At 37.0% G+C, this 144,179-nt stretch overlaps 1 protein-coding gene and 1 pseudogene across 1 annotated transcript; one reads left to right on the top strand and one right to left on the bottom strand.

Moving 5' to 3' along the window:
- The first annotated feature begins 48,216 nt into the window (after positions 1-48,216).
- LOC127813151 (uncharacterized) lies at positions 48,217-86,975 on the top strand. Its single transcript, XM_052353955.1, has 9 exons — positions 48,217-48,546; positions 49,722-49,847; positions 51,227-51,325; positions 67,038-67,180; positions 71,866-71,974; positions 85,002-85,109; positions 85,791-85,931; positions 86,276-86,485; positions 86,556-86,975. The coding sequence occupies exons 1-9, from the start codon at positions 48,475-48,477 to the stop codon at positions 86,655-86,657; spliced, it is 1,110 nt and encodes a 369-aa protein (XP_052209915.1). The 5' UTR covers positions 48,217-48,474; the 3' UTR covers positions 86,658-86,975.
- A 111-nt stretch (positions 86,976-87,086) lies between these two features.
- Positions 87,087-92,099, bottom strand: LOC127813152 (40S ribosomal protein S13-2-like; annotated as a pseudogene).
- Between the last annotated feature and the right edge of the window lie 52,080 nt (positions 92,100-144,179).

Below are 144,179 nucleotides of genomic sequence, written 5' to 3'. Positions count from 1 at the left end.
ATGAAGATAGCCAAGATGTCGGCCCATCAAGCCAGGGTAGTGAGGCCCATAAAGAAGACCATGATGTTATCCCAATAGACCAATCTAATAAAGGCCAAGAAGGAATTCAAGGTGCTGGCCCATCTAGCCCATCTAAAAAATCCTACACAAAGATTATCCAGGAAGCTATTGGAAGTGAGGCCCAATCCCTCATTCAACAAGTTGAGGTGGATTCTAGATTCTAGGGAGCTCAGGAAGAGGGCCCATTATAGGTTTTTAATAGGAAGAAAAAAAAGGCTATTAATCTAACAGATATTAATCTAGAATGCCTTGATGAGGGTGCTAACAACAAAATTATGAACAAGAATGAAGGCAAAGGGCATAAGGGCAAAGGAATCCTTGCAGAGAAGTTGATTTCAAAACTAAAGAAAGATATTAAGAAGGGCTTCGTCCTCCATATATCATCATGATAGTAGCTAGCTGGAACATTAGGGGTTTTACAAAGCCACTAAAACATAATGAGGTCATGAACCTCATTAAGAAGCAGTCCATAGATGTTATGGGTCTCTTGGAACTAAAAATCAATCATGATAAGCTTCAATGGATTTTGAGCAAGAAATTTCAAGGTTGGGCCGAGGTACACAATTTTGATATGCATGTTGTAGGTAGAATCCTAGTTTTATGGAATCCAGATAAGGTTTCTATTGAGCCGATTGATTGATACCCCCAAGCCATCCATTGTAAAGCTACATGGCACATACCCAAAATGGGGGGTGAATTGGGTTATTTAAAAATTAGCTTGAAAACTTAAAATATTTTTTAAAACAAATAAGAATATAATGCAAGTGAGGATATTGAAATGCTAACAATGATAAACAAACCAAATAACACAAGCAAGAGAAGTACACAAAGGATTTATAGTGATTTAGCTTAAACCAAGCCTAATCCACTACCTTAGCTCCTCACTAAGGATTTTGTAAACCAATTCACTATAACCTTCTATTTGAACCCAAGTAAGCCCTCTAGTCCAAGACTAGGAATTACAACCTCCTACTTAAACCAAGTAGGCCCTCTAGCTACACAAATTAGGAAATACAAGAAATGTATAATAGAGAGGTTCTAAGATTATACACTCTTAATTACAATGTCTCTCAAAATAAGATATAAAGGCTTGAAACTAATTTTACAATATGATACACAAAGCCTTGTTGAGAGAAAAATAAAGCTCAAGCACAATTGAGAAGATGAATAAATTTTTCATGCTCACTTCACTTCATTCCCATCCATTAGCCTCCTCAAGAGCATCCTTGGCTTGTATTTATAAGCATCCTACAAGTTTCAACCAAAAACTAGTTGTTTAGAGCTGTTAGAAATTAAAAAAAAACTAGCCGTTTGAGGTTTTCAGCGACAAAAACAATCGACAGATGAAAAGCATCGGTCGACTATGTAATACCCAGGAAATTATTAAGAGTATAAATGATATTTAATGAAGGGTATAATTGGAATTACCAAAAGAATAGGGCTTTAGGACACACTGTCGCAGTCTTAAAAGACCAAAGTGGCTCGAGGGAGTACCCCGAACCTCTGATAGCCAAGGAAAATGATATAATATTGACAAGTGACACGAATCATGATTTTTAGTAATAAAAGAAATTTGATCGGGAACAGTTTTCGGTACAACTGTTGACCGGACTGAGAAAATCGAATCGACGTAGGAAATGTCCAAAAAGTCAACGAAGCATGTCAGGGACTAATATTTTATGTATAGAACAACCCTTAAGTGATTTCGGGTTGAATCAAATGGATTTAAGGTCAAATCGACTAGCCGGGCCTAAGTGTAATTTTCTAAATTTGTCTGAGGGAGGTCAAAACGGTAATTTTTTGGAAGTTTCAAGGATGAAATGAATAGTACAAGACTTGTGGGCCTTGGTGATATATTTGGCAAGATCAGGGTGTCTTGGTAGGGGCTAAAATGAGATTAGATAAAAACATGGGGTGAAAGTGCAATAAAACAAAACTTTGCAATGTGAATGCAAGGGAGAAGACGGCCGTCGCACTGCCACCGCACGTGGCCGCCGTTTCCGGCGATGGGACGGGCGAGGCTTGCTTGGGGAAGGTCGTAGCCGGCGGTAAGAGGCTTGGGGACCAAGCCATGGTCGGTTATTGTAACACCCGGTGTAACCGGTGTTAAGAGAACAGGAAAGGAAGTAAGTAAACTTCCAAAAATGCCCTTGAGGAAGTGATGATCCTTGAGATTGAGAATGCCCATGAGAAGGGTATTTTGGTAAATTGGATAGAAAAATCCAATAAAAAGGGTATTTTGGAAAATTGAAAATAATTCCTATGTGGAATTAGGTGAGTAAGTGAATTAAATCCCAAATTTGTGTTTATGTGGAGATACGAGATTAATAATTCATGAAATGAGAATTTTGGTGATTTGGAGTGATTCCATAAAGGAAATTAATTATGGAAAATAGGGAAAATGGTGGATATTAATTTATTTGAGGAGAATAATTATATTTTTCCTAAGTTGGTGAATTAATGTGATAATGCCACATGGATGACCAAAATCAAGAATTAGAAGCCAAGTTTGTGTCTTAGAGTGACACTTGGCATAATCTTGGAAATTTAAGAGAAACTATATATGTGGATTTATGAGTTGGAGAAGGAATTAATTAAATGCAAAAGATATGATAATTGGTCTTGTAAGCATTTAATGAGAGGCATAATTATATGGATTAAAGTAAATCCAAAAGAAAATGGTAAATGGTCACCATTAATGCCTTGGAAAATATGAGATTTAAATAAATCTAATGAAAAATGGGAAAATGGTCACCCATTAATGCTTGGAAAATTGTGGGATTTATTTAAATGAAAAAGAAAGTATTATGTCTTTCAAGTGGTCTCTCATGTGATGGTTATGAAAATAGTCTCATTTAAGTAAATGAGAAATAAATGAAAAATGCAAGTGATCTAAGGGCTTAGATGCATTCTTGAGAAGTAGAATGAATCCAAAGGTGAGGATTCAAAGAGAAGAAATGGCATGGATTGCCAAATTTTAAGAGATGAGTGGTTGAGATTAAATCTTTCAATGGCACTTGGATTGTGCTTTAATTTGAAGGTTGAGATCTTCTCTTATAAAGTGAATAAAATCCAATGGATGAGAGTAATCAAGACCAAAGCACATGGATTGTGCTTTCTTGTGTGGTTGGGATTTTCTTTCAAAAAGCAAATGAAAATCAAGGGCTAAGATAAAGTCTTGAAATTGAGATTTCAAGACAAGAGTAGTATTTAAAGGGAAAGTAAGCCCTTGTCTCAAGTTTTGCCATTTCAAAGAGAGAAAGAAAATGAGAAGAAGGAAGAGTTGTCTTCCAAGAAGAAGAAAAGGAGAAAATGAAAGAATGGAGAAGAAATGAAGATCAAATCAAGGTAAGTTCCATTCTTCTCTTCTCTACTTAGTGTTCTTATATGCAAGGAAAGTGAGTTTTTGTTTTAATGCCATCCTAGATGGGAGAAGAGGATGGGGAAGCTCTCTTGAGAAGAAGATTTAAAGCTTCAAAGAGAAGATTGTTAAGGTAAGGGATGGTCCCAAGTGGTGGAGGTCTTGCATTGCATTGTAAGTAGGTTGCATAAATTTGTATGTATCTCTTTGCATGCTTTATTGTACATGAGACCTATGGCCATGGGGGTGGGGAAAAGTGGTAGGTTGATGCCTCAAACCATGTTGGGTTGTGAGGATGGAATAACCTAACCATGCTTGCATGCATTTGCCATTACATAAACTTATTATGCTTGTATTTACTTTGCATATGCACCCTTACTAAGCTTTTGAGCTCATGAGGTTTTATCCTCCCCTTGTAGGTTGTTTATGGCAAGAGAAAAGGGAAAGTTGCAAGCTTGTGATTGGAAACTCTTGGAGTATATTACATTTATTTTTGTTGTAAAGTTAAGGCTTAAAGAAGCCTAGGCATGTGGTTATTTTAATTGTGACTTTATGGCTAGGAGGGCCATTTGTTGTATTTAATCATGTGTGAGATTTATTTGGAGGTTGTTATGTGAGCAACAATAGGATGTGTAAGGCTCATGTGTGAAATGGAAGGAAAAATTTGGTGTATGTTGTGAAATATTCAAAGAGCATGGTTTAAGCCTTAATCTTGGAAGAAAGAGGCTAAAATGAAAGGAAAGTGAATTTTATTTATTTAATTTAAATTCTGGAAAAATTGGGTTAGGAAGCCCAAGAGAAAAAAAAAATGTTTTTTTTTGGAATCAGCAGCAGCAGGCTGCAGCCTGCGCGCGGGCAGGGCCGCATAAGCGGCCGCGCGCGCGAGCAGGCGGCCGCGCGCGGGCTGCCGTGCCAGCGCGCGGGCAGGCAGCCGCCCGCGGGCAGCCGTGCCAGCGCGCGGGCGGCCAGGCGCAGCCAGCCCGCGCGGCCAGCGCCCAGCGGGGCCCCGGGCGTGCCAGCGGGCCCCGCCGGCCAAATTTTTTTAAAAAATTTGAAATTTTGGGAAATTTTCGGGCATTTCTTAATTGAATTTGGGCCCCGGAGGAATTTTCAAAATAAAGGGAATTTTCGGGCATTTTGGAGATTAATGCCGAAATTTTGAAAATTTGAAAATGATGAGTTTTCCTCCAAAATTGGTGATCCATCAATGGTTTGGTTTAAATGGTGATTTTTGGAGCCCGGTAAAATTCTTGGTCGGAAAAGAATTGAATTCAAATGAGAAAATGATGATTGGGCGTCTTCGCGAGGTTTCTTTTTAACCAAACGCGGTGTGGTTTGAAGCCCAATTTTGCTAGTAAATCCTGGGGTTTAAGGGAAGGGAAGGACGAGCCTAGTTCCCACCTAGTGCGTTTCTTCTTGAAACATGGTCCGCCCTTCACCAAAGACCGGGCAGGTGGACAATTCAGGTAATTGTTCACGAGTAACACCCGTAAGTGGGAGCGGGGCGTTACAGTTATTGGCCAGAAAAAGCTCAGATTTTTTATATAAATAGAGGCCGCGAGTTCGAGCTTTTGAAGCGTAAATCAACTGAGTTTTTGAATGATTTTGAGCGAGTGATTAAGGGGCTTTTGGTCGCGAGGCATCAAGGATCACTTTGGGCTCGATTTGAAGCATTTTGGTGCATGTTTGAGGGCTATTCGAAATCGGCCGAGCGTTAGAGGCGGACCGCGCAAGCCGGACCTGTAAATCGATTTTTGACGGCCTTAACGATGTTGTTTCTGCCTGATTTTGGTGCCATTGGGATCGATTCTTCAAGAGCTTCAAGGGGGTACCAGTTTTGCAGCCATCGGAGCAACCGCCGGTGACCGGTCTTGAGGAAGAAGACGACGCGCGTGGCTGCACGCGCCAGCTTCCACGCGCAGACACGCGGCAGGCGCGTGAGGGCGCGTGTGATAGGGGCATTTTGGTATTTTTCTTCCAGTATTTTTGTTAACTTATTTTAGGAATTATTGTGTTGAAATATTTTGGAAAATAGCTAAGGAAATAATTATTTTTGATTTATCAAGGTGAAAAATGGGAGAAAAATAGAGAAAAAAATGAAAAATTGAGGAAAATAGATTTTAACACTTCCTTAATTAAATATGGTGTTTAGAAAGTGTTGTGGCTCGAGGTTGCATATAAGTTCAAATATTTGGGATTTGTCACGCAAATTGAGGCGTTGCACGAGGATTGAGGCGATCTGAATACATTCGAGGTGAGTGGTTTGATTCCAACTTTTCCTTGTCTTGGAAGTGTTTTTAGGTGCTTGTGGTGGGTTCTAGTGAGCGGTTATACCCTCCTACACATAGATTGTTTTACAAGGCTTTGCTTATGATCATTATGTCGATATTTGCTACATTGCATTAAGTGTTTTATTTTAAGATATTGGTGCATGGCGTGTAAATTTTCATATCATTTGGGGTCAAGTTTAATTGCATCGTTGGGTCCGTATGGGGCGGGATGGGGTCTACTTGAGATTGGGACAATGTTAATCCAGGTGAACGGGTGTCACGACGGTGCACTCGAGGGATTAATGTTGGACCAGGTGAACATGTGCCACAGTGGGACATTCGAGGGATTAAGTATGTCAAGGTGATATCTCGAGTTAGACGTGTCTTGCATGTTGTCGTATAGTATGCCATGCTCGTATATCTTTCATGCATTGTATAACTGTTTTATGCCGTCACTTAGATGTTTATCATCTAACTTGGGCTATGCCCCTGGAACGTTTAATGTTCCAGCCAGGAACTGCTGCGAGGGCAAGGATGTGGCCGGTTGAGGGCCAATGGTGCTTAGTTTGTTAAGTCGTTGTAACGTTTGGAGGATTTAATATGCATTTCAGGTTGTAAATGAACAGTTGTATATAGCAACTTTATCATTTGATCTGTATTACGTATTATGCTATGGAAATACAATGTAAGAACTATGGTGTTTTGGTATTGGTATATCCGCAGCGTTGTATTAAGACTCGTTTAGTTTAAGATTATTGATCTTGATAGTTAAACGGGCAAGACTGGGGTTCGCGGGGTTTTGTTTCTGCATGTGAAGATTGTTCTTGAAATACCGCGCGTGTTGAATTTAAAGAAAAAAAAAAAAGAGAAATCCCAGGAATACCCTTATAGTGACACGCCTGGCGAGACGGGGTGTTACAAACTGGTTAGTTAAAATTTGAAAGTCGATCAACAGATTAGTGAAAACGGTCGACAGATGCAAAATTACATTCTGTCGATTGACAGATGAGAACAAATGGTTGATAGTTTACTATATATATTAGTTTGCGCACATAAAGAAACTAAGAGGCTCCTAGGTGGAGTGGTTCCTTGCTTTTATATAAGTGTTTGTGTGTGTTGGAACTTGGGTTCAAGACTTGGGGCCAACACTTTGCGTAATAAATTTCCTTTTGGCTTTTAAACAATTTTTGTATAACATTTTTAATCAAATAAAAATATAAACATTTCAAATGACATCAAATAATTTTTCATAAGATCCTTGGCATTAGATTGCAAAAAATTAATTCTCATTCAACATTTTTTAAATCAATTAAAAACATAATATTCTAAATGCCATTAAGAAATTTATCACTAAATATTTGGCATTGGATTGAATTTTCTTTCAACAATTTCGGTCAAACAAAATATTTCAATTGTCATCAAGAGATTTATAACAAGATATTGATATTAATTTGATAAAATTATTATTATACTTGATTTATCACACAGAAATAATTTGAAGCACCAAGTTAATAATCATAACAAAATAACTTCATCATAAAATTCTTTTTCACAATTAAAATGCAATTGGATTTTTGTCATTAAAAGATTTTCATTGTAATGATCCGAATTTAATTATTTAATGTTATGTCATGCTTTGAGAACTGAGTTGATTAGCCTTGATGTTTAATATGTTATTTTTGGCAGTTATTAATTAAGTGTTGGGTCTAAGTTTGGAGTATCCAATGATATATAATGTCATATTCGAGTTTGGAGCTTGTATTCGAATGGGGTGAGTCATATTTGGATGTGCCTTTGAAATTTTGAGTCTTGCATTCAGATAGATGTTGTAGCATTCAGACATGATGGATTGGGAAGGTTATCCGGATGATTAAAGGCTTACCACATTTCAGCTCAATTTTGACATCGATGCAATCTGAATCTCAAAAAACTTAAACATGAAAGTTGTATATCTTTTTCTTGTCATTCCATAGCATCTTGAATCACCTTAATCGGAGCTCAGACAAGAGAGTTATGCCCAAAATACGAAGATGTGTCAAATTTATCCAAAATGTCCATTTTCATTTAGTTCCTCTTATTCGAATTATGTACTGTTGCATCCGGATGGGTCTTTCTGAGACTGAATTTCCAGGCCATATTCTCGATTCAAAAGTTGCATTTCAGGAGGCATGTCGGGGAATTTATCCTCCCATCTTGCCACACGTCCTCACCCATCAACTTTTGTCCCTTATATATGTGTGTGTGTGTGTGTGCGCGCGCGCACGCGCTCACCAGATACTTCTGTTCATTATTTGGGAGCATTTTCATGAAGCAGAGAGCAAAAAGGAAGAAGAAGGAAATTAGTGTGTTGTTCTCGGTGAAGGCAAGTATCCTACCCTCTTCCTACCTTTCTTTTCCATTAGCAAGATTCTTAGCCACTTTGTTCCTCTAACTTTCGATGCTTAGTTCGTGAGAGATGCTTCCACTGCCTTATTTATTATGTATATTTCCTTTCGAATGTGTGTTGATTTAATGGAAGTTATAGTTGAAGTTTTCAAATAAGCTTGCTATATGAGAAATTATGGAGGATCTCCTTACTCTAAGCTTGTTATTTGTGGATTTATTGAGGATTTCCTCACTGCAATATTAAAGATGGTTTTTGGTTTTTATTTGAGGATTATAAGTTTGTATATTGCCAGTTTTCTCTCGTTTGGTGGTATGGTTTATTTTCCTCTATGAGGTTGAATTATTAGAGTTGTAATTTGAGGATGTATTTGAGGATTTCTTCATTGTGAGATTACAGATGATTTTATTTGAGGATTATACGTAGGCTCTGCCACTATCTTATTAGTTCATTTTTTTCTTTTGTGTTGATTTACTGGAGGTTGTAGTGACACCCGTAACTTACTTACATGCTTAATGATAATAATATTCATATGAACTTCAAGGTTTAGCGCAGAAAAACTTGAGAAACAAGACTTTTATAAACTTAAGTAATGTTTCAAAACATAATAAAATTCAAAGCCGGTTTAGTGTATGTATAAAGTTTGACACATAAAACATGGTTTCAACATAAGCAAGAAAGACTTCGCGAATATGCTTTGTAGCGATAACATCCATATAAAAATATCCAGAGCTTAAAACCAAAATCATACTTCCTTTAAATCAAATAAAATTCCAAGACATGCTTTATGGCATACATATAGGAAAAGATCAGAGTTCAACCCTAAAAACATTGTTTCAAAAGGAAACTAAACTTAAATTCTTGAAAATCCTTTTTAAACAAGCCACCACACTCCACGTCCATGTCCCGATCTCCTCATTCATGCTCACCTGGGGGGGGGAAACATAAGGGGTGAGATTATGCAAATCTCAGTAAGTACAAGAGAACCATCATATGTATTTAAACAAGTCATGACATAACATAACATATCATATGGAGACACGAGAGGTTCCACCAATTTGCAGGGGTAAGAACCCTCGTGCGTAGTGCTACCGAGCTCCAGTCCCGAAACTTGCGTGAACATAACATAACATGAGGAACCACATAACATAGTTCATGGTCATGCTTAAACATCATAAATAGTTCATAATGTACTTACCTCAACTTGGTTTGATGAGATTTGAATGTTTAAGGCTTCACCTTTACACCTCTCAATATGGCATAAACTTAGCTTCGATTGATTTGGAATACCCAAAACTCACCCAAAGGTCCTACTTATAGAATTACCCAACAAATCATAACCCGCCACATGTCATGTAATTATTTGGGATTCATCATGTTTCCCAAGTGTTCACATTGCCAAATATCCTATATAATCATTTCTATCCATGTGTTCTTATCAAATGGTGCCATGTGTCCCATATAATCATTTATATCCATGTGTTCTTATCTTATCTTTATAATGACCAATGGAAGCTTGCCATGTGTCCTTGATATTATGAGCCTCACATGCTTAATTACATTTTCAACACTCCCATCATTACATCTCACACGATTTAATTCATTTTTCTACATTTCCCATCATTACTCCACATGGTTATTTGATTTTCTACATTTCTCATCATTACTCCCACATGGTTAATTGATTTTCTACATATCCCATCATTACACCCATATGGTTAATTGATTTTCTCCATATCCCATCATTACACCTTTAACTAGTTAACAATATTTGGTTACTTTAACTACTTAGTTTGAGATATTTTGATGAGATATTTTAAGGTTTCAAGAACTACACCTTGGCCCAAAATTTTCGGATAATTTGCACTTAGGCCCTTGCAACTTAGTTCCTGGGCTATTTTTTAATTGCATTTTAGCCCCTAAAGAAAGGATAAATTACTCAAATATCCCAAGATTTTAGGTAAATTACATTTTTACCCGAATTTCAATATTTACGATTTTGCCATTGGCTCAAAAACTGAACCTTTGTCTCAAGGTTTCTATAATCCCTTGAAAGGACATATTTCCTCAAGTATTAGAAGCTAAAAATCCTGAGTATTACATTATATTTTAGTCTAAAAATCTTGGGTGTTATAGTTTGGTTCTCTAATAAGCTATTATTTGAGGATTTATTTGATAATTTATTAAGAATCTCCTCATTGGAAGTTATAGATTGTTTTATTCGAGGATTTGGTTTATTCTCTTACTGTGATGTTATTACTCACGGTTGTAGTTGGAGACGCCTGATAAGCTTGTCATTTGAGGATTTTCTCACTGTTAAGTTACAAATGCTTTCATTCGAGGATTCTAGGCCTCTTTGTGGTTAGTTTCTCCATCTTGGTTAGATCCTTACCTGATGGTGGGTCTTTGCTTGTGAGCCTTGAAGGGCCCGGTCTCCCTTTTATTTGTTATGGAATGAAACTAGGATATTGTGGGTAGGTTCTCGTTAGATGTTATTGTGGCCGAGAGTATTTGCATGTGGTTTCTTTTATTTCTAGTATTTTGTCATTTCAAGTGCATGTAAGGGTTTGGGATATGCATTTGGGGGTTTCATGTGACTGGTGTGCTTGACCACGGGCATATTGCATTAGATATGTCTTCCTAGTGGGGCGAGCATGGCTTGATGCATGGTTTTATGGGGGGCTATGTATAATCGTTTATGCTCATTATGCCTCTGCATTATATTTAGACACGAGCACTGCATTGTATGTGATTTCCTATATGGGCGAGCACGGCTTGATGCATGGTTTTATGGGGGGTATGTATCAACGTTTATACTCATTATACCACTACATTATATTTGTGCATTGCATGGTTACTGGTACTGTGTGGGTGTGTTGCGATGGGTTTGCAGACGCAGCTGGTGTGGCAGATTTTATGGTTCTTGTGATGTGATTATAGACATGTTAGTGTGCTATTCCGGGTTCTGATCGCATCGGCCCGAGAGAGCTTTGGCTCAGTGGGTTATTTATTCTGCCTTTCAAGGTAGTGACAGGTTTGTGATAGAGACTTGGGTGTCGTGTGTCTTATGTGGGCCCTAAGGACCAGTATGTGCATATTTTATTATGCAGCATTTTTGTATATATGTCATGTGATTCATGGGCATGTGATGTATGGTTGGTTGTCATGCTTTGCATGAGTTTTACACTTGGTGCGAGTAATCTCTAGCTTCCTCACTCTTGTCAGCCTTTCATTTCTTATATACTTATTGAGTCTTGTGACTCACTCTTGCTTCTTTTCATTTCAGGTAAGGGTAAGGCTAAGTGTGGGGGTGAGGCTAGAAGTCTTTGAGCTTTCTCAATAGGTGGTGTACAGGGCAGTCCTAGTAGATCCTGGTTTGTTGTATATCTTGTAATTTTATGCCATGGATGTTTAACTTTTGAGTACTTGGCACGATTTTGTATGTGTATATGTATTTACCATGTAACCCTATGATCGGTTATCTTTTATATGCATGCCTAGGATGTGGGTTATGCTTCCGTTGTTATTTCTTCAGTATGAGTTCAGGTGATCCTAGTTGAGCATACATGGCAAGTCAAGGTAGTTTCTTTTCTATTTTCTCTACCCCCTTGTGGGCTCTCGCTCAGGTTCTTTGGCTTGGCTGGGGTATTCGGGTGGGGGTTCCACATCCATCATTAAAATTATGTTAAAGGAGAAAACATCAACTATCAAGAACATACATGGTCTTTTGCTTTTGAAACATTTTGTTTCATTTATCCAATTATTCAAAACCAATTTGTAAAAATCATTTAGGAGATTCTTTTAAATCTTAATACTTGTTTTTGCTAATCTCCAAATAATATAGAAAATCATAGATCATTTTGATTTAACAACCCATTTAAAATTAATTTTTGTTTAAAAACCATATTTTTGACAAATGATTTAGGGAATAAATTGATTTTTTTTTCATCATCAAAACCAAACACAAGACTAAAATTCCAAATATTAGGAAGGCTTTTGATTCTGTTAGCTGGCAGTTTATTAAGGATGTTCTTATTGGTCTCAGCTTCCCCATTACTTATACCAATTGGGTGATGGAGTGCATCACTTCTACTTCCTTTTCTCTTTTAATCAATGGCAGCTTATGTGGGTTTTTTAAAGGGAGGAAAGGTTTAAGGCAAAGGGATCCCTTGTTTCCATTCCTATTTGTTTTGTGTCTAGAATACTTTTCCAGATCGTTGAAGATTGTGACTAACAACTCCGATTTTAATTTTCATCCTCGCTATAACAACCTTCATATTACTCACCTTGCTTTTGCAAATGATCTCATGTTGATGGCTAGATGGGACATTCCATTAGTTAAAATCTGCGTAGAATGCCCCTCTAATTTTAGAGTTTGGGCTTTATGTGAATGATTTCAAGTCTAATATGTATTATGCCGGTATTGATGATCATGGCATAGAGGTCATCCAGAATTTATCCAAGTTCTCGAAGGGTCAAATACCATTCCAGTACCTCAACATTTCGATTACGGTTGCTAAGCTCAAAGTTAATTACTACACGCCTCTTATAGATATAATTGCTGGTCATATTAAAGCTTAGAAGTATGTATCTCTATCCTATGCAGGTCGATCAAAGCTAATCAAGAGTATTCTCCAAGGGGTGGAGTGCTTTTGGCTCACTGTCTTGCCTATTCCAGCTGCTATCATAGACAAGATTGCTCAGTTATGTAGGCAATTTCTTTGGAATTCCCCTCTCTCCCTTTTGGAAAGATATTTTCCTTTCAAAGAAAGAAGAAGGCTTAGGCTTTAAAGATCTGAGATGCTGGAACATGGCTCTTTTGGCTAAGGTTTTATGGAACTTCCATAGTAAAAAAGACACTCTTTGGGTCAGATGGGTGAACCATGTTTACCTTGGGCATTCTACAATTTGGGAGAGATCATGCAAAAATGATGATTCTCCTCTAATAAAAAAAAAAAATATTTGCAATCAGAGATTCTTTGTGCTGCTCGGAGGGATCGGTGGAAACAGCTATTCAATTACTTGAGAGCTAGAATCAATAAGGCACTATTAAAATGTCAACTATTTATAATCACCTTCGTTCAAAAGGTTCTAGTAAAATTTGGCCTAGGAATGTTTGGAATTCAACAGTGCCCCCTAAACAGACGTTTATCTTATGATTCAGTACTAATTCGACATAAGACTATTGATTATGTCTTTATTGGCTATGCCTTGCATAGTACCGTCTATAGGTTCTGAACCCTTCGAGCCCAATCTCAGCCCTCTCCTTAGGCCTAATCTCGGCCTTCCTCTTAGGCCCTATCTCAGCCCTCTCCTTAGGCCCAATCTCGGCCCTCTCCTTAGGCCCAATCTCGGCCCTCTCCTTAGGCTCAATCTCAGCCCTCTCCTTAGGCCCAATCTTAACCCAATCTGGTCTTCCTTCTAGACCTAGCCTTGGCCCAGCGCCAGCCTGCCACGGCATCATTACGACTCTCACTGGATATCTGCGTGACCGTCTCAAATCCCATCCTCATTAATGGCGGATCCGATCCACATTAATAAGGGTCTCGTTGCCACCATGCTACCACCTGGGAGCCTCCACCAGCACCGAATAACCAGTCCTATCACCTACAAACGCATGTCTCATGCAAACAAGAGGACATCTCCTCCTTCTATATCAACTAGCTTTCTTTAGATCCAAGGTATGTTCTCATCTCTGACCTACTGATACACTTCTTCATTTTACTCTCCTACTCACTCGACCGTCGGAGTGCTTACAGGTGCCAGCCACCCCTTGGAAGGACTTGTCGCCAGAGCCCGTGCCCTGCCTCCGATCGTCCCCCCTTTGTTTAGGAAGGAGCAGGTTCCTTATGGTAAAATTATAAATTCCTGATATTAACAACACCACTATTATGGAATCTATTGAAGTTGAGTTCTTTGATAATATATTTCATTTTAAGGAAGAAAGACACAATGATGGTGGTACCAAACTTAATCATGAGGCGAGTTCTTCGAAAGGTCTAGATGATTAGGAAACTGAGATTGAAGCTAGAAGAAGCAAAAGAACTAAGAAAGCTACTTCTTTTGGATTAGATTTTATAGCTTTTATGATAGAGGATGAGCCTCAAACATTTAATGAAGCTATGTCGTCTTCTAATGCTCTATATTGGAAGGAAGCTATCAACAGTGAGATAGAATCCATTATGTAAAACAATACTTGGGTGTTGGTTCACTTACCTCCTGGAAGTAAACCAATTGGATGCAAGTGGATTTTTAAAAGAAAACTAAAAGCTGACAACACTATTGATAAATATAAAGCTCGTTTAGTAGCTAAAGGCTATCATCAGAAAGAATGGTAAGACTTCTCTGATACTTATTCTCCTGTGACACGGATCATGTCTATAAGAATGTTAGTTACGATTGCAGCATTATATAATTTGAAAATTCACCAAATAGATGTAAAGACTACATTCTTGAATGGAGATTTAGAAGAAGAAGTCTATGGAACAACTTGAAGGGTTTGTTGTAAAGGGACGTGAAAAGAAAGTTTATAAGTTGATAAAGTCTCTTTTTGGGTTGAAACAAACACCCAAGCAATGACATGAGAAATTTGATCACACTATGTGTAATACCCCATATTTTCGTGAGGTTGTCACATAATTTAAGTGAGTTTAAAATACTAAAAAATTAGCTTGTAAGGGAAACAAATGACCCAATCAGTTGTAAGGAATGCCCTGGAGCTTAAATATCTAAGGAAAAAGGTATGTCATTAACGAGTGTCTCAAGATGTGATTTATGACGCTAAAAGAAATTAAATTCGAGACAATTTTCGATAATGCTAAGTTATGGCCTGAAAAATCAAATGATGGTAAAGGACTTCTTGAAAATCAACGGAACCCTACAGAGACTCTAATTTTGTGATTAGGACAACCCTTAAGTAGTTTTGGGTTGAAACAAAAGGATTTACTATCGAAACAAATATTTGAGCCTAAGTGCAAATTATTAATTTTGGCCGAGGGTGGTCAAAATGATAAGTTTTCTAAATCTTCGGGGATGAAATGAAGGCTTTAGAACCTATGGGTCTTGATGAAATTAATGGAAAATTCAGAAGCTTGAAGAAGAGGGCTAAAATGCAAAAAGGATTTGCAAGGGGGTGGAATTGCAATTTTTGGAAATGTTGCAACAGCATTATCGCCAACTGCCACCGCTCGGGGGAGCCAACATTGGAGATGGGATGGTCGTGTCTTGTTAAGGTATGGTCGTCATCGTCCTAGGAAGCGTCTAGGCTACGCAAAGGCTGGTGATTGGCCGAAAAAATGTCAGATTTTGCCTTTAAATATGCGAGGGTTTGATCAAATTTTGAAGCATCAAACCCAAACGTTTGAGAGTGATTCGAAGGAATTGGTTAAAGGGCTTTTGCTCCCATTGCATCAAGGATCATTCTGGAGATTTTGGGGCATTTTCGTGTCGATTTGAAGCTGTTTCAAGAGGTGGCCAGAAACTGGTATGGTTTTGCTCGTTTTGGAGGCTTTCCAGTGGTTGTTTCAGACACCTAAAGGTACCATGGTGATCAACTAGAAGATGGCTTCAAGTTGGTGAAGTCAAAAAAAATTTCTGGTTGTCGGCCGGCGAGCAATTCACTGGAGAAAAAGAAGCGCGTGGCCTACACACGTGGTTTCACACGTGCAACCCATGCGTAAGGGCGCGTGACTGGAGGTATTTCTCTGAATTTTTTTTATAATTTTTAGAAAAATTGTTTATGATTTATGGTGGAGAAAAATTTGAAAAAATGCTTGAGAATGTATTTATTTTGGAATTTTTGAGGAGAAAATAGGAGGAAATTATGAGAAAATTAGAAAAAAATAGAAATTGATATTCTTTTGAATAAATATGATGGTTAGGGATCGTTGAAGCTCGAGGTTGAGAAATAGTATGCCAGGCACGAGGATTGAGGTTGAGCACAAATTTCGAAGAATCCCAAATTAAGTTCAAGATGAGACTCATGTACTACAAACCCTCCTTTTTGTTCTCATATGTGAGACTCCGGTACTCAAACTCCTATTTTGTGTAAAGCTCCTATTACATGAATGGTATTTTGTGTATCATTTTTATACGCAAACTCATGTTATTCTCTTACTTGAAATTATGTTGCATATATGAAATATGTTTTTCTATAAATATATGTTGTTGGCTTTCAACTGTTGCATTTATAAAATCCATGTAGCCATACTGTTGTACCTATCTACTGTTGCATGAAAGCAAAAGTCTGGATATCCCTCGAGAGGCGTTATGCGTGCGCTATCGAGAAAGCTCTCGTGGGGAAGACCATGAATCTAATGGACAACGGATGTGGTGTTTGCATAACTTCTATGAGGTCAGGTCAGGGTGGAATGGTTAGAGACCTCCCAAGAGGTATTATGCATGCACCATTGAGAAAGCTTTCGTTGGAGGAGGCTAACATGCACTATAGGAAAATTGTAAATTTAGTGACAGGTTTTGTGACCAGGACCCACCCATCACTAATTTGTGATGGGTTTAGTGATGGAAATCCGTCACTAAAATATTTTAGTGATGGATTGGAATTTCTGTCACAAAATTACGACGGGATGGCCTGTCCCGTCGCAAAAACAGTGATGGGGTACATGTCCCGTCGCAAAACAGCGACGGGACTTACTAGTCCCGTCTCCCGTCACTAATTTGTATTTAAGTTACCCCCCTCCTTCCCCACTCCCAAACGTTCTTCTCCCCATTCCCTTCTCCTGTTCTCACACCATTTCTCCCCCACTATCTCACGTCATTTTTCTCTTCCTCCCTTGATTCTCTATTCTCTACGGCTGCTACCTCTCAACAATATTGTTACTGTCTTCGATGCCATTGTCGCTACTCTTTTAGTCACTGAGATAACTATTTTGTATTATTTAGTTTTAGTTTTAGTTATTTTGTGTTGTTTAGTTATAGTTTAAAACTTTTAAAGTTAATTATTTTGTGTTAGTTTAGTTTAATAGTAATTTATATTAAAGTGTGTTTGATTGCACAAATTTACCATAGAAAATATGTAATTATTATAATATTTTCTATAGAAGAAATCAAACACTCTTAACTTTTCTATAGAAAAATATGTATAGTACAACCATTTAAAGTTTCTTTTCATGAAATTCATTTTCCAAGAGGGTGTGGTTGTTTTAGTTTTCTAGGCAAATATTACCTAGAATTAAATTCTAAATAATACAATCAAACACCCCCTTAGTTTAGTTGTAGTTATTTTCTATTGGTTGAGTTTAATGGTTATTTAATATTAATTAGTTTAGTTTTAGTTTAATTGTTATATTATTTGTTACTAATGTGAACTTTATTAATTGTTTAGAAATTAATTCTTTAGCTATTTTGTTATGTAATTGTATTAATAAATAATATTTATTATTTTTTTAATTTAAAATATATTTTTAGTGAAAAAATATTGTAATTTCAAATAAAATACGTAGGAAATAAAATACTAAAAATTAACATAATATTTAAAGAAATATATATTTTGTTGTTATTAAATAAAATATACACATGAAAAAATTAAAAAAAATTATTTAACATAAAACATTAAAAATAATAAATAAAATTTCAATTCAAATATTTAAAACTAACACACGAAATAAATTAGATAATTATTTTAAGATTAAAATAAAAATTAAAAAAGTATAGATTTTCAGATTTTTATTTAAAATAAAACACTAAAAATTAAAAATAAAATTCAATTCAAATATTTTTAAAATAAGAAATAAATTAGATAAATATTTAAATTCAAATATACAGAAATGAAATATTAAAAATAAAATTGTTATTTATGAAAAATATACTTTCTTGTTATAAAATGAAATAAGCACAATTTTATGAATTTTATTTAAAATAAAACACTAAAAATAAGAAAAAAATATTTTAAATATTTAAAAATAACATAAGAAATAAATTAGATAAATATTTAAATTCAAATATATAAGGACGTAACATAATATTTAAAGAAATATATATTTTGTTGTTATAAAATAAAATATGCACATTAAAAATTAAAAAAAATATTTAACATAAAATATTAAAAATAATAAATAAAATTTCAATTCAAATATTTAAAACTAATATACAAAATAAATTAGTTAATTATTTTAAAAATTAAAAAGTATAGGTTTTAAGATTTTTATTTAAAATAAAATACTAAAGTATGATATCAATAACTTGTGTACATGTATTTTTAATGTGATAATCTTGATATTTATAGATTTTTGTTTTTCATATATATAATTGTCGAAATAAATGTCGGAACATTCAACACCTCCTAGTAGAGGAAGGGGTAGAAGTAGAACATCTTATAGGACTATGCCTTCACCAGATGTCAATTCTGATTCGCAATATTCTTCCCCCGACTTCACACCTGTTGTCCCTTCCACACAATTTAATCTCCAGTCACCACTCCCACAATCTTTTGCTCCCATAGCTTAGTTTCCATATCCTGGAAGCACGATGCTATGGGTTTGTTATGATGTTCCACTCACTTCCTACCACTACAAGAGGTTTAATTTTTTTCGGCAGTTAAAAAATTGTTGAAAAAAGTAAAAAAATCGCCGGTAAAATTTTTACCGGCGATAATTTGTTCTACCGGAAATACCTCCGTCAGAAAATATTACGAACGATTTTTAACCGCCGGGAAAAAAAATTTACCGACGATTTTGTTGAACCGCCAATAAAAATAAGAATTCCCGACGATTTTGGTAAACCACCGAAAATTTTTGGCAGTTACTGAAATCCGCCGGCAAAGTTTTGACTTTACCGACAGTTTAAAAACTGCCGATAATGATATTTTACCAGCGGTTCAAAACTGCCAGCAAAGTTTTTCCTTTGCCGGCGGATTTCAGTAACCGCCGGCAAAAGTGCAAATTGACAACTTTACCGGCGATTTTTAAACCGCCGGCAAAGGAAAAACTATAGGCTTCAAATTATGTCTCCCAGCATCTAAAAAGCAGCATTCATTTTGCTTGTTATAGTAGAGAACTATAGGCTTGTTATATCAGGCAGGATAAACATCAAGTTTTCCGATCTCATTTGCATGAACTTAAGTAAATAATAAAAAATTTGTCTACTTTCTATCCTGCTTATCACCTTCCAAACACATATTAACAAGGCAAGGAGAAATCTAAGCCAACAATATAGCAGGTATTGCCTTTTCCCAAGAGAAGTAAATCCACTGATATGTAAGCACATCATCTAAAGGAAAGCATGGAAAGAAAGAAGAATCTGAAATCAAACTGAAGCCAAGAGCTAGTATGTGGTTTCCACGTATAAAAGCAAGTGATGCCCTTGCTTACAGAGTATAAGTACTTAGTAGATGACTCTATTTTGGTCACAAAATTGGAAGGTCATAAGGATATTGGAGACGTTGGAGTTGTTAGTATTGAAAACTGGATGAGATATTGCTATTAAGCCAAAGTAACAAATTGGCAGCATGGGAAATACTTAAATATTTATCAGTAATTAACATTATTTATTGGTAAGAACTAGAGGGAAAATTTATAAATTTCAGGGATGTCTTACACAAAGGTTTACTGCATCTAACACTGCACAGGTCACGGTACTTGCAAAAACAGCTATCAAATTGGTATCATGCCAACTCTATCATCCAGATTGAGTGTCATTTGGTTCAGACTAACTAGTAAGCATAAATAATGCCACTAACTTCTGTACAGCAAAATCATATAAATCGCCAATTAAACAAGATAACATAGCAAAGCCATCTGATGTGAATTAAGGCTCCCCTATTCAAAATGAACAATTCTTTAGAATAAAGAAAGAAATAACACAAATCGATTCGCATAGTGAAGGAGCAATGTCAAAGCAACTTGGTTTAAGACCCAATTACCCATATCGAGAAAAAAGTAGCTAGATTGCATCTCACTCTCTCTCTATGAATATATGCCTAAGACGTATGTATGATCTGACATTGGGGTTGGAGCTGTTAAAGAACAAGAGCATTGAGAAAAAGTAGCTAGATTGCATCTCACTCTCTCTCTATGAATATATGCCTAAGACATATGTATGATCTGACATTGGGGTTGGAGCTGTTAAAGAACAAGAGCATTGAGTTAAAGAACAAGAGCATTGAGAAAAAGTAGCTAGATTGCATCTCACTCTCTCTCTATGAATATATGCCTAAGACATATGTATGATCTGACATTGGGGTTGGAGCTGTTAAAGAACAAGAGCATTGAGTTAAAGAACAAGAGCATTGAGAAAAAGTAGCTAGATTGCATCTCACTCTCTCTCTATGAATAAATGCAACCAAGTATAATTTATTTTGCAAGTGGTGGTTGTGTTGTCACTTTTTAAAATAGTAAATTAGTAAAGAATTCCATGTTTTGACCATTTGAACAGAAAATAAATTAAATTTATTCCTTAATTACTATTTGCTGGAAATAATGACCTTTGTTAAATTGGTTGACTTCCTTGAGGGATGTATGTTTGGCTTTCCCCACTTCTTGTTAGTCTATTTGTGAACCACAAAAGATGACAACCAGAATATGAATGCTGATGTTATTTTATGAGAAGAAGAAAAAGCTTCCTGATCATTCTGCAAATATAACACATCACCTAAACTCATCAGGGTTACAAGATGTTAATGCCTTGGCTGTTTGCATAATCAAAAAGTGGTTTGATTTATTTGTTGATTGCTTTAAATGATGCCAAGGATTATGAGCCAACAGGCACAACACCAATTAGAAGTGAGCTAGACATTCCAAGTAAAGGGACTATTGAATCTCTTTGAACCATGCCAATCAAGGCGCTTCTAGAGGAATTTCAAGAAAACCATTCATATGAATCATTTGAAGTAAAAGAACAAAAGCCTTGTGTCATACCACGGTCACCCCTGGCTCAACTCAATTGATAGAAACGAGTTGTATGGTCAGATCAGCACATGAGATATGTTTTGTATTTGTATTTTCATGTATATTGTTTATTATTGTATTTGAAAAACACAAAAAAGCATGGCTCGGTCTCATGAGCTTCTAATATTTCTGGATACTTCTGTTAGGGATACAGAGAGTATAGATGTGTACGTTATACAGAAATAACTTGCTTGATACAAGAAAACAGTTCTAACACGTTACAGTACGTGAAACATATACTATATACTTGACCACTATTATAACAGCTGATATTAACGGCAATAGGAGCTTATAATAAATGAACAACAACAGATGTTACCAGATTAAAACAACAAATCAGAGAAGATGGTTGAACAACAACGCTCTCAGTTGGAACGACAAGGAATCAGGAACAAACTTCTGGATCGTGGAAGAGGCAAGAACAAAAGTAGGTCGAGTCGCACTTTGCGCTGTCCTGAAGACAGTTAACGCCCTGCACCGGCAGCAAGCAGACTACGGTGACTGTCTCAGTAGGATGAAACGACCTCTCTGATGAATGGCAGCCACGAACGACCGGAGCTATCAGAACTCAAGACGGGCTTGCTTTCAGTGATGAAAAACTCGAGAAAAACAAGTTTTTTCAATGCTCAAAGAATAAAACTCTATATGAGAGACAAAACTTGAGAAGAGAGAACAACTTGAAAGCTTGTGAAGAAATGGAAAACTTCACACCAATATATATAGGCACCCACCAAACTTGGAGACTAAGCCAATCAAGAAGTGCTTGGAGACCAAGTATATCTAGAAGAACTTGGGGGCCAAGTTGTTCTAGAACATCTTGGGGACCAAGCAAGAAAGAAAAATAAAATTAAAAATAAAACCACACACACACACATCCAACAATCCCTCACATGAGTGTGTGTGCACTAAAATCATACAAAACGACATGGATTCACTGAGAGCAAATAGACAAGTTATGCATCAACAAGGTGTCTTTTGGACTTGAACCTTCCTTAGTGAATGTCTATCGAATTTACTGAAGAAATAGTGAGACTAGCTCTTGAACTATACTTCTGAAGGTAAACCGAGACAATAGACATCACACACAACATGTCTTAACCCATTGAGTTCTATACGATTGTGTCCATTTTGGTCCTAAACAGCATCCTGGATTTCATGAGAGCTCTAGAGAACCCAAGCCATTGAACAGTTCTCATAGAAGCGACCCCACTTCTACTCTCATATAGGGAAGCATTGACTAAGAGTACCCTGTCACTACTCCTCTTATATCAAGATATCAACCTTTCCTTTAACATCGACAGGACACACTCTTCAATTTCTGAGATATGGGGAGAAACTAAAAGTTTCATAGTGTGTCAACTATGACTTATTCCAACCAGTTGGCCAATTTAACCTAGATCTTGGGATCTCCAGTCAACTAGGTTTGGTTACCACCGGAAAAGTCATTTTAAAGGCTTTAACCCCATTCCCTTTGAAGTAAATTTGACTTGCTCACAAGTCACTTCTTTCGTCAAAGGATCAGCTAGATTTTCTTTTGACTTCACATAGTCAATAGAGATTATTCCATTTGTGAGTAACTCTCTCACAGTGTTATGCCTGTGCCTAATGTGTCTTGAAATCCCATTGTAGACACTATTCTTAGCCCTCATTGAGGCAGCTAAGTTATCACAGTGTATGCAAATGGCATTAACAGGTTTTGGCCATAATGGAATGTCTTCGAGGAAATGGCGAAGCCACTCAGCTTCTTCACCTACTTTGTCCAGAGCTATAAACTCTGACTCCATGGTTGATCGTGCTATACACATCTGCTTTGAAGACTTCCATGACACAGCATCACCACCTAGGGTGAACACATATCCACTGGTTGACTTAGTCTCTAAGCTATCGGAGATCCAATTAGCATCACTAAATCCTTCCGGTACATGTGGATATTTTGTATATTGCAATCCATAGTCCATGGTGTACTTCAAGTACCTAAGTACCCTGACCAATGCACCCCAATGGTCATGCCCAGGATTGCTCGTGTATCTTGCTAACCTGTCTACGGAGTAGGCGATGTCAGGTCTAGTACAATTCATGATGTACATCAGACTTCCAATAATTCTGACATATTCCAAAGAAGATACACCTTCATCATGGTTTTTCTTCAATTTTGAATTTGGATCAAACGGACTAACTGCCGGCTTACTCTCGAAGTGACCAAATCTTCTCAACACTTTCTCTATGTAATGCGACTGAGAAAGAGCATACCCTTCGGAATTCCTTATTATTCGAATTCCAAGAATGACATCAGCAAGACCGAGGTCTTTCATGTCAAAATGTGAGTTCAACATTTGCTTTGTGGATTGTATGACACTTCTATTCGTGCCCATTATCAGCATATCATCCACATACAGGCATACAATGACACATTCTTGGTTTATGTTTTTCACATAAACACATTTATCACACTCATTTATCTTAAATCCATTTGACAACATTGTGTGATCAAACTTCTCATGCCATTGTTTAAGCGCATGTTTCAACCCGTAAAGAGACTTTATTAGCTTACAAACCTTCATTTCATGTCCCTTTACGACAAACCCTTCAGGTTGTTCCATATAGACTTCTTCTAAATCTCCATTCAGGAATGCTATTTTTACATCCATTTGATGTATCTCCAAGTTGTGTAACGCTGCAATAGCAATCAGCATCCTGATAGACGTGATTCTCGTCACCGGAGAATACGTGTCAAAGAAGTCTTATCCTTCTTTCTGACGATAGCCGTTAGCTACCAATCGAGCTTTGTACTTATCAATAGTACCATCGGCCTTTAATTTCTTCCTGAAAATCCATCTGCACCCAACTGGTTTACACTCAGGTGGCAAATTGACCAATACCCAAGCATTGTTTTGCAAGATGGAATCCATTCCACTATTAATAGCCTCTTTTCAATAAGGAGCATCAGGAGATGACATTGCATCACCATATGTTTGCGGCTCATCTTCTAACACAAAGGTTAGAAAATCTGGGCCAAAGGAAGAAGCCTTCCTTGCCCTTTTGCTTCTTCGAGGCTCGATGTCAATTTCTTGCCCATCTTGACCTTTTGAAGAGCTTGCTTCATGAGTTCTCTTGGAACCACTTGCACTGGGTTTATCTCCCTTAAAGGGGAAGATGTTTTCAAAGAACTCCACTTCTATAAATTCTAGAACCGTATTGACATTAATGTCAGGAATTTCTGACTTAGTCACCAGGAACCTATAGGCAGCACTATGCGAGGAATAGCCTATAAAGACACAATCAATAGTTTTTGGACCAAGTTTAATCCTTTTAGGTAAAGGAACCTGCACCTTGGCCAAACACTCCCACACTTTCAGGATTTTGTAGGAGGGTTGTCTGCTATTCCACACTTCATAAGGCGACTTGCCAGACTTCTTATGTGGAATTCTATTCAACACAAAGTTTGCAGTAAGCAACGCTTCCCCCCACAAATTATGGGGTAAACCTGAACTATTTAACATGCAATTAATCATGTCCTTCAAAGTTCGGTTCTTCCTTTTAGCTACACCATTTTGTTGTGGTGTATAAGGTGCTGTCGTCTGGTGGATTATACCATGAGATTCACAAAACTCAGACAGAGCTGATGATTCATATTCACCACCCCTATCTGATCTGAGCACCTTAATTTTCTTTCTCAGTTGATTTTCAACTTCTTCCTTGAATGTTTTAAAAACATCAAAGGTCTCATCTTTACTACGTAGTAAATATACATAGCAATATTTACTGCAGTCGTCAATAAATGTGACAAAATAATTCTTTCCACCTCTAGTGGAAGTACTTTTCATGTCACAAACGTCACTATGAATTAGGTCGAGTAATTCACTATTCCTTTCCACAGATGGAAACGGATTTCTTGTAAACTTTGATTCAACACAAACTTCACATTTGTGTCCCTTATTAATGTTAAAACTAGGTAATAACCCTAGATTAACCATTCTTTGGAGGGAACGATAATTGACATGTCCTAATCTTGAATGCCAAACATCACACGACTCAACAGTATAAGCAGAAGAGTCATTTTTATTAATTTTCTTAAGCACTTGGGCCTGTACATTCAACTTGAACATGCCATTATCTAAATATCCCCGACCCACATACATTTCCCCCTTGGTAAGAGTAAATTTATCAGACTCAAAAATAAGTTTAAACCCATTTTTGTTCAACAGTGTTCCAGACACTAGATTCTTGCGAATCTCAGGCACATGCCATACATCTGTGAGGGTCAGGATCTTCTCAGATGTCCACTTTAGCAGCACCTTGCCCTTGCCTTCCATAGTCGAGGCTGCAGCATTTCCCATATACACATTTTCGGTGCCATCCATCTTCTCATAAGTTGAGAACAAGGATCTATCCTTGCAAATGTGCCTTGAAGCACCCGTATCAATCCACCAGCCTTTGGCGTTATCAACCATGCAGACTTCAGTGATGACTGCAACGAGCTCATCATCTTCCACTATATTGGCATAAGAAGGCTTAGACTTGCGCTGGTTGCTACCAGAGCTTTGACCCTTCTTGTGTCTGCAATCCACAGCCCTATGGCCTGTCTTACTGCACACCCAACAGGTGCCTTGAATGCGTTTGTTGGCAGCGGTCTTCTTTGGTCCCAATGACCCGGTTACTTTCTTGCCTTGCTGCTTCTTAGGCTGAGATTTGAGAGCCTCAGCTAAGTGAGCCTTAGCTTCATATCTATCTGAGACTTTATCTCCTTTACGGTTGTCTTCTTCAATTCAAAGACGAAGAGCCAGATCTTCCATAGACAACTCCTTGCGCTTGTGCTTGAGATAGTTTTTGAAATCCTTCCATGAAGGCGGCAGCTTCTCAATCACAGCAGCAACTTGGAATGGCTCATTGATGACCAATCCCTCGCTATGCAAATCACAAATGATGATTTGCAGTTCTTCCATCTAGTTGACCACCAATTTGGTATCAACCATCTTGTAATCCAAGAACTTGCCCACCAGAAATTTCTTGGTGCCAGCCTCCTCAAGCTTATATTTCTTCTCCAAGGTCTCCCACAATTGCTTGGAAGTAGCATACGTTGTGCAATAAACATTATACAACGGGTCGGCCAAGCCACTCAAAATATAATATTTACAAAGGAAATCTGAGTGCATCCACGCCTCCCTCGCAGCCACAGTCTCTGTGGTCATATTCTCTTTCGAGACAACGGGGTAATCTTCTTTGAGGATGTGGGCTAGATTCAGCGTGGTCAGATATAATAACATCTTCTATTGCCATCTTTTAAAATCTTCACCATTAAATGGTGGTGGCTTCTCCACATCTGGGGTAGGCTTAGCCATAGCTGAACCGAGCCCTTGCATAGTAGCTGTTGCAGAAATAGTGGCAGTTGGTGGGTGAAGACCCGAGACAGCAACATGGGGCAAGTTTGAACCCGAGGCAACACCGGTAGCAGCAACACCGGAACCATCAGCAGGAATAGAGACATCCATCTTTTCTAGACTCTCTTATTAACTGTCTTCAGATTGTTAGGGATACAGAGAGTATAGATGTGTACGTTATACAGAAATAACTTGCTTGATACAAGAAAACAGTTCTAACACGTTACAGTACATGAAACATATACTATATACTTGACCACTATTATAACACCTGATATTAACGGCAATAGGAGCTTATAATAAATGAACAACAACAGATGTTACCAGATTAAAACAGCAAATTAGAGAAGATGGTTGAACAACAACGCTCTCAGTTGGAACGACGAGGAATCAGGAACAAACTTCTGGATCGTGGAAGAGGCAGGAATAGAAGTAGGTCGAGTCGCGCTTTGCGCTGTCCTGAAGACAGTTAGCGCCCTGCACCGACAGCAAGCAGACTACGGCGACTGTCTCAGCAGGATGAAATGACCTCTCCGGTGAATGGCAGCCACGAATGATCGGAGCTAGTAGAACTCAAGACGGGCTTGCTTTCAGTGATGAAAAACTTGAGAAAAACAAGCTTTTTCAATGCTCAAAGAATAAAACTCTATATGAGAGACAAAACTTGAGAAGAGAGAACAACTTGAAAGCTTGTGAAGAAATGGAAAACTTCACACCAATATATATAGGCACCCACCAAACTTGGAGACCAAGCCAATCAAGAAGTTCTTGGAGACCAAGTATATCTAGAAGAACTTGGGGGCCAAGTTGTTCTAGAACATCTTGGGGACCAAGCAAGAAAGAAAAATAAAATTAAAAATAAAACCACACACACACACGTCCAACAACTTCATAGTGCAGAAATGTAACATGTCAGGGAGCCTGAATAATCCCTTGGGATTTTTAAATGGTAGGTGGATCAAGGTGTAAAATGAGGGAAGCTTCAAATTATTCCTCCAAAGTTGTTCAACTACTAGGAGGATTTATGTTTTCTTGAAGCATTTGTTATGTAATGCAAGAACATTTTTTATTAACCCTAAAGATCACACTTCCTTCAGTATCTATAGCTCTGGCCTTGGCATCATTTCCTTCATCGAAACTATTACTTCTTGCAACTTTATGAGGAATGTTGGAACTTAATTTTACCTTGAATGTTAGTCCTTCTGCCGTGCCAAATTTTGTGTGAGATGCGTGTGAGTAGTGGTAATCTTGTTTGAATGCATATTTTTGGTTGATATGCATATATATATATATATATATATGTACACATTTAACTTTGTTAGATAAAATTGATTCAACCAATTTAAGGTTATGAAATTTATTTTCATATAGATCATGTAGCTAATTATTTTACTTTATTAATTATGGTGTAATTTATTTCTTATTCATTGTATTGTTAAATTTAAAATGTTAAGACTATAAAAGTCAATAAATGTTTATAATTAGGAAATAATACTTTATTGTTAAAATTAAAAATCATTGAAATGATCAAATCAATTTTACTCCAATCAACACTAACTCTAAAAACAACAATGTTGATCAATAATTATGATCTAATAGAATGAATTATCATCTAAATCTCAACCGATAAACAGAGGATCTGGGATAACACGCAAGATTCATATGTATAGACAGATAAATAAATGATAGAGATACATTATACACAAGCTAGAGACAAACCTGATCAAGGAAGAACAACTATCGCGGAGCAATCGAACTGTAATTTACCCCAATTCCAATCAACACTTCTCTGGTTGCATGTGCGACTGATCAGTGAGCGAGGGAGGGCGAGGTGGAGGGTGAGAGCGACAGAGTGAGCGAGGGAGGGCGAGGGCGAGGGCGACTGAGAGTAAGCGAGGGAAGGCGAGGGCGAGAGCGATTGAGAGTGAGCGAGGAAGGGCAAAGCCGAGGGCGAGAGCTGTAACGACCCATAAATCGTAATTTAATTGAGTTACTAGTTTATTGCATTAATTTAATTTAAAGTAGTCATTCATATATATATATATATTTAGTTGATATTAATAATAATACTATTAAGTATAAGAATCATAATATTAATAAACATAAGAATAATAAATTATTTATTAATAACCCTAAGACTAAGGGAGTAGCGTGAGTGCTGAGGTGTTAAATTAGCTAGCTCAAGTGAATATATTGGTTTAAAGTGATGCCTTGCTGTTTGCTGACTTATGGCAAAAAAATCATTTTTGTTTTCAGTAATTGAGAAGCGCCAACGGCGCCGTATTAGAAGAAATTGGGGCAGCAGCGTGGCTGCCTCTCCTCCAAGCATTTCCCTCTTAATTTAACGTCTCTAATCAGCCAATTAAACAGGCTATTGGAGCAATTAGTCGGCAGCAGCGGAGGAAATCGGGAAGAACAGCGACGTGAATTGGGAGATTTTGGGTGCTGAAAAATTGGATTAAATTAGGTTTAATCCGCGATTTAATTATCCAGGTATGTAGAGCAGCTAGTGATTAATATTTTGTACGGTCAGAATTTCGTTTTGCGTCCAATTTTATTAATTTTGGCAAATAATTGGGATATTGCAGTTTGTATAATTTTTACTACTTTTGGACCAAACGAGCCTAAGGATATCTCTGATAAGGCAAGTTCTTCTTACCTATCTCGTCGTTTCTTTCGTTGGCGATTTATTGGGCCTCTCTTCATTTGTTTTGGCTATTAATTAATTATGAAGTTTTTAAACGATTAGTTTAAGATTTAATTTATTAAATGGATCTCGTGGGTTTTATTCGTTGGTTGCCTACGGGGGTTTGTGCCACCCCCCTGCCTGTTGGGAATGATGCCGTACTCACCCGGGGCTAGGTTCTTAGCGGTTCGGGTATTAATTGGATTTTTGGTTATTTTCTAGCTGGAGCGGTTGTGCAGAGGGGGCTGGGATCGACGGTTCGGTGACGGAGTGACTGTCGTACGGTCTACCTTAGGCCGCCGGCGAGTCTCTCCTACCCACTGACCGTTGACCGGTGCCAGGCACTGCTAACTTGCTTAGCCGTTATGTGATTATAGCATGCCTGCTTATATTTTATTCTCGTTGCATGGCTTGATGTGCACATGGGTACGGGCTGCATGTTGGGATTAACATGATTTGGTTATGCTTGGTCACGGGCATTTTAGCTTGATTATAATGCATCCAGCACGGGCATATGCATCGTGTGTGGCTTACTATATGGGCGGAGCATGGCCTGATGCTTGGATGTATGGGCGCCTGGTATCACGTTGATGCTCACTACGCCATTGCATTTTATGTGCATTGCATGGCTACTGATAGTATTTAGTTCTCGGACGGGAGTACCGTTCCGAGGGAGCCTATGGCTCGGTTGTCGGGAGTACCGACGTGGATACGGGTGACGGGAGTACCGCCCCGGGACAGTGCGCACAGGTTTGTTGAGGATATTGTTGCCTTCCAGGGCAGCGGCAGGTTGGTATGGGACTTGGGTGCCAGGTGTCTTGTGTGGGCCCCAAGGACCGGTATGTGCTTTCACTATACTGCACTGTTGTGTTGTAGTGTCTCATGACTTGTGTGTACTTGTGGGGCTGTGTTTGGGATGGTCTCTTCTTTTATTTATAGCCTTTCATTTCTTATAAACTTGCTGAGTCTTGCGACTCACCTTGCTTTCCATCATTCCAGGTAAGGGTAAAGCAAAGGCCGAGGGCGAGGATCGTTCCATTTAGCAGCCGGCCGCGTTGGTAAGGTGTACAGTTAGCTGCCCCCGTCATCTCTGATGTTTTGCTAGAGTCGCTGTCTTTTATTTTTGACTGTGCCAGGTTGTCATTTGTACCTCCTATTGTTGGCACAGGGTCTGTATGTATTTTTATATACTTCATGACCGCTGTATCAGCGGGGTGCTTGTGGGCATGCATGTTTACCGTTTTGCTTCCGCTATTAAATTTCTTATTTATGCATGCCAGGGCATTTCTGTCTTTTGTCTATTCCTCTTCCCTTCTGTGAGCGCACTCGTTCGGATAGACCGGGTGGTTGGGATATCCGGGCGGGGGTGCTTACAAGAGCGACTGAGAGTGAGCGAGGGAGGGCGAGGCGAGGTGAGGCGAGCGAGCGAGGGTGACTGAGGGAGGCAGCGAGGGCGATTGAGAGAGGCAGCGAGGCGCAAGCTAGAGAATGTTTGGGTTTGCAGGGGGGATTTTGGAAGAGATCGAAAGGGGTGACACTACAAAAAAATCAGCATTTAGCGGCAATTTTTTTTTGCATTTAGCGGCGGTTTTTAACCGCTGTTAAGTATTTTAGCGGTCGTTGCTAAGTCAGCCGTCGCGGAGCGTTTAGCGGCGATTTTCAGCAATCGCTGGAATAACCGCCACTAATTTTAAATTTTATGGCGGTTTTAAAAATTGTCGCTAAATATGTCATTTAGCGGTGGTTTCTGTAATATTTAGCGACGGTTTCAAAACCGCCACTAAAATTAAAATTTATTTTTTTTATTTTCTTATTTTTTTTAAATTTAAAAAAATAATAATATTTTAATTTTAGCGGCAGTTTTGAAACCGCCGCTAAAATTAAAATATTATTTTTTTACGACCCGCACAAGCCAGCTCGCCCCGCCCCTACGCCCCACGTGGCAATGCTGGAAATTAAATCCAGCCATGCTCTCCCCAAGTTTCGAACCCGAGACCGCTTTTGCGCGTGCCCGCACGCGAACCACCTGATCTGGGAAGAAATCATTAACTTATATGCATATATATATTATATACTAATCTAATAACTAATTTTCAGAATTATATTTTATATTTTTTAATATATATTAAAAATATTTATTAATTGATTATTTTTAAAAGAATAATAGAATAAATTAAAAATAAATTAATTGAGTTAAATTAAATAAATTAATTGATTAAAAATAAAAAAGAAGATTTTATATATTTTTCAAAAATTATTAAAATCATATATATTAAAATATTTTTAAATTTATTTTTATTTTTTTAAATTATATTTTTAATGAATTTTGCTATTAATTTAAATGCAATTTTATATTTATTTTTAAGATTTTATATTTATTTAATTTTTAACTATTTTGTTAAGAAAAATTTAATTTTTTTAATGAAAATAATGAATTTTAATATTTCATATTTTTATTTAATTTTAAGTTTAATTTTAATTTTTTTTTTCAATTTAGCGACGGTTTTTAAAAATCGCCACTAAATTTAATTTTTTAATGAATTATTTTATTTTATTTTTAATTTTAAATTATTTAATTTTTTTTAAATTTAGTGGCAGTTTCTCAAAAATCGCCGCTAAATTTAATTTTTTTTTGAATTTTGTAGCGGTTTTTGAAAACTACCGCAAATATTAATTTAAATTTAATTTTAAATTATTTAATTTTTTTTAAATTTAGCGACGGTTTTTTAAAAACCGCCGCTAAATTTATTTTCTTTTGAATTTTGCGATGATTTTTGAAAACTGCCGCAAATGTTATTTTAATTTTAATCTTAAATTTTTTTTTTTTAATTTAGCGACGGTTTTTCAAAAATCGCCGCGAAAAGAATTTAATTTATTTATTATTTAATTTTTTTTAAATTTAGCGACGATTTTTAAAAAACCGTCGCAAAAAAACATGTTTTACTGAATTTTGCGGCGATTTTTTGAAACTGCCACAAAATTTTAAAGAAACCACCGCAAAAATCATATTTTGCGGCGGTTTCAAAATCGCCGAGGATGGGTAAACAATCAATTTTTTTGTAGTGTGAGGGGAAGAATTGGGCCTAGTGCGCATGGGGGAGAATTGGGATGGGTGCGCGCGCGGGGCCTTATATAATCCTATCCCCGGCGGTTTTAAAACCCCTGAGGATGGGTAAACACAACCAGTGGTTTTGTTAAACTGCTGGTTATGCTTCAAAAATTACCAACGGTTTTTTAAAATCGCCGGAGATGTGTATCCCATTACCGGCGGTCATTTTGACCTATCATCGACGATTTTAGAACCGCCGATAATTGTGGTGTTTTCCCGACGATTATTAAAACCACCGGGAAAACTTCACCGCCAATACCCCTTTTTCCTGTAGTGTACCCACCAGATGTTATACCACCGACTAACCAATATTTTGGGGAAACTTTTCATATGCCATACAGGTCTTCCCCATACACATTCATGCCGACACCGCAGGGACCCAATTCATCGTCTACTTTTGCAAAACACTTTGAACCCAGTCCAACTGAATCGGTTGGCACTACCTGAGGAGATGGTCGAAAACCCTTATCTCGCGATGAACATTGTAATCAATGAGTATCATATTTATTATTTTGAATTTATTACTTACAATTATTATACATTCAAATTAATATATATCTTTTGTGTTGGACAGCTTTATCCCTGAGAGTGGCCCATCAGGCAAACTAGCAAAGATTTGAAGGGCACGATATACTGAATCGTGGATTCATTGAGATGAGGTGCCCAAAATAATACGGAGGATGTGACTTAAAGAATTTAGCGTAAGTCAAATTATAGTTCTTTATTAATACAAGTTTGTATTTAAATTCTTAAATATATATATATATACTAGGGATAACCCGTGCCTGAAGGCACGATGCAACTAAAAAAAATCAAACAATGAATTTGAATGCGAAATAATCAAGCACTGAATTCGAACATGTACTAAACTGAAAGTCTAAACTCGCCTTATATCACGTATTTGAAGACAATAGAATAGATTAATCAATTTCACATTTCTTTAATTATCAAATATTCAACACCTAAAATAAAAAAAAAATAAATTTCAAATTAAGCTTCCTACCTTGATATTATTATTTGAATAAAGTTTTACACTAAAAATAACATTTGATCATCAATGATTTAAAAAAGAGATTTTTGTTTCTTTTATAATTAAATCACCCATGTCAAATTCTTATACATTAAAACTTGCATTGTTGGTATTTTTTTATTTAAAACTTACATGATATTTCAAAACTTACACTATTGATATTTAGAATACTTAAAAATTAAGTATTAAAATCTTTTAAAATTAGAATATTTAGAATGATACTCTTTAAAGAAAAATTAAAAAAAAAAAATATAGTCTATGATACTTTTTATTTTACAGTAGTCGAGTAGATAGACACAAATTATAAGTGTAATGTTTCTAATTTTAAATATCGATTAAGGTAACTTTATCTAAAAATATTTTTACTTTCTATTAATGTTTCTAACTTTAAATATTTTATCTAAATATATTATAAGTGTAATGTTTTTTTATTTTACTATAAACTTTAAATATCGATTAATGTTTCTAACTTTAAATATTTTATCTAAAATATTTTTTTAAAATATTTTATCTAAAAGGGGCCCGACCCACAAAACCCACCCATCAACAATTTCAAAATAACACCAACCAAGAGTTTAATTCAACCAAATCAATACTTATTCTGCATTATTCCACATAATGCAAATAATTTAAAAACAATTATTTTTATATCAACCAATTTAGAGGAGAAACCCATCAACGCTCACACTCGCATCACCTCTTTGGCTATCTCCCTTGCACCAAAAATGGCATTTTGGGCTTCTAGCACGCTCCTTGAGCTTTAGAATAATTTTTAAAACATTTCTTAATTTTCTGAAATTTTTTTACACATTTCCCCTTTTTTCATATTTTCTAATTTTTTTTCTTTTTCCTTTTTTTTTCTTTTCTCTTTCCCATCTTTTTCTTCCTCCTACTTCTCCTTCATGCACGATCGAACCACTCGCGCCAGCTGCCTCCGGTCGCCGACTGTCGGCCTAGGCCCTCGCTGACCATCCGTGGCCTTTCCTGCCGCCTCCTAGCCACCATCGCCGATGTTGGCCTTCGATCGCCATCGCCAACCCTGTTACTTCTGACTTCCAAATGTCATCACATCCGACCGCCATCGGCCGGCCATCGCCATTGCTCAACTGCTAGTAATACTATTACAATCATTTTTAAGTTATATAACTTTTAACCTAATTATCATTGTCAAATACTTTATTAAAAAATTCCATATAACTTATACAACTTATAAGCGATCAAATTGCTAAACCAAACGGACGCGAAGGGATGGTCTAAGCCCCTCGGACATAGAACATAATAATGATATGATTAATCTCTCCACATCAAAAGCTTTACCACCCATTATTAAATGCATGGCATTGGCTACCCCAAGATAGTAATGAATCAATAATAGAATTTATTTTTTCCTAACTTATAAAAGTTTAGCACTCTCAATGTAACTTCATTAAAAAAAAACACTTTTTTTAATATAACTATTCAAAATTACATTGCTAAATTTATTTTGACACTTTTATGATTATATAAATTTACATTATTAAAATGATGTAATTTAGACAACTTAACTAAAAGCATTACTAAATAGAAATATTACTTGAGCATTTAAGGTTGATATACTTGTATTAATTAAACAAATATAATATAAAAATATAAGTCATATATGTCTAAATAATATTTTTTTGGTTAATATTTTGAAAAGAAAAACAAAGGTGTTAATAAAAGAAACTATAAATATTAATAATTACCAAATTGAAATTACAACTCAATCCACATAGAATAAATATATACATGTATATGCAATTTACCCAAAATATTCATCCCACTTCCCAACGAATTAAATTAATTGATGACTTACTGATCACCCTAAAATATACCGCAAGTGTACGGGTCGAACAAGTAATATAATAGTAAGTAAGAATATCGTTCCCACGAGGAAAGATTTCAAATACCAAATTTATAAACTTTTTTTATTATTTAGATAATAAAAATTTTAGATTTAATAAAGAAAAAAAATTAATTAGATTAATAAAATAAAATTGATTTGGAATGAAACTTAAATCAAGAAATCAGTGGATTTTAATAACTAAGGCACATGTATGAACCTAGCTATGCAATGCAAATCATATATTTTTATGCGAATGAATTGGTAAATTGAGTATGTGACGGTGAAATCTCCTAATGCATTCATTACCCTATTTCTAGGTTATAACGAGTCTATTCTCATTTAATAACTTCTTATATTTCTATGAAAGTTTAATTAAATGAAAACGCATTACAAAATTGTGAAATTTCTAGCTTATCGCTAAAAGCCGCACAAAGAAATCGAGTTCTATTTCTAGTCGGTTTTACTTTATGATGTATGGTACCTACGATGCAATCCCCAATCTATCTCCTTTCAGTCTCAAGATTAGGCATCAAATCATATAAATAGTGGCTAATTATTCACAAGCATTAAATCTAATACCACACACACAACATAACTCAATTTATTCAATCACATAAAATTATAAAAAAAAATGCATCATCATAGTTTCGGCCAATACATGGCCTTAGTTTAATAAATTAGTTCATGATAGAATTAATTAAAACCCAAGATAACAATAGAAGCATAGGAGAATTGATTAAATCAGGGAAAAAAAAAAAAGACAGAAATTGACCAGCCCAGATCTATTCAGATTTGGGTTAAACAATCTCTCGCACGCATCCAATGCGGCTGCTTTCTCCACTGCTTTCCTCCGTTTTTAATCAAGCCGTGCGCTTCTGTCTCCAAGCCTTCACTGTGCGCTGCTTCCTTCCCAAAATCTTTAATTTCTTTGGCCGCCGCTGCCTTCCAGTTCTCTGCCAAAATCAACCCTTAATATTATATATATATAATATATATGTATGCCAGGCTCACGCACACCCTAAGACTCCACCTTCACACCACTTAATTTAATAAAATAATATATAATATATATGCCCCTGAGTCCCACTTCACACACACATATATAATATATATATAATATATATAATATAATATTTAATATACTATTAATTATATTAATTTTAATTACTTATAATATTTATTTTTAATTTATATTGTAATATTAATTTATAGTATTAACTTTATAATATCTTTTTATTTTTTTATTTTTTTTCAACCCAAACACAAAATAACATTCATGTAAAATAACAAAAAAACTAAAAATTAAATATATATAAAAGAAACTCAAAATACTAGACAATTATAGATAAAACACATATAAAATACTTAAAACACTATTCAATTATGATCAATAAATATGTAAATAATTTTCCACATCATTTACAGACGACAAACTGCGCATGGTCAGGATGAGAGATACTATTTCATCACTCACAACTCTCTATTTCAGATCATTACAAAAATATTAAAATTACAAATATAAACTAAAGTTCATATAGTCATGGGAGAGAGATACTCAAATACTCCTTTGCCGTAGCAAAGCATCGACAACAGTCTTTTTAATTAATCCAATTTCCTTAATTCAAACGGTGATTAATTACACTAATCAATAATCATTAACCCAATACCAATATATTACGAAATACCAAAAATGTGCCATCGCAAACAGAGAAATAACTCCCCCACCCACGGCCCCCTCCACCCGCCTGTTGTTTTGAAGGGGCTAAAATCCAAACAACAAACCGATGGATGGTTCCCATTCTTGGGCAAAAGTGGTGACCCCAAACCCAGGGGTCGGGTTGCCAGAGAGGGTCACCACGCCAGAGTCATTAAAAGCAAGAAGGAAGGGTAAACCTGGAACAAAAAAAATACTTATTCCTTTTCTTCTTCTCTAAAGCCCAAACCGATCAATAGTATGTAGTCGTCACGTTAGTAGGCGAAGCCGTTCGCCTGATTTCTGGCCGATTTATCGCTCCGAGACGACGATGACGTTGTTGTCAATGAACAGTTGTCCCTTCTGGAAATAGTCGCATTATTGTTATTTCCATTGTCCGTACTGCTTTCTTCTTCGTCCATCAATATTTGCATGCACCTACACTCCACGTTGCAAAACGCTCTATCTGTGCCACCACAAACAAACACCACCCAACCTGAATCAACCCCAAAACAAAAAAGAAGAAAAGGTACTTTTAAATCTAATTTAAAATAGAGTTAATGTATACAAATACGATTGTTGGAGAATGAGTGCTTGTGTTGTGAGGTGTGAGGGCGAGAGAAGAGAGAGATCTAGGCTTACTTGTGCATGTAGATGACGGCCTTTCCTGCCACCGTCTACCGCCCCTTAGCCACCATCGGACACCATCGCTGACTAAATGTCTTTGTCATCCATCGCTGCAAACCTCTATCGATTACTTCCAGCAATTGTTTTTATCCTCTGCCATTGAAGTAAGTTTCACAGGTGTAACGTCCCGTTTTTCCAGAACGTGCATTATCTCGAGATTTCGGAATTTTTTTTTTTCAATATCATATACACAACATAAACCTCTCGACATACATACCTCATCATAGACATTTTCCGACAATCCCGATCGTACCTTCTCAGCATATCAAAATTTAAAAATTAATAGAATAAGACAAGTATTATCAATCACATCAGCGGAAGCAAGATCGAAACCTCAATGATATATATAACCGAAAATTCCTTTTACAATAACCAAGTCGATGTTTCACATGAAAATATCAAAATATTACATAACCTTTGAACATCGCAATCATAGAAAAAAACCTACGAAAACATAGCCGCTACATCTCGATGACATTCTTCCCCTTGGCGCTACTGCTTTCACCTGGAACGTTTGAATATTCCAGGGACATAGTCTAAATTAGATGCTGAATCATCTAAGTGAGAGTTCAAAACATTTTCATGCAGATATGCAAAATCATATATAAAACCGATAAATCCCAACATGCCCCAGCCTGAGAGAATCCCGCATAGCACTTAGCCCTAACCGGGGAAAATGCAATCTCTCTAAAGGCGACACGACCACATCGACCCATTGGCAAACACAATCCTGCTTAAGAGGGACAACCTCGACATATGAACCCGGGAATCACCCCATTGTCATTGTTAGGCTTTACGCTCCTACTCAAAAGCATTCCAAAACCCAACGCAACCCTAGCCCCTAAGAGTGTCACATCAGCACTATCCTCAGAATCAACGACACCTCGGTATTAATGCTATTGCTTAAAGGATCCTGGGGTGGTGTCCACTCTCAGCCCCGCCACTTGAGCCAACAACCGGGGTGGTGTCCACTCTCAGCCCCGCCACTTGAGTACCGTAGGGTGAAGTCCGTCTCAGCCCCGTCCCAAGTGAGTCACCTAACATTAATCCTTGGTACGCATCCCGGGTGCTGTCACTCAAGGCTACGTCGCAGGTTAACCACCCACGTCTCTCATGGACAACACACAACATGACAATGCTGAAAATCATAACATGCATAATTTAAAATCAACATTTCGATGTATGCAATTTATCGTACGAAATTCAATGCATGTGTAAATAACTGTTTGGACAAACCATCACAATAAACCAAGCCATAGGGATGAACACTCACAGTAAACCATTCATATGCTACTATAAGTCTTTTCGGGTAGAACCACTCACCTTTAGACGTAACTCTGATTTTCTCGAAAAGCGTGCCCGACCTCGTTTCTCGTGCCAAGCGTACTGTAGTTCAATCTCAAGCCTCAATGTAACCTTAGACAAGATATGCATTCAAAGGAAAATCAATATTTATTTTCTCAATTTTCTCATAATTTTCCTCTAATTTCTTCCTATTTTTCTCTCGATAATTCCAAATAAATACCTATTCACTCATTTTTCTAAATTTTTCTCCACAAAAATTCATAAAACAATGTTTATAAGTCTCTGGAATTTTCTGAAAATTTTCCTATACTTCCTCCTATTTTTCATAAGCCTTATTTCCCTTGCAAATTACAAAATGACCATTTTCTCCAACATTTTTCAAAATTTTCTTCTACCATAATTTCTAATTTATTTTTATCAAAATAATAAAAAAAATTCGAAAATACCTGAGCCTCCACGTGCCCTCACGTGCGGGCGAGTGGTGCTGCGTGTAGCAGCCACGCGTGCACTGCACGTGTCCTTTCTTCTCCGGCGAGCTGCCGGAATTTGCCCCCGATCACACTAGCTGGAAGCTCTCTTCCAGTTGATCACGATGGCACCAACCCCCGGCCGAAACCACACCAGAAAACCCTCCAATCGAGCCATTTCAGGCGCGGCATGGCGGTCCGCCCAGTTTTTCGATCAGCCCTCGAATCACCCTCAAAACACCTCGAAAATTCACGAAACTTACCATAAATGCTCCTCTTGCCTCAAGGACCAAAAGCCCCTTATTGGCTTCCCTCGATTCACCCTCAAAACCGAGAAATTTGTTGCTTCATTTTTGGCCGAAACTCTTGGCTATTTATAGGCTAAAATTGACTCTCACGTGGCCGATTTTCGGCCAAATCTTCTCCTACACGCCACCAGGACCGTCCTTGGCCATGCCCTGACGAGATTTTTTGCCCAAATCTCTGGATTTTCATGCCACAATCTCGGCCAGATCTGCCATGCGCGTGAAGCTTTTTCGAAAATTGCAGTTTGGCCCTCTTGAAATTTTCTTTTGCATTTTGGCCATTATCCTCAGGCCCCTGATCTTCCCAAGACCATCACCAAGACCCACAAGATTAGTACTTCTCATTTCTCTCTTGAAACTTCCGAAAAATTACCATTTTGACCTTTCTCGAGCAAATTTAAAAAATTGCACTTAGGCCCTATTGATCGTTTTGACCTTAAATCTACTTGATTCGATCCGAAAACACTTAAGAATTGTTCTATGCATAAAATGCTAGTCCTTGACATGCTCCGTTGACTTTTTGGACGTCGTCTATAACAATTCGGTAATACGACCTGATTGGCAGCTGTATTTTTGTTGTACCGAAAACTGTTCCCGATCTCATTTCTTTTGATGCCATAATTTTTTTCTCGGGACGCTTGTTATCGATGTACCATTTTCTTTAGACATCTAAGTCCCGGGGTACTCTCTCTGACTAATTCGATCGTCCAAAGCTGCGTTAGTGTACCCTATAGTCTCATTTTTCTGCAAATTCCATTTATGCCCTTCATTAAATACCATTTATATCCTCAAACCATTCCTGGGTATTACAATAGGAAACCCAGATCTCAAATTGGGAGAGGTAGTATGGCCAATGGGGGATAACGGCGATGAGGCTGAGCGGTGACGCGGTGGGGGGCAACGACGATTGAGCGGATGCTGGTGGGGCGCGACAGGGCGGGGAGGGGGGCGGCGATGGCATGGGTGGGTGACTGTGAGAGAGAGAAAGAGAGATGGAGAGAGAAAGGTAGTAAGTAGGTGTGTTAGCAGGTTGGGCGTGTGTTAACAGGTTGGGCATAGTGCGTGCGTGAGGTGAGGGAGGATGGGATGGTTTTGGGGGGCAAAAAGAATTGATCTCAGTCATTAATCTCACCCATTCAGTGATCTCAACCATCTAAAAAATATCTCCCTCACATTTGTCTTAGACAATCTCAACCATTCAGTGATCTCAACCATCTAAACAGGCCGCCATGGCCGTGACCATCAATTGAGGGAACCCCGATTTGGGGTCGAAAAAACTTGGGTTCCCAACTGTGAGTGGTCGAGAACCCTTGTGTTCCTCGACCCCTATGGGTTAGGAATTCTTGGTCGGAAAACACGTTTTTTTATGTTATTTTAATTAAAAAAGATTTTATTATAATAAAATAAAAAATATAGAATTAAAAAAAATCTTGAATTAAACTTTGATAGTAAATTAAATATTAAACTCAGTAAATTAAACTTTGATAGTAAAAAAAAAATTCTTTTTGAGTAACCAATTTCTATTAAACTCAGTTAATTAAATATTCTTTTTGAGTAAAATAACAAATATTAAATTTATAAAACAATTATTCATTATTATTTATAAATATTATTTATAATTATTCATTATTATTAAAATTTTAAATGACAAATATTATTATTATTCATTATTATTAATATTCATAATATAATTATTATTAGTCATTTTATAAACAATTTATAAATTTTTAAATGACAAAAGAAATAAGTATTTTAATTATTCAATATAAATATAAATAATAATATTTTAATAAATAACAAAGTCACGTCCACTATTGGTGTCTTTTTCTATTTAAAAAAATTCAATTGTTATAGTCCTTATTTTTTTTAAATAGAAAGCAAAGGATAGGTTTAAGTGTTGAACGAATGCATTGCATCATTTACAGTAATAATTAATTCCCTCACTCAAGCTTAAAGTATAATTTTATTTACTTGTGATTTCTCTTCTTTGTTTCTTTTTATTTTTTATTTAATTAATTTGGTGCAATCAATCAGTGGTTATGTCGTGTGGCCAATGATCACTTGGGTTTGATACAGAAAGAAACAAAGAAGATAAATCTGTTTGAATGACTGACTCATTAAGTGGCAGGATTAATTAATCTGTTGAAGAATTAGTTTAATTAATCACCAAGTGAGTAAACGTGTCCCGATTACAACATCATTGTGAATTTAGAAGATCACACCCTAAGTGAGTTAATGATATTTCTAATGAATGTGTGTTCTTTCACCATTAAGTGTTAATGATCGATAAAAATATCATTAAGTGTTAATAATAGTTTTAGCGGAATATTATTTTTTAGAAATGTTCTCATAATATTATGTGTATAATTGTTATAACATAATTAATTAATTAAATTATTTATTTAATTGACAAATGGCTAGCTTCCGTGAGAAACTTCAAGACGCATTGAGAAGCTCCAATTGAAAAGGTTACTGGCAATTGAAATGGGAGACAAAGTGAGAAGGGCTGGCAGAAGGCACACTTACATGCCTGGAGAATTGAAATTGAAAGGAGTAATGGCCTTGAGAATTGTTCTCTAGAGGCTGTCGAGCATTTCTGTTTTATATTCATACATACATGAAATAATCAAGCACTAAACTAAAAAAATCGTGCTTAATTTAAAAAAACAGTGACTACACACATTGAAACTATATACACACATGAACTATATATAGATACACACAGGAACTAAAAAAAATATATACACATAGTGACTATGCTCACAAACACACACGAAATTAACATTCTAGCACATCAGCATATATACAAACACAGTGACTATATAAATACAATAGATACATACAAACACACACAGTCGTGACATTGAAACTATATACACACATTGGATATGCTCACAAACACAAACACAGTGATATACAAACACAATGATTATATACATGCAATAGATACATACAAACACACGCAATCGCGTATACACACAGAAACTAAAAAAATATATACGCACATAGTGACTATGCTCACAAGCACATAATGACTATATACATACAAACACACAATGACTATATACATGCAAACATAGTTGCGATGGAGCTTCAGCGGTCGCAAACAAACACACAGTCGGGATGGAGTTCCAGAGGCGACGGAATATACATACACAGTAAGGAGAGAGAGATAAGGGATGATACACACATAGTGAGATGAGATGGAGATACACATATATATACCTTTGAGCTGGAGGCGGAGCTTCAAGTGGCGTTGGCGGGAAGAGACAGCAGTGGCTGGGTGAGGGCGACGACAGTGGGCGGCATTGGCGATAATTGAGGGGGAGGATGGGATGGAGTGGGGTTGGCGAGGCGTGACGGCGATGGGCCGCAAGGGCGACGATGCAGGGGCTTTGAGAGAGAAAGAGGGGGGAGGTGGACAGATAGTGGGTTTGGCAGAGAGGGAGTGGAAGAGATGGAGTGTGTTGGGTAGAAAGGGAGGATGGGATGTGATGCATTTTAGGGGGAAAAACCACTGATCTCAGCTATCAAATCTTCAGAAAACCCATCTCAACCATCCAAAAAATGTCCTCCTCACATTTGTCTCTCAATTTCAAAACCATCATCCCTTATTATATAGATATATATATGTTTCTTAACTTAATGCAGAAGATGTATTTCTGGCAACCCGAAGATGATGATCGCATATGACTCATATGGAATAAGTCAGGTAAACGAAATTTTAGGAGACATTTGCATCAAATTAAAAGCGAGAAAGACTAGGCAATTTGGATGGACCCTGACATGCGTAAGGCACTTGATGCAAAGTGGGCAAATGAAAGCAATCAAAAAATTGCCACACACACAAAAAAAAAAAAAATCGTGCCTCCGAGATTGGTGGGTCACTCTACACTAGCGGGTCCATTCCATTCTCGTTGACTCGAAGAAGGCTGGTAATTACTTATGCTAAGTTGTATTTTTCTAATTTACTTAAATTATATAATAAATTTAGTTTAATCAATTTTATTATATTATGTATTAATTTTTTATGTAGGCAACTGAATTGAATCGTGAGCCCAATGAGGTTGAATTCTTCAAGAGAACCCACACAAAAAAATATGCTCAAGGACAAGAAGTGTAGGTCGATGACAGATCTAAGGGTGTCGCTATAAGTGTATTTATATATTAAATTAAAATTTTTATTTTAAAATATTTCCTTAATTTACACGAATATTATAATTTTATAGGAAAAATATGACAGATTGAGTGAGAAGGCATCTTTATCATCCGTAAGTACCAAAGAGTCATCGTCGCTTATAGTTAATGAACACGACCTCTTCAATTAAGCTGTCAGTGGTTGGAATAAAAAGGGTCGAATATAAAGTATGGGCTCTCAATCTAATTTGTTATATCCAACTACATCCGCCAATCGTTTTAGTCAATCATGCTCAAATATGTCACAAGAGTTTGAATAAATGAGACTCAGAGTCACCCAATTAAACGAAGAGTTGCTTCAATCCCGGGCTGAGAATTAGCATCTACGACAGTGGTAAGAATAAATGACGACATGACAATTATAAATGAATATAGTAGTACAACGATTGACAAAGCAATCTACTGCAGATGCTGGACCGTCCATTATTCTGGAGGATCTAACTCGGTAACCGATCATGACGAGAGTGAAGATGAGGAAGATGAAAATGAGAATAATAATGACGATTGATTGTAATTGCACGTTGTAAACATTAACAATATTAAATTTTCATTTAAAATGTTTCAAATGAAATTTTCATTACTTATTAATATTAATTTTTTAATGTTAATTTTGTGTTATTTTTAATGTAAACATTAATAATATTAATATTTTCTTTCTAATGTTATTTTTTAATATTTTATTTAATTTTTTAAAAAAAAGTTTCTTGTTATTTTAATTTTTTTATATTTTATTTATAATTTTTTATTATTATAAAACAAAATTTTAATTTTAATTTTAATTTTATAAATTTTAAAATTAAAAACATATTTAATTTCATAAAAATATTTTAATATTTTTTTATTATTTAAAAATATTTGTGACGGGAGCGCTCGTCGTAGATTGCCCATCGCAGATCTGTGACGGGTAGTTTACCCTATCATAGATCTGCGATGGGGACATCTAGGACATCTCTCCGGCCGCAGATTTGTGACGGGTACATTACCCGTCGCAGGTCACAGATCTGCGACGGGATAGCTTGCCCATCATAGATCTACGACGGGATCATCCAACCTAGTCATGGAAATTCTGTGATGCTCTTTTTTTAGAAGGATTTTTACCCTGTCACTAAAATAAAATTTTCTTATAGTGATGTTCATGAGGCACTTTGGAATAGTCCTCGTTGTTTCCTCATACGTTTTATACCTGTTTATACATTTATATAAAAACAATTTGAGTTCCCACTAGAAGATTCATCTTCTAATTGGACTATATCACTGGAATATTCAATTTTTTCAGATTTGACAAGCAGCTCTAAAAGAAAGGAGATAGCTGAAGAATAAGCTTATTTTGCCATGCGTAGCATGTCTTTGATTATGTATGAACCTATGTAAACCTTAGCATGTTTTGATTATGTTTAAGACGTTTGATTGTTGCTTTAAAAGATGGTATCCATGTAATGTGTTTTGTAAACGTCTCGAACAGTTTCTTATATTATAAATAAAACATTATGATTGTGAACCATATCAAGTTCGATCAAGCTTCCGTGTTTGAAATTCTTAACTCTTATCTTATCTATTCGATTATTAGAATTGTTAGGCTGAGAAGGTGAATATTAGGGTTTCTGGGAAATTGTGTGATGTATTGCATTGTGAAAAAAAAATTCCTGTAATCCTAAGCCATATAATACCCAAAAAATTTGGGGTGTTACACCATGTTATCAAATGAGTTTAGGATAAATGAGTGTGATAAATGTGTTTATGTTAAAATCATAAATCACGAATGTGTCATTGTCTACTTGTACGTGGATGATATGTTGATATTAGGTACTAACAGAAGTGTCATAGAATCCACAAAGAGGATGTTGAATTTCAATTTTGATATGAAAGACCTTAGTCTCGCTGATATTATTCTTGAAATTTGAATAACAAGAAACTTAGAAGGATATGTTCTTTCTCAATCACACTATATAGAGAAAGTGTTGAGAAAATATAGTCATTATGAGAGTAAACTGGCAATTACTCTGTTTGACCCAAATTCTAAATTGAAAAAGAATAATGGTGAAGGTGTATCTTCTTTAGAATATTTTAGGGTAATTGGGAGTTTGATGTACATAATGAATTATACAAGACTTGATATTACCTACTCAGTAGGTAGGTTAGCAAGATACACAAGAAGTCCTGGACATGATCATTGGGGTGTGCTGGTCAGGGTACTTAGATACTTGAAGTACACACTTAACCATGGATTACACTATACTAGATATCCACATGTACTAGAAGGGTTTAATGATGTTAATTGGATTTTCAATAACTTAGAGACTAAGTCAACCAGTGGGTATGTGTTTAGGTGGTGGTGTTGTGTCATGGAAGTCTTCAAAATAGACATGCATAGCACGATTGACCATGGAATTAATGTTTATAGCTCTTGATAAAGTAAGAGAAGAAGCATAATAGCTTCGACATTTCTTTGGAAACGTTCCACTGTGGCCAAAGCCTGTAAACGCCATATGTATATATTGTGACAACTTATCTGCCTTTATGAGAATTGAAAATAATGTCTACAATAGGAAGTTAAGACATATAAGGCGCAGGCGCAGGCATAATACGATAAGACAGTTGTTCACCAATGGAATAATTTCTATTGATTATGTGAAGTCTAAAAAAAAATTGGCTGATCCTTTAACGAAAAGAGTGACTAGAGAGCAGGTCACATATACATCTAAGGGAATAGGGCTAAAGCCTATGAAATGAATTATCCGGTGGTAACCTAATCTAATTGACTGAAGATCCCAAGATCTAGGTTAAATAGATAAATTGGTTGAAATAATTTATAGTTGACACACTGAGGAACTTCTAATTTCTTCCCATTTTTGTGGTGTAAATAAAGTGTGTTATGTTGGTGTCAGAGGTAATATTGATATCTTCCTTCTAGAGGAGTAGTGACAGAGTACTCTTAATCCGTATTTACCTATATAAGAGTAGAAATGGGTCGTTTTTATGAGGACTGTTCAAATGGCTTGGGTTCTCTAGAGCTCTCATGCCAGGATGTTGTTTAGGATTAAAATGGACACAATCATATAAAACTCAATGGTATAAGATGAGTTGTGTGTGATATTTGTTGTCTTGATTTATCATAAGAATGATAGTTCAAGAGTTGGCTTTATTATTTCTTCAGAAAGTTCGATGGATACTCACTAAGAAATGTTCAAATCCAAAAGATAGGTTATCTGATGCATAATTTGTTAGTTTGATCTCCATGGTATCAAGTTGTTTATTTGTGTCAATACACTTACACTCATGTGGGGGATTGTTGTGTCAGTGTGTTGTGAGTGTAAGTGTGTGTGTGTGTGTCCCACATCGGTGGGATAAGGGAGAGTTTAAGGGTATAAAGACCCCTCCCTTGCACTCGAGGGGTGGGCCTCAAAGGGCACCCAAAATTTGCGAGTGGGTGAGCCTCTGTGCACCCTGCGTGCGTGGCCACTGCCATCGGTCGATTCGGTTTGGTACGGTACGGTATGGTACAAAGATATATATATATATATATTTTCTACTCAGTGGTTTTAAATTTTTGCAAATTTATTTTTGTTTTGGAATTTGATTGGTTTGTGTGTTTAATTTTTCCAGTTGTGTAAAAACTCCAAAAATTTGGTTTAATGGCTACATTTGTCATCCGGTTGAATGTTGGCTTGAATGCGTGGTTGTTCGTATGTTGTTGGAGTTGTGTAAATACTTGGGTGGTCTCCGTTGTTGGACACGAGAGTTCGAGCTTCTCTTCTCCGTAATGTCTGTTTGTTCCCGAGTCTTGTGAAAATCAAGTATCTCGAGTTTTACCAGATTCGGAGCATTCATGGTTACGATTCGTCAAATTGATCGTCGTATCTTACTGAGACAGTCGTCGCAGTCTACTTGTAACTAGTGCAAGGCGAATCTATTTTCATGACAATGTCTCTAGCGTGCTTCGATTTGGTTGTTGTTGTTTGTAGATCCATCACCTTAGTTGTTTCCAGTTAGTTGAGTTAGTGCAATTTTCTTTGTTTGCTATTGCTTTACTCGCCATGATTTACTGTTGGTTATCACGTTGCATACACAATTACTGTTGTATCGGTTTATTTTATTTTGCTATATTGATACATTCCTTTTGTGCTAGTTTGAATTCTGGTATATACATGTACCTATTGCGGTATATTTTTAACATAAAATATAATCGTTACTAAATATCTCTAATATTTTTTATATTAATTTTTTTAAAATGAGAGAGAAGAGAAAAAATTCAGAAATAAAATGATTATTTATCTATCTTTTTAAATATAAATTACCTATATTTTAATGAATCTATTTTTTTTTATATTTTTCTAGAATAGAAAGAACATGCCTTTAGTTTTGTTTGTTGCCTAACTTTACGAGGAGTCGGAACACAACTTACCAAACAAAAAATAATAAGCACACACAACACAAATATGGTAGCGCAGACATATATATATATATATATACACAGTGAGGGAGGGTGATACATATGATTTGACTGGTAGTGGAAGGGAATTGGGGCCGGCCGTGTGTAAGCGGGACCCATTCACGTGGTTCATCAATCCCACAGCGGAACGCACCGTCTCCCACACAACAAGACAGATTCATTCAGAGCGGAACCCTCCTCACCTGAGTCACCTCAACACAACAGCCTGTTCCAGCCTCGGGGACACGGAACAATCAATCAATTTTGATCATTTTTAAAAACAATTGCGGGTTTCAGTGGGGTGATTGAATTCTGGATTCAGGCACAGTCCGTTGACAAATATCAGGAATGAAAGGCGTCTTTTCGGCGCCCGGTGATTACATCTACTTCAAGTCTCAGGTCCCTCTTCATAAGATCCCCGTAAGCCCCCATCTCCCTTTCTATATTTGATTTTGATTATCGGTTTGACCTCCAACTTCCTTTCCCAACTGGGTTTCTGTCGTTCAATTATTACGCTTGGCTTTTACGACCGGGGATATGAATTTGTCCGATTGGATACGTTTCATCCCAATGTGAAGAATTTCCTACTTGGCGGTGCTTCATTTGGCGATTCTGGGCTGTAGTTTGTATCTGGGGAAGTGGGTACAGTTGTTCAGCGGTCGTTCTTTTATGGCATCAGATTCGCGACCTGGATGTTTTCCCCAGTCATGTATTCGTGAAAGAGTTTAAGAATTTTGAGATTGCTCAGGCCATGGAATAGGTTTACTGAGCAGTAGGTTTTTCTTTTTGCTAGGGCTTGAATGTTGTTTTCGGTCCAAACGATTCATTCTTTTATTTTGGGATGTTTATTTTACTACTTACTATGTTGATGGAATTTCTAAGAGGTTCTTTTTGGCCTCGCGAAGTTTTGGTCATTGTATTTGTAGATGAAGTTAAGGAATTGATTTCTCAGCATTCCTCCTCATGTTACTTGGAGTAGAGTGACTTGCCCCTCGGTTCTGTCATTATGCTTAAAGCTGCACCTAGTTCATTTAATTCTGCCTTTCTCTCAGGAGCTCGTGAGCAATAGTAATTTTGTCTGCTAATTGATTTATTGTCTAATTTAAGGGTCTTTACAAAATATGAGGTGGCTGTAACTTGAAGAAGCTATGTGGAATAGTAGTGAACCCAGAATCATCAGGGTAACCTTGAAGGGTTCGTGTTTGCAAATGGATGTTACTTAGCTTATTCACTTATAAGAATACAATAATTGTGGTGCACACTGAATTGATGTACAACAATTATAGTGTTTTTGTCTGATAATTGGTGATATTTCGTATTTGGAATTTTATTGTCTGATTTAAGGACCTTTATGAAATTTGGATGGCTGTTCCTTGAAGAAGATATGTGGAATAGTAGTGAGCCAAGTATCATCATGGTAACCCTAAGTGTTCTCATTACAAATGGATGTTACTTGGCTTATGCACTTACAGGAAAACAAGAATTGTGGTGAACTTTTGGATTAATGTATTGATGATACAATAGTGAGTTCACCTTGGGCTAGTATTAAAATTTTTTGGTGACACATCTCAATTAATTGTTACGGTCTTTTGCAGATTGGCTCCAAGCAGTGGCGATATTATGACTTCGGTCCAAAAGTGGTCCCTCCACTTATCTGTCTTCCTGGCACCGCAGGAACAGCAGATGTATATTACAAGCAGATTATGTCACTGTCAATGAAGGTAGTAAGTTCAATTTGTATTGTCTATTTTAGATCTATTCCATAATCAACGTCAATATCTTACTAATCTAGAATTAACCCGCCCTCTATCTGCTTTGGTTCATGTGGTTGATGATTCATCTCCATCTTCATCTACCATTTCTTCCTAGCCCCTTTTGCAAAATTTTAAATAGGCTTTGTCTAGTTTCCCACTTGGAGGATATTTGGCTTAGCTTACTTTTTGGTCAAAACAAGCTTATAAGCTCTTCAACAGCTTAAAATTTTTTCTTATCTGTTTGGCAAAAGTTGGAAGAACTTATAAGCTAACTAGCTAATAAGCTCTTCCAACAACTTTTTCCAAAAGCTGGCAGGGGTAACTTTTCTTTGGGCAGCGTGTATGCTATCCAAAAAAGGCTCTTGTTGACTAAGACAGACTATGATCCCCTCCTTAAAAGCCTATAAAATTTCCAAATAAGATCTTATAACTTACAAGCTGTAAAAGCCTATGAGCTCCTCTAATTTACTAAGCCAAACACCTCCTTAGAGTACTAGTTTTCTTTTTTTTTTTTTTTTTTCCTTTTTTTTTTTTTTTAATGAACCCTCTTAGATTAGCTGATAGGCTAAGTTCATTTTTTACCTTCATCATTAGTTCAAAGCACCAACCCTAACTTAGTTAGGATAAGGTGCAACTTATGATGATGAATGATGATTAGTTCAAAGCACTTATTTTTGACATGCATTTTGAAGAAAAAGTATGTATTTGAATGAATTAACCAAGCTGAGCTAAATGTCTAAATTTAATGACACCAAAAGAAGTTATTGTTTTGACATAAAAGTAACTACGCTGAACTTACTGGACTGGTTATACATGGCACTATTAATGACCTACCTAGGTCTGCTAACTGGGGCAGTTGATAGCAATAGAACCCCCCTAACCCTGCTCAGTTGGAAAGAGAAAGAGTGAGGCAGATGAATACATACTTATATGTATGAATGTTTGTATTCCCATTCAATTTGGACATGGCTTACTGTCCCCATTAAAACAATTACACGTTATCAAGGAAGCTTGTCTTTGGTTTTATATGATCAGGATTTCTGGTATTTTATGAAGGAAATGGCTATAAGCGGGCACCTGAATATAAAGTTCTTACATTAGAAAGATAAATCAGAAATTTTGTGATAGAAGGCTTGATTAGCTTGCTTCTTGGATCAGTTTCCATAAACTGACACATCAACCAAAAAGATTACTTGGCGCCTCTCTTCTTCATGGCAACCCCAACCCATGTTGTTGACTTGGTTTAATTCTTATTTTCACCCCATTCAATGTGCATTTTCTAATTTTTGTGGCTGTAAAATATTTCTTTTAATAGTTATGAGAAATAAAGTTCTCTCTTTTTTCAGGGTTATCGTGTGGTATCTGTTGATATTCCTCGTGTATGGAACCATCATGAGTGGATTCAAGCATTTGAGAAGTTTCTAGATGCCATTGATGTGCATCACGTAAGTCTACGTTTCAGTTATGCATATTTCTTGATTGCATCCTTGTTTAGCCTTTTCAAAGCATCAATTTTTTCTTTACCATTATTACAAGCTGGCATTAGAGAAATAAGTGATATTTCTGCTGGAGTAAATTCACTGCAATGTTGGGTTTAAGTAAGGTGTAGACTGAGGGAGAGATGGTGGTAGGAATTATTAATGAGTGTCACGACCCCAAGGGCATAGGAGTAATTCTTCTATTGCATGTATTTTTCTTTGTTGTACGTTAGACTGTTATTGTGTTGTACCTAGAGTTAGTTCTTAACAGAAGGGATGTAACAACCTAAAAATAGGCTAAAGATGTAGAGAATGGCAGCTGATGAATGAATTTGAATTTTGTTTCTCTCTTAATTCTTTTAATTCTCCCTCCATTCTTCTGAAATCCCCCCCCCCCCATGTTTCTCCCTCCCTTTCTGTTCTCTCACTCTCAAATTCTTCCATAATTTCATTCTACATCCTTGGAAAACCCTAGGAACATCACATTTGGTATTAGAGGCGATCAATCCTCATCTGTGACTCCGTTAAAATCGTAGCAGTTAGGTTCGGAATTTGAAGGCGGATTCTAGCTTGTGAAGTTTGGCGATCCTCGGTTATTGAAGCAAATCAGGAAGGTGACTGCGAGAAGCAATTTCTTGCGCGATTGTTGAACATTAGCGAATTGCTAATCAGAAGTGATCCTAGCGAAACAGATCCACTTGGTTCCCTAGAAACTGAGCAAGAGGTGAGTTCCAGGCGATTTTTGACTTGATTCCGACGGATTTTATTAGCTACATCTGAATCGATCAACAAAGGAGATGGATCTAGAGCAGTCGATCGCGAATTGGGAAGCAGATTCATAGGCCACTGCAATCTAGGCAATCTGAAGTGATTCATCAAGAGCAACCGATCCTAGGTTGCTGGTTGGTGCTGCGATCAATTCTTATTCCGAAGGATAACAACAGTTGTTTGATTCTCAGGGGATTGTTCATAGTAAATTAGATCTTAAGAGTTGGTCGGTTCTTAGCGAATTCTCAAACTAAGACAGAATTGACGACTTATGGTGGTGATTCTGGCGATCCAAGCAACTTCTATTTGCTGCATCAATTTTGATCTAACTCTCAGGAAGCTACAGTAGAGCTGATCGAAGAGGACTTGACAATTATTGATCTTTGGCAATCATTGGAAATAGATCGGCAACGAATTTTGAGGTTCGTTTAGAATTTGGAAGCAGATTAGAAACAATTCTTTGGAGGAAGAAAAATGACAGAAGGCACAAGGATAAAACAACTTGAGTTGAGGATGGAGGCGCTGGAATTTGGGATGTCGTAGATTCAGGAGGCCATGATCGACAGGGAAGACATTTTGGCCATCAGGGAGAGTGTGCGAGGAGATCTCGTTGCAACTTGAGAGAGTATGCAGAGAGAATTGGAGAAGAATAGGGAGGCCATGGATCAATACAAGGGGACCATGGATTAGTATGGCCAAAGAATTAATAGCATGTTCAACATGCTAGCATCGTTGCCTCAATTCCAATTGCCACTGGACTTTCTACCATGAAGCATTACTGATCCGATTTTGCCTTGCCACTGGACTTTCTACCACGAAGCATTACTAATCCGATTTTGCCTTGCAATGGCATCATTCATAGGGCTAACGAAGTGCAAGCAACAGAGGATTAACCTACCTTGGAACCGGAGATTCAAGTAAGGGGATCCTCCTTTTAAACTCCTATTCACACACCAATGCCAAGGTTATAGATCCCGGTGTTTGAGGGATTGAAGCCAAGGTGGTGGATCCATCGGTGTGAAAGATTCTTTCAATTTTATCTTGTAGCCGAAGGGTAAAGAATTAACTTGGCAGCAGCCTATCTAAATGATATAGCTGATTCGTGGTACCAAGGGTGGACTCAAGCCAAGGGAAATGAGGTTAGTTCGGCGGGGTTTGCTGAAGAATTGTGTGGCCATTTTGGTGAAAGAAATTTGACTGATGTGATTGAGGAATTTAACAAGTTAAAACAAGATGGTTTGGTGGTGGAGTATCAAATTAAATTCGAGGAATTAAGGTCTATAATGTCCTCACAACCAGGCCTAATGGAACAATACTTTGTATATAGTTTTATTAGTGGTTTAAAAGATGAATTGATGCCTATGGTTAAGATGATGATGCCTACAACAGTGAAACAGGCTGCTGAAAAGGCAAAGCTACAAGAGCTTACATTGGAAGCAATTTTCAATAAGTACACGATCGCATTGGAAATTCAGCCTTCGTTCTATCAACCATTGGGAGGGAATCAAGTAAATGTGAATTCTAAGGTTTATCCAAGCCCTGATGTAGCTAAATCATCTACTATGGAGTAGAGAAGAAACTTAGGATTATGTTATAAGTATTGAACATGGAAGGAGTAGAGGACGAAAACGAAGAAGAAGAACTAGCGGGAATTGGGTAACGAAGAAGGCACAATTGTAATAAGTTTCTTGGGGACAAGAAACCTATCAAAAAGGGGTGAAATGTCACGACCCCAAGGGCATAAGAGTAGTTCTTCTATTACATGTATTTTTCATTGTTGCACCTTAGGCTGTTATAGTGTTGTATCTGTAGTTAGTTCTTAACTGAAGGGATGTAACAACCTATAAATAGGCTAAAGAAGTAGAGAATGGCAGCTGATGAATGAATTTGAATTCTGTTTCTCTTAATTCTTCTAATTCTCTCTCCATTCTTCTGAAATCCCCCTCCTTTTGTTTTCTCTCTCCCTTTCTATTCACTCACTCCTGAATTCTTCCACAATTCCATTCTACACCCTTGGAAAACCCTAGAAGCGTCACAATGAGCTACAAGGCACGAGTGGTTAATATTCTTGATATGAGTTATTTGTGAAGGGTCACTAATGGGCATGCTCATGTCGAAGATCAACATACAAACATGAAAAATTAAATAAATAAATAAAGAAGGTATCCCCAATGCACTAGTACCCCCACTTTGTGAGGGGTAGAGCATGGTCATTTGCCTTATCCTTGCTTTGCAAAGAGGCCGTTTCTACAACTTGAACGCATGACCTTTCAGTCACAAAGAACCTTGCCATTGCTATCAAGTGGTGAACCAAATTTACAACTGATGCAAAATGAAGAAATGCTTCTTGTTTGTATTCCTTACGTATTGGAGAACCCAAGGGGCAAGGAATGCGATATTGTTTCTTTTCCGTTGAAATAGCTGAACATTTTTGTTTCTTGTGAAATTGATTGAAAGTATGATAAATCAAATACAAAATTTCCACCAAGACCCACGGAATTGCACTAAAACTCACTAAAAGACTGAAAACTTCTGAAGCAATGAGTTGTTTGAAATATCTAGTAAACATATAAGGAATTGTTTCTATTTGTCTCTTTTTATTGGAATTAACTGTGAGAGAGAATATAGAAAGGACAACATGACCTTTGTTCTTAATCATTAAAAAAAAAAGAAAAGAAATTCTTTTATTAAGGTCCCAAGGTAGTTAGAGGCAAAAGGCGGTTTGACTTTATACTGCTTGAGGTACTAGGTACGCCCAAGAAAGGTACTTGCCTAAGCGAAGCAAGGTGCTAAATCAACAAAAAATTAATAAACACTTTTAACATGAAAAAGATAATTAGTTTATGTATATAAGACTTCTAAATACTCTCAAATACAAATTCTTTAAATAGTAATCAAACAAATAACATAGGAATCTTGCAAAATATGGATAATGTTCAAATAAACGTCCTTGAGATCTTGCAAAAAACTGTATTTGTAGGCTAAATCTTGTTTTCAACTTCCACTTAATGAAATAGATTCAAAAGCCATTTGCTGTAGCAGTATTAATGAAATAGATTCAGAAGCCATTTGCAGTAGCAGTAGTAACAATACTAAGGAAAAAAAAAATAATAATGTAATTATTATAAAGCTAATAAACAATGAACAGCAAGTAAACTAATTGCATAATGTAATGATCATCATCAATAACCAATTATAATAAAAAGCTACTCACTGGAATTCAAAAGAAAAGAAATATAAAGATTGGGTGTTAGCCATGTCACTAAGCCACAGATACTAGATCAGGGGGAGAATGAATGTGAGGGATCGCCTATGATCTGTGAGCTTGTTGATGAAGAGTTGTAATCAGAAAGGTTAATGACATCCCGTCACTCTCTGGGTTCATTAGCGAGTGAGTCCTTTGCTGGAACCCCTCGACGGATGAGAGCTCTGGTAAACTTCCAGTGACTCTTCTCTAACTTACCTTCCTCTGATCTATGTCACGGTGATCTTTCCAACTAAAAAAGAAGAGGAGGGAAGCAATTGAGAAGGCAACTAAAGATGATTGCATGAACTGTAGCTATGACTCAACAATTATCTCTTTTCTTTGCCATTTTGTTTTAATTTTCCTCTTCGATTTCAGCTTGTAAGGGTGGCCTTTCACATGCCTATTTTAATTTTGTCAGCCCAAGTAATAAGGCAACTCAAGGAGGGGGGGGGGGGGGGGGGGGGGGGTGAATTAGGTTTTTGAAAATATGTGCTTTTCTCTCAAATAGCAGTGAAAAATATGTTTGTAGTGAGTAAAATACAAAAACAATAAAATCAAGTACAAACAGTCAATTTTTCAAACTTTAGGAGGAAATGATTTGAGCTTCACAGAATTTTGCAAAATTAAAGTATGTAACAAAGATAAATAAGAATGAAGAAAGCAACCAAAGGAGACACCGATATTTATAGTGGTTCGGCAACTTGCCTACGTCCACTACCTTGACTCCTTGCCAAGAATTTTCAAATCCACTATTAGAGTGCTTTTTGAAGAGGCAAGCACTATCCTTTATACAGTCATTTTTCAGTGATTCTTGTGCTTCTTACACAAGTTCAAGCACTAACCTTCTTTGTCCTTTTTCATAGGCTGAAGCACTAACCTTTACAATGCTTTTTAAAGGGCTTAAGCAATAACCACATACAATGCTTTTTCAAAGCTGAAGCAATAACCTTACAAGATAGGAAATGAAATACAAATGGAGAGGAAAACTCTCAGCATTAGGGGTCCTCAGAAAATAAGGTCATCACAAATAGGAGGACACTCTAGATTTTCTCACAAAGACTAAAAATAAATAAAATTGAAGAACTTTCTCTGTGGATGAGAAGGATGAGGATCAGTTAGGCTCTTGTTCTTTTTCAGCTCTTTTCTTACTCTCTTGTTCTTCTTTTCATCATCCTTTTTCGTACTCTGATGTGGATATATATATATGCCTTCAGCACTTTAGGTTGTAGAGACAATTTTGCAATAACAACTCTTTTTCCTGTTGTTGATTAGATAAAACATTCCATTTGCAAATAAAATATATTAGTACGTGTAACCTCTAGGAAATCAAAGGCATATTAAAAGGAATTTAATAGAGATTCAATCTGAGAGCATTAAATGTTGTTTTGGACTGCATTAAACACGATCCAGCAGTTATAAAGGACTATAAATTTCAAATTTTAAGTTTCACTGGCTGTCTTACTCGAGTAATGTATGGGTGTTACTTGAGTAATGTCCTGAACACATTTTGAATTCTTTTTAGGTTACTTGAGTAATAAATACTTGTTATTCGACTAATTTTTTGAGGCTCTTTGTTTCTCTACAGATTACTTGAGTAATAAATACATGTTACTCGACTAATTTTTTGAGGCTCTCAATTTTTCTTCAAGTTACTCGAGTAATAAATATCTGTTACTCGACTAATTCTTTGAGGCTCTCTGTTTTTTTGTAGGTTACTCGAGTAATATAATGCATTACTTGACTAATACTATAATGTTACTCGAGTAATGTAAAACATTACTCAACTAACTTTTTCATGATACTTTGTAACCTTAATTTCTTATTGTAATTACTAAACTAATAAACTTTAATACTCGAGTAATGTCCTCAAATGAAGGCTAAGTTAGATTTCCATAGACAATACTTGATTAACATATGATCCATTGTTTGATACTTGATTAAGTTTTCAACCTTCTTGATTTCTCAGTAAAATACTCAAGTAATACTCCTCAATACTTGAGCAAGACTTTGTCTTCATAACATTTATCTCAGAATTTGCCTATACTCGAGTACATGATAGGGATATTTTTCTATTTTGATTTTAAAAATAAGACCTAGATTAGATTTTATCTTCTTCTGTTTTGATTTATTATAGTTGTTTAGATAATATAATTTTATTTGATTTAGGGATTAAATAGAGTTATATTTGATTTTAGAGATTATAATCATATTTTGATTAGTTGTTATCTTTTAATTGCCTATAAATAGGAAACATGATGTAACCTTTTATTCAGCTTTGGATGATTGAATAATATTATAACAGCCCTCTCCCGAATAATTCCGCTAGCATAGAAAATTAGAAAGGAGGTCGTTAAAAGCATAGGTACAAACAAGTCTCAATTTAAAACATCCATTTAGGAATTCAGAAGAACTTTGCCATAGAAGATCATATACATTCCTTTGAAGTTCAACATTCTTTAACAACTCCATAGGGCTAGGGCGCCCATACATTACAAGGGCCAAGAATGAAAATTTACAATATAAGCTAATCTATCTTTGCCCTCAAAATACCCCAAGATCTTTCGGTTGGGAGAGCCCTGTACACGCCTATAATCATGCCCTGCTCGGACCAACCCCGTCCTTGGGCTTACCTTTATCTGGAATGATGACAAAGAAGAAAAGGGTGACCCACAAGGCTAAGTAAGTAAACAATATGTAGCAAGCAGTGAATGAGAAGGAATTAAGGCATGGATGATTACTATAACATGGAATAAAGCTTCATCATAATAATTCCTACATATTATTTCATCATGCCTCGTGTTCACCCTTTCTATATGCCAATGCAATGCTTAGTAGTATCATAAATTGTGGACCATTGTCCACCCAAGCTCTAGTCTTATACTAGGCGCGCCTTGTGAGTCAAAGCTCCCACAGTAGACAAAAGTCTACCGGCTTGTTAGGATATCCTCTTTCTCACATGCATAAAATGCCATGCATATGCCAAACATCACATGCCACAAGTGTTGATTAATCCCAAAATAAACATTCAATATCATTATTGGAATTACTCATTACACCATGTACAACTTAACCATTCACATTTGAAATCATTTATAACGTAAACTCTAACCATCCCACATAATATATTTTCCCCCACCCTCCAAGTATAGCAATTAAGATCATGTGTGGATGAATCATCTTATTAAAGACCCATATGGAGAATTGGAGGGGACTATAAGCATCAAAAGAAAGAATAAATCACCAAGGGTATCAATCGATTGACAAATGAAAGGGATTTGTTGATAGCTAGAATCCAAAATAAACCATTGGTCGACAGATGAAAGGGATTTGTCGACTGCCTGTGTCCGAAACAAACCAACGGTTGATAGATTACCCTCAATCTGTCGACCGATAGAACCCGATACAAGTATCGGTCGACAGATGAGAAAAACCTATCGACCGACAGAATGGCAAATCAAGATCGGTCAACAGAATACAAAACTCCAAGCAGTCGACAGGTATAACCAAGCCGGTCGACAGATCTCAACGAAAAAATTAAGATTGAAGCGAAAATGCATGCAAGAAGTCCAAATTCTTGTACACCATTAAACTTTAACAAACAACTCATCATTGCTTAAAAACATGGAGTGAACCAAGACTCCATTCGGGCGTTTAAATGTTTATTCAAGATTTCAAGGATATCTATACGAAATACAAACAAACGGCTAACATTCTCTATGACAATAAGGTAGGAATTCAAGGATCAAAAGCCCACGAATGGACCGTTTAGACATCACATCAAAAGGAAAATCGAGTTATGCAATTGTAGAGGAAATGGTGACACAATGGCTTTCATAAGAATCAACGAAAAGAACTTTGCTATATCGAAAAGGAGAGTAGGAACTTGCCTTTTGATGGAACCAAGAGAAACTTGCTGCTCCAAATCTGGAAGTCCACATTTCAAGCCAAGAAGAGATGGAAGAAAGAAATGGAGAAGAGGAAGAGAAGGAAAAGCTGGCCGATCGGGAAAGGAGGGAAGAGAGAAAGGGGACAACGAAAAAGAGTAGGTATGGGGGGAGGAATGGGCTGCCAACAGCTCTCCAACCACCCCCCTTGGCTAATTACCATCTTGCCCTTCTCACTAACACACACACACACTCCTCATTAAACCCCTTTTGGTCATTTGCCTCCTTTTCTTTTCTTTTCCATTTTTTTTTACTTAATAACACACAGAAAATTATTTATATAAATACCCATTTATGAAATTCCCATTTTACCCTTAGCTTTATCACACCCAACATATAAGATAAACCCTCTTTAGTCATTCCACCATTTTGTTTTCATTTAATTAAAACACTTAATTCTTTACACACATGGGCTCAAGCCCACATCAATAGCCAACCTATCCTTAGGCTGAATGAGTTAACTCAACTTGGCCCAAACCCAATTCTTTTAACTTTCAACCTTTAGCCCAAATCTAATTTAGCCCACTACTTAGGACTCTTCAATTCATTGCTAAGGTCCATGCCTTAATTTCTTGACATGAAACTCAATTCATTTGTTGTCTCATTAATCACAATATTTCTAGCACTTAATTCTCAATGCTAATTTATCACACGTAATAGATTATAATTTAAATAAAACTCTGGACCCATTGACGGGTTGTTACAAATATGATTTCTCCATCTTGAATCTCTCTCTCTCTCTCTCTCTCTTTCTCTCTCTCGGCTTCTTCTCTTCTCCAGCTTCTTCTTCTTAATCTCTTATCTTCATACTGTCCTGCATCAAATTTGGTATCAGAGCAAAACTCAATTCTGAATTTTCATCAGCTTCAATAAGTTATACATCACCGAACCATCATTGTCATCAGCACACAACAATGGCCGCACAACAACATTCCTTCATCAACAGACACACACAGCCCTTGAAAGCCACATTCACGTTAGCAATGGCATAGAATCGCAATCCTCATCACTAAGCCATCAAGCCATGGAAGTAGCAAGTTTATCTTACTTTGAGCAAGTTGGTGATGACAACAATGCTCAACTACTAATGACACGAGTCCATATTCACAAAACTCGAGGGTGAGTTATCCTCCACCTAGGGAGAATGATAGGATATTATTTTGATTTTAAAGATAAGATTTAGATTAGGTTTTATCTTGTTCAATTTTTGATTTATCATGGTTGTTTAGATAATTGAACTTTATTTGGTCTAGGGATTAGATAGAGTTATGTTTGATTTTAGAGATTATAATCATATTTTGATTAGCTGTTATCTTTAGATAGGCTATCTTTTATTTAACTTTGATGGTTGAATAATATGATTTCCCCTTCTTGAGTTTCTCTCTCTCTCTTTGCTTTTCCTTCTTGCTTCTTCTTCTTGGCTTCTTCTCTTCTCCAGCCTCTTCTTCTTAATCTCTTGTCTTCCTACTATCTCGCATCAGGTCAAAATTCTTAGTTAAATCAAAATGTAGTACTTAGTTTTCTGTGATGTTCCATTCCCTAGCATTACTCTCAATGTGGAATAATATTCTTAACTTGAAAAAACATGCTGTTTATAATGCAAGATTGTATAGATTTGAGGGTTCATTCTTAGGTTTTCTAAGAACTTCAAATTTACATGGCATGATTAGATATCGACATCTACCCATGGATAAAGCAAAGCTAAAAGTAAAATATAAAAATAGAAGAATAAAAATAACATAATGGAAAAGGGTTAAGCTAGAGCCAACTTTTCATAGAATTCAACAATTTGAAGATTGAAGTCACTGGCTATGGATCTAGAGGGGGAAACAGGTGCACATTGTTTGCTTGCAAGTTGTGGAATTTATAGTTGAAATCTTGTTTCTTTGGATATATGAGACATTTGCCATGGTTTCAGTCATATTATGTTTAGACACATAAACATGTCACATCATGAGTGTTGGAGGATTGATAAAATGGCGAAGAATAACTACATTGTTGTTGGATTGTTAATGTTGTCATGCATCATTGTTGTAACTGCAAGTGGATTGAACAGTTTGTTTGGAGAAAGAGAACATTGATATTGCCTAAGAAGCAAGGATATGAAATGACACAACACGATTTGAACAGGCTTGCATGGTATACATAAAAAAACACATTGAAAATAGAAAATAACACATCAAGGGCACATCAACCAACAAAAGACATCCCAAGTGCATGAGGCTTGCCCCCTTATGAGGATAAGAGAAAGGGTTGTCTTTGTATGAAGCTGTACCCTTGCTTTGTAAAGAGGTTATTTCATCAACTCAAATCCATGAGCTTCATTACTGGTGTTGACAAGGATCACCCTCAAGGACACATCAGATAATAAATGAAATATTTATATGTAGACATGAAAACTACACTCTCTATGAAAATGAACTAAATAACTGAAATATTTTATACATATACATGAAAACTACACACTATGAAAAGGAACTAAGTGTGTTAAAAGTCATCCTATATTTTAGAAAAATATTATCATATAAAGTTTTTGTAGAAATCCTCTTTTTGGGAGAATAATACGTTGTATTTATTTCCTTGGGAATGCCACAAATATATACACAATGGATCCTATACTTTGTAGGACTAGATTACAACAACCTTAAATACAAACAAATCTAATAAAAAATAACTAAGAAAGATAAGATGTATCAGCAATATAAATCAAGATAAATCACGGAGAATAAATTAGTTGATAATGAGCTCAGCAGCTCGGCCCTCTATCAACTCGACAGCTCGACTTCCATCAGCTTGGCAGTTCGGCCTAATAGCTTCCGATCTATACTCCCCCTCAAGCTGGGCTGAATATATTATTCAAGCCAAGCTTGGTGCTTAGCTCATCAAATACTCTTCTTTGTAATGACTTAGTTATAATATCTACAACTTGGCTGTTTGTAGAAGTGTAGCTTAGCTGAAAAATTCCTTCTTCTAATTTCTCTTTGATGAAGTGCTTGTCAATTTCTACATGTTTTGTTCGATCATGGTTGACATAATCTTTGGCCATACTGATAGCCTATTGGTTGTCACATAATACTAGTATTGGTTGTGCCATAGTCACCTGTAACTCTTGTAGCAACCTTTTTAGCTACATACCCTTACAGAACCCATGCGCCATAGCTCTAAACTCAGCTTTTGCGCTACTCCTTGAAACCACTGATTGCTTCTTACTGCACCAAGTAACTAAATTTTTCCAAACAAATGAGCAATATCCTGAAGTTAACCTTCTATCAGAAATTGAATCTGCCCAATTAGCATCACTGTAGATTTTCACCCCTCTGTTCGCTGTTTTCTTAAACATTAGCCCTTTTCTTGGAGTCAACTTTAGATATTTCAGAATCCGATATACAGCCTCTTAAGTGTCTTTCTCTAGGATCATTCATGAATTGGCTTACTACACTTACAGGAAAACCTATATCTAGTCTAGTACGTGACAAGTATATAAGTTTTCCCACCAATCTTTGATATCTCCCTTTATCCACTGGAGCCCTTTCGTTACCAACATCCAGTTTTGAAGTGGTTTCCATTGGTGTATCAGCTGGTTTGCATCCCAACATACCTATTTCAGTAAGAAGATCTAGGGTATATTTTCGTTGAGAAACTAAAATTCCTTCTTTGGACCTTGCTACTACCATGCCTAGGAAGTATCTTAGGCTTCCTAGATCTTTGATTTCAAATTCTCTCACTAGGACTTCTTTAAGATCCTTGATTTCAGAAATATTATCTCTTGTAACAATTATATCATCAACATACACAATAAGAATGGATATTTTACCTTTTAAAGAATGCTTGATGAATAATGTATGGTCTGCCTGACATTGGTTATATCCATACTTCTTGACTGCCTTTGTAAATTTCTCGAACCAAGCTCTGGGAGACTGTTTGAGCCCATAAAGAGATCTTCTTAGTTTGCATACCTTGTTTCTTGTGAGGTTAGTTTCAAATCTGTAAGGAATTTCCATATATACTTCTGCTTCGAGGTCTCCATTTAGAAAAGCTTTCTTCACATCTAATTGGTAAAGTGGCCAATCCAGGTTTACAGCTAGGGATAGCAAAATTGGTAGTATTCAATTTTGCCACCGAAGCAAAAGTTTCTTGGTAATCTATACCATAAGATTGAGTGAACCCTTTTGCAACTAGGCGGGCCTTAAACCTATCAATTCTTCCATCTTCTTTGTATTTGATTGTAAATACCCATTTGCAGCCCACATGATGTTTTCCATGGGGTGATTCTGTAATCTCCCAAGTCTCATTCTTTTCCAAGGCCTTTATTTCCTCGAGAACTGCCTCCTTCTATTTAGGATGTTGGAAGGCCTCCAAAATAGTTCTAGGAACCTGCACCTTACTGATATTTGGTACAAATGTTCTGAAATTAGATGAGAGACTTTTGTAAGAAATGTAATTGTGAATGGAATGTTGAGTGCATGATCGTACTCCCTTTCTCAATGCTATAGGCTAATTTAAATCTTCATCCATAGTTGAAATTTTAGAATTCTCACTAGCAGTCATGGTATTCTCCTTCTGTAAAAATTCTAGATCCGGGTTCGGATCAGACTCTTGATCAATCCTAGGACATGCCGGTGTCCCACTTTCTTTTTGTTTAGACTTTTTTCTAGAATAAACTTGGAGTTCATGAGGATAAGAAGGATTATGACCAATAGGAGGTGAACTGGAAGAAGACTGATCTACTTCTTACTCCTCAGATTGAAGGTTGGGAGGAGAAGACAGATTTGTAGGGTTTGCAGGTGGCTGAATTTCAGGCTACTGTTGGTATTCCCAAAACTGATATTCTCGAGGATTGTTTGGTGTATTTTTCTCCTGAATATCAGATTTGGGATAATAGGGCTAGTCTTCAAAAAATGTTACATCCATTGAGGTGAAGAATCTTAAGACTTGGAGAGTAATATTTGTAACCTCTTTGGTGGGGAGAGTAGCCAAGAAATATACATTTGATGGACTTTGGGTCAAGTTTGCTCTGAAATTGAGGGTGAATGTGAACAAACGAGGTGCAACCAAAAATCTTGAGAGGAAGTTGAGAAAAAAACCGGGTGTGGGGTAAAGAAGCAAGGAGAAGTTGACTTGGAGTGCAATGTTTGAGGATTTGTGAGGGCATTCTATTTATAAGATAGGTGGTCGTAAAAATAGTCTCACCCCAAAAATATTTAGGAACATGGGTGGAGAACAATAAGGATCTGGCCACTTTCAATAGGTGTCTATTCTTGCATTCTGCAACCCCGTTTTGTTGGGGTGTATCTACACAAGAACTTTGATGAATGATGCCTTGTTGTGATAGATAAGTGCCTAGAATGGTATTGAAGTATTCTTTGGCATTATCTGTTCTTAGAACTTGAATTTTAGTATTAAATTGCCTTTGCACCATGGAATGGAAGGTTTAACAAATGTGGCCAGCTTCAGACTTTTCTTTCATGAGAAAGACCCAAGTAAGACGGGTATGGTCATTAATAAAAGAAATAAACCACCAAGTCTCGGCAACATTTTTGACTCTAGAAGGCCCCCCCACATCACTATGGATCAAAGAAAACGGATAGGATGGAGTGTAAATTTGACTAGGATAATTAGTCCAAACATGCTTAGAATATTGATAAATTTCACATTGAAACGTGTGTAAATCTAAATTCTTGAATAAAGAGGGGAACAATTTTTGAAGGTAAGCAAAGTTTGGATGTCCTAATCTATAGTGCCACAACATAGTTGGACTCTTATTTGAATGAAAAATAGAGAAACAAACAGGTGGAACAGAGTATCAATTGCTGGAATTTACTTCAGTTTTTGAATCAGTTCTTTTAAGAACGTAGAGCCTCGAACATGCCTCAGCATTGCCAATCATCTTTCCCGTAGTCCGATCCTGAAATTTGCACACATCTTTTGAGAATTTTGCAACACAATCCATATCAATAGTGAGTTTACTAATAGATAAGAGGTTGCAGTATAGCTTAGGCACAAAAAGTACGGCATGTAGCGTGAAACTGATAGACAACTCAACCGATCCAATACCTGCCACCTTTGATAATGAGCTATTGGCAATCCTTACCTTCCAAACTTTGTCACGTGGCTGAAAATTGGTTAACAGTGCACTATTTCCAGTCATGTGGTTAGAAGCTCCCGAGTCAACAATCCATAGAGTAGATAGCTTACTTTTAGCGGTAAAAACATGTAGAGGGTTACCTTTGTGGGCTATAGAACCTGTTGCTATTGTAGAGGCTTGAAGCTGTGTTTTAGCAAAAGTATTTTGCACCCACTCCATATGTTCTTTGTTGAATAAGCTCGGATTTAAGGCAATAGCAGTGTCTTCGGTGGTTGTTAGGTTACCCCTACTCCACCTTTCACGTGCTGGTTTCCAATCTGAAGGCTTGCCATGGATATCTCAGCATGTATCCTTTGTGTGACTGGTCTTGTGACAATGGTCACACCAAGGACGACCCTTCTTTTGCTTGATATTTGTTGGGTTGCCTCCTCTGGTAAATAGGGCAAAGTGTTCTAGACTTGGATTTGAAGGCTTTAATATCAGTTTCAGCCTACTTTCTTCTCTACGAACCTTAGCAAACGCCTCCCTGATACTTGGTAAATGTTTTGTGCCAACAATCTTACCTCTCATGCCATCTAGATTTTTATTTAAACTAACCAGGAACTTATACAGCCGCTTCTTCTCCACTATTTTCTTGTATTGTGCTGAATCTTCAGTGCACTTCCATTGAATAGTGTCACACTTATCCAATTGAAGCCAAAACTTATTCAAGGAATTGAAGTATTGAGTGACTTGAGACTCACCTTGCCTTAGATCATCGAGAATACTCTCTATCTCAAGCAACTCAGAGGTATTCTCAATATGGGAGTAGGCTTCCCTAGTAGCCTCCCAAATTTCTTGTGCTATGTCGTATAACAAGAAATTATCACTTGTCTCATTGTTTATTGAATTAATCAGCCAAGACATCACCATGTTGTTCTCGGCCTTCTAGATCCGGTGCTGTGATTCCTTCTCCTTCGGTTTGCTGGCAGTTCTGGTTAGATAATCATCTTTTCCTTTTCCACATATAAACATCATCACCGATTGTGACCATTGAATTTAGTTTTGGCCTTTCAGTTTATGACTGGTGATAGTAAACAAATTGCTGTTATCCATGTTTACAGAATTAGTGGTTTGGAAAGGAATAATCTCGGATGTCTGGCTACCTTTGCCGGCCATGATGTAAGTCGATCAGGTCCGGCGGCTATAAAAGGGATGGATTAGTGGGGCGGCGGATAAAGGCTAGGGTTAACAAAGAGAAGGGAGAAAAGAATTCTGCTCTGATACTATGCAGAAATCCTCTTTTTGGAAGAATAATATACTGTATTTATTCCCTTGGGAATGCCACAAATATATACACAATGGATCCTAAGAATTCTTCTAGATTTTAGAGATTAGATTCCTACTTTGTAGGACTAGATTACAACAACCTTAAATGCAAACAAATCTAGTAAAAAATAACTAAGATAAGATGTAACAACAATATAAATCAAGATAAATCACGAAGGGTAAATTAGCAGATAACGAGCTCGACAGCTCGGCCCTCTATCATCTCTTGTATTGCAATTAATATGTATTGCATAATTTTGTTCTATATAGCTGTAATGTAATAAGTAATCCATAGCTTGAGTAGGTCAATTGATCTATATCTAACAGGTACATCTTTATGGCACTTCCCTTGGAGGATTATTAGCACAACTTTTTGCCCAACACCGTCCTCGACGTGTTAAGTCATTGGTGCTCTCAAATTCATTTTTGGAGACACGGAATTTTGCAGCTGCAATGCCATGGGCTCCGGTGTGAGTTTTTGCATCTTTTAATGTGAACGAGATGGAGATTGATAAATTGCTTTTCCAGCTGGTGATCAAATGTCTGTTTAAATCTTTTTTGTTGATTATTCAGTTATTCTTTCTAATATATTTTCTTGTTCTTTGTAGTATTACTTACTTCTTGGCATCCTCTTATAATATATAGCTAATTTCAGTTCATTGTGTTACTAAAAAATCATTCACATAAAAGGATTTTGTTCTGTCATAATGATTACACAGAATTCTCATCGACCAAAAAAAGATAACAGAGACTTCTCCAGAACTAAACAATCTAATTGATGTAAGAAATATGTTTCCTCACATAACATCTCTTAGTTATCAACCTTACTTGTACTTTTTCATTGTGAGTGTTAGGTATGGTTTTCTGTAACATGTTTTGACATTTGAAAACTTCAAGATACTGAATAAATTCTTAAAAGTGATGTTAAGTTTCACTTTCTTGGTAGATCTTTGTAACTTCATTGTGGAATCTTTGCATTGAAGGACTCAAAAATCGATGGAGGTTACCTCTTCTGCGGATTGTCATAATCTGTTAGAAATTAAATCTGATCCTGTGTGGTATAGTAGGAATGCTGGATTGACTGTGACTTCCCTAATAGACCAAAGGGCATCTTTAAAAACCCAAAATAGTTCTGTAATTTATTACCTTCATAATCCCTCCACCCAGATTTTGCTGCTGCCATATATTTCATTCACCTCTGAGTACACATTCAGTTAATGATTTGAACAGCAATGATTTTCACCATGTTCTTATCTTTGAACAAGTAGAGGATTTGCAGGAATCTATGTTACGTGGAATTGGTATAAATATTGGGTGCAGATGTGCATTAGAATAATTGGATGTGCATCCAGAAGTTGGATACAGGAAAATGGCATGTTAGGAAAGCTTAAATAGAATGTGGTAAAATATTTTAAAATAAAATGATATTATTGTTAGCATTACTTCTAATTAAACTAAACTTCAAGGGTCTCTTATTGATATTGGAGTTTGAAAATTTTCTATTCTTTTTATCAAGTTTGAACTTTTTTTTTTTTTTCTGGTTAAATATGATTAAAAAAAATTAGTGGATCCATCCATAGTTATTGGGTTCCCTCCTAGCCTTTGTAACCACAATCTGGATCACACGTTCCCAATCACGGTTCAATTTGCATCCCGAGATAGCAAGGAATGCGTTCTGAATCCCCAAGAATGGGGATCCCAAGCAGTGCATGAGTTTAGTTAATAGTGTGTTTGGAAACCTCAAGCTCTAAAATTGGAATTTCAATTCCAAAGTTTTAATGAATTCATGTGTTTGGAACAAAAAACAAAGGCGGGAATGAGAATTCAACCAAAGTTGGTTGAAATTGTTATAGGTCCCACTTATTTATTTTATTTCCACAAATATCCTTCCCCATCTATTTATATTACTAGAGTTTTTTCTTTATCTTCTCCTTCTCCATCTTTTTTATGCCAATTTTCTCATTGTAAGATAACCAAGAGTCGCATCTAAGTACTATAGTTTTAAAACATTTTTTTAAAAAGTACTATAGGTTTCAAACTATTTATAAAACCACTAAATTTTTTTTCAACTTAGCATCCATGTAAATCCACATCAACATGAAAAGTTTAACATGGAATTGACTACCACGAGTAGCGAGTTTCAAAGGGACTCGCTCCTCCTAGGAGCGAGATTCCTTGTTCTTCACAGGAGCAAGTCCCTTTGTAACTTGCTATTTGCAGTAGCAAGTTCCACACTAAAATTTCTCACTAATGTGGATTCACAATTTCACATAGATCTTGAGTTGGAAAAAATTGTAGTATGCTCATAAATAGTTTAAAACCTATAGTATTTTGTTAAATAAGTTTTAAAATTGTTGAATTTTTGTAAAAGAATTCTCTAAGGTATACATGAAGACAACCATATTCTTTATCTGTAATGCAATTTGAATTTATTTAGTGTTTGATTTTTATATTTTATTATTGTCAGTGTTATGGCATTATCAATAAGTTTAGCTTTGTTTCAAATTTGTTATTCATTCTGATCTTTTCTGAGGTCTGATAATGGTGGCATTATGATGTTATCTATTAGAATGAACATATTATACAAACTCGTCATAAATGATGAATTAATAAAGAACATAAACTTGAGTTAAAAAATTAAAATCATTGTGATTTATTTTTTAGAGAACATTTTAAAAATTAAAATCAAAGTTATTTATTTTTTAGAGAACATTTTAAAATTAGAGTTATTGTTTAATATTGTATATTAACTTTGTACTTTGAGTTGTTAAGGATAATATGGTCAAACTATTTTGTTAATTCCATTTCCAACTTGATCCAAACATAAGAAGTGGAAGTAATTAAAATTCTAATTCAACTGGAATTGGTTCCGAAGGGGGCCAATTAAAAAAACTAGGAAAGAAAATTGAAGTTAGAATAATTTTTGAAGAAAAATAGATAAAAAAATAAAGCTTGCCTACCTCACTTTCATGTGTATTCTATTGCATTTTGAGTCGTATTCAAATTTAACTTCATTTCCATAGCATTCTTCATTCCGTAAGTTATAGAAGACCATAGAAAAGAAACGGCAAAACGAAACAAAACAAATGAACTTCTATAAGAGCAAAGTATCAGTCCAACTAATTTTGACTTAAGTGCAACTTTAAAATGTTGCATGACCCAAGATAACTAACCAAGGAAGCCCACCCTCTCCTTACCACAAAACTAGCACACTAACATGCCCTGCACTTGTTCTCATACCACGACCCAAAACGTACTGCGTTCCTAATAAATATTGATCCATCTATCCAATTTGGATATAGGTGGCTAACAAATATACACTCCATGCCCTTGCTTTTTATCAGATCAGATCAGATCAGGTATACAAGCACAGGCAGGAGCAAAGATCTTCTCTACGTTCTTATCTTTATTTACCCCATTTTCTAGGGTTAGTCAACCAACTTGCCAAAATTAACTTATGATAATGAGTTTTGGCAAAACCTAATAACAAAATTACCATCATGCTGTAGGTTACTTTGCAATTAGTGGGCTAAGTTTGTTCTATGGTTAGTGGATGCCACTAAGCATGAAATATATCTACATTTCAGCATTCACCTTTACACACAATGGAGATACCTTTCTAGCAACTCAACTAGGTTTGTTTTTCCAGTCAGATGGCACTTTGATGGGCAGGTAGCTAAACTACAATATTTCTATTTTAGAGTAAATTTCCACATTAATTGGCATAATAATTAGAAGATATTTGGTAATTGGGTCAGTAGTTTTTCCACTTTAACTTATTCTTATCTCTCCATTCCCTTGGTGTCCTGGATTGTATATGATCATCATTGTGCCATAGGTGAAAACGTTAATATCATTATACCCTCTCATCAATAAATTTTTAGAATCTTTAAGCCTCCATCATGAGTCAAGTATGTTTGGTTTATATGTGTGTACCGGCCTTCTTTATGTTTGGCAATTTACGATGTTTAATTTCCCCAATAGTTTATATTGACACACTCTTTCTAAAGATATGATGATTTATGTTATTTGACAAATGCCCCATGCACATAAAAGTTAGCTCTTGAAGAATTCACATATCTCCTACAGAGTATGTTTCATTTTGGGCGCTGTACTTGGACTTCTCAAAAATGTGATATGTGCTGGGCACACCAAACTACATTTTGTAACTTTCTATTATTACTTTTATGTTTGAACACATTTAAGACATGCGATGGATGTGTGCCGGCTCATGGGTTGGGCATAGGGATGGCAATTTATTACTTGTCAGGACCCTACCTTGGGTTAGGGTCAATCCCCATTGTTAGCTTTTGATTATTGTTCCTTGAGTCAATTTGAATGTGGACAGTGCGGGGATGATAGTTATGTATCCCTCCCTCCTTGCCTGGCTTATTATGTAAATTAACTTTATGGACTTATTATAAACTTTAATTGTGTTCATATTATAGTTCATTGTTAGCTTTTGATTATTGTTCGTTTAAGATGAATAGGCTTAAGGATAGGTTTGAGGATTCATGTTTCCCATATGGTTCTGGGATGATGAGATTTATAATTTAGTCTGCTGGTTATTGGCAGGATATGGGGCATTGGGGTTAGCAACAAGGTGAGCAAAACCCAATCTTGCCCTGCCCCATTCCTAGTTGGACTGGGACAAGCAAATGTATGCACCACCTGAGACAGTCGGGTTTTTAATAGAATATTTAGAATTTTTTTGGGTAAAATATACGAATACAATAACTTTTTTGGTAAATAATATAAAACATAATCGAGCTCCATTGCAACTACCACCAATGTAGTTACTTTTTTATTTAATTTTTATTTTTAAGTTGATTTGTGTATCATTATTATGGATTTAATAGTATCTTATGTTGGCCTAGTTGTATTTTTCAATATTTTTTTTAATAAATTCATTACATAAAATTGAATGATATCTTCATATTGGGTCAGTGCTACTTTTTCAATTTTTTAAGAGTTTTATGGTTATGATGATCTCGTGAGTTTGGTCATGTCCCTTCTTTACCAAGTATTTTTTTTTCCTTCCAAATTGTGATATCCCATACCATTTGTTATCCATTTCTTTACATATACCTGTTTTGATGCTTCTAAGCATATCTATCAAAACTTCAAATGTTAACTTCTTGTATTTTGGCTGCAGTGTTGGTTGGGCCCCTTCTTTTCTTCTCAAGCGATATGTCTTAATGGGGATAAAGGATGGTCCACATGAACCATTTATTGCTGATTCTGTAGATTTTGTTGTTTCCCAGGTTAAGTCTTTAAAACCCAAGTAATCTGTCAGATGTAAGAAAATCCTAAGCAAGCTGCCATAGTCTTGCTGACACATTTGTGTGGTACCTAGTTATATTAGAAGGGAAAAATCCTACTTCATACTTACAGATTATGCACAAAATGGTTATCTTCAAATTATAAGTAAATGGTATACATTATGTTGATCATGATCCCTCTAGTTATCCTATGTAAAAATATTTAGACTACCTCATGGGAACTAATGGTGTTTACATGCTGGCTTTGAGCTTCAATGTTAACTGTGTTTGTGAGTAGAATCTTGATTCTGTTTGTAAGAAATTTTACATTGAAGGTTGGTTAATATTTAATGCTCTTAATGTAATACTCATTTCTGGAGCTTTAGTCACATTTATATAAGGTTGCGTTTGGATGAAGGGATTTTAAATAATGTCATTTGAAGTTCAGAATTTGAAATGACATTATTTGAAATTTTAAGTGTTTGAATGTGTAGAATAATCCACGGAAGTATGGAATGATATACAAATCACGGAAGTATGGAATGATATCCATAGAAGTATGGAATGGGCTTTCTAAAATCGGACTTGATGCTATCCTCCATATTTAGAAAGCTGTTCAGTTTTAGAGATTTCCTAATTTTGTGTTGTATCTTTTGTTTTCTTGTACAATGTATAGATTATGTTCCCATCTGTTTGTAGTTTCCTAAAAGCTGTAGTGTCCTAATCTATAGTTTCCTAAAGTTGTAGTCCTCTTCCCTATTAATAGGGAATGTAATCCCGTGCATATTGATATGAGAATATAGAGATTTTTCCACTGTTCTCCTCCTATTTTCTACATGGTATCAGAGCCTTTTATGATTGTCTGCTGTTTTCTTGTTAGCCTTCATTGCTGACCTCTGTTCTTCCTACTGTTTCTTGTTTGCCTTCATCACCATCACCTTGCTGATTTGGCCTTCATTGCCATTCTTAGGCTCTTTCTCAATCAGTTACCATTGCCGATAATTGGCCTTGCTTTCTGTGTCGTTGCCATTTTTCTTCCGGCTTGCCATCTCCTTTCTTCCCTATTCTTCCTGAACAACCATGCTTTTTGATCATGGCATGGAGGGATCAGCTATGGTGACTAATAAGGTGCAAGGGACATGGATGAAGCTTCTGCAAGGCAGAGAGCAGTCCTCATCAAAGCATGCAAAGGAGGGGCTTTGGTGTTCGTATTGGCAAAAAGCCTAGACATACAAGAGATACATGCTTCAAATTGTATGGTAAGGAGATAGTACTAAGCAAACTTGGAGGTTTCAAGAACTTGTAGCCAAAGAATCAGGGAAGAGCCTATCTCTCCATTAAAGAAACAAAGGAAAAAACTAGAAAGGCCGACTCTATAGCCTCCTCAGACCTAGGAGAATTGATTGCAGAAGAGATTGAGAAGCTGAAACCTTTCCTTAAAACTCTCCAAGGTGAATGTTCCTTAACTCAAGCAGGTATGTGTCTTAATTTTGAGCTTTCACTTGCCTCATATATAGCTAGGGATGAACTATGGATTTTAGATTCTAGATCAATTGACCACATCTTACCTAATTTGAAATTTTTTGAAACCTATGAACCAATAACTAGCTCCAGAAAAATCATTGTTGCTACTAGCCAATTTATTCCTATAGTTGGGCAAGGAAATGTCCGTTTGAACCCATCTTTACCTGCCCAACATGTCCTGTATGTACCAAGCCTTTCCACCAATCTACTTTCTGCTGACAAGCTTACTCGAAGCCTTAATTGCAATGTGAATTTCTCACCTTATGGTTGTGTATTTCAGGATCTAACAATAGGGAAGATGATTGGTGTTGCTAAGGCATTGAATGGGTTGTACTACCTACAAAGAAGCAGAAAGCTACCTGCAGGAGACCATTCCAGCCTTACTCACTCCTCTCCTCTATTCACTTCGATGTATGGCTTTAGCATTTTAGATTAGGGCACCCACCTTTTACTTTATTAAAGACCATGTTCCCAAATCTATTTAAAGGTGTTGATGTCAATTCCTTTCACTATGATGTGTGTCATCTATCTAAACACCATCGAGTACCTTATGCTATTAGCAATAAACTTTCTTTTTTTCCTTTCTCCTCAGTACATTCTGATATATGGGGGCCTTCTAGAGTTCCCAACTATTCTAGAGCTAAGTGGTTTGTATAATTTATTGATAACTGCACTAGGATGATATGGGTATATTTACTCAAAGACAAAGCAACCATTAGCACCATCCTACCCTTGTTTCATAGGATGATTTTTACTCAATTTGGGGTCTTTATAAAAAAAATTCAAAACTGATAATGCAAGAGACTATTTTAATCACCACCTTAATCACTTTTTCCAACAAGAGAGAATTATTCATGAATTCTCGTGTTGAAACCCCTCAGCAAAATGGAGTTGTTGAGAGGAAGATGAGGCATCTCTTAAATGTTGCTAGCGCACTCTTGCATCAACATTCAATTCCTAAATCTTTTTGGGGTGAGGTAGTGCTGACCGCAACCTACTTAATCAATAGTGTTCCCTCAAGAGTCTTAAACCAACTTACCCCATTTCAGTGTCTTTCTTCCTACTTCCTAGAAATTGATCTTCATACCTCCTTTTCTCTTAAGGTATTCGGGTGTGTAGCTTTTGTTCATGTCTCTAAACATCATAGGGATAAGTTTGATTCCCGAGCCCTCAAATGTGTCTTTTTGGGGTATTCTCCTACCCAAAAAGGGTACAAGTGCTACCACGCTTCTACTCAAAATTATTGTGTCTAAGGATGTCACCTTTGTGGAGAATCAGTCTTTTTTCTAGTCTTCTACTTCTAGTCCTAAGGGGGAGGTTACACCTATTGGTGATCTTGATTTACCTATCATGGAAGTGTCTCAGCCATATCAACCACATTCTCCTCCTAATCTCTCAACTTTACCTACTTCTTCTAATTCAAAGACAACAGAAATAGGAGACCAACAAACATCTCCTGATTCTCCCTCCTCTGTTCAGACCAAAATGTCTCCTGTTAGGTTCAAGGGCTCACTGTTCGTATACAAAAGGAAGGAACAACCCAATTCATGTGCTAAGCAGGGGCCATCATCTATTCCTTAGTCAGGTTTGGAATTGACTCAACCCTCTAATGATTCTCAATCCATTAATTGTTCTAATCCTATACCTTCTAATTTGGATATGCCAATTGCTATTAGAAAATGGGTAAGAGCTGAACACAACACCCTATTATCCAATTCATTTCTCATCACAAGTTGTCCCGAAATCGCAAGAGTTTTCTGACCTCTCTTGATTCCATAGCTATTCCTAAAACTGTAGAAGAGGCATTACAAGATCAGAATTGGGTACAAGCTATGCATGAGAAGAGAGGGCTTTGGAAAAGAATAAAACTTGGGAAATAGTGCCTAAACTAAAGGAGGTTCAACCGGTAGGGTGCATATGGGTGTTCAATGTGAAATATAATGCTGATGGAATATTGGAAAGGTACAAAGCCTGATTGGTAGCCAAGGGCTACACTCAAACTTACGGTATAGATTATTTGAAAACTTTTAACCCGTGGCTAAGATGACTACAATAAGGATTCTACTCTCTTTGGCTAGCTGTTATGGCTGGGAATTGATGCAGTTAGATGTTAAAAATGCCTTCCTGCATGGAGACTTAGAGGAAGAGGTTTTTATGGAACCCTCGCTAGGATTTACTAGTGGAGTTGATGCAGGTTATGTTTGCAGATTAAAGCTAACCCTTTATGAGCTAAAACAGTCTCCAAGGGCTTGGTTTGATCGATTCTCAAGAGCTATGAAAGAAATGGGGTATTGGCAAAGCAGAGGGGATCACGCTATTCATCAAACATTCCAAGAAAGGTACTCTAACAGCCTTACTTATGTGTGTAGATGACATAATTGTCACTGGAAATAACTGTGGTGAACGAAAGTTACTAAAGGAGCATTTGGCCCGTGTGTTTGATATCAAGGACCTTGGCAGACTTAGGTACTTCTTGGGGATAGAGGTTGCCTACTCTAAGGAAGGTATATTTTTAATATACCCCCCAAAAAATACACCATGGATCTGTTGGAAGAGACTGGAATGCTTGGTGGCAGAGCAACTAGCACACCTTTGGAACCTAACTTGAAGTTAGGTCACAGTGACAGTCCAGTGATTAATTAGGGGAGATACCAAAGGTTAGTAGATAGATTAATTTATCTTTCTCACACCCAGCTTGACATAGTATTTGCTATCAGCCTTGTGAGTCAATTCATGCATCATCCTACTGAAGAACACATGCTAGCTGTTAGAAGAATTTTGTGTTATCTTAAAGTAACTCTAGGAAAGGGTTTATTATTCAAATTAGGGAAGGAACTGGAGGTCTTAGGCTACATTGATGTTGATTATGGAGGCTCCCTTATGGATAAAAGGTGTTTTTGGAAGGAAATTTGGTGTTTTGGAAGAGTAAAAAACAGGGTGTAGTAGCCAGGTCTAGTGTTGAGGCAGAGTTTCAAGCAATGGCATTTGGCTTTATGTGAGTTACTTTGGTTGAAGATTGTGCTGGATGATCTAAAGGTTTCTATTAATGGTCCTATGCAATTACTTTGTGACAATTAATCAACAATTAACATTGCACATAATCTGGTGTAACATGATCGCACTAAACATGTTGAAATTGATCGTTACTTTATCAAGGAAAAGATAGAAGCTAAAGTGATTTGTATACCTTTTGTCTCTTCAAAAAACCAGCTAGCTGATTTACTAACAAAATGATTGCCTATCAAAAGATTTGAAGAACTTACGAGGAAGTTATTAATGATGGATATTTATTCACTAGTTTGAGGGGGAGTGTTGAATAATCCATAAAAGTATGGAATGATATCCAAATCACGGAAGTATGGAATGAGCTTTCTAAAATCAGCCCTAATACTATCCTCCATATTTAGAAAGCTGTTGAGTTTTAGAGATTTCCTAATTTTATGTTGTATCTTTTGTTTCCTTGTACAATGTATTGTTTGTAATTTCCTAAAAGCTGTAGTTTCCTAATCTATAGTTTCCTAAAGTTGTAGGCCTTTTCCCTAATAATAGGGTGCATATTGATATGAGAATATAGAGATTTTTTGACTGTTCTTCTCTTATTTTCTACAGAATGACTATTATATATGAGATTTAGAATTTAATTATTTTAATGTTAAAAAAAAGTGAAAAAATTAAAATAAAACAAAAATATATGCTTAAATATTTTTCACATCCCATTAAAAAAATATTTCACATATATATGTGCATATATGTATCATATATACTTATGCGAATATGTTGAAACATACTTGCATTCATATTATACCTGTTTATGTATGTACTCTAGATATTTGTATACATAAGTACATATGCAAACATATGTAAGTATATGTATATATATACCTATATATGTATATATGTGTTTAAATAGTACTTATATATAAATAACACGTATACGTGTATATATATATATAGGAGTTATATATATATGTACATATATATTAACATATATAGATATTTTATATACAGGCATGCACATACTGTATATGTATGTATGCTTATGTATACATATATGTACATATGAGCGTACATGTGTACATACATGTAAATATTTTAACAAATATACGAACATATATAAGTATTTTTTATTAATAAATAAAAATAAAATATTTTAAAATTAATTGTAATCATTTATCTAAAAAATATTAATGTGTAGTCGAATCTTTTAGTCAAATTGCATCTCTCTTTGGGAGTCATTTCAAATCCAAATCCCTTCCAAAATTTTATATCCAAACATGGGATTTGGGATTTGAAATCCCACATCCCAAATGATGTGGACAAATGACCCCATCTAAACACAACCTAATAGAATTCTACAAGGATGTCAAAATATACTTCCAGTTGCATTAAATAATTCTATCAGCTAGTATTTTGTTCCTTTTGATAGTGGTTTAGAGCATGTATTATGTGCTAACTAGAACATCATGAGACAATTAACTTAAGATTCTTTAAGAATTTTTTGAAGTTGCCCCTTCCCTCTGCTTTATACGGGCAATCACTGTCATAAATCATGCATTAACCATTGATATTTCTTTTGTTTACTCCAGACTTGCAATTTTCACACGTGGTTGAATATTTCAATTAAAATTCCTTTCAGTTGCAAATTCCACTATTTCTCATAGTAGAAAGGATGTAGAACATCCACTAATTTGCTGGTTTTGGGGGGGGAAGAAATGTCTGTCCCTAATCACCAAATGGTGTGCCAGCTAAGCTGTAATAAAATTGCATTCCGAGATCAAAACTCTAAGCTTTCTTTCATTATTTAAACTCATATTTGATTGATTTCCATTTATCTATTTCTTGTATAGACAAGAATTTCCACTATCAGCGAACACAAGTTTGAAGAGGAATGAAGGAAGCCATCACATTTTTTGACGGTTGAAGCACATATTGATTAAGTGATTGCGCTCTGTTTAATTGTTGATGAGTCATATTATTTGTAGACTGTTATGTTGTTATTCGGTTATGCTGTATTAGTTATTTTCAGCTTGTTATATAAACACTAGTTGTGCTGTCATTTGTAAGCTTTGATTCATTTTTGATAATTGAAAGCTCTCTCTCTCTCTCTCTCGCATTTCCTTTCCTTTTTCATGCCCTAGATTTCATTACATGGTATCAGAGCCACTACCGCTCTACTTTGATAGCGTTCAATCCAACAATTAATTCCTCCTCTTCTCTACCACCTTGATCTTCCTCTTCTCTATCATCTGCATCGCAGCATGATTTTGCAAGACAGCCAAAGCTTTAGCTTCATTCCAATTAAACTCGACTCCAGCAATTACATCTTCTAGAAGGCTTAGATCCTTGCTATAGTTGGAGCTTTCGATTTAATGTCCTTTCTAAATAAGTCGACATCTCCACTGAAGTATGTGCTAGATTCAGAAGTAGGAGAAGCTGGATCTCAGATCACGAATCATGACTATCTAAATTGGATAAGCTCAAATCAACTTCTACTAGGTTGGTTGTTCTCCACAATCAATAAGGACATTCTTGCGCATGTAATTCATTGCGAATCATCTGCTGAGGTATGGAATTCTCTAGAGTCTTTATTCAAGGCAAGCTATAGCCAAGTCCTTCCATCTAAAACAACAATTACGCGCAATTAAAAAAGAATCACTCTCAATGAATGATTACATACTGAAGATAAAAACCATTGGCCATGCTTTAGGAGCAATTGGTGAATCGTTGAATGATAAAGAAATCCTACTTGCAATTTTAAATGGCTTGGATCAAGAATATGAAACTGTTGTTAGTTTGATTACATACCAGATGGACGATTTTGACTTAGAGAAAGTACAATATCTATTGTTGATGCATGAACAGAGAATTATTGCTAAGAATTTGCCAATCTCATTGACCAATTTGAATCGTTTATGACCTCTCCTATGTCTGCAAATGTAGTCTTACGAAATGCTGGTGGTTTTGGTAACACTAATGAAAATAGAGGTGGCTATACATCTAGAGGTGGTGGTTATGGTGGTCATGGGAATCGAGGTGGTGGTAGAGGTCGAGGTAGAGCCTTTGGTCGGAAGGTTTATTGCCAATTATGTGGCAAACTAGGGCACTTTGCTGATAGGTGTTATCACCGGTATGATAGAAATTTTCAGAGAACTAATTCGAATCAAAGCTTTAATAGATCCAATGGAGTTGTTTAGATTGATCCTAAAGCTTACATGGCTTCCCTTAGTGAGTCTAATGGGCCTTACATGAGTGAGATAGGTTTAGTTCAAGGAGCTTCCTATGGCAATTTTTCTTCTTTAACTGAAAACCTACCTCAATCTTCTTTGGCAGATCCATCGCAGTTTGTTGATTCTGGTGCCACGAATCACATTATCTCCCAACTTAACAATCTCTTGCTGCATGCTCCCTACAATGGTGCAGACAAAGTAACTATTGGAAATGGTAAGAATTTACCGATCTCTAATGTTGGTATTAGTCATGTTTACACTCAAACTCATCCTAAATCAATTTTTTCCTTGCCTAATATTCATGTACCAAGCATGACTAAAAATTTACTTAGTGTGTTACAATTTACTCGTGATCACAATGTTGTTGCTGAATTTTATGCTGATTCTTGTTTGATAAAAGGACAAGAGTTCAGGGCAGGTGTTACTCCGGGGACAACTTAAGGATGGACTCTATCGATGGATTCTAGCATTTGTTCATGCTGCTTGTAGCTCTTCTATTCATCCTATCAAGTAGCCTGTTAAGCCTTTTTCTTCTAGACCTGATTTGTATTTCAACCAATATAATAAACAGAATTTGTCGTTGAATACTTGTAACAGACAGTCTTCATTTGGTCATGAGCTGTCAATTATTGCAAATGTAGCTCAAAATCAGAATGTTTGCCAACAATGGCATGCTCAGTTAGGTCATCCCTCATCAAATGTACTAAAAAGTGTCTTGAATAAAATTCAAATTCCTTTTTCAAGGTCTGAACTTTCTTTTTGTGACTCTTGTAAAATGGGTAAATTGCATCAGTTTCATTTTGCTAATTGTCCAATCAAATGCACAAAACTATTTGAATTGATATCTTCTGATTTATGGGGACCCTCACCAGTTGTGTCGGCTGAAGGATATAGATATTATATTGTGTTTGTGGATGCATATACACTTTATACTTGGCTATATCCATTGAAGCTTAAATCTGATGCCCTATCAACCTTTATTGTTTTTCACAAATTTGTTAAACTTCAATTTCAAGCTAAATTGAAAGCCATTTTAAAGCCTTTTTTCCCTACCTTTGTAGCCATGGGATACAACCTTGCTTTACATGTCCTTATACCCACCAACAAAATGGGGTGGTTGAGAGAAAACACAGACGTATTGCGAAAATGGGTTTAACTCTATTAACTCATGCAAACATGCCTTTGAAATTCTAGGTAGAGGCTTTTCTTACTGCTGTTCACACTATCAATTTGTTGCCTACATCTCCTCTCAAGTTAACTACCCCGTTTGATCTACTGTATCATCAGCTGCCTAATTAGCAATACTTCCAACCTTTTGGATGTGCTTGTTTTCCCTATCTTAAACCCTACAACAAGCACAAATTTGATTTTCATTCCACCAAATGTGTATTCATTGGATATAGCCAAACTCAAGCTGGTTACAAGTGTTTGCATCCATCGGGTAAGGTGTATGTTTTGAGACATGTTCAATTCAATCCTAATGAGTTTCCATTTGCTTTTTTGTTTCATTCTCGTTCATTTCAATCAGATACTGTTGGGATGTCGACTAATGGGGTATCAACTTCTTTCTTCTAGTCTTTTCCTTCTCCTTGTTCTTGAGTAACACCACCTTTAGCTCCTATTAGAACTTCCTCTAATTCTCCTTTTGTTCAACCCTCTAATCCTTTATCTCCTACACATTTTCCTTTTGTTCAGCCATCTAATCCTCCATCTCCTACACCTAAAAAGCTCGTCTCCAAACCTCTTACTGTACCAGCATCCTCTATTCATCCAATGGTTACAAGATCTAAGTCTAAACAATTAGTGACCTCTTTATCTCATGTTTTAGTGAGTTCTTTAGAGCCAAACTCAGTTCGTGAAGCTCTTATAGACTCATGATGGGTCAAAGCCATGGAAGAGGAGTTTTCAGCTTTGCAACACACACATACATGGGATCTTGTCCCATTCTCTCCTGATATGAATTTGATTGGTTGTAAGTGGGTTTTCCGGGTCAAGTATAATTCTAATGGGACTGTTCTTAGACACAAGGCCAAGCTTGTTGCTAAAGGCTTTTTTCAAAATCCGGGTGTAGATTATACAAACACCTTTAGTCCCGTAGTCAAGGCTTCTACCATTCATGTTTGTTAACCTAGATCTCACCCTTATCTATGATCACTCAAACACACCAAGCGATTACACACATTTACCCCACCATCAAGTTTTTCCTTATCAGCATAGTCCTTCTTCCTCTTAGGACAATGCCGCTTAATGTGACCCTCTTGTTGACAATAATAACATTTAATTGTCCCTTTTCCATTCCTAGATTTAAATCTTGATTTACCTTTGTTCTTAAAGTCTTTCTTAGGATTTCTAGACCTTGTTGTTAATGCATCTGCTAGAGATGATTTACTATCCATCTTTATTCTCAAATCTTTAGAATTTAATGCCCCTATTACATCTTCTAAAGATAGTTTATCCCTACCATGCTAGAGAATATCTACAAAATTCTCATAGGTCTTAGGTAAAGAGTATAGGAGAACTAGGGCTTTGTCTTCTTCATCATATTTAACATCTATGTTTTCTAGGTCTAAACACAGCTTTTTAAAATCATCTAAATGATCCTGGAGTTTCTGGTTTTCATGCATCTTAAAATTAAAAAAACTTGGCCTTGAGAAATAACTGGCTGGAGAGGGTCTTCTTGAGATATAAATCTTCCAACATCTTCTAGATTTCTGTCGTAGACTTCAGTCTTGATACTTCCCTGAGCACTTTATCTCCAAGGCTCAGAATAAGAAGGCTATAGGCCTTCTTCTTGATTTGTATCCGTGCCTCATTCTGTTCTATGGTTAGAACTTGAAGTTCTTTCCCGGTTGATTCTCCCTTGGCTGTTTCTTCTTGTTCCAGCGCTTCCTCCGAACCGAGATTGTAGAGTAGTGCTTCCATCTTGATCCTCCGTAGGCTGAAATCATTGCTCCCATCGAACTTGTCGATATCTGATCGAGAAGCGATTGGTGCCATTCTTGATTTCCTGAGATCGTCTTTTTCGACTTGAGATTCTTGAGACTTTGATCAAATCTAGAGGTGACCAGCTCTGATATCAAGTTGTTAACCTAGATCTCACCCTTATCTATGATCACTCAAACACACCAATCGATCTCTCTCTAATCCGCAACGAGTAGAAATCAGAATTCAATCAAGAAAACAATCAAGAACTGCACACAACACACAAGTTTATCTTAGTTCGGTCTCAATTAAAGACCTACATCCAGATTGGCTTTGCCCTTGCTTTCTCCACTATCTTGAATACCAATACACGATTACATGTGCCACAAAACCCAACTCTCACCTAGCCCATAAACCTGAAAACTATATAAAGTTGTATACAAGAAAGATATACACTCCTTCTCACTGCACATTCTTGCCCAAGACAGATTGTAAACTCACAATAGAAAGCACACCCCAAAGCCTACCTCTCGGCCTCTATTTATAAGCTATAGGGGGTGGGAGAAACCCTCTGACCAACTGCCAAAATGGCAATTACAACAACCTCGGTCAGACCTAAAATAATAGCAACCCTTTCTAGAAGAACAAAACAGAAAATACAACATTACATTTTCCTCACATTACAAATTCTAATCTAGTACAAATGTATCCTAACAATGTTCTATTCTCTTTAGTAGTGACTTTCGATTGGGAGATTCAACAAGTTGACATTAACAATGCCTTTTTGAATGGAGATCTTACTGAAAATGTGTTTATGACTCAACCTAAGGGGTTTGTTGATTTTAAGTTTCTCACACATGTTTGCAAGCTACGAAAGTTTCTCTATGGACTTAAATAGGCTCCTCAAGTTTGGTATACAAAGTTAAGAACTACTTTACAGAGTTGGGGTTTTTCTAGGGCCACTTCGGATGCTTAGTTCATTAAATGCACTGTTGAATTTGTGTTGTTTATCTTGGTCTATGTTGATGATATTTTACTGACTGGTTCTAACCCTACTACTTTGAAGTCTTGTATTCATGATTTGGATAAGCATTTTGCTCTTAAGACTCTTGGACCAGTTAGTTACTTTCTAGGATTTGAGGCCTATAGAAATTCCACTGGTTTATACTTGACCCAATCCAAGTACAAAATAGATTTATTAAAGAAAGCTGCTATGTAGGATTGTAAACCCTGTTTTACACCTATGGGTTCGTGTGTTTCCTTGACTGATGAGGGTGATATGTTTTCTAATCCTTCTTTGTACCGTACTATGATTGGCTCGTTGCAATACCTAACTTATACATGATCGGACATAGCATTCATTATTAATAAACTGAGCCAATTTTTGTCTACTCCTAGGCTGCAACATTGGTTAGCTTGCAAGAGATTATTGAGTTATCTTAAAGGGACTATTAATCTAGGCTTGTTGTTCTCCCCATCGTCTAAGGATATGTCTCTAGTTGTTTATACAGATGCAAACCATGTTGGCTGCAAGATCACAAGGAGGTCTACCAGTGGTTTTTGTGTATTTTTTGGTGCAAATTTGGTTGTGTGGGCTTCTAAGAAGCAATCTGTGGTAGTTCGATCAGTTGGAGAGGCTTAATATCGAGTTGTGGCCCTAGGTGTTACTGAACTTTTGTGGCTTCGATCATTACTAATTGAATTGGGTTATGCATGTTTAACCACATCCATTGTGTGGAGTTATAATTTGGCTGCTAAAAGTATGGCAGAGAACCCTGTTTTTCATTCTAAAACTAAACACATCGAGATTGATGTTCATTTTGTGAGAGAGAAGGTTGAAAGTGATGAAATTGAGATTCGGTATGTGCCTACTACTCATCAAATTGTTGATATTCTCACTAAGGGACTGTCAAGACAAGAGATTGGTTTCTATTCCTTTGTAAGAAGCTTGGTTTGGTTTTGTCTCCTACACAGAGCACCTAGAGCAGTCCTAGGTCTAGTGTCAGCACTTCAGAAATAGCTTACTCTAGGGAGCCTGATTTGAGGTGGAATGTTTAAGTGGCTGTGCTCTATTTAATTGTTGATGAGTTATATTATGTTGTTATTCGGTTATGCTATATTAGTTATGTTCAGCTTGCTATATAAACACTAACTGTGCTGTCATTTGTAAACATTGATTCATTTTTGATAATTGAAAGTTCTCTCTCTCTCTCTCTCTCTCTCTCACATATACTTTCCTTTTTCGTGCCCTCGATTTCATTACATTGACATCGCTGTTCCTAATTATGTTAGCATTTATCTAAGAGAAGATGGTACTTGTGGCTTTTTCTACATTGTATTGTTCAAATGTCATGCAGGTTGAGACACTTTCAAGAGATGATTTGGCTTCCAGACTGACTTTAATGGCAGATGCAGCTTCAGTTGGACCACTTTTGCTATCAGATTCCTTTATAACTATAATGGATGTACGTAATATCAATCTCATGCTGATAGGCATTTATCTCACGAGTACTCAACTAAAGCTTGTATTTAGAATTTAATGTTTCTATATTGATATGGTTAGATCAGAGAAATAGTGTGCACATATTTGTTGTGTATAAAGTAAGATTGCAATCTAGATACTCCTTGGAAGTTAAAACATCAATTCTTCAGTTACTACAACACAACAATACCAGGCCTTAAATCCCATATTTAAAACATCAATCTAGGTGGAGCTGGCTACATGGATTCTAGTTTGTCGATCATTTCTATCCATTGTCATATCTTCTGTGAGGCCATTACATCCAATATCCTGCTTGAGAGTTCCCCACCAATTTTTCTTCAGTCTGTCTCTTAACTCTTTTGCTACAAACTTTTGTGTTTAGAATCCATAATTTAAAAGATTGAACAGTTTTTATGTTAGTTATCAGTTACTTAATACAGCTCTCTTTCATCCAGACTTGGTGGCTATTAATTAGCACAGTCTTTTGTGGCCGGCCAAATTTAAATCAAAATTTTAACCTGCTATCATCTTCCTAATCATAACTGTGCTGACAATTTGTTTCCTAGATTCTTTGTCGCATTTTCACAATATTTTGCGGTCCATGAAATAAGTAGGAAATTTTTCTGATGATTTCGTTGTTTCTCTGTGACATGGATACGTGAAGACCAATGACTATTGTGCAACACCTCAACAACTCAAAGATGAGGTGTGCGAAAGATATCCTGAAGCCAGAAGAGCATCTTTGAAGAGTGGGGGTGATTTTCCATTCCTTTCCCGACCTGATGAAGTTAATCTCCACCTTCAGGTATGTTGGTGAAATTTCTCTAACTTGTATTTTAACTGTGTTTTGAATTAGGCTGTGTTGTCATAAACAGCATACTAATGGTAGAACTAGATGTACATATCCAGCCGTTATCCCACTATGTGGGATTGGCTACATGAATTCTCGACTTCTATGTGGGTTACATCCCAACAGATAGTTTGTCTACGGTGTTGTGTTTCCATATTGTACTTGTTGGTTTCATCATGTCAACTAAGTTATGGAATACAACTATATCAATTATCTTCATTCACCGTAGAACTAGATGTATATAGATTATTTGATAAATGGTTGCTGAGCTTTTCCAACTTTTCACCGCAATGTTACAGCTACACCTGAGGCGAGTAGGCGTTGAAGCTCGGCCAGACTTGGTTCGTGCTGTCTCGAAGGAGGATACCAGTGGCAACGACGGTGCCGGGAGTTCCAGTCAGCAAAATGATAGGCGGTATGATGCTCCGAATGACAGGGCGGGAAGTTCTGGAATCCTCATAGCTCCTGAATGTGAACCTTCTCCCGGTCCCGAATCTCCTGATAATGAGGTTAGCCCCCTTAATCTTAGATAGGGTCGTCTTGAGGGGTTCCCGGCGGTTTATTGTTGTGCTTTACTAGGCTCTACCCTTCTCGTCTACGGCTGAAAGGGGGCGGACAATCCTGGCCTTCCATTCGGTGAGCGTAGAAGATGGGCACTCCCTTCTTCTCAGCAGCATTTAAGCAGCCAGCCCCTCAGCAATGCAAAAGTTGGTATCAGGATCACCAATGTGGCAGTTTTGTACTCTCTATATGGTATCTGTTGATGATATGGGAACTCTGTACATCAGTTCGTTTTCTAGATAAGTTTGTGTATATGGGTTGTACAAACTTTTTTGGTTTGTCCATCTTTCATAGAGCAGAAATTTGATTGGATTAACAATATTTTTTTGGTTGAATTTTATAGTCACGAGTGACAAAGCTTATTTCTGCATTAGGCTTTGGGAACTTGACTTCGAGCGACCAGCCTGTTTCAAAAATTAATTTGGTCTTTCTCCTGTACTACTACTACTACTCCAAAAGTTGCATTGATGAAAGACACATCCAAGGGCGCATTTTTATACTGTAAGATCCCCACTTGTGACTTGTCAACCCAAAGCATATTCAAAAGCAAAAAAGCACAAGAAAGGATCCCCATAACATTCAATGGAGAATGCATGCAATCAAATTGGAGAAGGGAAGACCTATTGGAAAACATTCCTTGTACATGGAGGATTATCTGGCAAAAGACTTAACTTAGTATGACGGTCAGATTAAAAGCACCAAAATTTCATTCCATCTGCCAAGCCAAAAGAACTACATGCATAGCAAAATCTTCCTTGCCCAACCCGTCCATAGAGGCTTATATCATCGCATCTGATCATCATTCATGGTCTATGCAACCAGAGTGCTTGCTGTGGTTGACTCACTGCATAAGACAAGGGAAGAAAAAATGGGGTAGAAAGTAGGTTTAAGTAATCAACAATAACAAGCTAACATATTACTTGTTCAGCCATAGGTATAAACAAATATAAAAAGTTCTCCTTTTTATTGTGTATACTGAAGGTAAAACAGCTAGGTTATGTAGTTAAAAAGAAACAATTAGACTGCTAATATTTTAATAAGTGCTTGAATCAACTCAGCTATTCCATCATATAATGCCTTGAAGAAAATTTAGCCACAGATTCAACAACAAATGAGCAGCATCACGAACGATAATAGTCGTGGTAAGTGGTCATATTATCTAGACATAACCAAGATTTTCTCAAGCACAAGATTTATATTCAGAATGACTGAGAACTATAATTCTGGCAAATGGCGTGTGCACTACTTCATAAGCTGTGCTCGCCACACTATTGTGGTTTAACTCGAGAGAGCTTACTAGAGAATGTAGGGCAAAATGAAAGATTTAGAAGAATGAAACATTGGGCTTAAATTCATCTTCCATTGTTATCAGAATTGGTATCAATGTAACATAAAAACTTGTGTGAATTTGTCATGCAACACTTGACCCAGATGATGACACTAATTATTCTTTCGATAGGCATGCCTAAATTATTTATCAAGTTGGCAAGGTTTAGATAGAAACTTCAAAAGAAACGCTTGCTTATTTGGAATGAATCTAGGATTGAAAAATACTGCAGAGGCAGGCCACACCAAAAGCTCTAACCAATCTACACCAAATAAAGGGGTAAATAACCGAAAAAAAGAAACCAAACTTTGCATTGTTTGTCAAATTTATTCCAAAAATTTTAAATTTTATTAAATCACAACCAGAATTTTAATTTTCATATCAGTTATGTTATTTCATCACTATACCGTAAAATAAGTTTCACAACCGTTAATGATCTATATATGTGAATTTCATGATACAGTGCAAAATTTTTTAGGGTGTAGTGATAGCAGAACCTAATTGATATAAAAATTAAAGTTCTGGTGTTGATTTGATAAAAAATAGTTTGGAATAAATTTGAAAAACAGCCCAAAGTTAAATATTTTTTTTGGTCATTTACGAAGAAAGAAAACTAATAATCTAAAGAAGAGCCATTTGCAAAGAAATACCGAAAGCAATAATACCCAAATTGACATATATTAGCAACACAGAAGGATACATAAACTTGGCCTATGTAAGAGCAAGAGAAGAGAATTGGACTCACTATTTCCAAACAGGGGGAAGCTTCTTAGTCCGCTTGTAGTAGCGAGCCAGGCGATGAATTCTGCTCTCAACAAGAATCAACCTGAACTTGGAGTCCTTATCCTTCCTATTCCTCTCCAAATGCTTACGAATTGCAACTGCCTTCTTAATCAAATGATAAAGATCCTCAGGAATCTCAGGAGCAAGCCCTAATTCAATTAAAAAAAAAATCAGATACAATATACGGGCATAATCATACAGAGAACATATATACCATGAGCCTTGAGAATGCGCAAGATCTTGCTTCCAGTGACGCTCTTGACTGAGGGATTCCCTGATGGTCACGAAGAATGACACCGATCTGGATGGTGTCAATCCCTTCTTCGCAAATTTGCAAATGTTGTCTTCAACCTGAGAAACAACATCCCCAAAAATAAAAAAAACAAATCAAAGTTAAAGCTCTATGCATATCAATGCGTGTCAAATCGTACGTCCTGAGAAGAGGTCTTGAGCCAGCTGGGAGGGGTTCGCTTGTAGGGCAATGCGGAGGCTGAAATTCCCTTGCTGTAATTGTAAAGGAAAAATCAGTACGGTACGGAGGTAGTCATGCAGAGGAATTAAACAAGGTTTGAGACTGAAGACAAACCCGCGGCAGTGCATCCGACCCATGTTTGGCTACGGAGAATTTTTCAGAACTCTCTCTCTCTCGGCCTCTCTGGTGAGTGGAGCTCTAATGCCACAGTGACGCTAGGGTTTTATTCCGATGCGTGGAAGGGGCGCGAAAGAAGTGATATTGCCAAGGCAACTTCCGTAAAGCAAGGGAAAGTACAGCATACGACATCGTTTTTTACACCCTTACCCTCGTATTCCGTTTCAATTTGGACATTGTCGGACAAAGTGTTATCGTCGTTTTGTAAAAGATCATTCGAACGGGTTAAAATGCTTAATTCTGTTTATCTCTCTTTTTGACACTTGTATTTACATTGTGTACGTGTAAATATAAGAATTGTACCTCATTTATTCTAAGATATTTCGTTCTATTATATTTAAGATATTATTATTTAATAACTCGTGTGTCATTGCATATATGTATTAAATTTTCATATGAATTGGTGGACACAAGTGGAATGGACGTGTTAGGGAGTGGGCGATTGGTGTTTTCATCCTAAACTATATAGCATTGGTTCACTTGTTTTACTGACATTTGACGATCATCTTTACCTTAGCCATGATATGTTTATTGTAATAATGTATTTTCATTGTTATTGGTTGTTCATGAGTATAAAATGTAAAGTTCTGGTTTTCAAATATATAATGATATTAAATACAATTTAATATCACCCACGAGCATTATGAAAATTCTTATAATTGAAAACGAATGATCAAATCGGAAAATTAACTAAATGCTTTATACAAGAATTTTCACTATATAATTTTGGTACAAGTACAACTGTGAAATATAAATCCTCAAATTTCAACAAATAAACTCTTATAATGTCTATCATACAACATACACCCTCAATTGAAATAAAGACAAACCGAAGGCCCATTGTAACTCCTGTTTATACAACTGTGATACTCAAGTCCCACAATAAACTCACAATAGTAAACTCTTTATACAACATCTAATTAAAAATAGATAGAGAAACCCAAAGGTTACAATAGCTTTTCTTTAACACAAGGTTTGTAGTATAAGAACAATAGAAAACTAAATCAAGCTTTGACCACTGCTTTGCTTTTTTCTTTGCTTGTCTCCGGGATACTTGGCACGTCGGATATATCTGGGATGTTAAATATTCTAAAGGTATGAAACATCCAAATTAGATAATTACATCTAAGTGAGATGGTTCAAGAAAGAAGATACAAGCATGTGTAAGCAAGAAAGGAAATGTTGTACCCCAATAATTGGAAGGAAGAAAGGCCGAGCCTTGTAAGAAGATATGAAGTTGCTTCAGAAGGGTCCATCGAAAGGAAGTTCAGAGAAACCTTTGCTGCTTGATTCTTGAGGCAAACTAGCTGCTAACAGACTCCTTTGGAAGCACCATTTGGAGGGGTCCTAGGGAGGAAACCTTTAGAAATGACATGTGTCCTCAAAGCTCAAGCCCTATAAAAGCCCAGCTACAATTCTCAAAAGGGGAATCCAGACATTGGTATATCACTTTCACTTTCTTTTAGAAACTTAGCCTATTTTCCCTTCCGTAAGATTATTTTCCTTCCGTTACTAACTTAAGTATCGGAAAGTCTTCGCGGGAGAAAAATCTCGCGAGCCTTCAACCCTCGTTTACTCTCTACAGTTCCTTGGAAAGCATCACACCCATTCCTTTAGAAGGATAACTTGTGGGTTGACCCATCGGAAGCGATGTTCCTTCAGAAGACCTTGCTGAGACCAAGCTCTTTGAAGACCCTGTTCGTTCCTTCGAAAATACCCTCCTCAAGTTTCTTCGAAAGCATCCTTCGGAAGTCCATTTCGAAAGCCTCTTTCACAAGCACTCTCTATAAGAAGACCCTTGATCCATCCAAGTAGACCCATACTTGTCACCACGCCATCGGGAGGGATCTTCGGGAGGACCCTTTGGAAGCGTCAGACCGCCATACCATTAACAACTCACCTAGAGCTTATTGCGAGCCAGCCTTCGAGAGGACCCTTCAGAAGACCCTTTTTCAGAAGCATTCCTTCGGAAGCCCACCTAAACCTTAAGACCAAGCTTCGATCGAATCTCGAGACCATCGGCATCCACAAGCATCCCACTCCTAAAAATTCTAATTGTTGTATTTTGCCAACAGGAAACAGTTCGTGCATAAGCAAGCAAGTAAAAGAAATGACAAGAATCTTTTCCCACTGCCATTTCCTTTGCTAGTCATCATGTCACAAACTCCTTAGCCCCATCCCGATCACCATGATGACCCACTAACTAGCCACAAACATCAATGATGCAGGCAAGATTGAAATATGAGATGTAAGTCATAAATCACACATAAATGAAATAAAAAATGATCAAGATGAAGCAAGAAACATACATGAACCACTCACTTTAGCTTTTTACCTTTCGGGTGCACTGTTTACACTTGTTAGTTTAGGTTTTGTAACGCCCCGCTCCCACTTACGGGTGTTACTCGTGAACAATTACCCGAACTGTTCACCTGCCCAGTCTGAGATGAAGGGCGGACTATGTTTCAAGAAGAAACACCCTAGGTGGGAACTAGGCTTCGTCTGGCCCTTCGCTTACCCAGGATCCATAAACACCCTAGGACCTCGCGAGTTTCTTATGAATGAAGAAATAACCCGCTACGCCGCCCAAGGGCTTCAAGATGCTTCTTAACACCGGGCTAGACTAAGGGGAAAACTCATACTCAGAAAAATTCTCCAATTTTTCCAATATTTCATCGCTCGGGGACTCCTTCGGGGATTTTATAATTTTTTCTATAGCCCAAAATCTCACAAAATTGGGCCCTTTTATTCCCCTAATTTTTGAATTTTTTCCCTTTTTTTTTTTCCGCGCGCGGGCCCCACGGCCGGCTGGGCCCAGCCGCGCGCTGCCTGGGGCGGCCACCGCGCGGGCTGGCCCCAGCAGCGGCCGTGCGCCTGCCACGCGCGCGCACCCGCGTGCGCCTGCGCGGTCGCGCGCCCGCGTGCCTGCCGCGCGCGCCCCCTGCTGCCTGCCCGACCTGCTGCTCTCAAAAATTTTCCAGCAACCCTTTTTTTTGAAATTCCAACTTTCTAACACCCCAAAAATGTCCAAATTCTCCAGATTTTCCTTTCCATATATACACATCAAAACGTACCCTTTGGGCTTAAAGAAACCCTTACACAAGGCATATACAAATTAAGCAAAAATTACACCATTTGGAAAAAAAAAAAATTCAAATGTCTTCATGCTCAAGCCTCTTTCTCTTGCCAAACCCTTCCATAGCATGCTTCAATACCTACAAGAGGTCAAATAAACCTCATGAGCTCCAAGAGCTCAATAAGGGTGCAATGACATAAAGTATGGAAATTAACAATATAGATGCCAATGCCATATGCAAGTGCCTAGGGTTCCAATACCTCAACCCTCAAGGTTAAAGGCTTCAACATACCCACCCCAACACACAATTTCATGGCCATGAGTCTCATACACACAAGCATATGCAAAGTAAGCACAAAAATGTTAAAATGCATACAAGAGTCTTGCTAGCCCCCATCCACTTGGGGCTTTCCCCTTACCTCAATACTCCATGGATCTTCAAGTTCCCAACAACTTCAAGCCTCCAAAATCACTTCCTTTAATTTCCTCAAACTCTTTCATGAAAAACAAGCCTAGGATCATAAAGAGATCATTTAAAAATGAGAAATACAAGAAAGTTATGTAACTTTTACCTCTAGGCTTCTTGGACTTCTTCTTCTTCTCCTTTTTCTTCTTCTTCCTCTCTTCCTCTTTTACTTGAATGGGAGAACTCTCCCATCCCTATACCTCTCTCATATATATATATATATATCTTACACCTTTCTCCCAACCTCCAAGGTTTAATATGAACCCTTGGATTTCTCTTGAAATGGGAGAATTAATCCACACCTCTCATTAAAATCCTTATTCTTCCATTTACATAACACACCACATATATATGTATGCATATATATCTTGAAAGTCAAGCCTCCCAACACCATCATCACACTCTTTAATGGCTTGAGTGACTAAAATCACGTAATTTCTCTTTAATTTAATCCCTCATTTTCATTCATAAATGCTTGACCATTTTCTTTTCTTTTTGCATTTTTCTTTTTGGCAACATAATAATTGCCCTTAATAAATGCTTGAAAGACCACTTTACTTTCCTTTTTGAATTATCTTAATTCACTTTATCATCTCCCAACATCCACATATATATATGATCATGTATGGCTCCACCCATGCACATACACATACATACATGATCTTTCTTCCCAAGACTATGCCAAGTGTCATCACTAGACACCTACTTGGCCTCCAATCCTTAATCTTGGCCATTGGATCATGTCTTCCATCTGAAGACACAATTTTTCTTTTCCAATTAATTTTCTTTTCTCTTTCAACATCATAAAGGCCTTCATTAATGGTGAGAGACATAAATATTTTCTTTTGGAATTAAAGAAAAGCCACCATCATTGCCTCATTAAATGCTTGAGTGACTAATAATCTTTTCCTTTAAAATTTCTTTAATCACTCATATATTCTCAAAATATCTATACAATACTCATGCCCATAGATACACTTATGCACAACCCTTTACACATGCGCATATATACATGCATGTCTCCCATGACCAAAACCTTGTCAAAATCACCATTAAGACTCCCTTGCTTAATTTATTTACCAAAATTAATTTCTAGCCTTTCACTTCAAGGTCAGATTCATCCCGGCACCTAGCTGGGACTTCTGTCCATACCAAAGCCGCTTCCATCATGCTAGCCTCACAACACCTGACCACCCTTCAGGCTCTAGCACTAGGCAATACCCAAGGTCTATACCCAACCTCTTATCGGGTCTTATTGCCCAAATTACCAAAATACCCCTACCTCGGTATTATGACACCGGCCTAAGCCCTTCCATCTCAAGGGCCTTCTTGGGTTTTCCTTTCATTTTTTATAACACTGGTAACACGGGGTGTTACAATCCGACACCTTCTCAAGGGAATTTTTTGGAATTTTCTCATTTTCTTTCTCATTCTTTTAACACCTATAACACCGGGTGTTACAGGTTTTCAATGAAAAACACATTTTTGTAACCTAAACTTTAATTTTTTTTACATATATATTCTAAATATTTTATTTTGTATTTCGATGAAATTTCAAGGGAAAGGGAAACCGCACGCGCTCGCACGAGCATTCGAAAGGGGGTCAACGCGCCCCTGCGCGTAGGCAGACCTGACGCGCGCAGTGGACGCGCCGGTTATCTTCTCCGGCTCCAGCATTATGGATTTGTTGTTGCCTTCGTTTTTCAGGCTTTTCTCCTTCGTTTTAACTCCGTTTTGACCCCCATTTATTCCTTCACCTCATTCTCTCTTCCCTCTACAGGAATATAAAGTTAGATTGGACTTACCTCGTCAATTTCTGGTAACTTTGCCTAAATTTTCAGCGAAGCTTCGAATTTTTCGGCGAAGCCCGTTTCTCCCTCGTTTCTCCACCGATTCTGCTCCTTATTTTTACAGAATTTCCCTCTCTCTCTCTCTCAAGAATACAATCCTTACCTTACAATCTCTCAACCCAACTCGAAACTCACTTGAATGGATTTAGGAAACCTTGGTCCTATTTATAGAAATCCTAGGCCAATTGTGTGTTGCCACCTTGGGTCCATTTATGAGGCGTCATCATGACTTCCAAGTGGCCAATGGTTTCTTGCCACATGCCCCACCACTTGTCCCAAACTATATTGAAATAACTTTTGAAATCCAAAGTCGTATTCAATTGAGATTTGAAATCCATTTTATTTAAGTCCCTGTGTTATCCTTGAATCTCCCAAATGCCCTTAGGAAACATGTTTCTTACATCAATTCCAAAGTCTTTTGGTAAATTACACTTGTTCTCGAGTTTTTCGAAACTACACTTTTACTCGAACTTTAATAATTACAAATTTACCCCTAGCTCAAAAATTATATTTTTATCTCAAGACTTTCATAATCATTTGAAATGTCATATTTCCTCAAACATTTAAATTTAAAAATCTTGGGTATTACACTCTCCCCCCCTTAAAGAAAAATTTCGTTCTCGAAATTTCATCTCATTCCTCAAAACTCACATATTGAGGTAACTTTAGGGGGGATAACGTACTTGGCTTGGTGTGCTTCATTTAGTATGATTTGCCTTAACTCTTTGCCCTAGGCACATAAATTCGGTTCAAAAATTGAAGTATTTCATTCAAAAATTGAAGTCAGGAGTTTTGACCCAATCCCAATTATCAACACCTTACCACACCTTCGAGTCTTCTAAAATAGCTTGCCAGATCTATTCATCAAATGAGAGTGAATCACAGGCTATGACGTAAATAGACACTCCCTCAGGAATCATATACATTGTCAACAGGCCAAAGCCTCTGCCAGTCCTCATTCTTGGGCCATCAGATTAGCTACCCGAGCAGGCTCATCCTTGCATCAGCCACCCTATTTGGCTACCAGAGTAGACTTATCCCTACATCGGCCACCACACATTTGCCCTGCTAGAGTGGTATTTGATTGAACAATTGTAATCCTTCATAAACTCTATTTACCATTGCTGCCCCCACTCAAATCCCATGAGAGAACAAGTACCTCAAGCTTCATGAAGACCTTAAATTTTCCCTCATGCAAGAAATGCTGCCAGAGTTCCAAGGCAAACCCAACTGGTACCACTTTCGAATCATGGGTGATATAATGTGGCCCACAATTTCCACTATCGAGACCCATATATTACCATCATGAGGACACACCCTTAGCCTCCTAGAAGCATCAGAATATACCGTGAGTCCTCATTTTCCACAAGGCATTGCTAAAATAGGAGTAGAGGTTAATTCCCTTTCAATTTATGAAGGACATGCTTACTTTGCTTCGTTCTACTCCAACTTGGCTCCTTTTTGCATTAATCGGATAAATGGTGAAGCAACACTAGGAAATATTCTTTTATAAAATTTCATACCTCAATCATCGTCTAAGGCTGCTTCCACTCTCTTATTTCCTCAGCCTTCATGGCTAACTTGTTCTTCAACACAACATAACTTCGAAAAGTTACTTGTGTTAGCCAGGATTCATATTTTGAAAACTTAGCGTAGGCTTACGATTCTTGCAAGGTACTTAAGACAATCCTCAAGCCTTGCTTATTTTTCCTACTAACTGAGTAAATCAGAATATAATAATAAATATAACCATAGATTATTCCAAGTATGATTTGAACACCTATTCATCAAATCCATACAGGCTGCAAGTGTGTTGGTATATCACCAGATACTCATAGTATCCATAACAGGATCTAAGACAATCTTGCTACAATCTTCCTTTTAACTCACTTTGCTGTATCTTAATCCTCAAATCAACTTTCTCAATTGAATTCCTTAAAGTTACAAATCTTCAATAAATCATTTTCACATCCAAGGTTATATTTAACCCACATTGGCCTATAACATTCCTCAACCCGTAATTGCCCATAAATAAAAAATTACCAATGAACCATAAGTTATCATAATTCCCGAATCTTCTCAATATTGCAATCCTTTCTTTCCCACAAATACAATAAATTTAAACATTATAATTCTGCAAAATCATTTTGAATGGAATACCACATTCCTTTGTAGTTCTACAAGTACCCTAGAAGAAACTAATTATTCATCTTAATTTCCTTTGTCTTCCCTCGAACCACTAATTCATTGACAACCTAGTTCTTCCCCAACTCCAAACCCTAGATATCATGCCAATGCATGTAATACAAATGAACGAGTAAGCCTTGGGTCAATTAATCATAGTACCTTGAGTGATTATCGAGTTGGCATTGGCGCTTTCTTTTGTTAGATTGAACACACGACCCCGCTGTGGTTCTTGACCTCTTTGGTTTGTCTAGGGTTGATTGACTTCTCCTCTCTGCAAGTAGCCCCTAAATAGGTGACCAGATCGTCGACAAATAAAGCACATGGGTCCCTTGGGACAGTCTCAAGCTACGTGGTCATTTCTTCCGCAGGTGTAACACGACTTCTTTTTTCACAAGGATGAGATTTCTGACATCTCGGATAATTACCCTTTGGCTTGAAATCTTTTCCTTGTATCCCCAAGTCATGTCTTTTCCCCAATTTTCTATCCTCAAGTTCTCGAAATTCTGCTTTTAGGGTGCCCATTTGATAGAGGTTGCTTTCTATCATCATAGCTTGTAGGACTACTTTAGCATAAGTCTGGGCCCCTAAGGAGCTTAATGCCTGCTGAATTTCCAGCTTTAGTCTTCCAAGGAATTGTTGGGCCATTGCTTCCTCATCCAAATTGTAGATAGGCATGTACTTGATTAGCCGAGTAAAATTATCTTCGTACTAGGCAATAGACATGTTCCCAGTTTGCTTTAAATTCAGAAATTCGCAGCCCTTCTCCATCTTTTTACATAAGGGAAAATATTTGGTATTAAAAAGCTCTTTAAATTGTGCCCATGTGATGTTTGATGATGTGCTAATATTTTCTATACCATTCTTACTTGATTTTATGCTTATATATGTTTTCTATATTAATTTTAGGTAATTTATCATGTTGACAGGATTTGAAGGAAAAGTGAGAAAGAATAACAAAAGCTATGGATTTTCGCTACTCAAGGGTCCAATTAAAAATAAAAGTTGTACCAATTGGAACGTCAAACAATTCTGAAAAAAAATATATGTGAGAGCTCTATATGTTTACTTTTCTTCGCTTCAAACGGTGCTTAAATCCGAATTTTCTACAGAAAGTTATGATTGTTGGAGTGACAAAAGGTCAAAACTGTCAAAAATTCAGCATTATCTACGAATATTTTATTCCATTTTCTCCAAGTTGGGCTGATTTATAGATGGATCAAGAGGCCTTTTAAGGGTTATTTGGGCTGCCTATTTCCTGAAAAATTAGGCCCAATTGGACCTAAGAAGGCTAGCCCAAAAGTCTAACTAAATTAAGCCCACATCTTACAAAAATCCATAAATGGTAATTCTTGATATTTTAAGGGATTATTTTGTATTGGATATGAGACCTAAACTTTTGAATGAAACATGGAGAGGAAAATATAGAAGAGGAAAACATGGAGGAGGAAATTATGGAGGTAGGATATCCCATGTTTTAAGGAGGAAATTAAGGAAAAGAAGAAATGAATGAGTATAAATAGAGAATGAAGGTTGAAAAAATAGAGGAGTTGGATGTGAGAGAGCTTGAAGGATTGAAGAATTGAAGTACTCTTGGTGGAAGATTTCTTTAAGAATCAGTGATAACATTTTTGGAAAAGGAAATCCTACACATCAAAAGAGTTTTATTATCTTCTTCCATTTCTTTTAAATTCTATATTGATGTTCATTTGTTTTGTTATGGATTCTATAATTTGTAATATGAACTAAATTCTATAACTAAGGTGTTTTGATGTAACTTAAATATGATAATTTGATTTTCATGAATTGATTTTCTTTATTCATGTAAGTGTTTATTATTGTGCTTAATACTATCAAATACTTGGACAATATTTGATTTTCTTCATTGTTTCCATACGATATGCTCATCCGAATATTTTCTCATTTTCTGCTTATTCGAATGACTTAGGGGACATTCGAATATATACAATTTTTCTAGGAGTCCCTGATTTGCTGCTTCTTATCCAAATTGGGCCAACCTCATTCGAATACATTCCCGATAGTCTGCATATTCGAATGTTTGAATGATTCATTTGAATGATTGACTGGCTTCTATCCGAATTACTCCATATTTGAATATCTTCTGAACACTCATTCGAATTACTCAACTTTCATTCGAATGTGTTTGACTTCGTCAGAACATTTTCATTTCTTGGCTTCTTTTTCCTCTTTTGATCATGCCTTTGAAGAATTGATTTGACCCTTTATCTCTTTGCCTTCTTTGCCTTCATTTGGGCTGCAACAAGCAATCTTTGATATTTTTTAACTGATTAAATGGATTAAGAGGTAATAAAAATATAACAAATTTTTGGCATTTTCGAGCATCAATCACACCCCCCAACTTAAATATTGCTAGTCCCTTAGCAATCAAATTAAATGCAAGAACACTTCATCATTCACAAACTCATTGATAGATTAAATCTCATATGTGAAGCAAAAATGTATGATCAAATAGCATAGGGACTTTGGACATTCAAAGAAATGTTATTATTTGAACTTTTGTCCAGGGCATATTTTTAAGTTAAATCAGTCAACATATTACATTCAATTCTCTAAGCTTTGATTGCAAACCTCACTGGATATGTCTCTCTTCAATAAAATGATCACTCAAAGTTGCTCTCAAATGATGTATCTCAATTTGGAGTAGATGTAATTCAAGTTCAAAAAAGTATCATCAATTATCAAAAATGCAATTAAGGAAGGAAGGGACCTGACATAGCTTCATGATCACAATAGTGTCTCAATGAACAACATCTAAAATTAACCATGTTTCTTTGCTCTTGAAATTATATCCTGAAATTGCATGATTCATAGAATCAAAAGGGATCTTACTAGGAAGTAATGGGGCCAAATGGTGATGTGGGATAGCAAAGGAAATGATGGAAATCAAAAGAGTGTTTAGGTCTCAGGAATTTTTCAACTCAGCTAAGAACAGATAAATAACTTCGAACTTTTTTTTTTTTTTTATACTGGAAATAAATATACACATATGATGCATTCATGCATCAGTAGTTGAAATCATATCAGGACATCTAAATTCAGTTGGTCGTATCCGAACCTGAATCTAATTGCTATTCCAACTGATAATGACCAAGCCTCCATTGCTTCACCCTCAATGGCTACGTGGGTGTTTTTAATGTCCTAGACCTAGAGAGAACCATTCATCTTAAATGACAAAGTGGTCTTTTAACGTCAGATTCTCAAACGATTTTTTTTTTTTGATAAACAGACTAAGCCTACAGAATAATTCCCGAGACCTAACTAATGGACAAGAAATCTTTCATGGCTATGGTTTGGACAGAGGCAATAATGCAAATGGTTATGTAGAGCTTCAATGGGCTATAATGGAAATTGATCAAGAAGTAATAGGTCAATTGGCTCAAGTGATAAGAAAATGATCCCTCTATGATGTTCTATAAAACAATGCTATCCATTCAACTGGTTCCAAGCTTAGAGTCAGTTAAGTTTAGCTGTTATCATTAAAGACACTCAAAGCAAAATGTTGTTTTGAAGCTATTGAAAGATGAGAGAATCAACAAAGTATTTTATTTTATGAATAGGTGTCATTTCACTCAGAATAAATAGTTATGAAGCTCTAACACTTATTTGGGTAACAAATCTCCACTTAATTTGAGAATTTGGGCAATTTGCTGACCATTTCACCATTTTTATATGCCATCCAAACAAATGAACAAAAATAAAGCATCCTAAATAGTCCTGGTCTTGGTTCTAAATCTCATACAGTTCTGTTTTCAAACAAAAGATTATCATAGAAATAACCAGTTGTGAATCTAAAGCATCAAGCATAATAATCTGAAGCATAGAGTAAGCAAAGTCAATTTTATTGAAAAAGGAAAATGTAGTTAATCTTTGTAGTTCATAGGTACAGAAGTTAAGCATGAAGAATCAAATCCTATGACTACTTAGTGCCATTAGTGGCATCATTAGAAGTGGAGTTCTCCTCAGTGGAGTCTCCAGAAGGGGTCTTTGACAAAGGCTCGGCAGGAGGAGGAATAATGGAAGAGGATAGAATGTCAGAGTGTGGAGGGGTAGCATGGTCAAGCTGTGGATGAGTCCCTGATGTGGAAGGTGCATATGTTGCAATGGTCGCCTGAATGCAAGTCTCAGCATCGGTCAACTTGGCCTTTGAGGACTTTTGTGGTGGCTCCTCTATAGATGTGCTCAGAAGCTGACCTACCTTCTGGTTCAATACAGTGTAACGTTCATTCATGGCCATCACTCCTGAATAGATAACTCTCTGCCTCACCTGTAGCTTCTCAAAAATGGCCTCCTGTCTCTCCTGTATCTTCTTCAATGATTGCTCCACTAAGGTTTCATGTCTCTCTTGCCTTTCTTGCATTTCCTTGACTAACTCGCATAAATCTCTAAGTGAATGATCTCCCTCTTGTCTCTCTGTCTAGTCCTCTTGCAGTGGAGGTTCCTGAGATGGATCTTCTTGTCCTTCAACCTGCCGACTTGATGCCTCTCCTTTCTCGGGTGTTGTTGCCTCAAGCCTCATCAACTACCCACTGCTTCTTCGTGTAGATGCTGGGCTGATCCTATCCATTGGCTTGATGACTTCAAAAGTTATCTTCTCTTTTATCCCGTTTCTCAGTACAAAGTAGGTAATCAGTCCTCCAAAGGGTAGTCCTCCACCCCCATGTGCATGCTTGGCCACTAGATCTATGGTATAAAAAATGTGCTTGGCCAAGTCTATGTGTACTCCCAGGATCATCTTTACCATGAACGTGGCTTGCTTAACCGAGACATTGCCAGTGAATGCGTGGGGCATGAAATGAGAGCAAAGAAGTCTATGCAAGATGATGCATTTAGGGGACAAATTTTTCTTTGGGAGGGTAGGACCTAACCAAACAACATCTTCTTTCTCTATCAAAATCCTAGCCAGGTTTTCTTTCTCCAAGTCCACACTTGCCTCCTTAAGGTCCCTTGGTGATGCCTCTCTTGGGATTTGGAAGGTTTCGGCAATATCATAGGGGTTTAACTCTATTTTTACCTTTCTCACTTCAGTAACTAAGCACCTATTTCTCGAGTCATCTCTGTTACTGGTTACATTTGAGTAAAAACTCTTTGACTAGGGGAACGATTGCCTTGTGTTGAAACTTAACCCAAGACTGCCATCATTTGGCAGTAATTAATGACAACAAATCACACGGGGGCTCTTCAAAACGTTCCAACATGATTCCCCTCTCACAAAGCACTGGTCTTTTAGCATATCCTTCACTATAATTCTTTTCAGCAGTGGGGCTAATGAACTTGACATTGGAATATGGAGGATTCAAATCAATGGTTGGGGTGGCAGCGGGTTCTTTTCCTTTCTGCCTCTTTGAGGCCCTAGAGCTTTCTCCTACAACCTTAGGGCATTTTTGCTTCGGATCGAGACATGGCTAATTGAGGGTTGTTTGGTCTAGGGAGTTAGCTTTGGAATTTTGTTGAACAGTTGGTAGGCACAATGTGGTTCCTCCCTTCTCTTCTTCTTTCAATCGCCCAAGCAATCCCTTTTTTCTCACACTGATCTCCTTCACTCCCTCTCAACAACTCCTTTATCCAAAAGAATGCTCTTTAAATTCAATCAATTCAAAACAATCCTTACCTCTCGGCTGTTCTCTTTCTGGAGTATTCGAATGCAGCAACCCCCTATTCGAATGAAAGTGCACTGTTCTTCCTCTTGTGTAACCGGATTGATCTTTGGATGGATGAAATGGATGATGAATGAGGGTTATTAGAAACGGGCAACAAGATATATAGGGAGAGTTCAGGTGGATGGATGAATGATCGCACCAATTGAGGAGGGGTTTCAATCTTTAAAGGGGTGTGTCAATTCGGATTTCACGAACAGTTATGGAACTAACAGGAGCATCATTCGAATGATTTTGGGGTCATACGAATGATAGAGCCAGATTCGAATGGTAACTGGGCGATTCGAATGATGATTCGGGTATTAGAACAACGGGCAACAAGGGATTTGAATGAGAGAGAGGGCATGCGGATGATCGCTGAAAGCTTTTAAAGGACCAGACACCTCATTCAAATGTGGAAAAATTCATTCGAATGAATTTTAAACAGTAACTTGATTATCGAAGGATTTGAGCTACTCATTCGAATGTAAGAGTACTTTCATTCGAATGAATTTCTCGGTCATTCGAATGAATATGAGGGTCATTCGAATGACTATGAGGGTCATTCGAATGAATCTGGTAATACGTTCACAAATGGTTATTTGAATACAGCAACCATCCGAATGCAAAAAGCTTCATTCGAATAACTTATCTGATCAACAATTTTTTTTTTCTTTTTCGATTTTTGATTTTGATTTTGTTTTGTTTTGTTTTTTTTATTTTACAAGATAAATTAACTAATTAAAGCCATATTCGAATGTTAGAGATGGATTCAGATGAAGGTAAGGTTATTCGAATGAACTTGAGAGTATTCGAATGATGGTTGTAACTTTTAAAGAAATAACAGACTCATTTGAATGAAATTCGAATATGAAAAAATTCATTCGAATGAATTTTAAACAGTAATCTCATTTGCGAAGAAATTTGGCAAGCTATTCGAATGCAACAGTGCTCTCATTCGAATGAATTTTGGGCACATTCGAATACAACATAGACTATTCGAATGCTTTCTCAATTTATACTTTAATAGTTCACTGGTCATTCGAATGGTTTACAACATATTTGAATGACTGAGTTCATCCGAATACGATATTCGAATAACAGTAAAAGAAAATTTTCTCTCTTTTTTTTTTTTTTTAACACACGTACTTCCAAAGACCTAAACACAAAATTTAAATTCACACAGAATGTCATCAAGATGTATATGTACAAGTAAGCATGGATCATCACAACAGTTCAAGCATACCTTTACCCCCAATTTGCTTTGCACAATACCAAAGAGAAAGGGTGTAAGCAATACCTGGATGTCTTCAAAAATTTTTCTTTTCTGAGTACAAAGATCCAGTTGCTTACTTGGATATTGCTGGTAGTCTTCATTGCACGTGTGGATCCATGAACTTGCTACAATACTTAAATCAAAATGAAGAGTGAAAACAGTTCATGAAAGCAAAACATTAAATTTATATTTTATTTCTTTTTTTTTTATATATTACCTTTTTTTATCTATGATTAACCACTACCCGATGGGTGGATCTGTAAGATCCATGTTCTCTTCCTATTCATGCAAAGATTCATAGTAGGGTTTCAGACGTTGCCCATTCACTTTGAGAACCTGACCAGATTGAAGATTTTCTATATCAAATACACCATGAATCATCATACACAGGTGGTCTTAGATGTCAATATCGTTCCAATGCTGAGATGGTATGTTGAGTGGGTTCCTCTCTACTCACATAGGTTAGCATGTTTTCTAGGAACCTTTCCATCCATTCTAACCGGTTGTTACTTGAGCTTGATTCCCCAATATTCCCATCACCTCGCCTCAAATGATCCCTACGATTTCCTTGATCTTTGGAGCTATCTTCCTCTTGTCTCTCATAATGGTTGATGACTAATCCTTGGATCGTCGTGTATTTACCATCTGAAGTGATAATTGAAAATAAGTTATACTTTGAGCGATGACATTGTTCAAAGAGTTATTTTATTTCTTGAAAAGAAAAACTACATAGCACAACGTTCTAGCATAACTGAAAAGAAAAATAAACATAAACGTAAAAGCTTCTTCTTCAGCTATTTCTTGGTCCTCTAGATCCATGGCTCATTTGGGCTCATATCATTCTCAAATTCTGATGGAGGTCCCTCTTGGTCCTCGTGAGATTCTACATCACTACTGTCACCATTCTCACTTTCTATCTCTTCGAGTTCTTCTTCTTCCTCTGTGGGAATCACATCATCTTCTAATTCCCCTTCCTCCACTACTTCATCGTATAACTTTGCAAACAACACCCAGATTCTATGGCAAAAACCAGCGAACATCTCAAACTTCTCATACTGATAGACCCATTGAACAAACTCCTTCCATTCTCTTTCCAGTAGATTTACAAGGTAGTTGTTCTATGTTTCAGCTGGACCAGTTTGTTGATGATAACTAGGAGGCACGTCATCTATGATATCCTCCATATCAGCCAGGTAACTGAAGAATTCCTCTTTTGGAAGGTTGTTTTGAGCGTTAATCCTAAGTGCCCAATGCATGAGCAGTACATGATCGGCCATTCTTATCACTGAAAATTCTAATTAAAATTATGAATTCCATATTCCTAGAATTCTTATTCTAGTTTTCCTTAGGTTCAAGGGTCCCTTAGGATTTAGTTCTCCTATCCTAATAACCAACAACCTTACCTAAGTTACAACCAACCTTGGTAATCTAACCTAAATCGTGCTCTGATACCACTTGTAACAGCCTCGCCAAACATGTCACTATAAGAGATTATCGGGATTTTTTTTTTTTTTTACACCAATTCGACACACGCAATAACTCAAAGAACAATTTTTACATACTCACAAAATCCCAGAACCCCAGTCATGCTCGTTTAACTAACAAGGTCAATAGACATAAGCTAAGCCAAGCATATCACCATGCAACGGAAAGTAACAACATTAAATAGCATAAAATACTACAATCGTTCATACATCATGTCTCCAAATCAAATAATAATTACAAGACTTTAAAATGTAAACAACAACTATCATGCTAGTACACCATTAGCCCTCAACCGGCCATATCCTCGTCCTTCTGCAATCCTCGTTTGGAACAGTGAATGTTCTAGGGGCATAATCTAGGTTAGATGCTGAAACATCTAAGTGATGGCATAAAATAGTTTTACAAAATACATGAATGACCATGAGCATGGCATATTCAAACGACACAACACGTCAATCTTGAGAAATTTCCTTAGCATACTCAATCTCCCGTAGAAAACCCATTCCACCACACGTAATTGGGATTGACCTTGTCGTGACATACTTAATCTTCAGGTGCCCATTAGCGTCACCCGAATGATTGAGATTAAACTTGTCACATTCTCAAAAAAACCCCATCTCGTCCCAATGGACATCATAACGACATGAATTCAAAATAACAATGTCATGAAAACCCACACGCCATGCATTGATTTATTTACAAAGTATATTCAGTTGATGCAACATGTAGCATGTTCAATATGCACAAGATGTTGATAAACCAAGGGAAATTTAGGCAAAACATTTACAAAGAACATCCTAAGTTCTAGAGAGTACAACCGCTCGCTTGAATTAGCTAAACACGTGCAACCTAAGTTCTAGAGGGTAGAACCTCTTACTTGAACTAACTAAACACATGCCAAACCATTTGTACAAAACCAAATGAAACACTAGATCGAACCACTCACCTTGTTCGAAAACTCAATTCGCGTCTTGAAATGTGTCGACCTCAAAAGTCGTGAAATCCTTACTTCTTACGGCCAAATCACCTCCTGCCCAATGTTGTCTCTGAAAATCAATATTTCTATTTTTTTCACTATTTTCTCAATTTTTTTTATTTTTCTCTATTTTCATAATTTCCTTTTTCTTCAAAAATTCCAAAATAAATATATATTCTCTAATTTCACCAAATATTTTTCCACAATATTATCAAAATAATTTTCTAAAAATTATAAAAATACTTTCAGAATTTTCTCATACCTCACGCGCCAATCACGTGGACTGAGAGTGAAGTATGCGCGTGCAGCACACGCGCCTTGTCTTCTCCGGTCGTCTTCTTAGGTTCCGGTCGCCAGCGAATGCTCCGATGGTCAATTTGACCCCACCATTTTGTAGCCCTTCATCATTCGGTCCTAGGGATGTCCTAAGTTGCTTGAAAACACCACCGGAACAGCCTCCAACGACCGTTTACAGTCTCGTCTCCAGCAAAACCCGATTTTCCGGCCAACTTGCTAAATCCCCTTTAAACCTATAACAAACCCTCCCAAATTCTCCAAAAAATTTCTAAAAATCCCAAAGAACCAAAGCCTCTTATCCTCAACACTCGATTTGCCCAAAAACACCACGAATTGCACTCGATTTTTGAATGAAAACCCTCATCCTTGAACCTCTTATTTATAGGCAAATCCCCATCACTAATGGCTAAAACCCAACCTTAATTTACCCCCAAGGTCTAGATCTAGTCACTAAGCATGACTTGTCGATCGATTTTTCGGTCACCTTTACCATTAATTCTGGTCACATTGTTGCCGATTTCGACCAATAGCCACCACCAAATGAATCATCATGACCTAAAGCATCCTCTGGAGGCCTTGGGCAACCTTCCCGATGGCCATAGGTGGCTGGTCGACGGTGACAGTGCGGTTGGCTAGTTTTTTTACAAGTTTCCTACCTGACTTTTGTTTATTACACTTTAGCCCCTAGATTAATTTTTAATTACCGTTTGGACTTATCCTTAAAACCCCTTAGATTTCCAACATTTCCATTAGGCCCCTTGAGTTCCAAACTTATTGTTTCAACCCCAAAACTTTAGAAAAAACCTCTTTTTGACCTCCCTAGGCCAAAATTACAAATTCTCACTTAGGCCTGATTGCTCAAAAATCACGTTTGTGCCCTATTTTGTGAATCCTTCGAGTTTACGAGTCTTTAAACTTCCTTTCCACATCTTTGACCCTAATTCCCGTCTTTGCCACAATTGTTTCATTACTTTTGGCCAAAATTCAAAAATTACGCTTTTACCCCTAGAGTACAAAAAATTACATTTTGACTCTAAATTTTCATAAATTCCCAAAATATTATATATGTCAAATTCTGGGTATTACAAATTGGGTGGAGGCTGACGCACACCTTTTGATTTTGAGTCTCATGAAGAATGGCAAATGTCAACACCTCGAGAGAAAGTCCATCGATTGCCTCTAGTACTTGCCATCAATAACGTTCTTTGTCTGTTTTGTTACCAAAATACAACAATCTATATGTAATCGTGGGAGAATGTAAGGTGTGCGATTGATCACGGAGTCTCGAGAGTCTAGAGGGTTCTGAAAGTCAAATGCTCTAAGAGTTGAGTCTCGTCACCAAGTGTCCTGAGAGTTGAGTCTCATCACTAAGTGTAACGACCCATTAGAGGGCCAGGAAGATTATTTAAGAATTATATAATTATTTATTTAATTCTTGTGTTAAAAAAATTTGCCTAGGTGGCAATTTAAGAATCTTTAAGTGAGAAATTAGCATTTAAATGGTATTTAATTATGTGGAAGTTAATGTAAGGACATGATGGTCATTTAAGAATTTGTCTATAAAAATTAATTATTTAATTAAGAGTTATTTTGTGATATTAAGAGATTGAAAATCCATGCGTGAGGAGTGGGATTGGAAGTCTCCTAGTTGTATAAGGAAAGAGAGAGATGGACTTCTAGGGTTGCCCTCTTTCTATATATATATATATATATATCTCCATATAGCTACTTTCTCCTCACGCTGTAGAAGGAAAAGAAAATCTGTGAATAACAGAGAAGTCTTGGAGTTGCAGTAGTGATAGATTTCCATTGAAATCGTTAGAATCGATCAAGAAGATCATAAGGCAAGTACCTTCCTTATAATCCCTTCCATTAAAGGATCATGTTAGCATATTTTTTCAAATTATTCAATCTCTTGTTTGAGTTCTCGAATTTATGTTTACAACCAACAGATACGTAAATTCATTCTTAGATTTTAAAACTTCCAATTCATTTGACAATAAATCTAATTGTTTTTGAAAAGTTTTATTCTTTAAACAACATTTTTCAAAATTGACATATAATTCATTTAAAGCATTCAACAGCTCTTCATTTGAAAAATCATTCTCACTATCATCATTATCATCAATAACATAAATAGAAGTAGAGGTTACCTCATCTTCTTCATTTATCATGAAGCACATGTTTGAGCTTTCTTCACTAGGGGTATGGGAACTTTCTTTTTCCTCTATTTGTTAATGATACAATTGATTTTTAACCTGTAAATTTTCATCAACATACTCACAACATTTGTTAAAGAGATATAACGAATCAAGAGTGTTTAGTATATCTTTAGCATTAGAGCATTTAGAAATTTTAAGATAAATATCATCACTAAGGGCATGTTGTAAAATATGCATAGTTCTAATATTTAAAGAAAAAATCATTTTATCATGATCATCCCATTCTATCTTTGGTTTTAAAACAAAACCCCTTTTCCACTATATTCCACAAATAACAATCAATAGATGTCATGACTATACAAATTTTTTTTCTCCAAAAATCATAATATGATCCATCAAAATACGGTGCCACATTAGTAAGATAACCTTCCTTAAGAGCCATGGATCTCTCCTTAGTTTGTTAGACATTGAAACAAGAAGTTAGTCTCTGATACCAGATACCAATTGATACTAATTGATAAACTTGGACAGCAAAGAGAAACTTCATACATGCAAATAGTATTGTAAGTGATTCAAGGCATAATCATTAAAGTACCCAAAAACATGACATTCAATCATATATTTATTGCCTTTATAAGAGATCAAGCCATAGGTACCATATCCTAAACTTAGGATTATAACATAGGATCATTACATATAGATGTCTACAAAAAGCAAGATAATCCTTTAATTTTTAAAGACAAAACAAATATGAAAATCAATTCATTTTATCTCCCCATTTTTGTCAAAATCAAAAAGATTCATACTCCCACTTTTTGGAACACACTAAGAGCATATAAAAAGAGGCTCTCCCTTAAACCAAAACCTCATAGAAATCATTCATCTATTAGAGCATGTAGTCAGATGCAAACATTCATTGGCAAGAGTAAAATGTCAATACATAACCATATTTCAGAACCTAATAAGTAGTCATCCACAAAATGATAATAAAGCTCAACAAAAACACGTGATAAAAGCAACATGCAAGAGTGTCAAGATAAGCATACATATATCAAAAATAAAGTAGAATGTATGATGAGGGCAGTATCTAGACATCAAGAGAAATGGACGATGGAGAAGAGTGAGCGGATGAAGGAGAAGAAGCTGAGGGCAGAGATGGTGATGAAGCAAGATGAGGGTACTGAGAAGATAACATCTGTATGAGTCGTCCCATCTGAGATGAAAGATCTTCTTGCTGCCTATGAAGACTCTACAAATCTGATCTGACATTTTCTCTGAACTCAATCAAGCTTGCTTCTACCTTGGAGGTTTCCAACTTCATGTCTGCTATCCCTTGAACTACTAACTCATCTTGAGACTCATGCTGAGATGAATAAGGTCCTTCTGATCTTCTCTTTTCCCTTGCATTCTCGATCATATCTCACTCTCTCTCTCTCCCTCTCCTTGTGTTCTCTCGGTTGCATCCCTTCACACCATTTCCTATGGCTAGAACGAAGAACTCAAGCAAGGATAAAGGAAAAGGGAAGGAACCGACCTCTTCAAGTCACCCACCATCTCAACCTAGGTCTCAAATTCAATTTTTCAACTCTGAGGGTCAACAGGAAAGGTATTTCATTCTCTTTGAATCTCGAGAAGTCCTAGAAGTGTTAGATTTGAATAGCAATGACACCAACACCAAGAGAGGGGTCAATTGGGTTGTTTTAAAAATTTGATTGAACTTGAAAATCATTTTAATGAAAAATGTGATTTTAGTGAAAGTGAGGATTAATGAAATACTTGAAACAATAAATGAAACAAATAGCACAAGCATATAAGAGACACAACGATATATAGAGGTTCGGCTTAAACCAAGCCTACTCCACTACCTTAACTCCTCACTAAGGATTTTTCAATTAATTCACTAAAAACCTCATATCTCTTTAGATAGGACCTCTATCAACAAGCTAGGAAATCACAACCTCTTGCTTATACAAGCAAGCCCTCTAGTAACAATCTAGGTAATCAAAACTTTTTACAAACAGAGTAAGCCCTCTAGCAATACAAGCTAGGATGATGTAAAATGTTATAATATATGAGAGGATCTAAGAAACAATCTTCTTAGTTACAAGTTATCTCAAGGATTAAGGCAAGGCATGAAAAAGAAAGGATTACACAATATGAACACAATGCCTTGAAAAGTAGAGTAACTTTACCAATGAAGCACAATGACGATTTTAGTACTTGAGAGCTTGTAGATTGATTGCTTAAACCCTTGAGCTCTCCAAATGACTTATATACATACCCTCTTGAGAGCCCATGATTGAATCAAACCGTTGATAGTGGAGAAAGCACTTGGGAGCAAAGGTTGAACTAGCCATTATGTGTCTCTGTGAAGAAAATGGTCGATAGATGCAAAGCATCAGTCGACAGATTTGTAAAATTTCAAATTTCGGTCGACAGATCGATTGAATCTGTCAATAGTTCCTTGAGTAAGCATTCTGCCGATCGATAGATGCATACGCATCGGTCAACAGATGGCTTAATCACATAAGAAGCGTCAGGGATTTGCATTCTGCTAGTCGACAGATGCAAGAGCATCAGTCGATAGTTTCTTGAAAAGATATATGATCGGTCGACAGATGTTTGAACATCGATCAACAGATGACGCCATTCTCAGAAGACCTATACTGTCAGTCGACAAATGCATAGACATCGGTCGATAGATTAAGGATAGAACAAAGGATCGGTCAATAGATGACAAGTAGTCTGTCGACAGATGATAGTCTTTTGATTTACAATCATTCTGTCAGTCGACAAATGGAAAACCATCGGTCGACAGATGATCCAATATTTAAAAATCGGTCGACAGATCATTTTGACCAGTCGACAGATGGTTCACAAAAAATTTAAAAATACAAGCTTCTTTTGGAACAAAATGCCTAACGGCTTTTACAACCTTTTGAAGAAGATTATGCTTTGATTTTGGAAATGACAAATCGCTTTTAATATAAGAGATTTTGCAAAAGTAAAAGGTTGATTTCATCATTAAAACCGAAACTTTATCTTTGAATCATGGAATTATCATGTGATTCATCAAGAAGGACGTTATTTGGACTTAACATTTCTAGAATCTATTGATTTTCCCTATATTCAAACGTTTAAGGAGTTTAGTTGGTGAGATTTCTTAACTATCCATATATGTATATATGAAGATGCAGTTAGGGCATTTTACTCAAATGCAGACAACACCTATCACAAGAGAAAGTTGGATAAAAAGTTTAAAACTAACATTGGAGATTCTCATATTGAAGTCACTTTGACACTGATTCATAATCGTTTTGGAATTCCGTTGGATGGTGAGGATTATGCCTCTTGGACCTAAGACGATGTTCAGGCTAGTAAAGAAGTCATAGGAGATGACTCTAGCTATTACCTCTAAAATCACTGACACAACAAGTATGGACTTCAACACTATATTTTTTCATCTCATTTGTTGTCAGATGATTTATCCTAGGAGTGGCAGTTTTTCTCTGGTTACTAGACTCGATTTATGGCTACTTTAGTGTATTAAGGCTAAAAGAATGTCAAATCTACGTTTACTGATGATCAACCTGAAGATAGAATCCTTCTCAGCGAAGATTAGGTCACTTCCCTATGGCATGGAAATCAGTGAACTATTGGATAATTTAGTGGGCCAAATGAAAAATGTCAGGAAAGTCTATCTTAGCCCTTCTCGGCACATTAATGATAAGACAATCATTAGGATTGATTATGCAAATAAGGATGGGGAATGGGTCAAGGTTGATAAGCCAGAGAATCCAAGGAAAAGGAGAAAATCAGAAGGACTTTCTTCATCTCAGCATGAGTCTCAAGATGAGTTAGTAGTTCAAGGGATAGCAAACATGAAGTTGGAAATCTCCAGTGTAGAAGCAAACTTGACTGAGTTCAGAGAAGAGGTCAAATTAGATTTGCAAAGTCTTCATAGGTAGTAAGAAGATCTTTCATCTCAGATGGGACGACTCATACAGATGCTATATTCTCAGTACCCTCATCCTACTTCATCACCATCTCTGCCCTCAGCTTCTTCTCCTTCATCCACTCAGTCTTCTCCATCGTCCATTTCTCTTGATATCTAGATGTTTCTCTCGTCATACATTCTATTTTATTTTTGATATATATATGCTTATCTTAACACTCTTGCACGTTGCTTTTATCATGTGTTTTTGTTGAGATTCATTATCATTTTGTGGATGACTACTTATCAGGTTCTGAAATATGGTTATGTATTGACATTTTACTCTTGCCAATGAATGTTTGCATTTGACTACATGCTCTAATAGATGAATGATTTCTATGAGGTTTTGGTTTAAGGGGAGCCTATTTTTATATGCTCTCAGTGTGTTCCAAAAATGGGGAGTATCAATCTTTTTGATTTTGACAAAAAATGGGAGATAAAATGAATTGATTTTCATATTTGTTTTTTCATCATCAAAAAAGGGGAGATTGATATTTTACTCTTGAAAATTCAAATAGTTTTGATAAATACTCAATGTTATGAAAATCAATCTTTAAATTTATATGAGTAAGTTTGAGTATTTAAATTCAAACTCAATATCATTTTGATAATCTCAACTTGCTTTCAAAAGAATTAAATATTAAAGGAGTTCAATGATTAAGAATTTTATGTTTGAAGTCTCATTTATATTAATCAAATGTTCTTCTACATATAATTAGTTTAGTTTGAGTTTTTCCCAAGTCAATAGTCGACTATGTATGATTGATCTGTCGACTATGTGCTATGCATCTGTCGACTATTTGTGTGTATGATGTTATAAATTTTCTTCATATTTTTGATATGTCGACTATGGATATGATTTTGTCGACTATGTCTTGTTTTGTTACTTGATTCTATCGACTAACTTTTTTCACAAAAAACTATAATGACTAGTTTTTCAAATCTCTAACGACTCGGAAACGGCTAGTTAGGGCAAAGCTCTTAGAATGCATATAAATACAAGTCATGGATAAACTAGAGAGGGCTAATGGACGGAAATGAAATAATTTGAGCTTACAGTTATTCTCATTTGTTTTACATTGATTGTGCTTCATTTTTCTCTCTTCAAGACTTTAATCTTTATTTGTATCAATTCATTCAAGTCTTGTTTGTATTTGGAGAGAGTTTGTAACTAAGAGTTGTACTATTAGATTCTCACTCTCATTTTTCTTGTATTTACCTAGAGTAAGCTAGAGGGACCATTAGATTTGGAGGTTTGTAAGTTTCCTAATCACGGACTCAATGACCTACTCGAGTTGAGTAGGAAGTTGATAGTGGATCTACTTCAAAATCCTTAGTGGGTAGTTAAGGTAGTAGATTAGGTTTGGAAAATCGAACCACTATAAATCATCATCTCTTGTGGTTGTACTTTCTGTTTTTGTTACCATCTTTATATCCCCTACTTAATTTCTTCTTTTATCTATAAGATTTCATATTCATTTTTCACAATACGAGATTATCTTTACATGGTTGATACCTCATCGTGCCATTTTAAAGTCTTGAGGTTTAATGAATCCGTAGTCTTAACAGACATCTCTGTTTCTCAAAAGAAATTATTTTTATTATACCAATTCACCCCCTCTCTTAGTGTATGTCATAGCATTTCAATTCTAATAATGTTTAACATTAGCTCGTGATATTATGTGCATACATCTTCATATGAGCATTGAGCATGACTTTATATGGAGCACTTCATATCGTGTGCTAGCATGTGTATGGACATTGTGTGACGCTCCGCTCCCACTTACGGGTGACATTTGTGAACAATCATCCGAACAACTCATATGTCCGATAATATGTGAAGGGCGGACTATATTTCAACATGAAATGCCTTAAATGGGAACTAGGTTTCGTCATTCCCTTCCCTTAATCCCAGAATCGACTAGCAGATTTGGACTTTAACAATTCCAAACTCAACTAATTAATTTCATTTAATTTGCGAAAAAATCTCGTTTTAAATAATTTATTTCCTCCTATTTCGAATATTCCACTGGGCTCCTTATAAATCAATTTCCAAACCACCCATTGATTTTTCCAATTTCGAGGAAAAATTCATATAATTTAAATTTTTAAAAATTTCAGCATTTATTTCAAAATGTCCGAAAAATCCCTTTATTTTGTAATTTTCTTTAGGGCCCATAATTAATCCATAAATGCCACAAAAATCCCAAATTTTTCAAATTAAAAAAAAAAATAGCCAACGCCTGCAAAGGGCCCAGCGGTGCACTGGCAGCGCAAGCTGACCGCGGGCCGTGCGCTGGCCGCACATGCCACGCACCCATGTTCGACTCCTACCGTTGCATAAAATTAATTACCTTAAAGACACACACAAGGGGGTCACACTCCCCAACATACAAGATTTATGTAGTACATAATTTAAACTAATAAGTCTAGGTCGAATCCACAGGAAAGTCAATTATTAAAAAAAAAATAAAGACAATGCATGAAAGTAACTTGTAAAGTAATGTGGTGTGATATAGGGGAAAATTGAGATAGTGGATTAACACTGAAAATAAAACGCCTTGGGACAAGACAATTTCAGTGCCGATCCATTCATTCTCCAAGCAAACATAAGATTATAGTATCATCGGATTTGAAAATTAGATTACAGAATTTTGCTATTAATTACATTTTAGGACGATGATGGTTCTATTTCTAGTATCCACCATACATGGCATGCGAGGATCTAACTTAAACAACTACTATAAACCAAAATGTAAATATATTACACTTAAACTTGGGTATGGTATGACGATATTTTCAATTTGGGCAACTCACATACTTGACATGAGAGCTCCGAGTTAAACATATACCCCAATTCAAATCTAAATGTTTTGGCAAAAATTCTTTATCTAATTTCAAAACCTCAACTAAGCAATGAAGTTCAACTTGCTTGGATTATTTATGGCATCGGACATTGTTCTTGCTTTGGTCTAAGACTTACTTAGCCACATGCCTCCATTTAAAAATTAACAAACAAAAATTAAATGACAGAATTTAAATGATAAAAATATAAATTACTGAAATTAAATAACAAAAATTAAATGACAAAAATTAAAGTGCTTAAACTAATTTACAGAAATTAAAAGACAGAATTAAATGAATAGAAATTAAATACAATAAATAAAAATGATAAAGGAAATTACTAACGACAGAAAATAAAAATAAAACAGAATATAAAGCATCAATCTAAATCTAATACAGAATTTCATAACAAAATGTGAATGTCAACAGAAAATAAAAGAAAGCATAATGAAATTACTGAACTGAGAATTTAAAGTTATTGAAGTTAAAGAGCAAACACTAATCCTAATACAGAAAATAATCAACAGAAAATAATCAACAGAAAAAAAATGAGCAAAATCGGAAGAGATACTGTGCGCCGCTGTGCTGCCCGAGAAATTCCTTCTTCTTCCTTGCACCAGCGCTGCTATCCGTGAAATCCCAGCACCATGCTGTGCGATTCCACCTAGCAGCGCACTCTCTCCTCCTAACGCTCTCTGCCGAAACTCCCCCCTTATTCTAATTGCAATGGCCGATTGGGGGGCCTGTTTTCACCGTCCGGCTTGTATGTATATATATATGTATCACGCGCCAGCTGAAATGCCCTTGAATTGGTGGGGTAATTACGAACAAGGGACCGCGTTTCTGGAAGCTGCCGCGCGCCTGTTTCCATGAGCCGGGTCTTCTATTTTGGGCTTCAAATTGGATCTTTAATTGCACACTTTAATTGGCCCATGCGGCTGGCCTTCTTCACTTCCACTCTTTAATTAAATGTGGACCTCCATGTTGACTTCACGCTTCAGATGGATTTGAGCCTCCCTTGCCCTGCTTCACACATGCACTTGAATTATAATATGTATTTGTTTATGTAGCATGAGATAAAGCATGGCACGGTATAATATAATATATACATGTATTATATTATATATTGTAGATATATGTTATATATATATTGTAAATTCTTTTGAATCTAATTTTTTTTTCAAAAATTAAAGAAAAATATATTTTTGTCTATTTTAATTTTTTTAATTAATTTTATTTTTCTAAAATTTTTCAATTCATCCCTAATTTCTCTTTAAATCTCATTTTTCGCTAAATCTACATATAATTACAAAATATTCAATTAAATTCACTTTCAAGATTAAAATAAAGATATAATTATAACAATTTTTTACAAAATTAACAACTAATCAACACATGTGCGCTAGGACTTGTCGGTTGCCTGCTGTGACCCCATGTAGGCCACCTGGTGGGCCTAGCTACTACCAACTACCAACCTTCCCCCCCTTTTTTTTTTCTTTGTATTGCTTAGCCCAAATTTTTCTAGAAAATAAAATACCCCAATGAACATAAAAAAATATTCAACTTTTCCTCCCATTCCAATACCAAAACTAAACATCAACACACCTCAAAATTTTCTTTTCTCTTTTTTTTTTTCCACAAATGAGACTTACACAACCCTCTTAAGCATTACACAACAAACATCAAAATAAAATTTAAAACATACTTTAGGCTCTATCAAGCCATAAACCCCCCAAAAAAATATACATTAAATCATCTTAGATCTTCCAATACTTCAAGTTTGCAACATTTCCAACCTTTTGACACATAAGGACCTACAAGGTGAGGATGAAAATCTCATGAGCTATAAAGCTCAATAAGAGTGCAATGCATAAGTAAATAAAACATGAGAGAGCATGTAATGTAAAATGCAATGCAAATAGGTAGTCTTACATGCCCTCATAACCTCCATAAGTTAAGGCATCAACCAAACTCTCCCACAACACTAGTCCTTCATATGGCCATAGGTACACTATAACACATATCATGCAATGTTGACCACTACATGCAACTCATAATGAAACATTTACAAATGCAAGCAAAACCACCACCTCTTGGGATCATCCCTTACCTTTAGAAATCCTTAGAAGCTTCCAAGCCTTTGCTTTAAAGAGAGATTTTTGCCACAATCCTTCTCTCCACCTAAGAAGATGTTCTTGAAATATTACTCTCCAAAAATAAAATAGGCTAAGAGATGAAGAAAAGAATAAAGACTTACCTTACTTCTTTTCTTCTTCCTTTCTTTTCTTTCTTCTTCCCTTTTTCTGCTCCTATTTCCTTATCTCCATTTGGAAGCCTTAACATTGGAAGACTTCTTCCAATTTCTCTCTTCCATTTCCTTTTATATCTAATAGCCTCAAAATTAAATCTAAGACTTTGGATTTACTTTAGGAAAGCAAATCTCATTCTTCCAAACTAGCACAATCCAAATGCTTATGGGAGATCAAACCTTAACCATTGGATCTACTTTTGAGATTAAATCACCTCCACACAAACAAACACAATCCATGCCTTTTTGAAAACTTTAATCTCCACACTTGGATTCCTTTGCCACTTGGAGACTTTAAATCCCAACCCTTGGATCACTTGAATTTTCCATTTCTTTCTTATTTATTTTGATGAGACTATTTTCCATCATAAATGCTTGACAACTTTTCATTTTCTTTTCCATTTAAATAATCTTGCCATTTTCAAAGCATTAATGAGAGACAATTTTTCATTTTCCTTTTTGAATTTCTTTATTTCTCCCATAATCATTCCTTCCATAAATGCCAAAATGACTATTTCTCATTTCTTTTTTATTTAATTAAATCATTCATTTCTCTTGGACAAAAGTTTGCCAAGTGTCACTCTTAAACACCACCCTTGGCTTCCAAGGTTTAATCCAAGCCATCCATGTGGCTCCATCACATTTATTCTCCATTTTAGAGAAAAATAAATTTTCCCTCACATATTAATAAACTATAATTAATTTTCCCTCTAATAATTTAATTCCCTCATGGAATTATACTCCAATTTACCAAAATACCCTTAGGAATTAACAATTCATTCAATTCCATTCAATTGCACAAATGAGAATAATTCCCAACAAATTCTTATTCCAACAAGTGAATAATTTCCAAATTTCCTAATTAGCCTTCATTGGGTCTTGCTACCCAACTTACCAAAATGCCTCTCCCCGATGGCACCTTTATTCCCTTAGATCCACTTATCTCAATGGCACATTTTTGGAAGTTTCTATCAATCTTCCATACTTTCTAACACCAATAACACTGCGTGTTACACATTGTATTCAGCATGTGCGTCAAGTGGCTTGTCCGCAGAGATCTCACTAGTTTCAGTTTATGTGTTGCTCACCTGGTGACGACTAGGGGGCTAGGGGCATATTATCCACAGTATGTGGTTATAGCTTTTATGTTTGCAAGATTTAGATCAGACAGGTATATATTACAGTTATGTGAGCCTATGAGCCAAAGTTGCATACCTACATTTATTTTACAGTTTATGTGCATTACATCTTGTAAATGCAACCAGACAGTAATTATTATTTTCCCTTAGTACAAGGACAGTGTTATGGGTAATTTTTGAACCACCTCTTATGGACTAGACTCTACCAAGCAAGCCGGCCCAACCTCCCGAAGTCCAATGGGCATAAGGTCGAGGACACCTCAGCAAGGTCGCAGATCGCTAAAACCCGAGCTCTAATAGCGAGAGTAAGCATGCTCCTAGCAAGGCCTTTAGCTCACTAGCTAATCTGATTAGCTCGTAGGACAAAAAAGCCACATAATAACCAAAGGCAATGTCCACCTGCCTTATCTGGAGTAAACCACATCCCTGATAATGCAAAATCAATTCCCGATTTTGTGGAGCTGAAAAAGACAAATTATCCCTGTGATATTATCCTTTAATATTTAGAAGTCATCAAAATTGTAAACACCCACTCTATAAATAGGGGTCAAAAAACCATTGTACATGCATGATCAATTACATACTGTTACTCTGCCGAAATTATCAAAGAACAGTCATGGAGTAGGCATCTATTGGCCGAACAACGTAAAAACTCTCTTGTGTATCGTTTGTTATTTGTGCTATTTGTTTCTTCTCTTTGCATTCGTGTTTATTTTATCACTGCAGGCTGACGAATCACGGTCGACCAATTCTGAACTGATGTTTTACATTCTTGTGATTAGTTTTGATGATGAAAAACAATATTTGGTTTTGTTGCTTTTGATCCCCAAGTCATGAGTCAAGTTTATGGTTTTCAACAAAAATCAATTTCAAGTGCCTTTGTGAAAATGAAAACCAAATGATCTATAATTTTCTCTAAGTCTGGAAGATTAACACATTATAAGGAAACATATAAGAAAATGTGTTTATTTTGAAAAACTATTTCCCGATATTTTGATAGCTAGTATTCATTGTTGTTAAAATATTTTTTAATGAATTTTTCAATAAATAGAAGGTATGTATTTTGGGAGTGATAAAATTGCTAAATCCTGAATTTGTACTAAAACCAAAATTCTACTTTCTTATTGTTATGGATTTTGATTTTTTAGATATTTTTATTGAATTCAAATGGGGTTATTTTCTTATTTACATTTATGTATTAAAGTAAATATGTTGTAATGTATATATGCTATGGATTATATCATCAAGCAAATCTAATATATATATATATAGTAAATTGTCAATCGTTTGTTCTCATCTGTCGACAATTTGTTTCAAGATGTCAACAGTTTCAAACCTTGCTCTCTGTATCTAAATGTCAACAGCTCCTGCATCAAAAATGTCGATAGTTCTTTATCAAATATCGATAGTTTATGTCGCAGACAGCTTCCAATGACTAGATTCTCCTCTATTCAAGTCTTCAACGGCTATATTTTTGAATGGGCTCGAGATGCACTATAAATGGAGATTAAAGGGATGAATCAAAACAACCAAGAGAGATCATTACAAGCTTACAAGTATTTATTCTTTAAGTGCTTCATTATTTCATTTGTTCTTCATTTTTCTCTCTAAAGGCTTTGTTTATCATTTGTATTATCTTGTTTAAGTCTTATATTTATATTGAGAGATCTTGTAACTAAGAGTGTCCACTCTTAGATCCTCTCATTTTGTATTATTCTTGGTTTTTCCTAGCTTGTTGTGTTAGAAGACTTGCTTATTGAAGCAAGGGGTTGAAATACCTAGTTGGTCCTAGAGGGCTTGTTTGTCTAAGTAAGATGCTGTAATCTCCTAGCTTGTTGCTAGAGGGTCTATCCGGAGAGATAGGAGGTTTTTAGTGAATTGGTTGAAAAATCCTTAGTGAGGAGCTAAGGTAGTGGATTAGGCTTGGTTTAAGCCGAACCACTATATATCGTTGTATATTTTCCTTGCTTGTGCTTTTCCTTTCATTTATTGTTCTAAACATTTCAATAATCCTCACTTGCACTAAAATCTCATTTTTCATCAAAAGGATTTTCAAGTTCAATTAATTTTTTAAAAAAACAAGCCAATTCACCCCCATCTTGGGTATTAGTGCCATTGTTATACAAACCTAACACGAACGTCGACATTTTGGCGCTAGAGGAAGGGACCACTCTAATCGATAGCAATGGCAAGACAAAGAAACACAAGGAGTTCCGAAGTGGTGGTCAACCAACCCAAAGACCTTGTTAGCCAACCGCCTAAAGTTCCACCAGTCAGGGGCATAGTCGTAATCGCTACAACTGCTTATGTTCCACCATTGGATGGAGTTGCGTCAGGCATCCCCTTATGGGTTCCCTGCCAGTCTGTGACCCCTGTTCGAGGGATAAAGGCAACTCAGGTCTAGCAACAGCGTAAGGAGGCGTTAGAGAATACAGTCATGCAGCTCGTGGATGCAGTTAGGACGTTGGCCCAAAAATAGGTCCAAGTCATCCAAAAGCAAATGGAGGTCGCACCACCCGGATGTGTCCTACAATCTCAGGACGAAAGACCCATTCTAGACAAAAGGGAAGGTAAAGGAACATCAAGACGGGCTGGATCTATGCATTCCTTGAACTCACAGTCTAGGAGATCAGAAGAGCGACAATCCATAGGAAAAGAACTAGAGGTGCACCCCACAAATCTGAGGGTGAGAGAAAATCGTTATGAAGATCACCGTGAAGAGGTTCATGAAGGGAGTCAGCGACGTTGGGATCCGCATCCAGGGGAGAGCTCGGCCAGGATCAGCCTAGGTTGCACCACATACCGCAACTCGCCAGATCTTGTGAATAGGAGACAACATATGCCGTGAGATTGCTATTCGCCAGAGCGAGGTAGCGAATGGGACATGCGGTCTCCCCCCGGACGATTTGTGGATTAAAACCCAACCTTGGAGGAATTACAACAAAGGGTCCAACAATTGGAGGCGCGACATGGAGCACACGATTGGAGAGGAGACCGCAATGAGAGGACCCCGTTCTCCAAGGATATCGAATTAGAGCCTCTCCCTTACAGATTCAAGGTCCCCAACATCCCTCAGTACAATAAAGATGGCGACCCATATGACGATCTGAATGTTTTCAATGTCCAAATAGACCTGCAGACCTCTAGCTTGTTGGTGAAATGCCGAGTATTCCCTGCGACCCTGGGGGACATACTTCAGACATGGTTAAGAAATCTCCATCCTTGCAATATCTGTAGCTGGGAGGAGTGTCAGAGGAGGTTTATCAACCAGTACAGATGGCTCCAGAGACAGCTCGCTCCAACATGTCACCTCGCCACGGTTTTCCAGCGATCCAGCAAATCCTTGAATGACTATATAGAGGTTCAAGCGCGAGGTCAATAATGTTGAGAAACCATCAGACGAGAGTATTCTGACTGCGATATTTGCGAGGCTTCGGAAAGATGGGAAGCTCTATGAGAGCATTTAGAAGTCCTTTGTAAGGGACTTGGGTGAGGTCTATAAGCGAGCTGCAAAAAAGATTAGATGGGAGGAAACTTTTGGCTCGAAGAAGCCCAGTAACCAAAAGGATGGAGGTGGAAACACTAACCAGAGCAAGAAGCGGGGCAATAGCGACAACGATAAAGGAGGCCAGGGGTGAAATCCTAATGATCAATCGCTAAAAAAACAAGGAATGAGCAAGAAGGTGAGCGATTGTAACGCCCCGCTCCCACTTACGGGTGTTACTCGTGAACAATCACCCGAATTGTCCACCTGCCCGGCCTTAGGCGAAGGGTGGATCGTGTTTCAAGATGAAACGCCCTAGGTGGGATCTAGGCTCGTCCTTCCCTTCGCTGAATCCCAGGATTCGTTAGAGGAAATGGGCTTTAGCCACACTGCATTGGCTATAGGGAAAATCTCCTTTAGGCGCCCAATCACCATTTTCTCGTTAATTCTTTTTCATCGAAGAATTTTACCGGGCTCCAAAAAAAAAATCACCATTTGAACCAATCCATTGATGGATCACCAATTTTTGGAGGAAAAACTCATCATTTTCAATTTTCCAAATTTTCGGTATTTTCTCCTAAATACCCGAAAAATCCATTTATTTTGAAAATTCCTCCGGGGCCCAAATTCAATTAAGAAATGCCCCAATTTCTCCCAAAAATTCCAATTTTTTTAAAAAATTTGGCCGGCGGGGCCCCGCTAGGCGCTGGCCGCGCGGCCTGGCCGCGCCCGCGCGCGCCTGCCAGCGCGCGCCCGCGCGCTGGCATGGCCGCCCGCCCGCGGCCACCTGCTGGCGCGCGCGCGGGCTGCAGGCTGCTGCCTCCAGCAGCCTGCAGCTGCCCCCCCTTTCACTCCCTTTTTCTTTTTTTTTTTTTTTTGGGCTATAAAACCCCAAATTTTCTTCCAGAATTTATATCAATAAATAAACTTCACTTATCATCAATATTAGCCTATTTTTCTCCAAAATTTAGGCTTAAACCACACTCTTAATGCTTCCAAACCTTCCAAATAACATTTCACCAAGACTTAGGCTTCCTCATGCCATAAGCTATGATCCAATAACCCACCTTCTAATGAAACATACATTCCAAGATATAACAACACACATGTTCTTGGGCTTTAACAAGCCATCATCAAACAAAAGAAATTACATCCCATAATTTTTAGGCTTAAAAGAAAAGCCATTACCAACCAAATACAATAATTAAATCAACACAACAACAATGCTTCCATAAGCCATAGCAAGCTCTTGGGTCTTCATTCCCATGCTTTCCCATGCCATTCTACCTTGTATTGATTTTTCCATGCTTTCACAACCTATATGTGAGGATAAAAACCTCATGAGCTATTAAGCTCAATAAGGGTGCAATGCCAAATAAATATGAACATAACAAGTTATATGATGCCAAATGCATGCAAGTGTGGCTAGGTTTCTTTGCCCTCACAACCTTCCAAGGTTAGAGGCATCAATCCACCATTTCATCAATGTTCTCAAACTAACCTATGGCCATAAGTCTCATGAACATAAAAGAACATGCCAATGCAACATATACATTTATGAAACATATTTAAAACTCATTGCAAGGCCACCCTCCCATGGGGCCAACCCTTACCTCTTCTTGAATATTAAATCTCCATTTCAAGAGAGCTTCCATCTTCAATTTCTTCCATCTAAGATGGCATTCCAAAAGAATTTTATTTTGCATACAAGCATACTAAAATGGAGAAAAGAAAGAATAAGGCTTACCTTAACTTCTTCTTCTTTTCTTCTCCATTTCCTTCCTCCATGAGAGACTTTCTTCTATCTCTCTTCTTTCTTCCTTCTTCATTTCTACAAATGGCCAAAAGGGAGACAAGTCTCCTACACTTCCCCTTTTATACTAGCACTTTTCAAATTCAAGAATGCATCCTAGCCATTCTTTTGGTGAGAACAAATCCTCACCCTCCAAACTAACACAATCCATGGCCTTAAGTCTTGCTTGAAATCCACCATTGGATCACCTTTGCCTTTACAAGACTTCATCTCCACCATTAAAAGAAAGCACACTTTTATTTGGATGGCAATCCATGCCATTTCTTCTCTTTAAATCCCCACCATAGGATTTATTCTCTAATTCAAGAATACATCTCATCCATTGAATTTATATTTATCTCCCATTTAAATAAATCTCCCCATTTTCACTCATAAATGAGTGACTAATTTCCATTTCTTTCCCATTTAAATTAATGGGACTAATTTCACATCCATCACACTTGAGAGACATAAATAATTTCTTTCCCATTTAAATTAATGGGACTAATTTCCAACATCACATTTGAGAGACATAAATACTTTCTTATGTATTTAAATAACTCTCATATTTTCCAAGGCATTAATGGTGACCATTTACCATTTTCTTTTGGATTTTCTTTAATCCATATAATCATGCCTCTTATTAAATGCTTACAAGACCAATTATCATAACTTTTGCATTTATTTAATTCACCCAATTATACTTGAACCACAAAATGCCAAGTGTCACAACAAGACACTAACCTTGGCTTCCAAGTTTAATCTCATCTCTCCAAGTGGCAGTACCACATTAATTCACAACTTAGGGAAAATATAATTATTCTCCTCAAATAATTTAATATCCACCATTTTCCCTATTTCAAAATTAAATTTCCTTTATGGAATTAAATTCCAAAATTCTCAATTACTCTTTGTGAATTTATTAATCCCATATATCTCCACATAAATACCAAATTGGGATTTTTATTCACTTACACACCTAATTCTTCATAGGAATTATTTTTAATTTATCAAAATACCCTTTATTGGATTTCTCTATCCAAATTACCAAAATACCCTTCTCATGGGCATTCTCAATCTCAAGGATCCATCACCTTCTCAAGGGTATTTTTGGAAGTTTACTTACTTTCTTTTTTATTCTCTTAACACCGGTTACACCGGGTGTTACAGCGACCTCCATGCCGAGGTCTCTATGATAACTACAGTATCCTGTCTGACACACATGATAGGATTTTTGCTGCTAAGAAGAATAGGGAGGATTTCGGGAGGCCTAATCCCATAAGGACTCCTAACAGATTCAGGAACAAGGATAAGTTTTGTGTTTACCACAGTGAGGTGGGGCACAACACCTCTGAGTGTTGGGAATTGAAGAACGTAATTGAAGAATTGATCAGGAGAGGTCACTTGCATGATTATGTGATGCGATAAAGAGATCAACAGTCCCAGCAGCAGGCTAAAAGAATGAGAAAGAAAATGAGAAAATTCCAAAAATGCCCTTGAGAAAGTGTCGGATCCTTGATATTGAGGGTGCCCTATGAGAGGGGCATTTTGGTAATTTGGATAGTGAAGTCCAATAAAGGTTAATTTGGTACATTGGAGATAATTCCAAGGTGGAATTAAGTATGGAAGTGAATTAGTTCCTATTTTGCATTATGTGGAGATAAATGGGATTGAAAATTCACAAAGGGTGTTTTGGTAATTTTGGAGAGAAATTCCATAAAGGAATTAATTATGAGAAAAAGAGGAAATTAATTATGGAAGTGGAAATAATTAATTTTTCCTAAATTGGTGTATTTATATGGGGGTGCCATATGGATGGTTTAGATTTAGTCTTGGAAGCCAAGGTTGGTGGCATGGAGTGACACTTGGCAAACTGGTGTCTAAGATAAATGGAAGATTAAATTAATTGCAAAAGAAATTGGAATATGGTCATTCTTGCAATTAATGGGAGACATGATTATGTTGCAAAAAAAGGAAAATGCAAAAGAAATGGAAAATGGTCAAGCATTAATAATGGAAAATGGTCCCATTAAATTAAATAGAAAAGAAATTATATATGTCTCTCAAGTGGTCACTCATGTGATGGGGTGAAATTAGTCAAATTAAATATATGAGAAATGGCTAATTTTGGTATTGGAAGACTACATGATCCAATGGTTGGGATCAAGTCTTGAAAATATGGGGATTTAATAAATTGGAAAAGCCTTGAATTATGTCTTTCAAAGTTGATGGCATGAAAATTTCTCAAATTAAATAAATAGAAAAGAAAATCTATTTATGGAATGGAAGACTTGATCCAAGGGTGGAGATTAAGTCTTGAAAATCTAATGGTTGAGATGATTCAAGAGAAGTGGCATGGATTGCCACATGTAAAGGGATTTGAATGGTTGAGATCTAGTCTTCAAAAGTAAAAGAAATCTAATGGTGGAGATTAAAGAAGACAAGAGCACATGGATTGTGCTTTATTTGGATGGCTAGGATGGGTTCTTCCAACTCACATTAAATCCAAGGGCTAGGATTTATTCTTGCCATAGAATTAAATCAAAATGAATAAAGGAAATACTTGCCTATAAAAGGAGAAGGAGAGCCTTTCTCTCAAACTTTTCCCCATTTGAAGAGAAAGAAGAAAGAAAGCAATGAAGAAGTCTTCCATTGAGAAGAAAGAATAAAGAAGAAAGAAAGGTAAGAAAGTATGTGTTTTGGCCATTTTAAGGCTAAATTTCCTTTCTTGAAATTTCTTTAATACTTTGTGATCCATAATATGGCAAGGTTCTTTCAAGGAGAAGAGTGGGAATAAAGCTAGAATGGGTTCAAGCTTCAAGGAATGGAGTTAAGGTAAGGGATAGCCCCATGAGATGGTGGCTTGCAAATTGTAAGTATGATGCATGAATTCTATGTGTGCATTGGCATGTTGTTTGTTCTAGGACCTATGGCCATGAGGTTGAGTGGGGTAGGGTAGATTAAAGTCTCAAACCAAGGTGGTTGTGAGGATGTGGAAGCCCTAACCATGTTGCATACATGCATTGGCATCATATTTATTTTCATGTTCATACTATTGTCATTGCACCCTTATTGAGCTTAATAGCTCATGAGGTTTTTATCCTCACCACGTAGGTATCTCATGTGCAAGAAGGAAGGGATCTTGGAAGGTTAAGCATGCTTGATGAAATGAAGACCCTAGGGAACTCATGTAATTTAGCTTGGGTTTGGAAGCCTAAGCATGTTGTAAATTATTTTTTTTATTGATGTATGATGTAGCAAACATATTGTAAAGCTATATTTTTAATAAAAGGGGATTTAAGCATCAAGAGAGTGTATAAGCTTCATTTATGGAAAAAAAAAATTGAAGTTGGGGTGTATATTTATTGATTTTTAATTCTGAAATTTTTGAACAAATTTGGCCTAACATAGAACCCAAAGTGTGAGACTTGAAGGAAAGATGTATTTTTGCCTAGTGTGAAAGGCATCTAGTTGGATAAACTTTTGAGGGTTTTTAGAGGCCAAATTTTGGAATTAGGAGCCATATATTTCAGAAATGAGATCTGGAAAATTTGGGGTTTTATAGCCCAAAGAAAAAAAAAAAAGAGAGGAAATGAGTGCTGGAAGCAGCAGGTGGCTGCCTGCGCGCGGGCAGGCGCGGCCAGCCCCCGCGACTAGCGCCCAGCGAGGCCCCGCGCGGGCCCCGGGCGCGCCAGCGGGCCCCGTCGCGAAATTTTTTTTTAAATTTGGAATTTTTGGGAGAAATTGAGCCATTTCTTAATTGATTTTGGACCCCGAAGGAATTTTCAAAATAAATGGATTTTTCGGGCATTTTTGGAGATAATGCCGAAAATTTGAAAAATTGAAAATTTGAGTTTTTCCTCCAAATTTGGTAATCAATCAATGGATTGATTTAAATGATGATTTTAAGGAGCCCGGTGAAAATTCTTGAATGGGAAAAGAAATAAAAAAAAAAAGAGAAAATGGCGATTGGGCGTTTGTAGGAGATTTTCTTTATTAGCCTATGTGGTGTGGTTAAAGCCCAATTTTGCTAGTGAATCCTGGGATTTAAGTGAAGGGAAGGATGAGCCTAGTTCCCACCTAGGGCGTTTCTTCTTGAAACAAGGTTCGCCCTTCACCAAAGGCCAGGCAAGTGGACAATTTGGGCAACTGTTCACGAGTAACACCCGTAAGTGGGAGCGGGGCGTTACACCCGACGACATCATCTTTATGGAAACGACAACAAAGACGTGCACTGGGCCTCATAATGATGCTTTTATGGTCCAAGCTCAAATTGGTAACATTGAAGTACGGATAATTATGATAGACTCAAGCAGCTCGTTGAATGTGATGTACAGGGGATGTTTCGATCAGATAGGCCTGGGGCTGGATCAGCTGATGGCATCCCTAAAGTCGCTTTATGATTTTACCGGAGATGCGGTAATCCCAATGGAGGGTATTAGACTCCCACTTACTATTGGGGACTCAGATCGTCATTCCACCATGATGGCGAATTTCTTGATTATCGATTGCCCCTTAGCAATAACGTCGTCATGGGAAGGCCCGCAATGAACGTGTAACACCCCTTCTCCTAAGACTTCCCGAGAAGAGGTGCTACGGGAAAAATAAATAAAACAACATAAAATTCACTGTTAAACTGAATCTGAAATCATCAATAACTCAACTAATCAAAACTGGAAGCGTTTAAAAAAATTGAAATAAATCTCTATGTCAATATAAACTAAAAACCATAAACTCTATCTAAGGGAAAATCCCTTAACTGAAATATAAAATAATCCTAAACTGACAAGACACTATACTAACAAAACTCTCAGACATCTTTGATCTTGAGCAACTCCATGTACACACATTACTAACATATGTTGCAAGGCCCCACATTTGGTACTCCCCCGCTAGGACCTTGAATGGGGAAGAGTACAGGGTGAGCTACAAAGCTCACCAAGTAATAAGCTGGAAAGAATAACTAAAGTTGAATCGAAAAATATCGATACTGATAAATTATTTACTGAACTTCTACTGAGTATAATCACTATCTGTTTGCTTTCACAAAAAAAGTAATGCACATAAACTGTAAACTAAATGCAAGTATGCAATTTCAGCTCATAGGCCCACACAATCTGTAATACATACCTGACTGATCTGAATCCTACATATATAGAAACTGTAAGCATACACTGTGGGAAATATGCCCCTAGCCCTTTGGTCATCACTAGGCGAGAAACACATAAACTGAAACTAGTGGTGTAACACCCCACTTTTCTCTTATAGAGCGTGTCACTATGTTGGGGCCCAAAATATACATAAATTATTTTTTCTTTCTTTTTTGGTACATAACTTAACCTTAAGTACCGAATTCCAAACAAAACCCCTAGCAAATCATTAAAAATGCGAAAGCGATAATCAAAACCTGATATGGTACATAATCAATTCACTTTATTTATAACATAAGAATCCGTACCATAGTTAACATCATATCCTTAATATTGAAATACATAAATATTTGGAGATTCCAAATATTCTAACAAAACTAATCATCAATAAAGCATCAGCTAAAACATATCTGAGTCAGCTCGTTGAATCCATCGGCCTTGTCATCACGTGCCGTCATATCTCAACCTGCTCCTTGCTTAAGCTGCAAATCTAAACTGGAACATTGAATGTTCCAGGGGCATAACCCATTAGAAGATGAAACTTCTAGTAAGGGTCCAAAAATATATATATGAATACATGATGCGATAATATGAACAACATTTGCCCCTAATGTAACTTCCCAAGCCCAACAGCTCGGCACGGAATCCTAGGTAAATCCCGAACCTCTACAGGATAAGTCTAACGTTATCCCATCATTTCCCTGGGGGAATTACGGCTACACTCTGAGGGCGACATCCCGTTTTCATTCACAAATATTAACATGACAATAATATCGTGTCATGCAATTATCACGACTTTTCATGCAATATGACAAAATGGATATTATATTCATAACAACATGCATATATAACAACCATATCGTGAATATAAGTTCTTGTGAGAAAACCATTCACAAAACCATAGTTATGATAAGAAAACTCACCTTTGCCCAAAAGATCATGACACCTCGAAAAGCGCACATCACATCGATATGCGTGTCTGACCTCGAATCTCGTGCCAACTCTCAAAAGTTGCACCAATCACATCATCACGATCACCTCAATCATAAAAATAATATTTAATCACTAAATATTTCTATAATCCAATTTATTTCATTTTTCCTTTATTTTCTTCCATTTTTCCTTCTAAAAATTCTAATAAATACCATCGAGACTATTTTCTCAAATCTATTTTCACAACAATTTATCATAGACTATGAACTTCAAGGGAAAAATACTGAACTTACTCGGATGTTGCATTTTTACGCAAAACGAGGCTCTTTGATGCAAAAATTGAGATATCGAGAAGCCTAAACCCAAATCTCTTTTTGCACAAACCTCCGTAAAATATTTTTCTTGATTTTCTAACATTTTCCCAGATTTTTTTAGCCCAGCCATGCGCCCGCATGTGCCTGCACGTGCCTAGGGCGAGTGGGCGAGCGTGGAGACCCACGCGTGACCAGCACACGCCGGTCATCTTCTCTTGCGAACTTTTTCCGGTGACGATAGCTGACTCCACCAGCTTCTTCTCCTCAACCAATCGATCAGCATGGACCATCTTGGGGCCTGAAAGGATGCCCGGAAGGGTGTCAACCGGAGGCTCGAAGCCTCAGCCAGGCGGTCCGCCTCCCTCTTTCCAGCGACCCTCGAAACCTCACCAAACCTTAACCAAAATATCCAGAATAGAACTTCAAGCCATGGGTAACAAAAGCCCCACGGTTTGGAATGCCAATTCGTTCGATAAGGGGTTCGATTTGAAACTTTATTTTGTGTAAATTTCAGCCGCATGAACACTTATTTATAGGCAAATCGGAGTAATGAAGCCTCCTTGGCCGTTCAATACAACCTCTAAGGAGTCCTTACCTCCCCTGCCTTGACAAACCCTTATCCGACCAAAATAGCCATTTGCAGGCTTTGATAAAAATGACCGAACTTTCGGTCGCTTTTCTTCTTTTTTCGGCCACCATGATGGCTGTTATGGGCCAAGCCCTTTACCAAAAGTTATCCTCGACCAACCCTCGTGCCATCCCTGTGGACAAAATCGATAATTGGAAGGGCTGGTTGGCCATGGCTATTGGAGGTCTTTCTTGAAATTGCATTTTGGCCCCTCCAAGTTTTGGGTTTCTCATTTTGTCCCATTTTCACTTAGCCCCTCAACATTTCATAATTGCATTTAAGGTCCTCTTGTCCTAAAACATTCATTTGACCCCTGAAGATTCCAAAAAATCCTCATTTCGGCCTCTTTCTAGCAATTTCAAAAAATTACACTTAGGCCCGAATCTTCGTTTTGGCCCTAAACCTCTTTGTTTCTTCTGGAAAACGCTGAATGGTTGTTCCTTATGAAAATCCAAAGACCCCTAAAGCTTCCATTGACTTCACGAAAGTCGTCTATAACAATTCGGTATTGCAGCCTAATTGGCAGCTGTATTTTAGCTGTACCAAAAATTGTTCCTGATTCGATTTCTTTTGGCACCATAAATCCTATCTCAGGGTGCTCGTTAATGCCACGTCATTTTCCTTTGGCATCTCGGCTCCAGGGCATTCCCGACAGTCGATTCAGTCATTCATACGGTAATAAATTACCATTATATCTTTCATTTATCCTTAAATTCCATTTTTGCCCCCAAGATAATTTACCCTTGAGTCCTTTAGAATTTCTCGGGTATTACAGGTGGGATCCCCGCGAACAAGCCGCCTAGCACGCATACTGAATGCAATGTCCATACACATGCTAGCACATGATATGAAGTGCTCCATATAAAGTCATGCTCAATGCTCGTACCAAGATGTATGCACATAATCTCATAAAATAATGCTGATCATGTCATAATAAATACTAAACATGTAATCTGATCTTCAATATATTGGAATACAAAAATTCTATGAATCGTGTATTATGGTATGGGCATGATTAACTTGTCATATTTTGGCACATAAATTCAATATTTGGAGGTATTGAATATTTTTATTTAAATAAAACTTGAATTAAGCTTCAATTTAATTTCTGGAAAAGCCATCCGGATACTAGGAAAGATATCTGGATATGAGGAAAGACATTCAGATATGAAGAAGGCTCGTCTAGATACACTGGCTTTTAAATAAGAAGCTATTCAGATATGCTGGGACGTATTCACGCGACGTGAAGAAAATTATGGCTTACGTGCCTTTATATAGAGAAAGAAATAGCCTCAGAAGCCATCTCCTTCTCCTTTTATAATTTGGAGTCCTTATTTTTAATTAACTTGGAGACTTCAAATCTAAACCTTCTCACGTATGGATTCTGCCAATTACATAATATCTTTAATTAAATAATTCCTAATAACAGAAAATTATTATTTAAAACTCTAAAGTTACCTTCATGCCCTTGCACTTAATTTCCACATAATTAAATGTCATTTAAATGCTATACTCTCAATTAAAAATTCTAAATTGCCACATTAAATTTAATTGAAAAAAAATTTTAAGCCAAAAATTAGCTAAATAATTCACAATAATTCTAGGCCCTTCTGACAGGTCATTACAATTTCTCCCTTACTTAAAAGAATTTGGTCCTCCAAATTCATACCTAGTTATTCGAACAATGAAAGGTAAAGATGCCTCATCTCTTCTTCTAATTCCCACGTCGCCTCTTCTGATGAGTGTCGCTGCCATTGTACATTTACAAGAGGAATTGATCGATTCCTCCAAATCTTTTCTTTTCACTCTAAAATACTGATAGGCATATCTTCATAGGACATATCTTCTCTAACTTCAAGAGTCTGAAAATCAATTACGTGCTGAGGATCTGGCACATACTTCATCAACATCGAGACAAGAAACACATTATGAACATGGGATAACTAAGATGGCAAGGCTAACTCATATGCCAAAGTCCCTATCCGCTTCATAATCTTAAACGAACCAATGTAATGGGGACTAAGCTTCCCTATTACGCCAAACCTTCGAACTCCTTTAATAGGCATGACTCTCAACAAAACACGGTCACCTACCTTAAACTCGAGGTCTCATCGTCACTTGTCTGCATAATTTTTTTGTCTGTCTTATGCTATTTTCATTCTTACTTTGATAACTCAAATCTTTTCCAACGTCTGCTCAATAATCTCAGGACCTAATAAAGCCTTATCATCTATCTCTTCCCAACATATCGGCAATAGACACGGTCGCCCATACAAAGCCTCATACGGTGACATTTCAATACTTGAATGGAAACTATTATTGTAGACAAACTCTACCAAAGGTAGACACTCATCCCAACTACCTTAGAAATCTAAAACATAAACTCTCAACATGTCCTCGAGAGTCCTGATAGTCCTCTCTAACTAACCATCTATCTGCAGATGAAACGTCGAACTAAACTTCAACTGAGATCCTAGTGCATCATGCAAAACTTCCCAAAAAATGAGAAGTAAAACGAGGATCTCGATCTGATACAATTGCGGATGGAACACGGTATAATTTCACGATCTCCACAATATAAATCCTGGAAAATCTATTCAAAGGATAAGTCTTCTTAATAGGCAGAAAATGGGCTGATTTAGTCAAATGGTCGATAATCACCCATATAGCAGCATAGCCTCTAGTCGTCCTGGGTAAACCCATCACAAAATCCATAGCAACATTATCTCACTTTCACTCTGGAATAGGTAATGGAAGTAACAAACCTGCGGGTTTCTGATGTTTCATTTTAACATCCTGGTATATTGAACACTGTGAAACATATTTGGGTACATCTTTCTTCATACCACTCCATCAATACTGTCGCTTTAGGTCTTGGTACATTTTCGCAACACCCGGATGAATAGTGTAATGACTCTTGTGTGCTTCATTCAAAATCTCTTGCTTAAGTTTTCCATCACCGGGTACATAAATATCTCCCTAAAATAAGAGTATACCATCACTCCGTAGAGTATATCCCATGAGAGAAAATTTCTCAATATCTGCTAAAATCTGTGCAAACTTTTCATCTTTTGATTGTTGGTTCTTGAGTAAATCAAATAACTCAGGTTGTATTCTCATGTAAGCACAACTCACGACTAATCTGTCTTTTGGGGATAAAATTGATAAAGCACTTAATTGCTCCAATAACTTCTATTCTTGAACCATCCTTATCGCCATAGAAGCTCCTCGACTACTCAAGGCATCGGCTACACATTAGCCTTTCCTGGATGGTATAGAATCTCACAATCGAAGTCTTTAAATAGCTCGACCCAATGTCTTTACCTTATGTTTAATTCTTTCTAGGATAAAAGATAATGTAGACTCTTATGATCTATATAAATCTCAACTTTCTATCCATATAAATAGTGTCGTCAAATCTTCAATGCAAATACTACCACTGCCAACTCCAAATCATGAGTAGGGTAATTCACCTCATGTTTCTTCAATTTCTTGGAAGCATGGGCATTAACTCGACCCTCTTGCATCAATACGCAACCCAACCCTGAATGGGATGCATCGCTATAAATGGAGTATTTCTCTCTACTTCTTAGAATGGCTAAGACTTGTGTAGTAGTCAACTCTTACTTCAATTCTTAGAAAGAACATCCACACGTGTCATTCCATTCGAACTTCTCTCCTTTTCTTGTTAGCTTAGTAATCAAAGAAGATAGACGAGCAAATCCCTCGATGAATCGCCTATAATAACATGTAAGTCCCAGAAAAATACATATCTCTATCACCCTCGTAGGTCTCGGCCAATCCATAACTACTTTGGTCTTGTTTAGATCCACTAAAATACCGTCTCTAGACACCACATGACCTAGAAATCCAATCTGAGTGAGCCAAAACTCACACTTGCTAAACTTGGCATATAGTTACTCTTCCCTGAGCCTCTGTAGTATCGAAGTAAGATGCTTTGTATGCTCCTCCACATTAGGTGAGTAAACTAGAATATCATCGATGAAAACAATAACGAAGCGATCTAGGTACTCACGCAGAACTCGATTCATCAAATCCATGAAAACAGCTAGGGCATTCGTCAACCCAAATGGCATCACCACAAACTCGTAGTGTCCATAGCTAATCCTGAAGGCAGTCTTCTGAATATCATCATCTCTGACTCGTACCTGATGGTAACCTGATCTTAAGTCTATCTTCGAGAATACATTAGCTCATCGCAACTAATCTAACCAATCATCCACTCGAGGTAAGAGGTACTTCTTCTTTATTGTCACCTGATTCAATCGGTGATAATCAATACATAATCTCAAAGATCCATCTTTCTTCCTCACAAATAATACTGGTGAGCCCCATGAGGATGAACTAGGTCGGATGAAACCCTTCTCTATTAATTCTCCTAACTGGGCCTTTAACTCCTTTGATTCATTGGGTGTCATTCGATATGGAGCCTTAGAAATAGGCTGTGTACTAGGCAATAACTCAATAGTAAACTCTGCTCCTCTCCGAGGAGGTAATCCTAGTAGCTCATCAGGGAAAACATCTAGGAACTCACGTACTACTGGCACCTCAGATAACTTCTTCTTACTTCCCTCGTTAATGGTCACAAAAGTTAGGTAAGCTTCACATCCATCACGCATCAGCTTCTCTACTTTCATCACTGAGATCATAGGAATCGTAGCCATAGGCTTGACTCATCTATATAAAAGAACCAGCTGTTGAGGTAGTTTAAAGTCGATAATCTTCTATCGACAGTCAACTCTTGCATAATGTCATGACAACCAATCCATGCCAAGGATCAAATTGAAATCCCTGATATCAAGAATTACCAAATCTCCTAATAGCTTCTTGTCATGTACATCGATCTCACAATTCTCAAACATTTCTTTAGCCACCATAATCTTATCTCCCGACGTAGACACAATCAAGTGATACGGTAAAGAAATCCGGGAATGGGGAACATAACATAATGTGAGCAGTGCAATAAAAGAATGTGTAGAATCAGTATCAAATAATGCACGCACATCATGACCATGTAAGGATAAAATACCTTGGATAGTCCTGTCACCTTGCTCTGCCTCAACTGTGATGAGAGCATAAACTCTACCCTGCACTTGTCTCTCTGCAGTCGGTGGATACTGAGCTACTGGTTGCACCGGTAAAGGTGCTGCTCTTGGCCATCTAACTCTCGATGGCCTCTAATTCGCCTGCTGGCCTCTATTCTGAGGCGGTTGTATACACTTATTGGTTATGTGTCCTTTCTATCTACACCTAAAACAAGTCACCTCTGGTGCAGGGAGTGCTATTTCATTCCTCGTACAATCTTTCTTCCTATGACCTTCTTGTCCACACTTGTAACATACATTTTTCCTAGCTAGGCACGATCCCCCGTGCTTCCTCCCACACTGATTACATTGTGGATTATTCTCTGTATTGTTTCCTGGTTCGGCTGTCCACTTTCTTTTCTTATTATTGGATGAACCCTGAGATGTACTTGTGCCCTTCTTAGCTAATTGTGTCTCTCTCTACTCATTGTAATCTCACTCGATAGCATATGCTCGCTAGACTACAGTGGTATAATCCACGCTCAGAGCTCCTCCAAAAGCATGTCGGATATCTGCACGCAATCCTCTCTGAAACTTAGAGGCTTCTTAGCTTCAGTGGACACCAACTCTAGGGTGTATCGAGATAGGGCTATAAACTCTGCCTCGTACTGGGCCACTATTTTGGTACCTTGAACTAGCTCGATGAACTCATAGACCTTCTGCTTCTTGACCCATGCTGGACAATAGGCCTCGTTGAATACTTGTTGAAACTCGACCCATGTGGGTTCTCGATTACCAAACCTATGGCAGACAGTCTCCCACCATCTCTCAGCATCGCCTCCGAATAAGAATGTGTTAAGTCACACCTAACGATCACCCATACAACCAATAGAACAGAAATGCTTTTTTATCGATAACATCCAATTCTCAGTTGCTACTACATTTGTGCCTCCATGGAATGCTGGTGGTCTGAAGGACATGAAATCTTTCAGTAGTTGACTATCGGTATCAATCACCACAATTGGAGCTATTGGGGCAGTTGGCGAATCGCTTCTACTGCCTCCTACTTCTTATGGTACTTGCAGTTGCCTTACCTGATTAATAATTAAGGTATCTACCACCCTCATCAATCCCACTAACATACCTCACATCTCAGCCATTCCTTATCGTAGATCACTATTAGACTCCCCTGTAAAACCAGGCGTGAATACTAGAACCTCGTCTGGAATGGAAGCAGCCTAACTGTGAGTATGGGGTCATCCACCTCTATTACTCATCTTCCTGCATCACCACTTAGGGTTAGAATACTGTTAATTGGACCAACTTATCTAACTGACAGGCACAAGTCCTAACTCTACCGATCATCCTATATATGTATGAGAGATAACTCAAAACACCGCTCTAATACCAATACGGTAAAACCCCCTCTCCTAGGACTGCCCGAGAACAGATGCTAAGGGGAAAATATATAAAACAACATAAAATTCACTGTTAAACTGAATCTGAAATAATCAATAACTCCATTAATCAAAATTGGAAGCGTTTAAAACAACAAAAATAAAACTCTAGGTCAATATAAACTAAAAACCATAAACTCTATCTAAGGAAAAATCCCTCAACTGAAATATAAAATAATCCTAAACTGACAAGACACTATATTAACAAAACTCCCAAACATCTTTGATCTTAAGCGACTCCACTTACACACACTACTGACTCACGCTGCTAGGCCCCACATCTAGTACTCTCTTACTAGGACCTGGAATGGTGAAGAGTACAATGTGAGCTATAAAGATTAGCAAGTCATAAGATGGAAAGAATAACTGAACCTGAATCGAAGAATATCGATACTAATAAATTACTTACTGAACTTCTACTCAGTATAATCATTGTCTATTTGCATTCACAAAAAAAATAATGCACATAAACGGTACACTAAATGTAGGTATGCAACTTCGGCTCATAGGCCCACACAATATGTAATACATATCCGACTGATCTGAATCCTATATACATAGAAACTATAAGCATATACTGTGGGCAATATGCACCTAGCCCCCTGGTTGTCACCAAGCGAGAAACACATAAACTAAAACTAGTGGGATCCCCACGGAAAAGCTGCCTAGCATGCATACTGAATGCAATGTTCATACCCATGCTAGCACACGATATGAAGTGCTCCATATAAAGTCATGCTCAATGCTCGTACCAAGATGTATGTGCATAATCTTACAAAATAATGCTGATCATATCATAATAAATACTAAACATGTAATCTGATCTTCAACATATTGGAATACAAAGATTCTATGAATTATGTATTATGGTATGGGCATGATTAAATTGTCATATTCTGGCATATAAATTCAATATTTGGAGGTATTGAATATTTTATTTGAATAAATCTTGAATTAACCTTCAATTGGATTTCTGGAAAAGCCATCCGGATATCAAGAAGGATATCCGAATATGCGGAAAGATATCTGGATATGAAGAAGGCTCATTTGGATACACTGGTTTTTAAATAAGAAGCTATTCAGATATACTGGATGTATTCACATGGCGTGAAGAAAACTATGGCTTATGTGCCTTTATATAAAGAAAGAAATAGCCTAAGAAGCCCATCTCCTTCTCTTTTTATAATTTGAAGTCCTTATTCTTAATTAACTTGGAGACTTCAAACCTAAACCTTCTCACGTATGGATTCTCCCAATTATATAATATCTCTAATTAAATAATTCCTAATAATAAGAAATTATTATTTAAAGCTCTAAAGTTACCTTCATGCCCTTACACTTAATTTCCACATAATTAAATGCCATTTAAATGCCATACTCTCAATTAAAATTTCTAAATTGCCACATTAAATATTTAATTGACAAATTTTCTTAAGCCAAAAATTAACTAAATAATTCTCAACAATTCTAGGCCCTTCTGATGGGTCATTATAGAACGATCTAAATATGGTCGCCTCAACCACAACTCTAGCAATCAAATTTCCAAACCCGAATGGGACTGGGTGTATAAGAGGTAAGCAATATTCAGCGAGACATTGCTATGAAGAAGCGGTAAAAATAGGGCTGAAAGGAAAGAAAGTTAATGTTGTCTTAGGAGGTGGCCCATCAGGCATAAGTGAGAAAGGAATCAATCACGACCTGGACCCACGCAAGATGGACTGTGACCGAGCCACCGGCCTAGTTGGCAAGCTGGAAGATAATGTGGTCAGCAACGCAAATGCTAAGAGGTGCTTCAAGCTGGGTAAAGACATCGCTCCTGAGGTAAAGACCCAGCTGGCTGAATTTCTGAAGGCAAATCTAGATGTGTTCGCTTGGAATCATGAGAATATGGTGGGAATAGATCCTAATGCGATGCTACACCGGCTCAACATAGACTCCAATCATAGGCTAGTTCGCCAGAAGATGAAGCCTATGTGGACAAGCATCTGGTGAACAAGTTTATCAGAGAAACTCACTATCTGGTTTGGATAGTTAATCCAATCCTTGTAAAGAAGAAGAATGGGAAGTGGAGGACATGCATCAATTTCACAAACTTGAATAAGGCATACCCAAAAGATAGCTTCCTTCTGCCCAGAGTAGACCAGCTTATGGATGCATTAGCTGGTCACCATCTCCTCAGTTTCATGGATGCTTATTTGGGGTATAATTAGATCCCTATGAAACCCGAAGACGAGGATCATACCTCGTTTGTCACAGATCAAGGGTTATACTTCTACAAAGTGATGCCCTTTGGGATAAAGAACGCAGGAGTGACATACTAGCGTCTAGTCAATATGATGTTCAAAGATCTGATCGGGAAAACTATGGAGGTATACATAGATGATATGCTGGTGAAGTCTAAATAGGTTGGCGACCATGTTCGTGACTTTGATGAGATGTTCCAAATTTTGAGAAAATATCAAATGAGGTTGAATCCGCTCAAGTGCACATTCAGCATAGCTTTTGGGAAATTCCTAGGCTTCATGGTGAATGAAAGGGGAATTGAGGCTAACCCCAAGAAGATCTAAGTTCTGCTGGACATGAGATCGCCAACCAAAATAAAAGAGGTGCAAAGATTAAACGGCCAGATTGCTGCCCTCAGTGGGTTTATCTCCAAAGCCTCTAATAAATGTATTCCATTCTTTAATGTGTTAAAGCAGGCAAAAAACTTCCAGTGAATGGAAGAATGTGAAGTCGCCTTCCAATAGCTAAAAGAATATATGGGATGGACCCTACTCATGTCGAAACCAAAAGAAAGAGAGGAACTGACCGTCTATTTGGGGGTATCTCAATATGCTATCAATGTGGCACTGGTGCGAGAAGAAAACAGGGTGCAATACCCATTGTATTATGTAAGCCATAGACTATTGGATGCGAAAACCAGATATACCCCTATGGAGAAGCTCACTTATTACTTACTGGTGGCATCGAGGAAGCTGTGCCCTTATTTCCAAGAACATTAGATTGATGTGTTGACCAAATACCCACTGAAACAGGTCCTGCAGAAGCCCGATTCTTCTAACCGTTTACTCAAGTAGGCCATCGAGCTTGCTCAGTTCGACGTAGAGTACAAACCAACGTTGACCATAAAAGGAAAGGTGCTAGCGGATTTCATTACCGAGTTCACAGACCCAGCAGAGGAGGAGCTTGAATCTTCAGAGAATCCATCATGGGAATTGTATGTAGATGGGTCTTTCAGCGAGCATGGAGCTGGAGCTGGGGTACTCCTGATAAGCCCAGAGGGGCATAAAATTCCCTATGCGTTGAGATTTGGGTTTAAGGTGACCAGTAATGAAATGGAGTACGAGGCACTATTGGTGGGACTACGCCTAGCGAAATAGGTGAAGGCAAAAAGATTAATGGTCTTCAGTGACTCCCAACTCGTGGTGTGTCAGATACGAGGTGAATATCAAGTGAAGGGCTCGAAGATGGTGGCCTACCTCCAGAAAGTCCGGGAGTTAATGCACACCTTTGAGGGGTGCAAGGAACCAGAATTCCCACGTCGATGCCCTAGCTCACTTGGCATCAACCCGAGATGCAGACTCCTTGGGAGCCATTCTAGTGGAGTTCCTAGAAGCACTAAGCATGGAAGGGCAAGGTGCGGTATTGGCAATTACGGTGACCCCAGACTCGTGGATGAGGCCCATTGTCGACTACCTACAGGAGGGAAAGTTCCCAGGCAACAAGGTAGAGGCACGTCGTATGAGAGCTTGCACGACCAGATACTGTATTCACGATGATATGCTCTACAAAAGGGGGTTCATAGCCCCATTGTTGAGGTGCCTAGATAACCTTGATTGCCAGGCAGTCCTCAAGGAGAAACATGCCGGTCATTGTGACAACCAAGCCGGCAGGCTGTCCTTGGTGCAAAAGGTACTTCGTTAGGGGGTACTACTGACTTACCGTTAAGCAGGGCACTATGAATCTGATAAGGAAGTGTAACACATGCCAGAGATTTGCAAAGGTACCATGAGCTCCACTCGCTTATCTTTAACAGATGTGCAACCCATGGCCTTTCGCCATTTGGGGTATGGATTTGATCAAGCCACTCCCAACAGCTCATGGCAGGTGCAAGCATGCTATAGTAGTTGTTGATTACTTCACCAAATGGGTGGAAACAAAGGAGCTCGCAAAAATATCCACATCAAAAGTAGAAATGTTTATTTGGAGTAACATTATTTGCAGATTTGGAATTCCCCAGTAGATAGTCACGGACAACGGAACCCAATTCACTAGCGAGCAATTCATTTAGTTATGCGAATCGCTTGGGATCCAAAAAAGCTTCACGGCCATGGACCATCCCCAAGCCAACGGTCAAGTCAAGGCTGTCAACAAAATAATCAAGCAGATTCTAAAGACGAAGCTAGAAGCAAGAAAGGGAGCCTGGGTAAACGAACTATAAACAGTGCTCTGGGCCTATCGAACCACAGCTCGAACCACCACAGGAGAAACCCCTTTCTCTATGGTTTATTGGTCTAAGGCAATGATCCTAGCGAAATACGAAGTGACCAGTCAGAGAAAAGCCACCTTTAACCCAGAGGATAACAACCAGCTACTGGCCACGAGTCTTGATCTAATTAAGGAGGCAAGGGAGCTAGCTCGCATGAGAGTGGCCACCTATCAACAGTAGATCGTGAGGTATTACAATAGGAGGCTCCAAGTTTGGTGCTATAGTGTCAGTGATCCCATGTTGCGCCTTGTTCTTCCTGGAGCACGCAAGGCCAGTGACGGGACACTAGGCCCGAACTGGGAAGGCCCCTACATTATCAATGAAAATTTGATCAACAGAACGTATCACTTGGAAAATATGTATGGAGTTATTCTTCCACAAGCTTGGAATGTAGAGCACCTCAAACCACATTTCCGATAAGTGACACTTTTACTTCACATAATGTTACTCATTGATTGATGTTTATTTATCCTGATATTACTCCGATAATAAATTTAATTCCTAATTTTACTGCCAAATTTTGCTGCTTCTACCCTTTGTAAAAAATAAGAGGCCTGAAATAATGCTAATTCGGGGTTAAAGGGTTATGGATTGCGAGCTAGGGCACATTCAACTTGGCCTATGTGCCATGGTTTGTGGCTTATCTAAGCTTTCATCTTAGTCCTCGCCCTAGGCCGTAGCTCATGAACTAGAGCCCATTCATCTTGACGGCAATGTCATGGTTTGGTGCTTACTCAGCGACCATCTTGGCTAAAAAACTTATAAGTCATGGCTCACTAGCTAGGGTCCTCTCATCTTGACAAAAGTCATGGTTTGCGACCGAACTGGATGTTCATCTTGACCTCGCTAAAGCCCTTAAAAGTCATGGTATGTTAGCTAGGATCAAATTGTGATCTATCTGGACGTATAACTTAACAGTAGAATGCGATTCACTCTAACTTTCACCCAGCGATCGTATGTTAGCTTAGTTTTGCTCTCGTTTACTTGAACATTCATAGTTATGACCTACTGGACATACGGCTCAGATCTTACTTAACACATTATTTGAGATTATTCAGTTTTGAAATTTATCAATTACGAGCTAAAGATGTATCTGAGCTAACTAAAGTTAAATTCATTCATGATTGTTATGTTTGATTTTCTGCTTGCACCAAATATCAAAGAAATAGAAGTTCATTACACATGGTGAAATCTATTGATTTGAGATCAAAAGTACAAACAAAAATAAAAGAAAAGAAAAAGTCCTAGTGGCCTGAAGCATCTAAGCTCGAAACAACCGCATCTTGAGGTACTAGGTTGCAGGCATCTTTTGAAAGGAGGTCGACCCCTGTCTGATCAGACACGGGCGAGGCAATGTCAACTTCCTTGTTTACAGCTTTAATAGCATACTTTTTCACCTCCTCCACTGCTTCCTCGCTAAAGAAGGAAAAGTCGAGCTTTGGATGCTCCTGCCACAGAGTGAAGAGGAACGCACTGCAGGTCTCGGACTCAACCTCCTCGCCCTCTTTCATGAGCCGAGCTTCAACGTCAACATTTACTTGCTCGACCTCCCTCTTTGCTACCTCAACCTCCTCAGATGCAACCTTAGCTCACTGAAGCACCAACTCCAGTTCGTTTCGCACTTTGGTCAGCTCCGCTTCAGCCTTATTGAGCTTTGAAATGGTTTCGGAGAAGGCCGACTCGTAACCTCTCTTCTCACGAGCTAACTCATCTTCACCCTCATTCTTGGCTCCCTCGGCCTCCCTCACCCAATCTTCCAAGCCTTCGACCCTGCTCCGAGCTTTCTGGGACTCAACAGTCAAGAAGGCCAGATTGTCCTCTAGTTTCTTCTTATCCTACCTAAGCACCTTGATGACGGC

The sequence above is a fragment of the Diospyros lotus genome, chromosome 11, assembly GCF_014633365.1.
Source record: "Diospyros lotus cultivar Yz01 chromosome 11, ASM1463336v1, whole genome shotgun sequence".
NCBI classification, from domain to species: domain Eukaryota; kingdom Viridiplantae; phylum Streptophyta; class Magnoliopsida; order Ericales; family Ebenaceae; genus Diospyros; species Diospyros lotus.
This window is presented reverse-complemented; position numbering and strand designations above follow the sequence as displayed.

Coding starts and splice junctions, on each gene's coding strand:
- LOC127813151 (XM_052353955.1), top strand. CDS start 48,475: ATGAAAGGCGTCTTTTCGGCGCCCGGTGATTACATCTACTTCAAGTCT. Junction 71,975..85,001: donor TAGATTTTGTTGTTTCCCAG/GTTAAGTCTTTA, acceptor AATGTCATGCAG/GTTGAGACACTTTCAAGAGA. Junction 85,932..86,275: donor AAGTTAATCTCCACCTTCAG/GTATGTTGGTGA, acceptor GCAATGTTACAG/CTACACCTGAGGCGAGTAGG.